Source organism: Lytechinus pictus, chromosome 1, assembly GCF_037042905.1.
Source record: "Lytechinus pictus isolate F3 Inbred chromosome 1, Lp3.0, whole genome shotgun sequence".
In the NCBI taxonomy this organism is placed as follows: domain Eukaryota; kingdom Metazoa; phylum Echinodermata; class Echinoidea; order Temnopleuroida; family Toxopneustidae; genus Lytechinus; species Lytechinus pictus.
The window spans coordinates 26,772,253-26,894,832 of record NC_087245.1 but is presented as its reverse complement, the minus strand read 5'-3'; the positions used below and the strand labels follow the sequence as shown (position 1 = coordinate 26,894,832).

General features: G+C 38.0%; 5 protein-coding genes across 5 annotated transcripts; 3 read left to right on the top strand and 2 right to left on the bottom strand.

Annotated features, from left to right (window-relative positions):
* Window positions 1-14,235: 14,235 nt before the first annotated feature.
* LOC129265061 (cytochrome P450 2A5-like) lies at window positions 14,236-27,998 on the bottom strand. The gene is made up of 6 exons (XM_064099292.1): window positions 27,344-27,998; window positions 26,516-26,726; window positions 19,159-19,490; window positions 17,343-17,576; window positions 16,709-17,045; window positions 14,236-16,355 (listed from the first exon to the last, which is right to left on the bottom strand). Exons 1-6 carry the CDS (start codon window positions 27,593-27,595, stop codon window positions 16,174-16,176), a joined length of 1,548 nt encoding a protein of 515 aa, XP_063955362.1. The 5' UTR covers window positions 27,596-27,998; the 3' UTR covers window positions 14,236-16,173.
* A 15,500-nt stretch (window positions 27,999-43,498) lies between these two features.
* LOC129280685 (uncharacterized) lies at window positions 43,499-45,424 on the top strand. Its single transcript, XM_064103999.1, has 2 exons — window positions 43,499-43,868; window positions 45,345-45,424. The coding sequence occupies exons 1-2, from the start codon at window positions 43,499-43,501 to the stop codon at window positions 45,422-45,424; spliced, it is 450 nt and encodes a 149-aa protein (XP_063960069.1).
* A 3,326-nt stretch (window positions 45,425-48,750) lies between these two features.
* Window positions 48,751-90,354, top strand: LOC129260118 (nephrocystin-3-like). Its single transcript, XM_054898172.2, has 23 exons — window positions 48,751-48,904; window positions 58,378-58,842; window positions 59,371-59,496; window positions 60,531-60,660; window positions 61,133-61,261; window positions 61,587-61,723; window positions 62,644-62,837; window positions 63,644-63,724; window positions 64,131-64,275; window positions 64,780-64,959; window positions 66,302-66,520; window positions 67,211-67,354; window positions 69,530-69,627; window positions 70,211-70,538; window positions 73,210-73,374; window positions 73,795-73,898; window positions 74,583-74,806; window positions 75,396-75,484; window positions 76,719-76,957; window positions 77,447-77,656; window positions 78,896-79,136; window positions 86,383-86,505; window positions 87,103-90,354. The coding sequence occupies exons 2-23, from the start codon at window positions 58,528-58,530 to the stop codon at window positions 87,379-87,381; spliced, it is 3,900 nt and encodes a 1,299-aa protein (XP_054754147.2). The 5' UTR covers window positions 48,751-48,904; window positions 58,378-58,527; the 3' UTR covers window positions 87,382-90,354.
* LOC129274170 (protein N-lysine methyltransferase METTL21A-like) lies at window positions 89,652-99,347 on the bottom strand. Its single transcript, XM_054911045.2, has 3 exons — window positions 98,834-99,347; window positions 92,377-92,503; window positions 89,652-91,667 (listed from the first exon to the last, which is right to left on the bottom strand). Exons 1-3 carry the CDS (start codon window positions 99,260-99,262, stop codon window positions 91,189-91,191), a joined length of 1,035 nt encoding a protein of 344 aa, XP_054767020.2. The 5' UTR covers window positions 99,263-99,347; the 3' UTR covers window positions 89,652-91,188.
* A 10,813-nt stretch (window positions 99,348-110,160) lies between these two features.
* On the top strand, window positions 110,161-112,518 carry LOC135155164 (trithorax group protein osa-like). The gene is made up of 2 exons (XM_064103987.1): window positions 110,161-110,172; window positions 111,556-112,518. Exons 1-2 carry the CDS (start codon window positions 110,161-110,163, stop codon window positions 112,516-112,518), a joined length of 975 nt encoding a protein of 324 aa, XP_063960057.1.
* Window positions 112,519-122,580: the final 10,062 nt, after the last annotated feature.

Here is a 122,580-nt window from a genome sequence, read left to right as displayed (position 1 = left end):
CATTGGTACAGATCCATTTAAGCAAATGACCATATAACTGTCAAAACATATTTCTGCTTGAGTGAGCACCACTTACTTTTGAAAATTTAGTGAAAAATTATTTGCGCAGAACTTTGAAATAGTTATGCAAATAAAAGAAGACGTTAATCATGAAGAAAACGTGGAATTTAGCTAGTAAAATTGATTTGAAGATATCTTTTACCTTTTTAAACTTGTTTCCTTGCCCAAAACACTTCGAAGAGTGCATTGTGCCCCACCCCACTCCCCCACACACAGAGACCATCGAGACGATATTTGCTTTACACTGAGCTGTGATTTACATGAAATGGCTTAGGCTTGATTTTAATTTTGTTAATCGTTGCTAAGCTTGGGAAAAGTGTGGAGAAACAAGTATTAAATTGAAAATGAAATGTAAACCCACTTTAAATGATAAAACTCAGTGAAAAAATGCTAGAAATGTCTGATATAAACTTTTGTTCAGATTCAGTTATTTCCTTAGATTCAGCTCGCACAAAAATGGGTAAAGGTTGTGCTTACTAAATGTTGAAATTTCAATTTTGGTGGCAAAATTATTGCAAAATGCTTGAATGTATCCGTTTTATTTCAATTGACTAAAAGTGCAAGGGAAACGTATAAGAAATGTTTCGCAGGGTAAGTTTGATTTCGCCCTTTCCCCTTGACACAGCGTGAAAACGAGCATTTCTGCGCAAACAGATATCTGCGAGCTTTACAAAAATGGACAGTGCTCACTCAAGTGTAACATTCTGTCAAAACTTTTACTTTCATTGGATAGATGAGACTCAAACCTAAGATTATATGTGAAAAATTTACCCACATGTTGTATATTTTTGAATTCCCAGGGCTTTTTCAAAGTGTAAACTTTTTTTTGATACGCACTGTAGTTAGGTGACCCTATAGCAAAGGCGGGAATCCAGGGGGTAGTGCCCCTTGCCCCAACAATTACATCAATTCTGCCTATTGACGTCTTCCCTTCTGTATGAGGGATGAATTTTGTGAGATTCTGTACAGGACAAGGGTCTTTTCGATGAGTACAAGGAACGATGTGTATGAAATAAAATATACAATTAGCAGAAACATTATTGCTAAAACTAAATACTTTTGCCCATCCTTGTCAGTCTTTTCATTGATTCAATAATACACAGAGTTCTAAAGTTCCTACTGAGAGGTATACTAATTTAGTGCAAACACTCCGGTCGCTATAAATTCATAACAACTATTTTAATATAGAAAGTCGAATGGCTGACAATAAGGACTTGAGTGATTAATACAATCATTAAAAGAAATATATGTGACATGTATGCCTATGATCATCATCATTTCGACAATTCCGACCTGGTTATTGAAAGACACTCTTCACGATATCCTGCCTCTCATCACTAAGCTGTTCAACATTTCTTTGTCCTCCGATCTGTTTCCCGAACCATTCAAGTCATCTCTACTCCTTCCTCTCCTAAAGAAGCCTACACTCGACCCAAATTCGCTAAATAACTACCGTCCCATCGCAAACCTTCCTTTCCTCGGTAAGGTCCTTGAGAGAATTGTATCGTCACAGTTCAGAGTTCACCTTGAGGGATTCGGCAAGTTTCCTGTGCCTCAGTCTTCTTACAGGAACCATCACTCGACAGAGACTGCGTTGGTCAAACTTTTCAACGACTTTCTGCTGGCTGTGGACAAGGGCGACGAAATAGCATTGGTCCTTCTTGATTACACAGCCGCTTTTGACACTATTGACCACAGTCTGCTACTAAATCGCCTTGAGAAGGAATTCTCCATCACGGGAACTGTCTTGGAATGGATCCGCTCATATCTTCATGGTCGGTCCTAACAAGTAATTATTAATGATACGGTTTCTGAACCATTCCCCTTAATTTGTGGCGTTCCGCAGGGTTCCGTAGTCGGTCCACTCCTTTTTATTCTTTATACCAGTCCACTGTCCAAACTCATAGATTCTCACCAAGGTGTTCAGCACGTAATGTACGCTGATGACACACAAATTTATGTTACTCTCAAACCCAATGCGAAGGCTGAAGCAGCCCATAAAGCCCCATAGCTGCCTTGAAGACATTAAAATTTGGTCTCTGAATAACAAACTCTGCCTTAATGAACGAAAATCTGAGATTATACACATATCCTCAAAATTCAGAAACACTACTCCATTCCCGGACTTATCTACTGATAATGTTTCCCTGAAGGGCAGTGAGTGTGTACGCGACCTTGATGTAATGATTGACAACAATTATACACTTCAAGATCATATCAAGCAAATTTGCTGGTCTGCGTCATATGGTATTTTTAAAATTGGAAGGATTAGGAAATTACTTGACCGACCCATAACTGCTAAACTAACACATGCATTTGTTTCCTGTCACCTACATTACTGTAACTCAATATTGTCCAACCTCCCTCATACATACCTTGTTCCACTTCAACGGGTTCAAAACTCTGCCGCTAGATTAGTCTCTCTCAGTAGGAAATCCGAGCACATAACTCCAATTCTGCGTTCTCTTCATTGGCTCCCCATACATCACCGTATCTCTTTCAAAGTTCTCCTTCTCACCTACAAAATTCTCAATGGCCAAGCCCCAAAATATCTTACAGATCTCATTTCCTTACGCTATAGTACCTTCTCAAGACCTCTTCGTTCATCGTCTACAATGCAGTTAAATCCTGGACCTCGAACCTCTACAAAATATGGTGACCGCGCTTTTTCTTCAATTGCCCCTTCCCTTTGGAATAAGCTACCATCTTACATTCATAATGCCAAGTCTGTGAATCAGTTCAAAACCCTACTCAAAACCTACCAGTTTAATAAATGATTCACAGTTGTGGGTCGGTCAATTGGAGGTGCACACCAGTTTTGATTTTTTATTATTAGTATAGTAGTATTACCTGTTTCATTATCCCCTGCCACTTTTTTTTTTTAACCCAAGTACAAACCATAAACAGAACACAGTGCGCTTAGAAACACCAGTAGTAAGCGCCTTATAAATGTTATAATAATAATAATAATAATACATGAGATTTATATAGCGCCATTATCCACTTTGTTGAAATGCTCAAGGCGCTTGAAAAAGAGGAGCTAGAATTATAATTTAATGTAAGAAACAAGTGAACTAGAACAAGAAAAATTGAAGTTGAAATAGATAAATGAATGCCTGTCTTCAGAATGCAGTGTTAAACAAGTAGGTTTTTAAGTTAGTTTTAAAAGATGAAGTAGTATTGGAATTCCTCAAGACCAAAGGAAGGGAATTCCATAGCGTGGGTGCTGCGTGAGCAAAAGCACGATCCCCCCAGGATTTCTTGGAAGAAGGTATTTGAAGAAGGACAGAGTTGGAAGAGCGTAAGGTACGTATTGGTTGGTACTGGTGCAATAAGGATATGTTGTATTGGGGGGCAGTTCCGTAAATAATGTGGTGGACGAAGAGAAGGATTTTGAAAACAATGCGTTCCTTGACCGGTAGCCAATGAAGCTTCTGAAGGATAGGTGTAATATGAGAGTGTTTCTTTGTCCCAGAAATAATGCGTGCAGCTGCATTTTGTAGTTTTTGTAGCTGTGATATTGAAGTATTTGGTAGGTTGTAGAGAAGGCTGTTGCCAAAGTCAAGGCGGGAAGAAATTAACGAATGGACAATCTTTTCTGTTGAAGAACGAGTTAAATATTTACGGATAAAACCGATATTACGTAATTGGTAGCGAACCGATCTACAGATGTTGGTGATTTGCTTTGACATGGTCATTTGTGAATCAAGCATAGCGCCAAGATCGCGGCAAGAATCAGACAAAGGAACTGTATAACCCGAAATGGAAATGGAGACGATATTCAATTTTTTCAGCTGCGCTTTTGAACCAAAAAGGAGGAACTCGCATTTACTGTGATTTAGGGACAGTGAATGCGACTTCAACCAAGAGACAATATCAGCGACACATTGTTCCAAATGATGCAAGGTTTGAATAGCTTGGGTTTGGATTGGTGGAAAAGAGACTAGGATTTGTATATCATCTGCGTAGAGATGGTAACGCACTTGATAGCGTGAGAAAACATTCCGGAGACCGGTGAGGTAAATAGAAAATAATGTGGGCCCGCCCACAGAGCCTTGGGGTACTCCACAGACTATCGACCTAGAGGAGGAAGTAAAGCCATTCAGGTATACAGAATGGGAATGGCTAGAAAGGTATGATCTAAACCAATCAAGTGCTTTGGCTTGGACACCCAAACTTTCCAGTGTATTCAGAAGAATCTGATGGTCAATGGTATCGAAGGCCGAGGACAGATCGAGGAGGACCATGGCCGCGACACGACCGGAATCCATATCTTGAAGAATGGAGTTAGACACGTTAACGAGCAAAGTCTCGACGCTGTGATGGGGGCGATAGGCAGATTGTAGAGGGTCAAGTAAATTGTTTTCAAGCAAATAGTCGGAAAGTCTAGAGAAAACAACTCTCTCGAGAACTTTGAATAAAAATGGCAGATTACACACAGGTCGGTAATTTTTCAAAGATTCATGGTCTAAAGACGGCTTTTTGAGCAACGGTCGAACGAGTGCAGTTTTCAAAACTGAGGGTACTGTGGCTTGGTCTATGCTGAGATTAATGATTTGAGATATGATTGGGGCAACGGTCGATGCGCATTCTTTTAAAAGAGTTGTAGGAATGGGATCTGAGGGACAGGATTTTGGAGGCAATTTACGTAAAAGTGAAAGGACTTCATCAGCGGAGGTGTGCTGGATTGTTGACAAAGTGGAAGAGGTGACAGGTTCTGGTGGTATGACAATTGGGTTGAGACATTCTCTAATATTTTTAACCTTATCATGGAAAAAATTACTAAAAGATTCTACTAATAAATTGCCGTCGTAGTGCGTGGGTAGAAGAGATGCTTGCTTCCGGTTGAGGAGTCGGTTGGCGACATTATAGAGCTTCTTGTTGTCTTTTCCGCATTCTTCGATGAGCTTGGTGTGGTATATACGTTTCGCTTTCGAAACAAGATAGTTCACCCGGTCTCTCTGAGTTTGAAAAATCTGTCGGTGAATCTCAAGCTTTCCGTTTTCACGCCATTTCCTCTCCAGTCTCCGCCGCTCTTTCTTGGCTTCAGTGATGTCATGGCTGTACCAGGGACTTTGTTGGTGTGATCTTGCTTTACGAGTCCTGGCTGGTGCATGAGAGTCTAACAACGTGCCGAGTCCCAAGTTGTAACGTAAGACAGCGGCATCTACACTCTCTGAAGCAGAAGACATGATGTTACTGTCTTTGATATCATTGATGAAGTAATTCCTGTTGATGCTCTTGATATTGCGAGAGGAGAATGTGGAAACATCACATTTGGGCTTGTCAAAACGGAGAAAACAGTTAATGGCGAGATGATCAGATATACCAAGTATGACACGCGGACGACTATGGAGCAGTCTGTCAGAGTTCCTGACCAGGATGACATCAAGAATGTGGCCACGGTCATGGGTAGACTCTGTCACTAACTGGCGCAGTCCATGTCTGTCGATAAGGTCATTGAATCCTCGGGTGTGCTGGGAAGAAAGATCATCTAGATGTGTATTTAAATCTCCAGTTATAACCAAAGGAGATAATGTATATAATCTTTCATCCAGCAAATCCGAAAATTCGTTCATGAACATTGAAAAACATTTGAAACCAGGTGGTCTGTAAATTACCAAAACCTCAAGAGAAGTCGTACCACTAGATACAGTCACAGACATGTATTCAAAACTGGCACGATCAACTAAGTGGTTTTCAGTGACAGTGAGATTCTTTTTGTACAGAAACCCGACACCTCCTCCATGTATTATTATTAATATTATCATTATCATCAATATCATTATCATCATCACTATATTTACTGATGATTTTGTTTAACGAGTTCCTCAGACCTCCAAGGCTGATAAAAAGGATTAGACTTCTAATCCCAAAGACAAGGCCAAATCCAATGCCACATAATTGTCATCGAGGTCAATGCCAAGATAGAGAATTACTGCAGATGATGTTCCGTGAAAAATAAAATAGTCAGAATTTTTTTTACAATTATTATCGATATCTTATTTCTGAAATGATACCCTGGTCTCGTTTGACATCATACCCCGAGGCCTAGGACTAGACGTCAAAGGCCAGCGACAATGACGAGGAAAATCTTGAATATCTCACCTCGATAACAAAGACAGTCTTCTACGTTTGCCAGGGACTTTGCATATCCTGTAAAATCAATATAAAATTATATTCCTTAGCAGAAAACAGTGATTGCGTATAATTATTGAAAGGGGGACAAGACAAGCCAAAAGTGAGTTAGATTCATAGCTCGGAATAAAAAGTAGGGGTAATAGATAAATCTATCTCTCTTTCATACTAATTTTCCTTCTTTCCTATTTGTCCACTCTCATTTTTTCTCATCGTTATTCATCACCTGTCTCAATTGAACTGTTTACCTCTCGCTTCATTGTTTGTAATCTATGAGTTGTATTGATACTTCCTTTTACAGAAGAAAGAAACATGAAGCAATTAGGAGAACTGAGTGAAGGGCTATATAGCGAAATGGGACATACAGACAGACAGACATGCATACAGATATAAACAGAAAAGCTCAGATTGATACATACATGTACATACATAGAGAAATATACAGACAAATGACAACAAAGGGAGACCAAGATATGTTATAGACCTACAAGCAGAACAAAGATTATAACATCAGATAGAGACATATAGACAGCCGAGACCAACAGAGATATACCTCATGTACATAATTATGGAAAAGAGAGGGATGATAACGATACCGATATACAGACGAAGAAAGACAAACAGAAGGAAATCAACAGATAAAATATTAAGAATCGTAGTTACCAATGACATCCGGAACCATATCGGGAAAATACCAATCAGCGGAATCGGAGACAAAGGAAGAAAAGCCCAGGTGCCGAATAAGAGACGTATTTACTCCTGGTAACTCCAGGAAAGGCTCCCGGTACCTCTCACCAACTTGAAGGATTTCATCCTCCACCCTAACATAGAAGTTTACCGGATCTTCACTTTCTATCGATTGGCGGGGCGAGTAGGTGGTCGAGGCAACTGGATGCTCGTTGATGCGGATTTCGGCCGAGAGGTCGTATTCATTTTCCGCATGAACAAAGACTTCGTAATACAATGTGCAGTTTATAAAATATTATATCCATAGAAATGGTAGAATGCAATACAAAGCAGTACTATCAAATGTATTCGTATCTGCATCATCAATTCCTACAAATACAAGAAAATAGGACTTAAAACCCATATATACACTGATCTTTTAAGAATATAAATTCATTTATATATCTGAGAATTATTTAAGTGTCTGAGGCAAAATAAATCATAATAAATGTAGATGCTTTTTCCAGAATTTCGTTTGAGAGTATCATCAATTTTGCTGCAGGGGACAATGAATTGCATGGACTAAGCTGATTATTCTGAAGTGTTTAATTATTGATTTAGCGACCCAAACATGGAATAGTGTATGCGCAGAGGTTTGTAATCGAAAGGAAAATCTTTCTCAAATGGCCTTTTGACTGGATTGGATTGGAGTAAAGTATAATTCTTTTTTTTTTAATTCTACGTACGCACAATGTTTACAATCATTTCTTGTGGACTAATGGCGAAGTGTCATAATACACAAAGTAAATGATAGGGGAAGGCGGGGTAAGTTGTGACACTTTTTGCATTTTGCATGTTAGAATTGATATGATAATATAATAATATTGTAGTATTAAGTACCTTGCCTTTAAATTTGATTCATGGGAAATATTTTTCACCTATATATAACTTTCTACCCCCACACTGAAAGTCATTGTGACCTTTGAAAAAACGATGTCAAACTTGCTCCATCTGTGGGGTAAGTTGAGCCACAAAAACCATGTACGAAATGTATGCGGGAAGAACCGGCAAGTCATTTTGTTATTTAAAGTATTTTCACTTGCTAATTCTCTATAAATACTAACATCCTCTAAAAGTAAAAGAAATGTCATGTGAATTTACTCCGTTCTGCCTGCATATCAATGGCTTTTTAAGGTTTTTTTTATTTTATTGTTATACATTACCATAAGAATTACCGTGGCTCAACTTGCCCCATGTTGGCTAGCACAAATTACCCCAGTCCGAACTTATGCGATATTTTCACATCCACACATTTCTTATGCATCCATCATGTAAAAGACTATGTCAAGAATGAGAATCCATACCTGGACTAACAATACTGTTCTTATTTCTTTATCATATTTAGAGACGTGTGTCGGTAAAAAGCACTGATCTATTTCACACCCTTTTTTACTCTTTTGGCTGAAATTAGTATTTTTTCCTCTAAAAAAGTACTTTTTGTTTCAAAGTTGAAAACAATGTGGTGGGGTTTAGGGTTATGTAATGGGTCATCTATGCATGTCACCAGCACAAAATCTGACTCATTCATTATTGGCCTGGGGGTGGTGGCTCAACTTGCCCCTATGATCAACTTACCCCGCCTTCCCCTACCCCCTTTAGCGCACTTTTACAGATTTTAAATACCTCTTTATAGGACCCAAGTTTGAATTATATATATATATATATATATATTAGAAATTGTTCAGGGACGTCAGAAGATACATTTCAGTCAGTAGCCAAGTGAAAGTCTGAAAGATGATACAAGTTTGTGGACAATTTTATTTTTAAAAAATCATGCATGGGCCACGCAGTAAGCAGGGCGGTGACAGTGTACTGTGAAAGAATCGGAGTTCCCCCAAACGCAAGTATAACTTATTTTTCAAAATCGAAAATAAATGTATAGCTACACTAAGACCTAAAGAAAATTATTTCCACATATTCTTATAACTGCTTTATTCTTTTTATTCTTGTTTTTGTATTTTCACTTGGCTATTACTCAAATTTAAAGATCATACACCCCCATAATACCACTTGTGGGGGCTCAACTGTACCCCCTCTCCACAATAAAACAAACATAGATTTGCATGATACACTTACCAATAAAGTAACAATTCTTTGAGTTTTGTTCTTCAGCTAGTTCCAGTGCAGCTGTACCCTTCCACTTGAGTGAGAAGTCAATCTCGAAATCCCCATTCGGAATATTTACAAATGGATACACAACGCAGTTATCTCCTGTAGTTGAGTATGTGAAAGTTCCTGGAGGAATCGATGATAGATTAGGGAATAGTTTGGTTGATTCTTTCATTGAAAACAATGGAACTGTGTAGATTTACACTTGGTAAATAAGAGTGAATCTCTTTTTATGACATAAGAAACTTAATCCTGCTGGACAGAACACAGTGTAACAAAGTGTGATCACATAGTGTGCCAAAATTCAACAGTGTGAAGAAATATACACACTGTGGACACCTTGACTGTGTGACTGTTCGACTGTGTAAATATTTGATTCACACTGTTTACGTGCTAAAATTTTAAAATGTTAAGGTGATTTCTCTTGTGTTCCACACTGTGAATCCACACTCTGAACACACTTGGCTACTGTGTTCTTTCTAGTTTGAAATTAGACTAATAGAGAGGGGAAAAACAATAAACAAAGAAAGGAACAAAACATCACCGAAGTATCACAAGACAAATTGTAAATAATGATTTTCGTGTCACCTGGATATTTTGAAAACTTCCACCAGCCTGCAACGCCACCTGTTGTAAACCCGACATGATTGATTTCAAGCGGATACCGGTCTATCCATACCAAGAACGGATCCAAAGAGTTGTCGGAACCGACTGCCACGATTCCCTGGTAAACGAGTATCCAAAACATCCGCGATTCGGTTCCACTCAACCGGCCCGGTTCGTTGTCGACTGCAGTTGCGATGCACTGACGACACCGGCGGATGATAGACCTTGAGTTGAAGTTGGCTCCAATTTCTTGGAAATTTAGAAGTAATATAACAACACCATTGTTTAAAAATGCAATTTTCTTACGTAATTACTATACTAGAGACACAATTAGGAGTTTATCCGGAGATATAAAAATGTAGGTTTAAAATCAGTTTGGTATATGTATACTTTACAATCGTGAATTAAATTTAACAAAAATCGAAGATAAGGATACATTCAATTCATCTGCAAAAAAATACACGTCTATTGTGAAAAGTTATATATTTCCCCTTTTCCAACAAAGCAGGTGTTGAATGATTAAAACATGAGTTTAATTAAAAGTAATCTAATTTCATGAACGCTTTGATTGTAAAAGACAAATTAATTTCCATGCCTTTTTCATAGTACTAATTACTATTCATGCCGTCCATTCACCGATTCCTCGCATGCATCCCAAATTCCAACCAAGTATGAACATTGTGCTAAGTAAATGCATTTTGTTCTTGACTCTTTTTTTTTTTTGGGGGGGGGGGAGGTCCCTATCAAGAAACTAGAAAAGTAAACAAGATTACATTAGAAGATATGTAATCTTTTCTCATTTCATTTTCGTTATCAACCTGCTTATTCTTTGACTCTATATCATGAAATATCGAAAGCAAGACACCATCTTACCGATTTCGTACATTGAATCCAGGACCATATTTTGTCTTGATAGTCCGATTAGAGCTCCATGCTCAGCCCTCACCTCAAACTTGACGAATTTCACGTCATGACTGAGACGAGGAAGCACCCAATTGTAGCTCAGATCGTCACCGGTTTCAAATGATTGACAGTTATCAATGAGATCCGCGGGACGGGCAATGATAGCTGTATAATTATATGCAGACAAAGCAGAATTAGTCAATGAAAAAATATTGATGGATATAACCAGGGTGGCGCCATGGTATTTTGAAATAAAAGAGGGTATGGGATGACCTAAAGGTGATGTAAATTTCGACACAAACAGAGGTATATGGTATTAGCTTTATTCCTTTGCGTCCCTCTTCCCCCTTTCCCTATTTTATTCCATCAATTGATAAATCATATAATAGGTGGCTGCCCTCTGTCCCCCTCTGGCGGGGGATTATTTGTCAAAAAGTCCGATTGCTATTCTATAAACAGTTAATAAAGAAGAGGACATAAAAAGTGGATCTGGAATAGATGAATAATCGAAGTGCGTGGAGGAGGGTGACGAGAAGACCCGACTTCCTCTGACCGGGTGCAACGAGATGATGATGATGATGGTGATGATGAGATGATGATGGTGGTGATGATGATGATAATGATGGTGATGGTGATGTTGAGTATGATGATAATGATGATGGTGATGATGATGGTGGTGGTGATGATGACGTCGACGAAGAAACAGTTGATGATGGTGTGATGTTGATGACGATCAACCAACTAATCAATCAATTAATGAGTTCGTCACCCATAGGTCCCCGAAGATGGTGATGATGATGATGAGATGATGATGGTGGTGATGACGATGATGAGTATGATGATAATGATGATGGTGATGATGAAGGTGGTGGTGATGATGACGTCGACGAAGAAACAGTAGATGATGTGATGGTTATGACGTTCAACCAACTAATCAATCAATTAATGAGCTCGTCGCCCTTTTTTATCTACCTACTTATAAAATGATAACGATAAATGCAGCCGCATATCCATTCAGTCAATGATAATAAAAAATAGCCGAATTTGTCTTTTTTCAATAGTAAATATAAAAATAAATCCCTCTCAAGAACATTTTATTTCGAAGTTTGATATGTACTCCAGTCACTAAAATCAGGTTTAAACTTCAAGACAAACATACAAAATTAAACGTACATGAACATTTTTATTTTTGTTAAATAAATGCATATGCGACGGGTCTCTTAAACTTACCAGAATATGCAACACGAGGGAAGAATAGACCTATGAAGAAAATAACAAACGCCATGTTATTTTCAGGTTATTCACTTCCTAAAATGAAACAAGATGAAGGAGTAACGAAGGCTTCTGATTGAGTCAAAGCATTCCAATTAACCGTGCCACATTAGATCTCCGTTTCTGTCATTAATGATCAGATGACTTCTGCCAAATCACGATTTTAAGAGGCTCTTGAAAACGTGTACATATTAGTGTATATCTCATATTTCTTTACTCGCCCCTATTTTGTACTCTTCTAAAATCCTATACAGACAAAGCTGTTTCCAATGCCATACTTTTAAGGGAAAGGGAATGGCATTGTCTGAAGGGGCAAACAACTTTGTCATGAATTTGTAATCTGTGTGCAGGCGTTAGTAAATTAGAATTTTGATTTGTTTGAAAATTTGACAGTGGGAGAGATCCCAATTGATTTATTCTGTAAATCACTTCGTATTTGTTAAGCCGACTGTCAAGATTTGAGATTTTCCAATAGTGTTTGATATTCTCCTAAACATCTGGCGGTATGTCAATCTCTACAAGATGTGACAATATTTACACATTACAAAACCATCATATCGATTGGTCTGCCCGTATAGGCTTGTGAGAATATGAATATGATGTAGGCCTATAACGCTTTGTCGACTTACACTCGAAGAATTATTAAAAATACCGCAAAACTTGATCATTACCACTTTTGCCATAACAATCATAACAATTCATTCTTAGGAAAAAGGTGCGAATTAAACCCTTTTTTTCCTGTATTTGGAACTCTGGAGAAGGGTACCCCAAAAACTTCTTTACGTGCTCAACTGCCGTATGAAGAACCTTTATGGAAAGGTTCCAAAGTAGATGTTTAATATATGTGCCGGAATGGGGAGGGGGGGGGGGGGCATAGGGGAAAATAATTTTCCCATGCATGTGGACCCTAAAAATAAAGAAAATGTTTACTTATTTGAAGACAAAATAAGAGGTGACGGCAAGTTTCTTTTCTTAAATTGTAAATATCATTAAAAAAATGAAACTTTTCGCAACAAATGGGGCAGGATATACTTATAAGTGAATTTAGTGTATAGATGGTAGCCTCACGTCCGTCAACAAGTATACCCCATTCCCCGGGAAACGTACATTTTATTTAACCCTACATTTTTCTTTTCTACGTTTTCTTGCAATGTAGGAATAATTTTCCTTGCTCACATACTTAAAACGATTATTTTTTTAAGTCATGTTTATTGTCCTTCGCGGAGATTTTTAAGTTTAATTCCCAAGAAATATGTTTTCGAATGCCGTATAAACGTGACTTTTATATTCTGTTTTTACACGAAGTCCCTCCCTACCGTTGGAGGCGGTTATTGGCGGATCCAGGGGAAGGGGGCGAAGCAACTGCCCCACCCCCTCTATTGGCCGCGCAAATAAGGGAAGGAGGGTAGAAAAAGAAGAAAGATAGAAAAAAGAAAGACGAAGCCAATATAATTAAATAAGGTGAGGGAAATAATAAGAAAGAAAGAAAAACTTCAGGTCATTATTTAAAATTAAAAATTTCGCCCGTGCTTCACACTCACAGTGTTTCCTGCCGAGAGAGATAACAATATGTTCAAGACGATAACATGGGGTGTTTAGAATAATCTTTCTCAAGTCAATATGCGTAGTGTTGTCTAGGGTCACTTCCATCCAGGACAACTTCCAACTTGCAAGTCAACCCCCCCCCCCTCCCCGCACGAATAAGTACCACCTTAAGGGGAAATTCCGGCCGGCCATAGACATCAACCGAGTTGGTTAATCGACACCCAGGCAAATACCTCGGACAACTACTACCCAAGTTACCACATGGGTGACTAAAATCACTACCCCCGAGTATAGTACACCCGGATAATTACCACAAGCGAAATACCCCGGACAATTACCACCGAGAGTTTTTACCATCCAAGACAACTACCCCATGTAATTACAGATTAGGACGACTGCTTCACATGACAAATACAAACCCGAACAATATAAATTACAATTTTCAAATGATGTTTTGCGGCTGTATCATTTGCCTCCTTCTCAATTTTCTGTATCCTTTGTATTCTCTTTTCGTTTTTGCCCTTCTTTTCTTCTTTTTCCTCCTCCTCTTCTTCTTATCCTTCTTCACTTTCTTCTGCCTTTTCTATTATTTTCTTGTTCTTATTTGCGCCGCCAATAAGAAAAGATCGGGAAGTTCGCCCCCCCCCCCCCCATCGGCCCTAAATCTGGGTTCGGTCAATTTTCTTCTTTCAGGGCCCCATTGCATGAGTTCACTACCTTGACAACAGCCTCGGACAGCCAATCAGAATCAACGATTTCATGGAAGTTATAACTTTTATGCAATGGGGGCCCTGCATGGGAATTCATTTTCCAAATATAGAACCTTTTTTTATTCAACAAAGGATAGAAATAAAACCACACTGTAAGACATTATTTCAATGTATCTATTTTACTTTGAAGGCTGAAATGGATTTACAATCACATATTGAAAACTGATAACAAAATAGCAAGCCTTTTTTTTAATTCTTAATTAGAAATTTGATTATACCGTTTTTACGTCTTGGAATTGTCTATACATGTATATCGTAATATGAACTACATTGAACACAACTGTTCGAACAATTTCATAGACTTTATTAACAAAACCTGCGTGTTGTAGTTTTCTAGTTTATCATTTTTTATTATGTCATTCTCCTCAGAAACTCCTATAATGGCCAAAATCTCCATAAAAGAGAATCTTTAAGGAATGCTGAAAGCCTTCATTTAAAAAGAAACAAATCCCAGGCATATAATCGAAATTCATTTAGAAAAATCATGGTTAGATCTTGACAACGTAACTAGACTATAAAATGTGTAACATAGGTATAACTACATAGAACTTTCCATTAGTAAAAAAAAAGTCACGTTTTATCGTGATTTAATATTTTTTTAGAGGTCATAGTCATGGATGTCTCGCATGTATCTTGCCTATAGGTCTACCAACCCAGTTCAGCATACTACAAGAAATTGTTGTCCTTAAACCAGCCGAGATTACAGTACCTGTATTATCCTCAAATGTCGCGTGTGACAGTTTGTAAAAGAAGAGTCACGTTCTTAATTTTCAATGCAAATATCATATGTTTGTCATTTTTCTTACAGATTATATTTTCCCTATCCTAAAATTCACAAAGTTTACAGAAACGGCAACTTATTTGGGACGGCCGCCTCGGCCTCCTGGATCCACCGCCATTGCTATATTGATAAAATGTTGATGAATAGATCTTAATGATTGAGGTAATTCCTCAGTATATTAAATGTAAGGGTATATGAATCAATTCTTTCGTGAACATGAAAATTTTCTTTTATTTCATTTACAAAAAACACAATTACACTCATAACAATAGTAAATTTCAACCGGAACATTATTCATTACAATACTCAATTGAAGTGTTATAAATGGCAGTATCATTTGCCCCCTTCTTTATAGTCTTTTTTAAAATCCTATCCCCCCCCTTCCTTCTTCTTCTTCTTTTTCTTCACTTTCTTCTGTTTTTTAAATTCTTTCTCTCGTTTTTATTTTCACTGCCAATAAGAAAAGGGGAGAGGCAAACTCCCCCAAACCCGCCTTTAATTTGGGTTAGGTATTTTTCACTTCAGGGCCCCTATGCACTACCAGTTCACTACCATGGTAACATCCTCGAATAGCCAATTAAAATTGATGATTTTATGGACGTGACTGTAACTTTTATGAAATGGGGCCCAGGAGTTCATTTACAAAATTTCTGAAGATAAAATGCATATATAAATGGGAATATAGAACATCTTTTTGTTCAACAAGGCCACACTGTAAGATACTATTTCAATGTATCGATTTTAATTTTAAAGACCTAAGATGGATTTATAATTACGCATTAGAAACTGATAACAAAATAGCAAGCATGTATATCTTTTAACTTTTAATTTGGTTAAAAATGTGATCATATCGTTTGCACGTCTTATAATTTTCTATATAGGAAAATCGCAATATCAGTGAAATTCATTGTACACACTGTCTTAACAATTCCACATATATATGGCAACAAAAACATGTGTGCTACAGTTTTCTAGTTCATCATTCTTTATTATTTTTACTTGCTTGTCATTCTCCTCAGAAACTTCCTTTAATGGCCAAAATTTTCCTGGAAAAAATCTTTACGAAATGCTGAAAGCCTTCATTAAAAAACAACTCCCAGGCATATAAGTGAATATAATTTGTCAAAAGCCATTCAGAAAAATCATGGTTAAATCTTGACAACGCAACTAGACTATAATCTGTGTAACATAGGTATGACTACATAGAACTTTCCATTACATTAAGGGCCGACTTCCTTCTCATCTTGTTAGGATATGGGTCCATCACAAAAGGGGCTCAAAGACAGCTTGATATTCCCGTGACTTCAAGAAGAACGCACTGAAATTTTCTTCGATATCGAATTTTATTTCCGACGACAGAGTAATTCGGAAATGTCGGAGCAGGCTTAGGGTAGTTTTGAGGAAAGTCATCCGGGGGATCAGCTCTCCTGGACAGGATCTTCTCCCTGCATGGATATCAAAGGGTTGGACAAGAGAGAGTGAAATAGGAGTGAAATTAAACACAAATTATTAGAAATCTGGTTTGGGTAAAGCTGTATGGTTGTCATTGAAAATTCGGCTTCATCCTTTGATAAAACAATAATAAAAATATTTGGGATCAGCCCAATTTATCAATGTTGTCAGAGTGATCCCTGTTGCAGAGATCGTATTGACTAAAAGCCAGGTAAAGCACTTGAGACAGAATGTGATATACGAGTTACACATAAATAATGCAATACACATTTTCAGTTACTGTGGATTATTTTGTTTCCACGCAAGTATAACTGTGGATTACCTGTCTCTTTAGAAAAAGACTCACCCGCAGAAAATGCTGTCACTCTACTGGCATTGACAGATATCGGGTCAAACGTCAGTTCTTCGCCATTCCATCGCAGAAACCTCGTGGCATTGAAGACGTCAGGGTTTTTCCAATCGTCCGGGTTGTTATGTATGGCATACAGGTTTGGAATGATCCTGGTGTTCTTCTTTATATCGAAGCCACCTATTTTCCCATCAGCGGTCGCCACATGTGTCAGTCCAAATGGAATCAATGTGTGGGCGCGGAGAATCTCGTAGAGGAAAGACATCGTGCGTGGAATCTTCAAGCGATCTTCGTAAGTGACGTCAGAATCAAGTTCATTGATTTCCTGACGAATCTGAGGGATAAATATATAAAAACAGAGAGGGGGAAAAAGTGGGAAAAATAATAATAGAAAGAAGTTAGACAAAACGTTTGTATTTCTTTGCTTGTATTTACTATTTTAGCATTTAGCGGTGTTGACGGATCATTAATAAAACTTTTTTTCTGTTTAAAAAATATATCGAACCCGCGACCTCCCGTTCTGAGGCGGGCGTTCTACCGCTGAACCATCATCTAAATTTTTAGTCAAATCATGCTACCTCCATGGTCAAATGGGATCAGGCCTATAAAAACGTATCGAAAAAAAAATTACCCTGTTCTGAAGGTCCTGATCTTCAGCAAGGCGGTAAATAATATAAGCGAGTCCTTCAGCAACGATGGTCCTGCCTGCCAAAAATATGTCTAACATAAACCGCCAAGCGTCCTCTGGCTGTGCAATAGGGGAGTCAAGGTTAGCTAGGTAATCTTTTAGCCGTCCTGCAAGAGAATCTGTGTTGCTTGCAGCCGCTGATGTACGATCTTGAATGTATGATGCCACGCCTCTCAGCTGAAATTAACAGAATGGTAAAAATAAAAAAGTGACTTTTAAAACATCTGGAGCCAAACAAGATAAACCTCATTTCATCATTTTAGCTTTAAGTTTATTTTTGGTACTATATTATGCATCAGATAGCAAATTGTAAAATTTTATTGCACTGATACCATTTTCGATCTTAAAGCAGATACGCACCAATAGTGCCATCTCGAGTCCTCAACTACTCATACCTGGCCTGACCCATAATGCTAATGTAGTATACTAGTATAGACCCACTTGAATTATAACATGCTAATTAACTACTCAATACATTTATACCGCAATAATTATGTTACCAAGTAGCAAAACAATTACTTTTCCTCTCAAAACGTTTTAGTTTCTCTATACAAATACAATATGGGTCAATTTATTCTCTGTAGTATTAGTAGATATCTGAAAACGTATATTTTAAGACTATACATATATAACACACAGTCAATGAGAGACCACACAGTTCACTCCCCCTTTAAAAAGGAGCGAGGGAAAGTTATAAGTAAAACGAGGATTGGTCTACAAGTACAAAGTAATAAGTACACTAAATTGAAATAAGACTATATTGGCATTAGAATAAATGACAAATCAAGTGAGTATTAGACCTAATTGGACCTACAATGGTTGGACGCATCAAACGGCAATCAGACCTACTAGGCCTAATCATTGTAATTGATAGCAAACCAAATGGGTTTAACCATGGTGACGTTAGACGAATTGAGAATACGACCACCTCGTAGGAGGGGAGGCACTGGGATTAGGAAACAGTAGGCCTATAGATGTGTGGCCAAAAATTATAAAACCGTATGAAATAAGTGGCTTATGAGCAGTTAAAGGACAAGTCCACCCGAACAAAAAGTTGATTTGAATAAAAAGAGAAAAATCCAACAAGCAAAACACTTGATTTTTTTTTATCATAATCGGATGTAAAATAAACAAGTTATGACATTTTCAAGTTTATCTTAATTACAGAAAACAGTTATATGCACATCCTGGTCAATGAGGGGAGCGATGACATAACTATCTTACTATTTCTTTTATATTTTATTACACGAAATATTTTAATTTTCTCCTCGGGAAATAAAGTTTTATTCCTCAATGATCTGATGTGGAACTAATATTGTTTAACATTGTTTAACATATTGTGGTTCAGTCAAGTTGGTCATTATTGTCAAATCTGTAAAACTGAAATATTGTTTAATTCAAACAATAAAACACAAAAGAAATAATGAGTAAGTAACATTTTGTGAAAAATAATCGAAACTTCTAACTGTCATAACTTTCTTTACATCCGATTTCGATGAAATGTTCGGTGTTGTGCTAGTTTGATTTTTCTCTATTGATTCAAATCAACATTTTTCTGGGGTGGACTTGACCTTTAATAACTGACCGCTCTCTAACAATGGGGTGTTTTGGAAATAAAGGACCCGGGGAGAACGCGTTGTCCAATCAAAAGCGTGAAATGATATGCTTATGAACGACTGGCAAGGCGTCAAAGGTGGGTCTTAGGGGCCGCACACCCATACTGTCGATTGGTCACAAACTGAAAAGAAGAAATCCTCACCTCGGATGTATCGCCTGGTCTGGGAGTAAATAAGATTGGTCCAAACAATTGGTACGTTATAGCATTGAGGTTGGATCCAAAAGACCCTGGTGAGAAATCATAACTGCCAGGTTCATCAAAGGCCATGCGTTGAAAGATGTCTTGGCTGTAACCTAGCAGCGATTCGATGACCGTAACATCGCCAGTGCTTTCCTTCAACTTATCTATCAAGACTAGAATCGCCTCGTCGATCCGTGGAGCTACAATTTCCTTCATGAAGTCAGGGTTCTTGATGGTGAGCATGACAAAGTCTTTGATTTCTTTATGAGCCGATCCATTGTTTCGAATAGTACCTGTATCGAAAAAGAGTTGAAATGTTAATTTAACAGGATATGGATATTCTAGACATGACAAGGGAATGATTTTGCCCTACGTGCGGTGGAGGCGGTTTTATGCTCTGACCGTTGTACACAAATCTGAATTAAGCTGTCAAATGAGTACTGTATAGTCGATGTTAAGTGAGGGAGCGGAACTGGCGGGAAATCAAAGTTACCACTTGGCGCCAACGCACTGTAGATTCCCCGCCAGTTCAGACAACCTGAAGAATCATCCCGGATCTGATTTGAAACTGTTCTCCGTTTCAATAAAATTAAGTAAAGATGAACAGAATCATTTTCTCATCGTATCAGTGCATTTGACAAATATTGACAAATGGACCTTGTCGAGAATATACAAAAAAAGGAGTTTGTTGCTCGTTTTGTTGATTGAAAAGTGAGGTGACCAAATCAAAAAGATCTGTGGAGCAAAAATATGATAGAAATGTATGGTTTTAGATTTGATCTTTATTGCTTGATTTTATAATTTACACTTCAACCAACACTCGTTCCCTTAATTGGAGAGGTGCCGTGGCCGAGTAATATTAATGCGCCAGACAAAACAATGAAAGTCCGGGGTTCAATTCCCGGCACGGCCAGACCCAAGCATAGGCGGATCCAGCTTTTGGCGAAAGGGGGGGGGGGGGGGCGCACTGCCGAGCGGCGCACATATTTTTGCACTTAACCGTCGCCATAAAAGAAAATGTTGAAAAAGGGGTAAAGTCTGACCCTGTCAAATGCTCTTTTCAAAATGTATGATTTCCAGTCATGCCATTTTGCACGACCACACGCAGATAATATTTCCGGGGGGGGGGGAGCAAGCCTCGAACTTATTTAAAAAAGTAAAATAGAAACGATAGAGTAAACGGACCGAGCTGCTCAATGGGGTGATTATTTTTTTTACAAGTGTAATAAAAGTATTTGGTGCACATCTCACATTTGCACATTTTTCATAGTTTTCATGAAATGTTAAGGAAAAAAAGTGTTTTCACAACTCAGCTGATCGGGAATTTGCCCCCCTCCCCCTTGCTGCGTACGACCATTCCCTGAAGTCCACTTAAACATATCTCATTATAACAGAAAATATACATCAATTCAAACATATAATCTTTCTAAAATATATATAGAGAGAGATTGAAAAACTTATTAAAGAAAGAAACAAGCAAAAAGTAACACAAATTATGCATGTTATGTGCGATTTCAAAATCTCGTGTACTAACCCTTTTATTGCGATGAGGCCAATACTTTTGTTATTTTAACTGAGATACAATTTTTTTTTACTATATATATATATACACAGGGGCGTCGGTCCTTTTTTCAGAATGGGGGGGGGGGGGGCAAAATCATGAATCAACTTTCCAAAGGCGCTCGATCACACAAAACAAACAAACTCACACACAAACACGCACACACACATGTGCATATATATATATATATTTATTTATTTATAAGACTCATGAGATAGAGACACATATCTCACCAACAAATTGATGCGAGCGCGAGCTGAAATTTTTTAGTATACTGACCTGAAAACAGGAAAAAGGTGCCTGTTTAGGACTGTTTGTAGTAACTCATGAGGAGGATACATATCTCACTACACAGATAATGCGAGTGCCGAGGGCGAGCTGAAATTTCTTTATATTCTGACCAGAAAGCTTGATATTCTAAGCATTTTTGGTACCAATGATTAAGATGGGTATCTAAAAAAACAATAGATGCGAGCGCGAAGCGCGAGCTTAAAATTTTGATATTTCGATCTGAAAAAAAAATGACAGTTTAATGGAAGTTTTTAATAAAGAACAGGATTATATCCAACAAAAGATTATTGCAAATCGAAGCGGGTGTTCTTTTAAGGTTAAGAACTGAAAACGGGACATTCTATTCACCTATTTAATCATGGAAAGTATAGGGTTTTGCTACAGAAATGATGCGAGCGCGAAGCGCGAGCTTAAAATTTTTATATTCCAATCTGAAAAGCGGATTTGAGCATGATTTTAGATAAAGAACGAGTTGTGTAGCTCAATCTCGCTTGCTGATTTCTGTGTAACATTACCATCTTATTTTATTTTTGCACATGCGGAATCATTGGGGGGGGGGGCAAAAGGATATGTTTGCCCCATCAATATTTTCATTGGTGGGGCGATCGCCCCCCTGCCCCCCCCCCCCCCCAGGATCGACGCCTCTGTTTATACAATGATACTACATCATGAATCATTTGGAATACGTCACCAATCCAGGTTTATATATTATCATTCAATTTTCATGTACATGATGTACAGGCCTATATACAGATTTGGTATTTATATATATATATATATTGATGCTTTTCACTAAATATAATGCAATTTGTAATGATGAGTAATTTTTATCTAATTACTTTGATGAAACTGGATATAATGTTTATGACCTGAATTCAGAAAGAGATCCTTCAAGACAGAGCTTTGGAAATAGTTCTCCAGTTTTACAAGTATCGTTATTTTTTTTAACTTCTTCCTGAGTGATCAGATGAATAATATTTAACTTAATGAAAGATGAAAATAAATCAAATTTTGTGGCGTAAACATTTAAACGTTAAAACAAAGGTATTGACAAACTGTATTTATACATTGATAATGATATTTAGTGGTTTAAGGTCTAACGAATATACGTCTGTTTGCGTAATTATACACTCCCGGTATTAGCAACGGGTTTTAGCAAAGTTTTGGACTAAAATATCGAATCATCTTCATAAAACACTATAGTCATGATAGTAGCTGTCTTACAATAAAGGCCATAGAGGTGGCACAATGTGGAATGTGTAAAAAGGAAAAGTGACTGACCCTTTTCTTATTAAAGCATTGGAAAATAAGATCAGAATTAAAGGATTTGCTCTACACTTTTGTATGATTCTGGGATTTTTTAAATAACAAATTAAAGATTTCATGACATCTGTGGGCAACTGCCCCGCCCCACTCAGTCCACTCTGTAAGGGCATGCGATTAGCTTTGTTATTCGTTATGACCATTCAAAATAAAATGTATAACCAGGTGCCGCTGATCATTCTTGACCGGCGCCGATCTAGATTTAGGTGGCGCCGGTTAAGACAAAGGCAGTGCCGATTTGTCTTGACCGGCGCCGATTTAGAACAAGTAAGTGCTGATTATTTTTACCGACGTCACGTAAGATTCAGGCAGCGGACAATTCATAATCGACTGGCGCCGATTTAGAACCAGGAGGCGCCGATTATTTTTGACTGGCGCCGATTTTTAACCAGGTGGTGCTGATTATTCTTGTCCGGCGCCGATTTAGATTAAGGTGGAGCTGATTATTCTTGATCGGCGCCGGTTAAGACTCAGGCAGCGCCGATTTATAACCAGATGGCGCTGATTATTCTTGACCAGCCCCGATTTAGATATAGATGGCGCTGATTATCCTTGATCGGCGCCGGTTAAGAACTCAGGCAGCGCCGATTTTCTTTACCGGCGCCGATTTATAACCAGATGGCGCCGATTATTCTTGCCCGGCGCCGATTTAGATTTAGGTGGAGCTGATTATTTTTAATCGGCGACGGTTAAGACTCTGGCAGTGCCCATTTTTCTTGACTGGCGCCGATTTATAACCAAATGGCGCTGATTATTCTTGTCCGGCGCCAATTCAGATTTAGGTGGCGCTGATCATTCTTGATTGGCGCCAGTTATATGCAAGCAGCGCACTGCTGATTATTTTCAACCGGCGAAGTTGTTGGGAAAAGGGTAGTTAAAAGAAAAGATAAGGGAGATGATATGATTGTGTTTTTTGGGGGGATAGTCTTTCCTTTACTGTTGCTAATATTATATCAGTGTATAATTTTTTTAATTGGCGCCTTTTCTTTACTTTCCTTTATTTTCATTTTTTCAAGTGGCGCCTTTTCTTTCTTTTTTTTTTTTTTTTTTTTGAGCGGCGCCTTTGGATCTCGTCATGTATACATCCCATGGGGGAGATAATCAGATGACAAGATCTTAGATCTCGCCATGCATAAATCCCGTGTGAGAGATGATCAGATGACAAGATCTTGGATCTCGTCATGTCTACATCCTGTGGGAGAGAGGATCAGATGACAAGATCTTGGATCTCGTCATGTCTACATCATGTGTGAAAGATGATCAGATGATAAGATCTTGGACTCGTCATATCTATATCGTTTAGGCATGTTAGGAGAGATTATCAGATGGCAAGATCTCGGATCTCGTCATGTCTACATCCTGTGGGAGAGATGATCAGATGACAAGATCTTGCCATCTGATCTTTTCCCCCTTTTTCTTTTTTTCTTGCTCCGCCAATAGGGGGGCCAGGGGCCCTCGGGCCCCCTGGATCTGCCTTTGCTTAAGTATAGTTTTGGAAAGTAAAAAATAATATAAAGATGAGCGAGATGGTCGAACTTTACCATTGTCCCTGCTGTATTTGATCTTGCGACACTGTAAATGTATACCCTTTTCTTGCATCGCTCGCTCGCTCGCTTGTAAAAATTAATGACAGTGTATACAATTTTGACGAAGCCAGGTATCAATATAAATTTTGTCATGTATTTTTTTGATTTGCAAAGAAATTTTTACAAAATAAATAACTCCTGTTTTTTGTTTACCTACATGATATGCCGATATCCATGGCTCGCTCTCAAATAAGAAATTTCTCTCCTCATTGTAGAAAGTTTCACAGAAAAATATATAAGAGGCATACCGATCCACAGACGTATTGTTTGAAATTCAATGTCATGCACGCGGGAGGGAGGGGCGTGAAACATATCTGTAGGCACCATCGCAACGAAATCTTGGTCTTCACTCTCCATCAAAATGTCCAAGTGACGCCCCCATGTGAACAGTCCATGCATGTTTCAATCATAAAAATGAAGAAAATTAATTCTTTACATAGAAAGGGAAAACAATTTCCATTGGCAGATCCAGGAGGGGGGGGGGGGCTATTTCGACACTGCTAAAAAAATAAAGATTGAATCGTCCTAATATGTTTTCTTTGTTCTTTTTTTTTCTGGTTCTAAACCGTCGCTGGTTAAGAATATTTAGGGCTTCCTGTGTCATAGCCGGTGCCAATCAATAGTAATCAGCGCCAACTGGTTATCAATCAGCGCCGATCAAGAAAAAAAAACGGCGCTGCCTGACTTTAAATCGGCGTCGATCAAGAATAATTAGCGCCACTTAACGTCGGCACCAGTTCAAGAAATATCGGTGCTGTTTGCCTCTCAACCGCCGCCGATAAAAACCAATCAAAGCGTCTTGATTCTATACCGGCGCCGTTGAATACATATCGGCGCTACTCAATTCCAACACCGGCGACGAAACCGGCGCGCCGGTTTAAATTAATTGGCCCTATTGCGCCCTTGTGCCGGTGAAAACTAATCGTCGTCTATTGATTTCGATGGCGTATTTTAGCATCCACTTCGCCGACGCTTTTTGCAACGTTCATAATCTATAGAATATGCCCATGAAATCAGTGGTCACTGTCGACAGTTCGTGGACCGGGAAAGCACATCGTCTTAAGATGCAGACCAGAAAAAATATGCAAATAATTATGTCGTTTGTCCAGAATCCAGGACGACACTGCTGTTTTGATTATCCGATTTTTGACAAAGGCTGCTTGAAGGGCTTTTGATAAAGGATTCTCTGCGTTATAGAAAGCGTCAGCGAAGTGATTAAAAAAAATGTCGCATTAACTTCGCTGGTGAAAAAAAAGCCTCTTGATTCTAACGTTGGGGGCCGGCGAATATATCGGCGCTACGCAATTTCAACACCAACGCCGATTAAAACTAATTGGCGCATAATGATTTCAATACCGGCGCCGGTTAAAGCTAATTGGTGCCTATTGATTTCACTAGAGAAAACTAATCAGCGTCTATTGGTTTTAGTAACGGTGCCGGTGAATACTTATCGGCGCTACTTAATTTCAACACTGACGCCGGCTAAAACTAATTGGCGCCTAATGAATGTTAATACCAGCACCCGTTAAAGCTAATTGGGGTCTATTAATTTCAACGATGAAAACTAATCGGCATCTATTGATTTCAACAACGGCGACGGTGAAATCTAATCGGTACTTCTTTTTCAGCAACGGCACATGCGATAGTCTCCTTTCTTTCAAGTAATGTTACTTTTATTTGCATATTTTTAAACCAAATTTTTGTACAGTTATAATTGCAGATATATGGGCAGTAACAAAATAATTTCGTAACCCCCTTCCAGCTTATTTAGTCTTTACCTCAGGTCTGAATCACTACAGACTTTCCTTGCGGTCAGTGATATCAGCCATTCTCCAACCGCGAAATAGATCGTCATCATGATACCAGATAATTATATTCAATCACTCCGTTTCTAGGCTATAAAAGAAAGAAAACTGGGTCGCGCTTTCGATCGCACTTTCTTTATATATATGCTTTTTTCTAATAAAAAGTCCTTTCATCTTCCTTAATCCAAGTAATATTGTATTGTTTGATAAAACGTCACAGGGCGCCTCTTCGATTTTCCGACGTGATATATAATCATGTTTTTGTGATGATTTTTGTAGGCAAAACAGGCAAAAACACTCGACCCGCACGCCCCCCCCCCCCCTTGCCAAAACTTGGACCCGTCTACACTCTTAAAATGTTGGGCAACATACTGTTCACACAACAATTGGTTAAAAAATTATCAAACTCTTGGTAGTTTTCAACCAATACTGTGTAGTTTTCGCCAAAAGCACACATCATTGGTTTAAAACTACCCAGAATTTGATAAAGTTTTAACCAATTATTTTGTGGACAGTATATGTTGCCCAACATTTTTAAGAGTGTATGGTTTCATATAACAAAATAAGATGATAATGGGGTATGGCATCATCAGCTCGAACACCGGAATAGCACGGTCTATTATGTGATGAAAATCAATTTTATTCTATTTAATGAGCACCCACTTAATACGAAATTTTTAAAGGTTAATGTGAATCAATGTTGTTCTGCTCATTATGTGTACAAAGGTTTCTTTATTAAGATTTATACGTACCAGCCAACGGCAGCGGTAAATTGGCATAGCTGGCCTTGATGTCCATATCTAAGAATATATCTTGTTCAAATGCCTCTCTCAAGTAATCAATGTTGTTGATGAATGCCATCTTTGTTCCGATATAGTCGACGTCGAGTTGAAGAATCCCACCATCAAGTCCAAGTTCCATGTTCTTTTGAGCAACCTGAAAGAGCTGCTCATATGCCGGTGTCTATATAAAATGTATAGAGAGAGATGACAGGAGTAGGTGAAGTCCTGACAATAATGAGAAGGTGAACGACGAAGAGTAGAAGAGTCGGCGGAGAGTGGATGTCCGATGAGGCGTCTCGGCGTTCTGAGCAGCTTGGCTGTCCGTCACCGTAGTCGCTCCTTCTCAACTCATCACAGTTCTCTTCTACTCCAAGTCATCTGATTTACAGTCCTGTATAAGAACTACACTACTTATCAGGAAAGATACTTCTCACTCTCGCCATTATCTGGCACGCCTCTCAATGTTCATTTTAATAACTTCTCCATCCAAGAGTCATTTCCTGAACGTTGTATTTACTTATTGTTTTGGCATTTAATTTGGTGTTGAAAATGGAGAAAATTAAGGAATATGAAATGAAATGAATTACAAAAAGCTTTTAATATAAATTATAGAAGAAAATGATTTCAGCACTTTCCTCTTTGGCAGATTAAGAGCTGCTAAAACATTTTGATGTTTAAGAAAAAGCTTGAAAAAATCTTTCTTTGAATCAAGTACATTTTAATGAAGCAATCTTCGTTTAGAAAGGATCAAAGAAAGAGATAATGCTAAAATCAATCAAGTTATCATATAATACTTACAGTTGGCGGAAGATCTTTCAAAAATAATTTCAGGAAAAGGAACCAACTAGGAGAAGGAAAAGAAGGACCGGGTGGAAGATTTTGATCGGGCTGGGTTTCGTCACTCTCGTCAGATCTGCTGTCGTCCGAATCGTTCTCGTCCGACCGATCGTTAATGGGTTTAGGTCTGACTTTGCCCCCATTGCTGCTCGTGGTCATTATCATGACCACCATCACCAGCCAAAGAAGTTTCATCATCGCGTTGAATGACATTCTCGATCCACTACCTCAAGCTTTCTCTGATGCTTTCAGAGTGCGCCGAGATTCACATACATAATGCATTTTATACGTTTGAAAAAGGTCACAGCCATCCTTCTTTGTTCGCGTATGTAATGCAGATATTTGCATGTGACGATTTTCTATTATATATCTATTCATGTCTCGCATATGACCTTCAGGGGACTGTTTCATAAAGGACTTGCAACTGTTGTAACTTTGTCATTATGGCAACTACCATGGAAACCTTGATAATGATTGGCTGCTAAGCCCTGTATCCATGGTAGTTGCCATTATGGCAAAGTTTCAACAGTTGCAAGTCCTTTATGAAACGGGCCCCAGGGGCCTACCAACACAGTATAGACAAGGTAGATTATTGATATTTCTACGTTTATTATCCTGAAATATCGCGTGTGACACATATTCATAGTTATCATGATTTGCACGTGTATTATTTGCACGTGACGATTTTCTTTAATACTAGTTATGTCTCTCGCAAATAGGTCTACTAACCCAGTTTAGCATAATACAATACAAAGATTTGCTTAAACCAGTCGAGATTACATTTTCTATTGTATTATCCTCAAATATCGCGTGTGACAGTTTGGAAAAGAAGAGTCACGTTCTAATTTTTAATGTAAATATCGTACGTTTGTCAATGTATAGATTTTTTTTTAATGGAATCTATTAGATTTTGGGTGATGTAGACGAACAGACCTGTATTGCTTTTCTATGTTTCTTTTCTTTTCCCTTTGTTGTTTTTGTATGTATTTTTTTTTATCAAAATGTAACTTATCCATACTGTACACTTGTTTTGTAATATGTGTATGAGATGGTTATACTAAATAAAAACATAAAAACGTTTAAAAAAAATTATTTGCACGTGTAATATCTGCACGTGACGATTTTCTTTAATACTATTTATGTCTCGCACGTCTCTCGCAAATAGGTCTACTATCCCAGTTCAGCATAATACAATACAAAGATTTTCTTATACCAGCCGAGATAACATTTTCTATTGTATTATCCTCAAATATTGCGTGTGACAGTTTGGAAAAGAAGAGTCACGTTCTAATTTTTGATGTAAATATCTTACATTTGTCAATGTTTTTCGAATCATATTTTACCTATCCTAACATTTACAAAGTTTGCAGAAACGGCAACTTATTTGGGTTGTCTTGGATTTACAGATGATCTGTCACTGTTAGCTTTAAAAACTATCTTCTTTGGCGTTCAATTGTTTCTGCTATTCCACAGACAGTTAAAGCTCGTTGTTTCGAGAGGCGACATTTGTTGAAAAAGTTAGATATTTTTATAGTTTTTGGTAATAAAAAAATGTTTATATCAAAATTGTCAACCAAGATCATAAAAGAAAATAAATACCAAACCCCTACTTCTGAAATATATTGGAGATCAAGGTATGCAGGCGCGGATCCAGGAGGGGGCCGAGCCGGCCCCGGCCCCCCCCCCCTATTTTTGACAACCTGCAGAAAAAGTGTACTATAGGAAAAACACTAAAGAAAAGTAGGAAAGAGGTATCATACCCAGGATGTGTAATTTACAACCTCGTAACGGCCGGCCCGACCCCGAAAGGAAACAAGAAAAGGGTGAGGGGAAGAATTGGAAAAAGAACTTTATATAAAAAATTTCGCTCGCGCTTCGCGCTCGCATTGCCCGTGCCAATGAATCCCATTCAAGAGGATTAAATGACACTTATATATCCAGATCTGAAATCAATTTGCACACAATATTTTAGCTCGCACATCAAGCTTTAATTATTTTGTTTGTTTTACACAAATTGTTTATATCAAAATTTTCAGCTCGCGCTGCGCGCTCGCATTGTTTGATTTGTGAGTTACCTATCGTCTTTGGAAATTCTTACCAAAATTTGTCAAAATGCTCCTTTGTCATGTCAGTATATCAAAAAATTGAGCTTGTGCTTCGCGCTCGCATTTAATTGTTTGACACACACAGCTTTTTCTGTATTTAAATACAAACGCGCTTAGACTGTCCAGTTTTCAGGTCGGAATATCAAAAATTTTGAGCTCGCGCTTCGCACTCTCATTATTTAATTGATGATACTTGTATCCTCTTCATTAATCACTAAAAACACTCCTAATTGAGTCCCTTTTCACGTTACTATGATAAAATTTCGGCTCGCGCTTCGCGCTCGCATTGTTTAGTTGGATACTTATCTTTTTCATGATTATAAAATCTCCTCAGAATCGTCAGGTCTAAGGACATAAAATATCAAAGAATTTGAGCTCGCGCTTCGCGCTCGCATTATATATTAAGAGTTTTTAAGACCACATGAGATACCTTATCTTGTTTATAACAATAAAAACTAACATATACTTAAAACTTTAGTCTCTAGTTAGGACTACCCCCTGAAACCCCCCCCAAAAAAAAAATAATAATAATCAGATTATAGCGGCCAATCGAGAAAAATGTTGATGAAAATATTTTTCGGCCCCCCCCCCCCCTATTGGCGAAAGCTGGATCCGCCCCTGGTATGATATAAGTGAAGATGATTTTAGTTTTATTTATGAGTCGCCTTTTAAAGTTATTCCAGATACAAGAACAAGAATATTTCAATATAAAATAAATACAAGATGCCTACTAGTAAATGCAAAGTTAAAGAAAATGAAAGTTGTAGACGATGAGATGTGTTCTTTTTGTAAACAAGAACAGGAAAAAATTGAACACCTGTTGGTAGAATGTTCGCATGCTCGAGATTTTTGGAATGAATTTCTAAGATGGTGGCATACTAAATTTAAAAAAGAAATTATCCAAGTAAAGGATGAAGAGATTTTATTCGGAATTAAAAACAAGCAAGATGTGTTATTGAATCATTGCCTTATTGTAGCAAAGAAAACTTTATATCTGTATAGATATATTAATATCCTTCCTTGTTTTGACTTGTTTATCAGTAAATTAAAACAAGTGTACCAAACAGAAAAGTGTATTGCTTATAGGGACACTACTATGTATAGATTTTTTTTTAATGGAATCTATTAGATTTTGGGTAATGTAGACGAACAGACCTGCATTGCTTTTCTATGTTTCTTTTCTTTTCCCTTTGTTGTTATTGTATGTATTTTTGTTATCAAAATGTAACTTATCCATACTGTACACTTGTTTTGTAATATGTGTATGAGATGGTTATACTTAATAAAAACATAAAAACGTTTAAAAAAAAAATGATTTGCACGTGTATTATTTGCACGTGACGATTTTCTTTAATACTATTTATGTCTCGCATGTCTCTCGCAAATAGGTCTACTAACCCAGTTCAGCATAATACAATACAAAGATTTTCTTATACCAGCCGAGATTACATTTTCTATTGTATTATCCTCAAATATCGCGTGTGACAGTTTGGAAAAGAAGAGTCACGTTCTAATTGTTAATGTAAATATCTTACATTTGTCAATGTTTTTCGAATCATATTTTACCTATCCTAACATTTACAAACTTTGCAGAAACGGCAACTTATTTGGGTTGTCTTGGATTTACAGATGATCTGTCACTGTTAGCTTTAAAAACTATCTTCTTTGGCGTTCAATTGTTTCTGCTATTCCACAGACAGTTAAAGCTCGTTGTTTCGAGGCGACATTTGTTTAAAAAGTTAGATATTTTTATAGTTTTTGGTAATAAAAATGTTTATATCAAAATTGTCAACCAAGATCATAAATATGATATTAAAAGAAAATAAATACCAAACCCCTACTTCTGAAATATATTAGAGATCAAGGTATGATATAAGTGAAGATGATTTTAGTTTTATTTATGAGTCGCCTTTTAAAGTTATTCCAGATACAAGAACAAGAATATTTCAATATAAAATAAATACAAGATGCCTACTAGTAAATGCAAAGTTAAAGAGAATGAAAGTTGTAGACGATGAGATGTGTTCTTTTTGTAAACAAGAACAGGAAACAATTGAACACCTGTTGGTAGAATGTTCGCATGCTCGAGATTTTTGGAATGAATTTCTAAGATGGTGGCATACTAAATTTAAAAAAGAAATTATCCAAGTAAAGGATGAAGAGATTTTATTCGGAATTAAAAACAAGCAAGATGTGTTATTGAATCATTGCCTTATTGTAGCAAAGAAAACTTTATATCTGTGTAGATATATTAATATCCTTCCTTGTTTTGACTTGTTTATCAGAAAATTAAAACAAGTGTACCAAACAGAAAAGTGTATTGCTTATAGGGACACTACTATGTATAGATTTTTTTTTAATGGAATCTATTAGATTTTGGGTAATGTAGACGAACAGACCTGTATTGCTTTTCTATGTTTCTTTTCTTTTCCCTTTGTTGTTTTTGTGCGGTGGTCCCAGGCGTTGGGACCACCGCCTATTTGCACTTGTATGATATGTATTGTGTATCCCCCAGTCTATTTAACTGTATGTGAATGGTCCATTTTTTTTAATGTGCGAATATAAAGATGATACTAAGTTTTATATTTAAAGGTCAAATCACTTATCAGCTCAACATATTTTGCAATGCCAAAATAATTATAATTTTTTTAAAAATATTAGACTCGCCATCTTGCTGCATGGTAGATTACTTACTTTCTTAATTACTTACTTACTTACATGTAGTTGCAGGATACTGCCCAACTCCCCTAAAAGGGGTTAAACGGGAAGTGGTAGGGTGCGCTGATGGTCGTTACGCGGAGGTGAGATGGTATTACTTAGTATTGATTTTGGCTTGTAAAGTACTTCTGGATTGTTACTTAAAATTTTGATTTGTCGACGATTGATTATTATAATTAGACTGGAATTTTTTTAATATGTTTCGTGACATGCTTGATATTTTTTCCTTCTGGTCCTACTTTTTGTGTGATTTTCATATATGAACTTTTATTGATATATATTCAGGGCCATGATCTTTACTTGAGGGGCGTCCATCATTTTCAAGCCTTTAATATTGTGCTTATGACTGTCACCTCCCCGGCCCCTCCCATGCAATGACTGTTATTTATTGTTATTATACCGTGAACAGTGGCGTAACAGGCGGGGGGCAGGGGGCAAGCTGCCCCCTTGGCAGATTTCACCGGGAAAATAAAAAAACGGGAAAGGAGAAAAGGGAGGGAGAAAGAAAGGGGAAGGAAAGGGGAAAAGGAAAGGAGGAAAGAGAAAGGGAAAAGTGAAAAGAAAAAGAAGATAAAAAAACAGATTTAACGGAAAAGGAAGGAAGGAAAGCGGGAAAAGGAACGAAAGAAGAACATTTGAGAAAGAACAAATCATCTCGAAAAAGGCCTATATGTAATGCAATAGCATGATGAGAAATAAGTTAAAAGATGACAAAATTGCAAATAGCGGGAAATGAAGTTAGAATGGAATTAGTCAAAAGCTAAATTGGAAAACGAAAAAAAGGGACAAGACATAAAAAACACTTAACACGACCGGGCTGCCGAGGATTGAAAATAAAGAGCGGGAAGAAAGATGGACTACATACTACATTGTGCTATAAGCTTGCTAAATTTTATGCAAATAAAATTACGCAGTAGGGGCTCTTCATCTATAACCTTCAAATGGCTCCATAACTTCCCCCTATAGGGACCCTCCCTACATTAAGCTTTACGTTCAATCACTGGCGTACAGGCGTGGGGGTGGGGGGGTCTTGGTTCCACACACAAGAGATAATAAAAGAAATTATAGGAGACAACGTATAATGAAATGAATGGAAACAATGAAATGTGTTATTTACTTAATATTATAATGGAAAAATCTATCACATAATTATAATTTAATTTCAATTGGCAATCTGTTTTTCCAGCTCGCTTTGCTCGCTGGCGACTTTTAACAAATATTCCCACATTGCTATGTTGTGCCCCTTCAAAATATTTGGTCATTACGCAACTGGGTTGAATAAATGTGTTGTGTAAAAGCTATATTCTGTATATACCCTCGATATTTGAATAAAAATAACGACAATCTGCTAGGTTTAAATGGCTTTGATATTAAAAAGTTCCGGGGGCTCTGCCCCGGACCCCAACCGCATAGTACTGTCGTATATGAGTATGGTAGGGTTGGGCCATGGCCCCAAAAAGTTCTACAACCAAGAACAAAAAACAAGGAGGAAAGGAAAGCAAAGGAAAAGTGTAGGAAATGATTTTTTTTTGAATATAATGACAAAACATATCTCAAAGTTAGATTCTCATGAAAAGGTGATTATTTTCTTACTCGCTTTGCTCGCTCAGGACTTGTATTAAGCAGCTTTTTTAGCACATCGGCGCCATACTGCGCCCCTTGTTGTTTTTTTTCTTTTTTTTTTACTCTTCACGCTACTGCCGCAAAGAATCCTGTTCACAATGACGTACAGACCATAAAAAAAAGGAATGGTAAGAGAGAAGATTGAAATATATTATTCTCTGGATACCACAAAATTTGATTTTTGTATTAAAAATGTCAAAATTTTTGCTCGCTCGGAACTTTAAAAAAAAAGATAAATTCTGCCCGATACGCGATATCTGGCCCTCTCAAAATTGTCGCCTCATTACACCATTGTTCATGGGTGTCGATCGGTATTCTTGGTTGGGGGGGATGATTGACACAAATGTTCTTGTGGATGGGGATCTTTTAACATTACCCCCCACTAAAATCACAAGTTAGGACATTTGGGAGTGGTTGATATGCATGGTGTTCTTGGAAATTCCTTCATTGTTGCAATGTACTGTACTTATATAATTTTTTTGAAAATTCAATTTGTGTTACAAGTAAGCCTATTCTAAACTCATCCGAAAGAAAAAATTGTCTGGACCATGTACAAAGTGATCTGTTTATTGAGCATGATGTATACAACTTCTCTCTTAAATCTAACCCGACTGGCAATATCTTTTTTCTTCTTAATGCATGATGATAAAATGCAGATTCGGACAAATTAAGACTTGCACAAATTACAAACTGTGTGGCTTCTCGTGCGCCATCGGGCTTACTGTCATTCCTTAGACGATTTTAACCCTGGATTTTAACATGTTTTAAATGCTTTATAAGTGCATGAAACAAAAACAAACATAAAAACAATCAAAACTCAACTGTCATGTTATGATATTTCTCCAACATTTTCTTGAACCATCAGTGTGTAATATCAGCTAATATAATGTGCTAAAATGAAATTTACGTACCGCATGAGTGTGCTCATATAGAATGCAAAACTGTCATCCCTTTCCAAACTCAAAAGAGATTTCTTTTCGCCAATATAAGAAAAAATCAATCAAGTTCAGTTTTTCAAGTCCATAACAATTACAAGAATAACATGGAAAAAAAATCCGATGTTCATATCCGAAGATACGCTTTAGAGAGAAATGAATGATTATTCTTTCTGAAACCATTAATTGATTTCACTCATTAAAAAATTGTTAAAATATGATCATATTATATTGAGCTCACTGAACCTCAATATTTTCATGAGAGGTATCTGATGGGGTCACATGATAAAATGTTTAATATTAATTACATCCGACCGCATACAACAAAAGCACCATACATATGAGCTACTGATCACCAAACGACCATTATGACTTTTTAAAAGTGAAATTTTTGCATTTGATATGGGCTCACTTTTTCATGACTATAGGCACCTCATTTCCACAGATAGGAAATGAGGACATCAATGCTCTCCTGCAAAATATTATTGACCAAAACTTATCGTTCAAGTCAAGGTATTTGGATATACAAGTAGGGGTGACTTTCGTTTTGTGCACATCTTCCTTTTGGTATATTTTCTTGTTCAAAGGTTTACTGAATGCCGAACTTAATATATATCAATACTACCATGACATACATCGGTAAAGTGTGTATAACCAGGCAAATAAATGAAGTGATTAGCCTCTACTCTATAGAAACGCCAAGGTATTTTTCTTTTTCTTTGAATTTTCTGGGAATGAATAAGAAAAAGGGTAAAATAGAACAACATCTGTTTCAGGTAGTCTCAATAATGTCCGAAAATCCGCAGTTGAGGCGTGTTTGAGTCATGGAGCTCCGAAGCCATGACTTCAGTCGTCGAAGAGCAGAAAAGCTCCTTTCACACGTGCTTGAGCTGACTGGACAAACCAACAATAGTCTCAGAAGAGCCTCGACCTGTGGGAAAAGGGCTCGCACCTCCGAATGCATCTTCTGGAAAGCGATCTTGGCATCATAAACAGTGCTACCTTTCCTGTTTTGGTTGAACATCTGCAGCTGTAACGAGACTGAACGAGAGGGGACCTTTTGTCAATTCTGGATACTGTTCGATGATTGCCTCTTGGTGCTCCTCAATCTTGCCAGTCACAAGAACGCGCTCGAGCTCAACATAAGTTGCCAGGTCTTTGTTTGACGCTACATCAAACCGTTCTTCCATCTCCCTCATCAGGTGGTCAAGGAAAAGAAAGTATTGCTGTCGGTAAAGCTCTTCAGGTTTGCTGTCATGGAAATCACTTGCTTGGCCTCCCAGCTTCCGAGGGCATTTCCTCTTTCTCGGCAGATCTAGGGGATCGAGACTATATGCCTCAATCTTGGCGGAAGCTCCTCGAAACACATCCTGGAAGTATTTGTCAGTCCTCCACAACTTCAGCTGCTCCAAGCAGATTTCTGAGGCTGCCATCATACTTGAAAAGCAAAAATGAAACATTAAATAAATATCTTTATCAAATGTGTCATCAAAATTACGCTGTGTTCTTTGATAAAGAATTAAAATGAACCAGTATAACACATATTTTTGATGTAGTTTAAATAAAGACTTGGCACAGCAATCCTGTCTGCTAGTAGCGTATCAGAAAAGATTCATAAATTTACCAGATACATTTGAAGACTGGGCTTGACAGGCACTTTTAAGCTGTTCAAGGACTGCTATTGGATTAGCCGCCATGGTCAGGGCCAGCAAAGTACCTCCTTTCTGAAATCTATCCAACAGTCCATTTGCCTTAGCTGCGCTGTCCGACGTGCTGGATGTTGACATCTCCTCCAGGCTCTCTACAACTGCTTCATAATTATCCAGAACTGATATGATGGCTGGAAGACGACAAAGCCACCTTGTTGGACAGAGGGGTATGATGGTTTTCCTGCCTGGTGGAACACAGCCTTCGTCACTATAGTCTGATCTGGTTCACTTGACCTAGATGCGATTTCTTGAAATATGACCTGTTGGAAAGAAAGGGATTATAAGTTTCTGACTCTTTGCATGTAGAAAATGATATCTATGTGACACCAAATATCTAAAAGAACAGATCCCTTTGTCTAGTTCCATATCGTTGTCACTATTATAAGGGTCTTGCTAAAAACTTCAAAGGAATAATGGAAAATGTGTATATATAATATATATATACATGTATATATATATATATATACATGTATATATATATATATATATATATATATATATATATATAGAAACAAAAAAAGACTTAATAGAAACGCCGTAAGGAGACATAATCTTCCAAATTTTCGGTCATAGACCTTCTTCAGGGATGAATTTATTAAATCCAAAACAGGTTGCATCATTTGGTGGTGATACCAACGCGCAATAAATATAATGCGCAACAACATAACTAACGCGACGACAGGTGCATTGTTAGATGATATTGTGACGTAATGAGTAAAGTCCAGGCAACTATTATGACGTAGAGTAAAAACGGCAAAAGAGTCTATCGATCCATCGGTAAAGAAAGAAAAGTTCACTTGGTCTCAGGCAACGAACGTAGAGGGCAGCAACACACAAGCGTGTTGCTCTAAGGAAGGTCAACTCCGCTCGAATTTTGTGACCACTTTAAAAAATAAGGTGGGGTTTTGGGAAATTTGTCGAGTTGATTTTTTTTTCATTTGTTAATTTCAAATATTTTTTAATGAACAATTATTAGATCGGTTATTCTGGGTATAAATATTAAAAATATTACTTTCATTTTTAAAGAAAATATTTAGCTTAAATAATCATGATTTTGACATTTTTCCTCATTTTGGAATATTAAGCCTGTAACGAGGATACCTCATATCTCTTATTTTCTTCTGCTGAATTTCGCTGCACCACTAATAAATGCATAGACAACCACCGTAATAATCGAGGTCATTTTTCTGGCCTGGGTGCGCCGAGTCTGGGCCGGTCGCGCAGCTAGCTAGTGACGTTGATGATGCGCCGGGGCTTCAGGCGACTCGTCATAGATCTAGCAACTTAGACAATGACGTCTAATTTGCCTGGCCTGATTTGAAGTGTAATGGCTTCAGGGCTGATGTTTATCAACGATGATTGTTCAAGGTTAGATTTCAAATTTTAAATGTCATTTGACTTTTAAGTCTATAAATCTTAAATAAAGGCGCTGTATCCCCGAAATCCGGGTCTAAATTTCAACTCTGAGTCCGAGACCATGGCATGGACGGCGAAAAAACAACCCATGCATCGGATGCATTGCATTGGCTGCGCGCTGCGCTGCAGCTGCACTGTGATGATGGGTTCAGCGAAGAGCTCAGAGAAAATAAGGTGGTTATATTCAATCCCGAAATGCTTTGCGAGTGGTCACAAAATCGTCTCGACGCAAATCACCTAATACAGCCGTCTGGTGAAATCGCTGATAACAACAATCACCGATTTGGTAATGATTTTAGTTTCCTGAAACTTATATTTGTAAAGTTTTAAATATCAAAGTATGTTTTTATATGTATGTATATTCCTCAACATATTTTTTAAGTTATCTTTGATATTGTTGTAGTCATATTCTTTCATATTCGTTTTTTGATCGCTACTAATTTGTTGTTGTATTTGATCGGCATTTGATTTCGTTGGCATGAACAATAAAATACGCGCGCAGCTCAGCTGCATGCGCGTATCGAGTTGACCTTCCTTATAGCAACACGCTTGTGTGTTGCTGCCCTCTACGTTCGTTGGTCTCAGGCATTGGGAAGGCGCGGAAAGACACATTCATTCCGTGGGGTGCGAGGGTCCCGAGCTTTGGTCCCGAGACTGTAGATCAGCTTCTCTTCTTTGAGTTTGCGATCCGTCTCACGGTCGCAAGGGATGGCAACGCATACCTGTAGATCGTTGATGAAATGTCCAGGTTGGTTGAAATGCGTTGCAACTGGAAGGCCAGGGGCGGTATTCTGAAAACGTTCTTATCTTAATTTTGTTCTTATCTACGTCACGTTCTCAAATTGGTATTCTGAAAACGTTCTTATCTTTTTCTTATCTTTTGTTCTTATCTTTTTCTTATCTTGCTTTCCATCCTATGCTGAGCGCGTAAATTTGTTACACGCGCATAATACAAAAGCGCGCTAAAAAGATAAGAACAAAATAAAGATAAGTGGTATTCTGAAAACCTTCTTATCTTTCATCTCTCTTATCTTTTACGATATTTATGATAATATTTAAGATAGCTAGAGGGTTATCACATCTCACGATGTTCGCGGTCTTTCTTGCTAAAAAAAGATGGCCACTGGTAATAACATGTATTCTTTCCATCCTTTCTTTTATCCACCCTTTATTTTGTTTTTCACCTTTTTTTCTATCCTTTTGTCTTTCTTTATCTATTTTCACTTTTTCTTCCTTTCTATCTGTCTATCTTCCTTTCTCTCATTCTTCATTTATATCTTTTGCTTTATTCTTTTGAATTTGTTAATCTCTTCCTTATTCTTATTTTACTTTGTTTCATTTATTCTTCATCTTTCTTCCTTTTTTATTTTCCCTTTTCGTTCTTTTTCTTTCTTTCTTTGAATTAACCTTTCTTTCGATTTCTTTCTTTAGTCTTTATTTTTGCTTTAATTTCTCTTTCATTGTTTCATTTTCCTTTTTTTCTCTCTTCATTCACCTTTTACATTTTTTATTCCTTCTTTTTCTCTTTCTTTTTTTTCTTTCACTCGTTTTTTCTGTTTTTTCAGTTCTTTATTCCTTCATTTTATCCCTTTAATCTTTTTTGTCATTTTTCGTTTTTTTCCTTTAAGTTTCTTTCTTTCCTTTTCTTCATTTAAGTTCTTTTTGCTTGCTTTCTTTCGTTAACTCTTTCATTATTTTCTGTTTTTTTCCTTTCATTTTTTTTAATTTCTGCTTCATTCTGACCCTTTTCTGTCTCCTTTCTAACCTACTTACTTTCTTTCTTCATGTTTTATTCTTTATTCGTGCCTGCCTTATTTACTTTTTTTTCTTTACTTACTTTCTTTCTTCCTTCCTCCCTCCCTCCCTCCCCTTTCTTTCTTTCTTTCTTTCTTTCTTTCTTTCTTTCTTTCTTTCTTTCTTTCTTTCTTTCTTTCTTTCTTTCTTTCTTTCTTTCTTTCTTTCTTTCTTTCTTTCTTTCTTTCTTTCCTTATTGTGCACGTGTCTCGAAATAATAATCAGTCATTGCGTATAAAATACCTATTTCGCGCAATGCGCCAGAAACAGTGTACGCGCAGTGCCCATGATATTCTCTTCATATAAGGAACGCTTCTATTGGTTAAACCGACAATATAAAGCGCATTTTGATTGGTAATATCCTAAAAATGGGCGTGTTGAAGATAAAAAGGAGGCAGTCCTTACAGAGATAAGAACGCGTTAAGAAGATTTTCAGAATACCGATTTGCAATGATTTTAGCGTCTTCTTATCTCAATGAGATAAGATAAAAGATAAGAACAAAGATAAAAACGTTTTCAGAATACCACCCCAGGTGTGTTAAGTCGGATCGAACGCAGGTGCTCTGTTACTCTGTCTGCTAGACGTCGTTTGGTCTCTCCAATATAAAGCTTAGAGCAGCGAGAGCATCGTATAGCATATACGACGTTTCTGGTGGTGCACTTGAAGGAGGCCTTGACGCGCCAAGTTCTTCTGGGTCCTTGGATGACATCTCCCCTCATGACGTAGGGACAGGTATTGCGTCTCGGCCTGCCGCATTGAGATGTGCCAGGTGCATCTGCGGGTTGATTAGGCGGCAATTTGGAGCGAACGAGATGGTCACGCAGAGAACGGTCTTTCCGATATGCCAGAAGTACGGGGTTGTCTCCAAAGATCTCCTTGCAAGAAGGAGATGACAGGAACAGCTTGGCGTTGTTTTTGATAGATCTTGTAATGAGTGCAGACGTGGAATGATAAGTCATCACTAGTGGAACTCGACGACTCTTGTTGTTGTTTATCTTCCCAGTCAAAGCTTCGTCCTGCGAGATCACACTAGATCTTTGAATGGAGTGCTGAATGAGTTCCTGAGGGTAGCCTCTCTTCACGAAGAAATCACCCATCTCGGCAGCCCGTTGTTTAAAACGAGCATCATCGCTGCAGATTCTACGTAGCCTGGTCATCTGGGAGTAGGGGATCGCCTTCTTACAAGCCGCTGGATGGGAGGAGTCATATTTCAAGTAGGAGTGAGAAGAAGTAGGTTTGTAGAAGACATCAGTTGAAAAACCTAAATCTTCGATAGAGATGGAGATGTCCAGGAAGTCCACACTGGTGCTCGAGATACAATGTGTGAACTTAAGGGATGGATGGTAGTTATTAGCATATGCGATGAAATCTTGAAGATCCTCCTCTGAGCCGGTGCTTATTCCAAGATAGTCGTATCTTGGAATAAGATACGACTAGATATATATATATATATATATATATATATATCTAGAATTTACATTTTCTTGAAGTTGATATATTGTTAGCCTACATTATGGGTTAATATCCATATACTTCTAAATTGCCCAGTTACCCCCATCATGACTTATCATGTCTAAATATTATAATTGTAGTTGGAATCCTATTTATTCAAACAATATTATCTCTGCTTTCTAAAATGAACACATTCCACTTACTTCGCCAAATGGTGTCATAGTTTTTGCAAATCGATGAAGAGTGGCCTTAAGGGGAAATGGGTTTTCTTAGTAGGCAGGTTTTTTTCAAAATATTTGATTCATACTATAGTGACTCTTTTCGAGTAACTTCTTCAATTTTATATTACAAATTCGGAAATTGAATCTAACCTTGTATCTTCCAGATCTCTTGAATAGAACTCCGAGGTCATTGCACCATTGGATGGCATCACGAATCGGCTGGCAAGCTGTCACAGCATGCTCGAGGACGAGATTCGCCATGTGGGAGGCACAGTGGAAATGAAGAGCAAGTGGTTGCTTTGACTTCACTTTTGCTTGGCATCCGTTGTGCTTTCCTTTCATATTTGCAGCGCCGCGCCGTCGTAAGTCTGTGCTCTGGGTGGGTATTCTGAAAAGTCTCGTAAGTTTCCACTTAAATATCCTCATAAGTTACCCATTTAATGGAGCGCTAATAGACCTCCAAATTCGTATTCTGAAAACTCTATTAGCGCTCAATTAACTCCCTTTAGGCCACTCCCCACTCAAACTGATTTGACCAATCAGACGCGCTCTTACAATGTAGAATCGTCTGCTTTACGCGCTGCGTCTTTCCCGTGTACAGACCATAGACCAACGAACGTAGAGGGCAGCAACACACAAGCGTGTTGCTCTAAGGAAGGTCAACTCCGCTCGAATTTTGTGACCACTTTAAAAAATAAGGTGGGGTTTTGGGAAATTTGTCGAGTTGATTTTTTTTCATTTGTTAATTTCAAATATTTTTTAATGAAAAATTATTAGATCGGTTATTCTAGGTATAAATATTAAAAATATTACTTTTATTTTTAAAGAAAATATTTAGCTTAAATAATCATGATTTTGACATTTTTCCTCATTTTGGAATATTAAGCCTGTGACGAGGATACCTCATATCTCTTATTTTCTTCTGCTGAATTTCGCTGCACCACTAATAAATGCATAGACAACCACCGTAATAATCGAGGTCATTTTTCTGGCCTGGGTGCGCCGAGTCTGGGCCGGTCGCGCAGCTAGCTAGTGACGTTGATGATGCGCTGGGGCTTCAGGCGACTCGTCATAGATCTAGTAACTTAGACAATGACGTCTAATTTGCCTGGCCTGATTTGAAGTGTAATGGCTTCAGCGCTGATGTTTATCAACGATGATTGTTCAAGGTTAGATTTCAAATTTTAAATGTCATTTGACTTTTAAGTCTATAAATCTGAAATAAAGGCGCTGTATCCCCGAAATCCGGGTCTAAATTTCAACTCTGAGTCCGAGACCATGGCATGGACGGCGAAAAAACAACCCATGCATCGGATGCATTGCATTGGCTGCGCGCTGCGCTGCAGCTGCACTGATGATGGGTTCAGCGAAGAGCTCAGAGAAAATAAGGTGGTTATATTCAATCCCGAAATGCTTTGCGAGTGGTCACAAAATCGTCTCGACGAAAATCACCTAATACAGCCGTCTGGTGAAATCGCTGATAACAACAATCACCGATTTGGTAATGATTTTAGTTTCCTGAAACTTATATTTGTAAAGTTTTAAATATCAAAGTATGTTTTTATATGTATGTATATTCCTCAACATATTTTTTAAGTTATCTTTGATATTGTTGTAGTCATATTCTTTCATATTCGTTTTTTGATCGCTACTAATTTGTTGTTGTATTGGATCGGCATTTGATTTCGTTGGCATGAACAATAAAATACGCGCGCAGCTCAGCTGCATGCGCGTATCGAGTTGACCTTCCTTATAGCAACACGCTTGTGTGTTGCTGCCCTCTACGTTCGTTGCCATAGACTAATACAGACACCGCGGTGCGGCTACCCTGCTGTTGTTGTACTGTGTACAAAACGCGTAGAACAACATACACGAGTATTATCTATTACACTCACGGGTATGACCTATCGTCATCTCTCTCTTCTTTCCGCCGCATTCTCCGTCGACTTACACAGTGTTTCAAGAAAAAACTTCTTTTACACGGTGTCGATCACAGTTATGCCGAAGGCAAAATCAGTGAAAACCAACAGGAGAAGTGAGAATTTCACTCAAGATGAGATTGATATCCTAATCAGAGAGTGCATATCAAGAAAAGGGACTCTTTGTGACCCTCTTAGTCTTAGTGCAAATTTGACACACAATATGAAAATGCAAGCTTGGAAAAATATTTCAGAGGCGGTTAGCTACGCTGCAGGAAACCAGCGATCCGTCGAGGAGCTAAGGGTTAAACTTAGCAACCTAAAATCCTCTGTCAAGAAAGCCTACAACCACTGGAAGAGATTGATGGGGGGTACTGGAGGTGGACCACCACCCGCTCCTCTCGAGCAGTGGCAAGAGTTGTTAATCGATTTCATAGGTCAGGAAGCGCTTGATGGAGTGTTAGGTGGAGTCGAGACACCGACAGGGTTCTCAGAGATGGCAGCAGACACTTCAAGTTCAAATAAAGCATGTGAATTAGGGGCCCTTACGACTTTAGCCAGCCTAGCAACGGGCAGAAAGAAGATATCATATGGTAAGTTACTCAACCGTAAATCTAAATACATTGTATTTTATGGCTTAAAAATGTAAGGAAAACTCATCATTCAAAATGGTGTCTAAAGTGGTTTCCTGATTATGTAACATATTTATTATATTTTGCGGGGTGCGGAAAGAACGATGAGAGAGTTGATAAGAATGGAGGGGAATATATCTTAGAGGGCGGGTAGAAATAAAGTGGGTGAAATTCCTCGATGAGACAATAAAACCACGGATGGGAGCCTCCGTGCTCCTTCTTAACAGACATTCACTGAAATCCTAACGTAGTAACGGATGCATGTCCCCCCCCCCAAAAAAAAAAAAGACAGACAGAAAAGAAAGGAATAAGAAAAGAAAGAACGAGAGGGGGAAGGGAAGATGAAAAAGAGAGAAAAGGTGAAGGAAGAGAAAGGAGGGGAATAAGAAAAAGTAGGAGCTGAAAAAATTGAAGGGAGAGGATAAAAGGAAAAGGAGATGGCAGATGGGAAAGAAAAGAAAGGGGATAAAAAAAGATAGAGGAAAGGAGAAGGATAACAAGAGAGGGAGAGGAGAAAAGAAAAAGATAAGAAAATGAAAGAAAATAAAATAAAAGAAAGGGAGAGGGGAAAGAAAAGAGTGTGGAGGGAGAGGAGAGGGGAAGAGAGAGAAAAGTAGAAGAGAGAAAAGCAAGGGGAAGAAAGGGAAAAATAGATATAGGAGAGGGGAGAGTAAAAGAAAATTTTATATAGTTACATAAAAATTTAAAATATTCTTTTTATTTTCCAAGTCTCCCCCTCATCTTATATTCACTCGTCTTCCTCCTCTTCTTTTTCTCTTTTCTTTTCCCCTCCTCTTTCCCCCTTTTTTCTTTCTTTCCTTTCCTTTTCTTTTTTTTGCTCCGCCAATAGGGGGGGGGGGTCCCGGGCTCCTCGCCCCCCCTGGATCCGCATATGACTCACTATTTGTTTTTTGTTTTTGTTTGAATAATACAATATTTCAATTTTTACAGATTTGACAATTAAGGACCAACCTCACTTGACCATAAACTATTAAAATAATGGTAATTCCACATGTTCAGGGGGAAATAAAACTCTCTTTCACTTGACAAGGAGGAGAAAATGAGAATATTTCATATTTCATGTAATAAAATGCAAAAGAAATAGTGAATGGGTGACGTCATCAGTCTCCTCGTCTGCATACTAGCCAGTATGTGCATATAACTGTTTTGTGAAATTAAGCAAAACTTTAAAATATCATAACTTTCTTATTTTAGATCCGATTTTGATGAAATTTTCAGTGTTTTGCTTGTTGGATTTTTCTCCTTTTTTCAAATCAACTTTTTGTTGGGATAGACTTGTCCTTTAACCAAATGATGTGTAATGGTAAAACCGACGACCCGTGACATAACAATAAAATATTGCTGTACTTGTTAAGTGGTTCATTTAAGGGAATACTTGCCAAGAGTATCGTTTTGTTTCCAATAATTTTTAATTAGGCAAGGGAGGAATGAATGAAGACAGAAAGATGAAAGGAAGAATGCAAAGGAAGGGAGTGTTGAAAGAAGGAATTGAATGAAAGAGAAAGGGTTGAAGAAGCCACAAAAACAAAGAGATGGAAGGATATATAGATTGCATGAAGTAAGTGAATAAATCAATTCAAAAAGGTACGAAGTAAAAAAGAAACAAAGAAATAAAAAAAATAAAGGGAGAAACAAAAATATTACTTAGTGTGAAGACAGTTTCATTGATTTTGGGGGAATATTTTGATATGGCATAAAGTTGAGACCATAGTAAAATTCGGGTTAATGCCCACCCTGTGTGCTATCCTAGAAAGCTCTATACATTTTGTATATTTTGTACATCTTTCCAATATGGATCGTTGTGAGATAGTGAGCTTTATATGGAATTGATTAACAAACGCACCCATCACGCAATCAAACATGATCAAATAATAATGATGATAAAAAGTATTTACAAAAATCATATATACCCAGTTATTGTATCCGGACGATCAATTTTAGAAAGTCATTTGGAAATATTTACAAGCGAATTGAAGTTTCATCAAGTTTTTAGTACAAAATGTTAGGAAATATTATCGATAACAAAAAAAGAAGATGATTACAACTATTGAATTAACATTTTTAGTGTAATCCAAAGACAAAAAAAGAAGGCTTCAAAAATATAAAGTGTCCGGACATCCGCCCCCTCCCATATCCTACACTTTTTTTAATTATTATTTATACGGTAGTCCGTTTCGTTTGTTTGAATGTATAGGCCTATATGCCCGGAATACCTTTTCTTAGTTTCAGAGAAATATGCTTAAAATGATCGGGAAAAAAAATATATCCGTACCCAATAACCATCCTGGTGGCATCCTTCCCATCCTGAAATCATTCAGAACATTGCTTGTTTCCCATATGTAGGAATCATGAGAAGACCCTGGCCATTTTGCCACAACGTTAACAAATCTCATTTTAGAATCCACGATTCCTTGGACATTAATTGAATGACGATTCTTGCGGTTGACGTATATGTTCTCGTTCTCTCGAGGTGCACGAATGTAAACATGTGTACAATCAATACATCCAATTGTATTGGGCATTCCAGCAATTGCTGCAAAGTTTGATTTGCTTGTTGCGGTTGGTTCTAAAGTAAAATTGATGAAATCAGAAGCCTTGCGGGTGATTGCATCGGTAACAGCCGCAACAGCCCTACTTTGGGAAGGCTGACTGATCCCAGCAACGTCCCCTACAACGTTTTGAAAACTGCCACTAGCGAAAAAACGCAGCGCTGCTGCCACCTTTAGTTCTACTGACAGCACTCTTCCATTTTCCTGTCTACGTTCAAATACTTCGTCATTACGGATGTAGTCACACAACCACTCATATTCTTCATAATTCAGCCTATAATTCTTTCGAAAATCAGAACGATTCATTTCTCCAGGCAATATCTGTCTACATTATGATAGCGATTCCGGTATGCCATGCTGTGGTCATTGAGGTCAAAGAGAAAAACAGCCATTTTGATTTTTGATGATTTCAATTTAAAAGACCTTAAAGCACAATTATCTCCTTCCAATGAAAATATAGTTAATTGAGCGCTATGAGACTTTTCAGAATACCAAAAGTCTCTGAACTACTCAATTAAGTCTTCGCGCGGTCATAACGCGTACTATTGCAAGTGCGCGCAACGCAACCCTGCCAAATAAGGAAAGGGGCACTTAAGGACGTTCCACAGTTATATTTGTGCGCATTATGATCTGCGCATAGTTTACACGCTGCGCGCTGACGTCACAATGGATGAACAGGTGATTAATTAGCTGCGGGTATGAGCTGATTTTTCTCATCTTCTGCACTTTAATTGCAGATCCGATGCGTTATTTCATGAAGCTAAAAAATGAATTATTTCATGGACCATTCAAAAAAATATTATCTACAATTTCAAAATACTTTACTCTGCAGTGCTGCCAAGAATCACATATATTACCCCGAGTTTGAATAAATGGTAGAGTGGTTTTGATATTTTCTTCACATAGATACTAAGCATTCGGCCCATTTTTTGTGTTTTAAAAAGCACATTTGCTCTAATAAAAATGCTGATAGTTTAAAAACAAGCACATGAACCCCTATTTTTTAATGTTTGTACCTCTTAGGTATACCTTCCTCTACAACTCTGCAAATTTTGGTGAAAATGACATGGATTTTGAATAAAGTGCAGCATTTATTGTACGTTTGTAGTTTGTTACTGAAATTTTACATTTTTTAGATTGGGATTTTGTTAACTTTTACGCCATTTTTAAGAACTGACAGTGCTGTTAAACTTAATATTGCAAACAAATAGCACTATTAATAAATTCTCCATTCTAACGATACAATTATTAACTCTCTTGCGAAATTTGATGACTTTTTCATGTATTTTGACTGAGTAATGGAGGTTTAAACTCATTGTAGTAATCTTGGGCGGTCTAAAAATGCCAAATTCTTTTGAAAGCGCAATTCTTAAGAACATCAATGTGGGTGAACTTTGAAGCTCTATAGCAAAAAATCAAGCACATGGACCTATGTTAATTTTTGCATATTTCGAATATTAAGGTTCTAAAGTATTTATGTGCAAAGTTTGGTGAAAATGACATGGATTTCACTTTAACTGTGGAACGTCCTTAAGTGACTCTTCAGAATACCAAAATGCTAATTGAGCGCTAATTGAGCTTTCAGAATACCGCCCCTGAGATTTCGGGGGTTCAACTGAAGACGCGTCATGACATCAAATATCATGTTTGCAATGGTTTCGCTGCAGGTATCAGGGATGTTGTACAAACCCACAAAACTCTCTTGAACATCAAAGTTTGTGTCAATGTGTCTGAAGCAAATTGCTTCCTGCTCCATTCCTGAAACATCCTGTGTGCCATCAATCATGTTTCCATATATGCCATGCTCTCCAATGTTCTTAACAACTTCTCGGCCTATACTTTGTGTGCAATGATTTGAATGATCTTTTCCTGGGATGTTGGAGAAGTAAATTTCTTTTCATCTTGAACCTCCACCCATCTGTTTAAAAGTCCTGGAAAAGAATGTTTTTACTTAATAACAATATACACAAATTGCGAGGGAAACAAACTGATTGATGGCATACTTTAATCATCATGATCATCACTATAATCATCATGATCAAACTTTTCATTTTTTCATCATCATTATTATAATTTTTCTACCCTAAATTATTGAAGGGGATGATAATACAGGCCATCCCCCCCCCCCCCCACTTGAAATATTGGGGGGATATATCCCCCACCCCCTGATCGACACCCATGCGCCTGTTCATACCATTTATATAGGGCCTTGCGCTGTAGTGTTCTATACAGGGACACTATTGCGCTGGGGGTATACTGCCCTCTTGTGACATGCGGTAGTTTTTTTCAGAAAGTTAATGTTTGTTGCTGATCGGACCCGTCACTCGGCCTCGGGATCGGAGTCAAGAAAAAGGCAGATGAATGAATGGAAAGCTGAAAAGAAATCTCGTCGTGTCAACGTTTAAACAATTGCAGCTACATGTCGAGGTAAGAATGAGTTCTTGCTGGCAAGTCAGTATGTAAGCAAATTAGTATAGACATCTATCTCTGGATGTTTTGGTAGGTTGTTATGTTACTTAGCATGGTCCTACTCCTAGTCCCTTGTGCTATTTTCTGTGTGTGCTGTCTTATTCTTCCAGAGACAGATAATATTATTATTAATAAGTGTAGACCAAAAGCTTCAGTCTCTGTATTTTGGTTGTTCCGCTGAACTGCGTTGGCTTACTCACCAATACATAGAGCTTGGAGGCCCGTACGTATAACGTATTAGCAATACTATACTATTACTAGCAGTAACGTTAGATCTAACATTCGGCGGAAAACTGATTTTCCGATCATTTTTTTGTACATAAAATGTCACATTATGAAAAAGAAATCACATCCATATTTAAGAAAAAATGTTTAAAATTCAGAAATATCGTACCTTAGACCGCAGTTACCGCTAATTCCTTTCAAATGATGATCGAAACATCGTCATCTTCGATCCTTTCGTTGGTCTGTAAGTTGCCACCTTTGATGACGTCATCATCCTTACAGACGTATTTACCAGTCGCTATATATCGCGATTTGTGCTGCTGCTTTGCGCTTGTAGATGTGCGTGCGTTCGGAACTCGCATTGATTGGCCAGGATATCGAAAATTTAATCGGAAAGCCTTGATAAAAGCACAACTCGTTGAGGGCTGGGCGTTGTGGCGTGCGCCTGTAATCCAAGCTATGCGGGGAAGTTACAAATTGATGCAGAGGTTCGAGCCCTGGTCACGTCTTTCGGATGGTGACGTTAAAGGTCGGTCCCAGACGTAAATAATCATATCTGATTGATACACGTCTGACAAAACTCAAATACACACACACACACACACGCCATTTTTTCCTCTCCGGCAGAAAATTAAAAAAATAAGGAATAACCCGGGGAATAACTCATCGATAACGTATATTTTCGATATTTTATAGAACTTACATTGTATCAAAAGAAAGATTAGAGTCTAACGAAAATAGTGGGCCTTCGTGTTCAAGATAATATAATGTCATTTAGAATCTAAAAGAAATTAAAATCTGGACAAAACCGGTCCTCCGAATTGCTGACCAGATTTCACATGCAGGCTCGCACTAACACACTACCGTCGGTGAATGGGGATTATAGTAAAATGTCAGAAATTGTTGAATAAATCCCCAGAAACAATGTTTTTTTATTCATAATCACAAATAAATTCTTATTTATTTGTTGACCGATTTTGATTTTTTTGTTCCATCTGAGAGCTACATTTATGCTAATAATGATTCACAGAAAATGCCCTTCTTTATGTTATTGACCAATTTGGATTTTTTTTGTTCCATCTGGTAGAGCTGCATGAGGTTCACCAAACTTGTACACAGAATATTTTTACTAAAAAATTACTTATGCTAATTTATGCAAATTTTATTCATAATCTCAAATAAATTCTTATTTATTTGTTGACCGATTTTGATTTTTTTTGTTCCATCTGCGAGCTATGACATTCAACAAGATTCTAGACAGAATTTTCGAAATTTTGACTAGAAAATTATTTATGCTTATAAATCTATATGAAATTTATTCATAAATCACAAAAAATGCTTCTTCTCTATCATTTCACTAATTTCAATTTTGTTTCCTCAATTTATGTCACCAATGTAATTCCCTACAGTGTCAACTGGGCTGAAATTGAAAATTTTGTTTAATTACTTGCGAGATGCCGGATGAACTCCACATCTTTAATGTGCTAGTTTGTACATGAAATATCAGGATTTAAAAAAAGAAATTACATCCAACTTGACAAGAAAACATAAAGAAAATTAAGAAATTTTGTACCTTAGACCGCAGTTACTGCTAATTCCTTTCCAAAGATGATGAAAACATAGTCATCCTCGATCCTTTTGTTGGTCATCGTAATTTGCCACCTTGTTATCATCCTTACAGACGTCTTTACCAGTCGCCATACATATATATTGCGATTTGTGCCACTGTGCTTGTCTTCATATTGCTAATTGTGGATGCGTGCGTTTGGAACTTGTCGCTTGCATTGATTTGCCCAGGATATCAAAAATTTAATCGGAAAGCCTTGATAAAAGCACAACTCGTTGAGGGCTGCCATTTTTTCCTCTCCGGCAGAAAATTAAAAAAATAAGGAATAACCCGGGGAATAACTCATCGATAACGTATATTTTCGATATTTTATAGAACTTATATTGTATCAAAAGAAATATTAGAGTCTAACGAAAATAGTAGGCCTTCGTGTTCAAGATAATATAATGTCATTTAGAATCTAAAAGAAATTAAAATCTGGACAAAACCGGTTCTCCGAATTGCTGACCAGATTTCACATGCAGGCTCGCACTAACACACTACCGTCGGTGAATGGGGATTATAGTAAAATGTCAGAAATTGTTGAATAAATCCCCAGAAACAATGTTTTTTTATTCATAATCACAAATAAATTCTTATTTATTTGTTGACCGATTTTGATTTTTTTGTTCCATCTGAGAGCTACATTTATGCTAATAATGATTCACAGAAAATGCCCTTCTTTATTTTATTTACCAATTTGGATTTTTTTGTTCCATCTGGTAGAGCTGCATGAGGTTCACCAAACTTGTACACAGAATATTTTTACTAAAAAATTACTTATGCTAATTTATGCAAATTTTATTCATAATCTCAAATAAATTCTTATTTATTTGTTGACCGATTTTGATTTTTTTTGTTCCATCTGAGAGCTATGACGTTCACCAAGATTCTAGACAGAATTTTCGAAATTTTGACTAGAAAATTATTTATGCTTATAAATCTATATGAAATTTATTCATAAATCACAAAAAATGCTTCTTCTCTATCATTTCACTAATTTCAATTTTGTTTCCTCAATTTATGTCACCAATGTAATTCCCTACAGTGTCAACTGGGCTGAAATTGAAAATTTTGTTTAATTACTTGCGAGATGCCGGATGAACTCCACATCTTTAATGTGCTAGTTTGTACATGAAATATCAGGATTTAAAAAAAGAAATTACATCCAACTTGACAAGAAAACATTAAGAAAATTAAGAAATTTTGTACCTTAGACCGCAGTTACTGCTAATTCCTTTCCAAAGATGATGAAAACATAGTCATCCTCGATCCTTTTGTTGGTCATCGTAATTTGCCACCTTGTTATCATCCTTACAGACGTCTTTACCAGTCGCCATACATATATATTGCGATTTGTGCCACTGTGCTTGTCTTCATATTGCTAATTGTGGATGCGTGCGTTTGGAACTTGTCGCTTGCATTGATTTGCCCAGGATATCAAAAATTTAATCGGAAAGCCTTGATAAAAGCACAACTCGTTGAGGGCTGCCATTTTTTCCTCTCCGGCAGAAAATTAAAAAAATAAGGAATAACCTGGGGAATAACTCATCGATAACGTATATTTTCGATATTTTATAGAACTTACATTGTATCAAAAGAAATATTAGAGTCTAAAGAAAATAGTGGGCCTTCGTGTTCAAGATAATATAATGTCATTTAGAATCTAAAAGAAATTAAAATCTGGACAAAACCGGTCCTCCGAATTGCTGACCAGATTTCACATGCAGGCTCGCACTAACACACTACCGTCGGTGAATGGGGATTATAGTAAAATGTCAGAAATTGTTGAATAAATCCCCAGAAACAATGTTTTTTTATTCATAATCACAAATAAATTCTTATTTATTTGTTGACCGATTTTGATTTTTTTGTTCCATCTGAGAGCTACATTTATGCTAATAATGATTCACAGAAAATGCCCTTCTTTATGTTATTGACCAATTTTGATTTTTTTGTTCCATCTGGTAGAGCTGCATGAGGTTCACCAAACTTGTACACAGAATATTTTTACTAAAAAATTACTTATGCTAATTTATGCAAATTTTATTCATAATCTCAAATAAATTCTTATTTATTTGTTGACCGATTTTGATTTTTTTTTGTTCCATCTGAGAGCTATGACGTTCACCAAGATTCTAGACAGAATTTTCGAAATTTTGACTAGAAAATTATTTATGCTTATAAATCTATATGAAATTTATTCATAAATCACAAAAAATGCTTCTTCTCTATCATTTCACTAATTTCAATTTTGTTTCCTCAATTTATGTCACCAATGTAATTCCCTACAGTGTCAACTGGGCTGAAATTGAAAATTTTGTTTAATTACTTGCGAGATGCCGGATGAACTCCACATCTTTAATGTGCTAGTTTGTACATGAAATATCAGGATTTAAAAAAGAAATTACATCCAACTTGACAAGAAAACATAAAGAAAATTAAGAAATTTTGTACCTTAGACCGCAGTTACTGCTAATTCCTTTCCAAAGATGATGAAAACATAGTCATCCTCGATCCTTTTGTTGGTCATCGTAATTTGCCACCTTGTTATCATCCTTACAGACGTCTTTACCAGTCGCCATACATATATATTGCGATTTGTGCCACTGTGCTTGTCTTCATATTGCTAATTGTGGATGCGTGCGTTTGGAACTTGTCGCTTGCATTGATTTGCCCAGGATATCAAAAATTCTAATTGGAAAGCTTTGATAAAAGCCTAACTTAACGAACGTAGAACGAACAGAAAAAAAGAAAAGGAAAAAAAAAAAAGAGGTAGAAAAAAAGAAGAAAAAGAAAAGAAAAAAGAAAAAAAGAAAGATGAACAGAAAAGAAAACAGAAGGAGAAAAAATGGGGGAAAATGAGAAGGAAAATAGGAAAGTAAAAAAAAAAAAAGAAAGGATGAAAGGAAAGATGCTTTTCATCCTCTCAAAGAAGGCTCCAAATTAAAGCAGTGGCAAAAATAGTAATTTTTTGACTGGTTGCCAACACACCACAAGACAGAAAAAGAAGAAGAAGAGGGCGGCTACACACGGCTGCCAAATTGCATCTCCAGTGAAAATTTTTAACAAGTAAGAAATAAATAATCAGTATATTTTTTGTATTTTATTTGAAAATTAATAGTATCAAGAGAAAGCTTAGAATCTAAAGAAAAATGTGGGCCATCGTTAAAGCTGATTTTCTGTCATTTAGACCCCCCCCCCAAAAAAAAAAAAAAAAAAAATCTAGACAATACACTACAGGCCCGAATTGGGTGATATGATTACACCTGCAGGCTCGCACTAACGTACTACTGATGGTGAATGGAGATTGACAGTGAAATGTCAGAAATGGTTCAAGAAATCCCCAGAAACGACGGTTATACCTGTCCATGCTTCAAGATGATGAAGATAAACGTACTGGTTTTGTGTGTAGAACCTAAGAGGGGAACTTATCACATACAATTATTTATTATTAAAAGCTCTTGTTTTTGAAGTGCAGGTGCGCATGTAATATTATACATGTGTAAGTAAAACATTGTTTATTTTGGTAGGTAGGATTTTAGAAAGCTCTTTATTTGTCATAAAAAATACACCAACATAATCCTCAACACCAAAAACTTAATGAAACTTACATGTACTTAAAAGTTACAGAAATGTCATATTTCTGTAGCAAAATAGCTCACATGTTTATGTGTCAAAAAATACATAGACGAAATTGGTTCTCGCTCAGCTTTATGTCGGACGCATACTCATCTTGTGTGAAAACGTCTCAGCACGCTAGCGTAAATCCATGAAATTAATAATGCAAGCCTATATCAACATGGCTCCAGTATGCATGGTGTGCTGCACTAGGCTTGCATTTCACGGCCACACACGGAAACTTCAACAATTCAAGTTGCGAAAATGATCAATAAATTGGTTTGTCATCCCACCTTAACCCCTTAAAATGAGAAAAGAATGTGGCAAAACTTGAAAATAGCGTAGATCAAAATCTTTGATTTATTGACAGATATGGGCTCATTTTGAGTGGATTACGTTGGATTTTGAAGCTAAATTTGGTATCAGAATCCAGCTTAAATCCAGCCGGTTACAATGCCGCTGCATTTACCACACAGGAGTGCAATCAAGGAGGGGAAAAAAAGTATTCTTCCTCCCTGTCATACATGTACTGCATCACGGAAGCGATATCGGCAGCAGGGAATTGAAAATTGGGCCAACGCACACACACAAATTTTGAGCACATCCCCGGCAGTGCCATCTAGCGCTCATTGCCAAGCCTACTTATGGTGTTTTCTTCTGCCGACCTGACTCATATTTCATGCTTAAACTCATTAAAATACGGTCAGAAACTTCCACTGTTCCCACTCACAGTAATCTGCGAAAAATTTCATAATGATAATGACTGGATCTACAGCATACACAAGCAATCAGGGTTGTAATAAAAAACGTTTTTTATTAAAAAAAACAAATAAAACGTTTTTTATTGTTTTAAAACGTTTTAAATCGTTTTAAAACGTTTTTTTCCAACGAACGATGTAATTTTCCTGTAAATCAATTAAATTATACAATTAATACAATATGATTTAAGCTCATGATGTTTTAATTACATTTTTGGAGTATTAAGAGATGACTACAATTTTTGTTACTGAATTTTCAACAAAAAAGTTCATATTTTTCCCAAAATTACTAAATCAAGGAAATTGAATGCCAAAAAATTAAGTTGACATTTTATAAGTTTATTCCTCATACATGTAGTCTCAGGTTTTTTTTAGTCTTATCAATCTATAGGGGTGAGAAGAAGTTGCACTATGTAAGAAATCAACATAATCTATAGACTATAGGCTTTCAAAGCTTAATTTCATTTACTCAATATGCTTTATTTCATTTGTATCAATTATACAAATTTTAAGTAATAATAATGATAATAATAGTCCGCTTTTATATAGCGCTTAATACATTGGAACGACGTGTCTAAGCGCTTTACAGATATATTATTAACCCAGTCATCGGATTCAATCAGTCATTCCCGCACACAATGTATGCACATCCTCCACTCCCTGAGTATTATTCCAGTCAGTTGCTAGTGAGGCGCACACAGTACTGGACAAGCTACAATGACTTTCACGTCCTACCGGGTACCCACAAGTGCATGAAATATAAGTTTGGGTTTAAATCTATAAATATTAGGCCCTTGAACTGCTTATTTCTTTAATTGAGGAATTTTAATCAAATTGTTTTTTTCAATGTTTGTTTTAACTGTTTTTTTTTTAAATTTCTTATGTACAGTTTTGTGGTTACTTTTGGGTTTTTTTTATCGTTTTTTAATGGAAATTATTGGCAATAATTTTCCAATCATTAACAAAAAGTACAAATATTGATACAGATAAAATGTTGGCGAAAAATTTGCATTGGCTTTACTTGTGTAATATCATGGAGCTATCAATGTGTTGATAGCTCCATGGTAATATCATAACCGCATATCCATGCATGTATCCAAAAAATAGTCTTGAACAATATGGCGTGGCCCTGCAGTTCTTATGGATTTATCATAGAAATTTTTAAGGGGGCCATTACAGTCCCCTGGGATTGTTAGGGTTAAAGGTCAAATCCACCCCAGAAAAATGCTGATTTGAATCAGTAGAGAAAATTCAAACAAGCATAATGCTGAAAATTTCATCGAAATCGGATGTAAAATAAGAAAGTTATGACATTTTAAAGTTTCGCTTATTTTTCACAAAACATTTATAACAACTCAGTGATGTGCAAATGAGGGAGTTGATGATGTCCCTCACTATTTCTTTTGTTTTTTTAATTGTTTGAACAATAAAATATTTCAATTTATACAGATTTGATAATAATGACCAACTTAACTGAACCAAAAAATGTTAAAACAGTGGTACTGTAGTTCCACTCATGTTCAGGGAGGAAAAAAAATATATTTCACATGACAATGAGAAAATAACGACATACAAAATAAATAGTGAGTGATGTCATCAGTCCCCTCATTTGCATACCAACCAGGATGCGCATATAACTGTTTTGCGAAATTAAGTGAAACTTTAAAATGTCATCACTTTATTATTTTACATCCGATTTTGATGAAATTTTCAGCATAATACCTTTTTCTTGGGGTGGACTTGTCCTTTAAGGTTTGCTAGCTGATTATCTTATTCTGAATTAAACTACTTTTCTCCATCTTTACAAAGCGCAAGTTTCACCTACTTTCGTGTGTACCTCAAGGTTACAATGTCAGTTATACTGTCTATTCGCAAAATATTATTGTGCTTGTGCAACACTTCCATTTCATTCAAGTACTACTATTACATATTTGAGCTTATTTCAAATAGTGTTTCTTTCCCTGTCTAAAAGTGAGCACAACACTCAAATGCTTGTTAAAATGAGAATATATAGATTGATCTTCATAATTGAACAGGAGGAAAGGAACATGACAAAGCAATGGAAAAGGGGAGAATAAGGGGGGAAAGAGAGAGGAGAAAAAGAGTGGTGGTGAGAAAGAGATTTAGTTAGAAGAAAATAATATACCACTTAAGAAAAAAAGTATAAAAAATATATTCATGTAAAATCACATCCATGCATATTTATAACACACAAGTCTATGAGGTGTTTTAAAACGCGTTTTATAACATGTTTTAAAACACACCGTTTAAAACGTGCCAACCCTGCAAACAATCTTACTGGAGTTTGCAAGAAAGAAAAAAAATTCTTAGTAAAAAAATCTGTAAAACTTTTAATTGCCCATTGTAAATGCACATGAGAAGAAGATGTAAAAAAAAGGGACATTATTGAATCACAGGAATGAAACAGGAATTTTATGAAATATTGAAAATGCCTTTGAAATTGATCAGTTTAAGAAATAATGGGTTTACTTCAAATCTGTTGAGTGAGTTAATAAAGGCCACTGCACACCTTACGACCCGACTGGTCTGCGACTGAGTGAGGGGAGATGAATCGCAAGGTAGTCATAAGCCTCGACTCAGCACACCTTGCGATCCGATCTGCGACTCATGCATGCGCTTTTTGCTTTTTGCCTTTGCAACTAAGAAAGTGTGCTTACTACTGCGTATGCGCGTTGTTTATCATATACGCGTCATGCAACCCTGCTGTCTGATTGGCTGGAAGTTGGATAGAGCTTGCGATCCAGTCATAAGGATTCGACATGTCAAATCCTTACAATTTTCCTTGCGACTTGTCTCTGACCGGTCTGCGACGCTCAAGCCGACAAGATCAGTGACGTCACATCTCCCCTCACTCAGTCGCAAACCAGTCAGGTCGTAAGGTGTGCGGTGGCCTTAATTTGCCTCAGATTAAGTGTGACTGTACAATCATCCTGAAAATAAGTTACCACACCACTCACTGACATTGATACATCTACCACCAGTGGCAGTGACAGCATTCACCTCAATTCAGATTGAGCATGCACAGAAGACTAGAGAGGCACTCTGTCATTTAATGTGAAGTTAAAGAAAAGCAATCTTGCTATAAAACTGATGTACTGTAACCTGTCATTTTATAGCTGATGTGCAATGACATGAAAAGGTTAAATCTCCTATCATCACCAAGCTAATTCATTTGCAATGTACATATCTTCCTTTTTCAGGTCTGAGATGAGCTAAATATGCCTCCATTCAGAGAAGGAAACGGGCATGGAGAAATGGAAGAGAACTTGTACTGGTGTGCATCAGATTTACATTGAGTAGACCATGCAATGACTTTTTTCAATTGAATGATGTAAAGTACAAGTATCGTCATGGGAACAGGAAGCTCCTTCCCCAATGATGGGGATGATGATGACCAGCCCGGGGTCATCAAACGTATCCCGATTGAGATGAAACCGAGACGGACACTGGGCAGTGCTCTGCGCTCGGTGGGGTCTTTTGGACGTAGACCCAAGGGCATGAGTCTTCGGTCTTCATTGTCTGTGGAATTGGAAAGCACAGAGGTGGAGAAGCTGAGGAGGGATTTTGAGATGTTCAAAATTGCAAAACAGAATGAGATGAGTGACCTGCTGAAGAAGGAGAAAAAACTGGAGTCGGAGAATAGACGTTTGAGAGCAGAGTTACAGGTGCTTTCTCTTTATTTTATTTTCCATATAAACCACCCCCACCCCCTGATTGTTTTTTTTTTCAGTGGATTCCCCTTCATAAAATTAGGATTTTCCATTTTATATTCAAATTATACTCATTTCACAATTGGTTTCTATACCTGTGAACTTTTTTTTTAATGAAAAGCACATGTATGTGTGTGTTGGGAGGGGTGAATTTAGATTTAGATTCAGTTTAAACTCTGGTCTAAGGTTGTGGTGTAAGTTAATATGGACAGCCAGTTGTGACTCAAATCTCTAACAATACTAGATTTTCAACTAGTCAACATATTGGTGCTTAATTCTTTCATAACCATTTATGAATAGTAACTACCTAGTCTTCCATTAAAACATGTGTTGAAAACAACGTTCATGTACGAAGAAACATACAGTGTAAACAAAATTGTTGGCTTCCCATAAGTTTAAGCACTAGATCTAGACCTTGGCCCAACTTCTACTATACTTGATAATATGAACCATTATGCTCTGTTTATACCCTTTCATCTACAGGCTTTACAGAAAACGTGCAATAAACTAAGACTTGAGAGAGACATGGCACTGGATGCTGAATACCAAGCTCTTGAAAGAGCAGCAACCTTTGAACATGATAGGAACAAAGTTCAGAGACAATTCAAGGTCAGTATAGTGTGAACATGATTCTGTGTGTTTCGTATTCCTAGAGTCCCCTGTTTTTCCATTTTCAAAAATGCTACGTGTGAATCAGTGTTTTAAATCGTCACATTCAGTATTCTTCTGGGACATGTAAAAATAAAAATGTAAAGAAATTTAATGATAATCTTATATGAACTAAAGTTTCCATGCAGATAAAGCTTAGCAAACACACAAACAGGCTGATTTTTTACTTACTCACAGGTTTGCTCTTTTAGATATTGCTTTGAAGTACATACATGTAATTCAAATTTTGGGGGCCTGAAAAATTGTGTTTCGTGTGAAATTCTGGGAATTCTGTGTTCTTTCTGAATTCTGTAAATTTGTTCCATTTTCCGTGTCACCAAAAAACTGGGCATTGGACTTGGACTAGGTAATAGTACTTGAACAATAGATGTATTGTGCAGAAATGTAAATGCTTAGTTGATAGTGTTTCTTGAATGTAATACCCCCTCTTTAGGTGACTAGATTGTCATTACTTGTGACTTGCTACTAAGCACCTGTAATTCCAAAATTGACTAAAGTCCATAATTTCTTAGATGTTCTGACTTTTGTTTAATTGCCAGATTGTTTGTGTAATCTTCATAGGTTGTCATCACACTCATTTATGTACAGTAAAGTAGAATACTCCATTGATGTATTAACATCATGTACTTAAATCACATACAATCTAAAGAGGAAACTGATGTCAATTGATATCCATATCATACCTATTTCATGGTGCGCTGTGTATGGAGAGAACAGAAGAAAATGTTCATCTGCATTGATATAGTCAAAACCAGAAATTAAGAGTAACTAGGCCGCTGAATTAAAGTGATGTTGCTTAAGCTGATGCCAAGGCCAGCTTGGGCAATTGTTATTCAGAGGTAGGCCTACTGCTATAACCGTCCATGTAGGTGAACTATTTCATCACATCTTTGCCTTAGACTTTATGCATTGTTGTTATTTATTACATTTTTATTCTCTCATTTTGACTACTGTACACACATTTATCCTGATAGCTTTTTCGAGAGAGCAAAGAGAGTGAGATTCGTGATCTGTTGAGAGTTAGACAGGACCTGGAAGAAACACTTCATTGGGCTAAACCAGTTGATGGTCAACCTCAAGACTCTAACATCCAGGAACCACAAGGTGAATTCATTATCTTTTCATGCAAACATTTTGATAAATACCTTGGGAGCAACTCATTAAATTCTTGATTTATCAGAATTTTTTTTAATGGTATTCATGAAATAAGTAACTTTTTTTGGTATAAATAAATGTTGTAACAAAACAAAACCCTTAGTCTCCCCCCCCCCTGTTCCTTCCTTCATTTCCTTTGCTCTATCTTTTGCATTTCTTTCCCCTACTTCTGCCATTCTCCCTTGCCCCTCCCCCCACCCCTTTCGGTCATTGATTGTCTCTGAAATGTACTGGGTACTTGTTTTATTTAGTTCAACTTGACTTTGATATTTGCAAAGAGAATAAATTTTAAGGGGGAGGCAAAATAAAGGCGAGAGTAAGTGCCACTTTAGTGAACAACAGATCGCAGAGAGTGTTTATCATCACCTGTAGATCTGTTACCTGTGAAATATAATGTTCAGGTTAAATTTTTTTTTGACAGGTGGTAACCCAGGAGATTGGTGGACAGTATTAGAGAGTGAGCCCTCTCTTGGCAGCATGTCACAACTCCAGCCTCTCAGGGACACTAATGTATTTGATATAGATGGCAACTCTAGCAGTGATGGTAAAGGTAAATGAAGTTTCTTCTTGGGCTGTATAGCTCTGCAGAAGTTATGTTAGTTATGTGTATTGGAGGTTTTCGTAATTAATATTTGCAGGAATAAAGGAAATAAAGATGATTCTACTCAAGTTAAATCTCTTGGGACCACAGAAACTTGTTTGAATTTTTTGTAGAATAAGTAAATAACACAATTTTCATAACAATGTCTGTAAAATTGTTTTGGCTATTATTTAATGTATGGAATGTTGACTAATATATACATGTACTTTACTGTAATCACAGTATGAAGTTTACTATCACTTTTTTTTTAATTTTTGTTTATAAATATATTCAGGAGAGATAAGCGGTATTGCAGCCTCTGCACTCAATCAAATGTTGAGTAGCCTCTCCAGTCCTGCCTTGTTCAATGTGATTAGAGTCTACATATGCGCACCTCATGACATGCATGAAGAGGCGTCCTTATTACAGAAGGTTTGTAATTACTTATGGCTGAAAGTAATGCAGATTAAGTGGAAAAGGATGCATTGTGGTATAGTGGTTCTGACGTACGCCTTGTGATCAGTGGGTCATGTGTTCAAATCCCACCATTGCCTCTAGAGCGTCCTTTGGCAAGATACCTTTGCACACTTTGCTACTCTCCACCCAGGTGTTAAATAGGTACCTGGTGGGTGTTTCCTAAAGCTGTTCGTAAGTTAAGAGCGACTTTAGGAACGACTGGTGATCCTTTCTTGTGGTAAATGGTTTATTCATTGGCGATGGTTTAGCGCGTAAGAAAGGATCACCAGTCGTTCTTAAAGTCGCTCTTAACTTACGAAAAGCTTTATGAAACGGCCCCCTGGTAGGACATGAAAGCTCCTGTAGTATACATGTACCTGGCAATTGAGTTTGGAAACTGTGGTTGGAATACTCCCCAGGGAGTGGAGAAAGGGTGTGCATTGTGTGTGAATAAGCCAGAATCTAACGATGGAGTAATCTTATGTATGTATCTGTAAATAATATGTGATATCAAAAGTATTTACTGATTGAAATAGACCTATATTCTGCTAAAAATGTAAATGTAATGGTCACCATATTGGTTAGTGTGTTCATAATGAGCCTAGTTTCCATCTAGTCTTGTATTCTAGTTTCATGCTGATGCATTTTCTTTATGAAGTGGAATTATTACTTGGTGAACTATGTATTGCATATAGATTGGTCATCATAATTAAATATATGGTGGAAGTTTGCTTGATTTTTGTATGAAAATAATTTATTGGTAATTTATTTATGTTCCAGTAAATTCCATGAAATTTGCTTTGTATGTTTCATTATGTAAACTGCAATTATCATTTAGGATGCATTGAATATCTCACTTTTACATTTATTGCTTTTTTTTTCACAAAACAACACAGGACTACGGCAGCAAGCTTCGCTCCTTGGGTGATGGTGAAGGTCGCTTTGTGCTTCTTGTTCATTTGACCTTTGACCCTGAAAGTGCAAATACCTCTCTCTTGGATGAGGATCTACTTAGACTTCACTCGGTGAGACAGAGGGAAGTTGAGTTCTGCACCATCTTTGTCAGTTTCTTAGGCGAGCTTGTTGATAGGTGAGTTTTTGTTGCTGTTTGGTTTTTAATTGCACTCTCTCATTTAAAAAACAATGTACATGTATGCATCATTCATGGGTTTTTATACTTTTTTTGAAGGGGAGGAAGGGTATTTTAAAATGTATATGGTAAACTCTAGTGAAAGCATGGTAGATTAAGACAGTTCTGTTTAGCCTCATTCTTTAATGGCTTGAGCTGGATCTGATCTATCAGCTTACATTGCAAAGTGTATTTAGAAATAGTCATCTACATGTTTGTCGAGAGTGCCAGTTGGCATGATAGAAAATCTGCAAAAATTAAACTAAAACACAAACATGATCTCAAATCCCTTACAGTCACCGTAAATATAATCCAAACTTTTATGCTAATCCTCAAATTGTTCTGAGCCCATAACTTTATTTAACCCTGACCCTAACCATGTCTTCAAAGAATCTAACCCTAGGACTGGGGGCATGGTGCTCCCCCTCAATGTTTCAATTTTTTTCGAAGCTCATCTCACAGAAATATAGCTGCAATATTTATGATGTTTTTTCCCCTTTAAAATCTTGTGCAAGTATTGGAGAACAAATTAACATGAGGATGAAGCATAGTGATGCCACATGTGTGCAAAGTCATTGGAAGATGAGCTTTTCTTCTAATTTGTTCTTAATACCTTTGAAATAACTCAGTATTCTCGGGGTTGAGACAGAAGCAGTGTTAGAGGATTGTTAAAGGTGATAAAGTTTGGCTTATGTGATCATAGGAGCTATAATGGCACTTCACAAGTGACAAGTTTGGATGTATTGTAATTGATTGATTTTATCCAGGTTTACCTTGGAGGAAGTTGAACTTGGCCATCTTCATGATCCTGGGACCAAGCCAGCCATATTCTGTTTTACCAATGATAGGTAAGCTTATTGACAGTGATAATGTAAGTTACACTCTGGGAACATCATATTACTATCAGTGATCGTATGCGAAAGTAAAAACTGTCTTTCCAAACCTGAATGATGTTTCTTTATTGTACATCTGTTGAGTTAACAGAGAATAGTTTTTAAGGTCTAAAGACTCAAATCAAGAACAGTGGGACTGCTACAATCATGGGAGGTTTAGACACCACTAGGCAGAGAGTAGATGATGTCTTTCAAAATCTGATATTTGTCTTTGTGTTGATCTGTTGGGCCAGAAGAGAATAGTTCTGAAGGCTCAGATCAAGCACAGTGGAAACGCGAAAATCTTGGAAGGTTTACACAACAAGGGAGAGAGTGGATGCTGTCTTCTAAAACTTGATAATACTTCTTTGTCTTTGTGTAGATCTGTTGAGCCAGAAGAGAATAGTTCTGAAGTTCTGAAGACTCAGATCAAGAACAGTGGAAATGCAAAGATTTTAGAAGGATTAGAGAATACCAGGGAGAGAGTAGATGCTGTCTATCAAGAACTTGAGAAAATCATCAAACTGGTGAGTTATTACACATTTTTGCATTGTAAATTATATTTCAGTTACTGTGTTCAACTGAACTTGGTACAACCAGTCACACTGATTCAGATTTGCAGCGTTTCAATGATTCAGTGTTTCTGAAACCATGCTTTGAAGCTACTCTTCATGCAGAAATACTTTATAGATTAATATGCTTAATCTAAGTTGTACATTGAGAAAGATTCAATATTGAGAGCATATACTTGTCATAGGATACTTAATTTTTTACAGTATTTACTGTTGGTGTTCTGATGTGAGACCCTTATATGGTGTAGTGTTAGGATATATTAAAGCAAGTGTAATTATTTCTAAATAAGCCTACAATATCAAAATAAAATTTTATTAATTTATGTAGGAATTGTCATAGTAATTGTATTGAAACCTTGTAATGTCAAAGGTCTTTGGCACAGAAAAGGGTTAATGATATTGATATCATCTAGTACGCTGTGTTTGATTATGACCTCTGACATTTCTTCTCTTGTTCAGGAGCTTGGTATTGAATCTGCAGTGACCTCTGAGATGTCATCAGAGTTCCAGAGCGAGCTGGATGAGAGTACAGAAGAGAGATGTGGTGGACTGCAATGGGACATCCATGGAGATGGAGAACAACAGGAAATACTAGCTAACATCGCTAAGGAAGCCACATGTGAGCTCACTTTTGAAAAGGTAATCCACCAGATGTTGTTTATACAGTCCAACCTGCCTCAGTGACCATCTAGGAGGACCACATGGGTCCCATTTCACAAAGACTTGTAATAAATACACAATTTTTATAACAAATTTACTATCAGCCAAATCAGATTTAAGGATTTCAGTAGCTTTTAACTGTTATTGTAAATTTGTTATTATAACAAGTTGTATGAAACAGACCCCTGACTTTTACAACAATTAAGATTTTCCTTGAAAGGGTTTCCAAATTTAAACCGGTATGAAAGGAACCTGTCCAGAATGACCATCTGCCCATAAAGACCACTTTTCTGGTCTCTCATGAGTGGTCTTTATAATTATATGCATCTTATTCTGTATAAGGGACTATTGTTATGACAATCACAACATATTTTGATGCATCAGATGTGTTATGTGTCTTTTACGCTGACTGCTTGAATTGAGAATGAATCCACGAGGCCAATGGAATTTGTGATACAGCATTCTGTTCATGACATATTAAAACATTGCAATTTTGAAAGATTGCCGTCCATGAACTGATTAATTAGCATTTCATGGCTTGCCATTGTATTCATATGCGTATTCAAGTTTTATAATCTTCCAAGGATTTTATTTTATCATTTATTCATATATTGATGAAGTTCTTAGGAAGTCGATGATAATTCTAATGTGCATGTGCAATATACTAGAACAGCATTTTATCTTTGCCATCATCATCAAATAATCAGATGAAATACACTGTATCATCGTTGACACTACATTTGCAGACCTGTCAACCAGTACGTTTTAGGCGTATTTAGTACGTTTTTTCAACCAAAATACGGCAGTACGTTTTTTCTTTAAAAAATACTTTTTTTACAAAATCGTAATTTGAGAAAAATCATCTGTATATGTCTCTATTTCATTAATTGTACACAAATATGGTTATTAGATCAATGTAATTTCAGGTAACTTGTTTTTTTTTCAATCATTTTGTTAAAACCAGGGTGAAGAAATACACATGTTTCAATGTTTTTTTTTCATCTGCAAGAGCAGTGCGCATTTTAGCTTGCATGCAGCTTGAGCGCCGCGATGAGCGAGTGCGCCAAGCATTTATTATGAAATACACTTTTTGGAGGAAAAATACATTTTTTTAATCACAGATGCAGTTTTTCATTCCCAGAGGTTGGCAGGTCTGCATTTGCACCTTTATTTTGTGTAGAATATATGGTTAGGGTTCGGTAGGGTAGTATATACTAATAAATCCAGGGATTAAGTTGGTCATTTGATTAGTGTTTGGAATAGAGAGTGGAGCAGTTGCCATCTGAGCAAATGTCATGGAATTGTGTTGTCTTTCTATCAGCACTATGAGAGCATCAGTGAACACGTAGCAGCGGCCGGTCCCTTACCTCCTCTCCTGGTGAGTGGTGTCCCTGGAAGCGGAAAGTCCTTGCTGCTCGCTAAATGGGTTCAGCTGAAACAGAAAGATGCCCCACCAGGCTTGGTTCTTTATCACTTCACCGGGTCACCAAACTCGTCCAGTGCCAACGCTGTCACCATGATCAGGAGAATGACTGCACAGGTGAATGGCTCTGAAATATTTAAATTGCGAAGGGGGATGTTGCTTTAAATGTTTGCAATAAATTGAAGATTTACAGTTGATATATCAATTGTAACTAAAGCAAGTAGATTTTTAATGCTTGTTGCAAGGATGATACCAGTAATCAAGTGCAAATTTTAAATTGCAATACTTATGATCAATATTTCGACCCAAAGTATACTTGTGATGAATTGCAAATTTCTTGCAATACCCCATAAGTCTTAGAACTTGAGTTATCAGTCCTTTGTCTATAACCTAAGGATACAAATAATCTTGCAATCAATTATAAGTTTATTGTACATTTTTTACTTAGAATTCCAATTAATATAATTCAAATATTTTGTGTATGGTATAGGGTGCATCTCTGGGTGTGTTTTACATTCACATACCTGTACAATGACATGTAGCCAACAATATTACAAGCCTTGCATAACTGCCACAAGTTATGAAGGACTCAAATCCAACGTAACATACTATTTATGGAAGTTTATTCCAATCAATCATAGCCTTGAAAACTGCAAAAAAGAACAGTATTCACAATTAATGATATATCGAATCCATGCATTGTGATAATATCTTTTCCAATTAAACATCTATCATTCAAGTCATCTTAAGTTGTTCTCTCAATGAATTCCTCATATATTTTATATATTGAAACTTTATCTCTTTCAGTTGATGCAGCATGTTTCTTCTCCTCCTGCTCTGTCTTGCGAGCCGTCAAGATTGGTAGAAGAGTTCCCTAAATGGTTGGAGAAAGTTTCATTGAGGGTGGCTGGTGGTATCACCATCATCATTGATTCCTTGGATAATCTCCAGGTTAGATATTGCAGATGATGATGATGATGATGATGATGGTGATGATGATGATGATGATGATGATGCTGATGATGCTGATGATGGTGATGATGATGACTATGATGTTGATGATTATGATGGTGATGATGATGATGGTGATGATGATGATGCTGATGATGATGATGCTGATGATGATGATGATGAAGATGATTATGATGATGATGATGTTGTTGATATCATATCATTATATGTTGATCATATTTTTTATAATTCTGATGTTGAGAATCATGATTTTTATGACGATGGTGAAATTTTCTAGTACTGTCCCGGGGGGGGGGGTGGTCACTGCCATTGAAGAGTGTACAACATCCACAAATATTGTCCTAAATAAGTACTCTAAATGAGGATTCAAGGGCAGGCTGTAAGGACTCTCTAAATACATATTTTGTGCAGATGTCGCAGATTTGCACACTCTAAACAGATTTCATTATAAAATTATTTTAAAACGACGCCTAATGCGTAAAAAAAGGAAAAACACGGTCAATGCAGGAATCAACATGCGATGAAGCTCTCAGCGAATTAAGTCAACATTTTCATCAGATAACAAGTTTTTTTGTGTGCCCGGGGGCCTCACTCTTATTCAATGACAGGACTTGGGAGCAACGACTGGGGGCAACTGCTGCAAGCACTAAACATACACTGTGTTTTGATATTTTCCTGTGTTTGGTACAGTTGATATTGGGGGATTTGAGCCCAGATGGGCTTGCTGTTGAATTCGGTGCAAATTACATACTCTATTAGGCCATCAGGATCTGGGGGCTTTCTTCTCATTTTAGGTTTTTTTGTCTCGCCTGCATAGCAGAGCGAGACTATAGGCGCCGCTTTTCCGAAGGCGGGGGCGGCGGCGGCATCAACATCAAATCTTAACCTAAGGTTAAGTTTTTGAAATGACATCATAACTTAGAAAGTATATGGACCTAGTGCATGAAACTTGGACATAAGGTTAATCAAGTATTACTGAACATCCTGCCTGAGTTTCAGGTCACATGACCAAGGTCAAAGGTCATTTAGGGTCAATGAACTTAGACCATGTTGGGAAAATTATTTTCAAAATCTTAACCAAAGGTTAAGTTTTTGAAATGACATCATAATTTAGAAAGTATATGGACCTAGTCCATGAAACTTAAACATAAGGTCAATCAAGTATTAGTAAACATCCTGCCTGAGTTTCAGGTCACATGACCAAGGTCAAAGGTCATTTAGGGTCAATGAACTTTGGCCAAGTTGTGGGTATTTGTTGAATTACCATCATAACTTTGAAAATTTATGGATCTAGTTCATGAAACTTGGACATTAGGTTAATCAAGTACCACTGATTATCCTGTGCGAGTTTCAGGTCACATGACCATGGTCAATGGTCATTTAATGTTAATGAACTTTGGCCGTGTTGGGGGTATTTGTTAAATTACCATCCTAACTCTGAAAGTTTATGGATCTAGTTCATAAAACTTGGACATAAGAGTAATCAAGTATCACTGAACATCCTGTACGAGTTTCAGGTCACATGACCATGGTCAAAGGTCATTAAAGGTCAATGAACTTTGGCCGTGTTGGGGGTATTTGTTGAATTACCATCCTAACTCTGAAAGTTTATGGATCTAGTTCATAAATCTTGGGATATAAGAGTAATCAAGCATCATTGAACATCCCCTGTGAGTTTCAGGTCACAAAACCAAGTCAAAGGTCAGTTAAGGTCAATAAACTTAGGCCATGTTGGGTCAATTGTTGAATTGCCATCATAACTTTGTAAGTTTATGGATAGAGTGAATGAAATGTGGACATGGGTGTAGTTGACAGTCTTAAGTCTCCGTTCAAATGTCATTTATGGTCAATGAACGTGGTATTATGCCATCATATGAATGGTGTTTTTCTGAATGATTATTTTATAGCAGTTTTCAAAGTTAGCACTGCTGCTATATTAAATCACGTAATGCAGGCGAGACTGCCAGAGGCGTTCTACTTGTTTACACTCTATTTTCGTTCTGCATCTACCTGTGAAAAACACCCCTTTATCCGCGTTTTCCTGGAAGTCATGGATGTTGTCCACTGTTGAATGGCAGTGACCCCCTGCCCCCAGAGTATGGTTGTACAATTCAAGGCAAAAACATAGGTGGCCATCTTTTTTTTCCTTCTCAGAATCGAGACTCTCACCTTGGATGGTTATTAGACCCTCTTCCAGTTGATACCAGAGTGATTGCTTCAGCCAATCCAGAAAACTGCCTACCTGCATGGAAGTAAGTAATCCTCTGAATGTAATAGTAATTTAGTTTGATATTTCCACAAACATTACCGTCTAGATCAAGCTATTTTAGGAAATGGAAGATGGCCTCTTTTAATGAGGGTTGTTGATATTATTAATATTCAAATAACATGATTACTTGAGTTTTCATTTTAAGCTATAATGTTTGTAGCAATTTACAAAGAATTAAAATCAACTGTTGAGATTAAATTATGATCATTATCATAAGCATCTTTTTCATTATGGCATCATAATTGTTATCACTATCTTTGTCATCAACAACATCATCATCATGATGATGATCTTCATCATCATCATCATTATCATCATCATCATTATTTACTATCATCAACATCACCACCACCATCACCATTTCCACCACCATCATCATCCTATCATCTTCTCTATCTTCATCATATCCATTGTCTCCATCTTCATCATCATCATAATTCGACTTCATTGTAATTTTTATCATATTACTCTTATTCATTGCTGTCATTGATAAACTATCATCCTGGTATTTCCCGTTAGATCATTACAAAGACCTAAATCCAATCTCCAATTCCATCTCCTTCCAGATCCTGGCCCACCCTCCACCTGGACCCCCTGTCTCCATCCCACTCCAAGGATCTCATCCACGCCCTGGGCCAGTCCCGCGGTCTCCAGGTCTCCCCGGAGCACGAAGCCCTCTCCCTGGCCCACTGCCGCACCCCTGCCACCCGTACCCCTCTCTTCATCACGTTGATGGTGGATGAGCTGGCGTACAGCGATCGTTCGGTGCCCATCAGTGAGAAGCTTGCTGCGGGATGTCTGGACCATGGGGATTCCGTGGAGCTGTATCGGTATATCCTGGAATCTCTGGAGACTGACCATGAAGATGCTACATGTAGAGGTCTTGTCAAGAAGGTAAGATATTGTACATATACTACATATTGTTCATATCTTCCGGTGTGTTGGCTCAGTTTGTAGAGATATACAAAAATTTAAAACATCAGGATTCAGATTTATTTTCTTGGACAATATTAAATACAAAAAAACAAAGTTATTCCAATAAATACCAACTGCTTTCTTCCTGGTGTCATGAAGCCATTCCATAGCATGATCTGGGCCTACTTGGTTGAACGTATGAAGGGATCGTTTGACAAAAAAGTTTCCCTCTCGAAATTCTGACTGCACTGATTGTGGAAGTTGGTGCATCTCCGCTAGGTACACTGGACCCCATTTGGCATAATTGAGATGGTCATATCTCATGAAGAAGGGCAACATCTGGCTGAATGATTTGAGATGGAGATTCCAGTTTCCTTCACGCATTGCTCGAGTAAACTGAAGTAGAATTGATACCGTTTCCATGTAATTCCACCAGAACTTGAAGTTCACATAATCAGCTTTACTTGTACTTTCGACAAAGTTTTTGCCAACTTTGTTAAACTGTTCTTGCATCACATACGTGATCAGTTGTGCAATCTGCTCTGGGTTCTTCACAGTTTTTATCTCAGTGAGCACATTGTGGCTCCTTCGTTTCCACAAACAAGATGAATTCAGGGTACAAAACACTCCACAAGGCCTGCAAAGTAATTTCATGTGCTCTCATGGCCTTGTTATATGACTTCCCCGACATGGCAAGCTGCATAGCACCCTCTCCAAGCAGTCCACTTTCTAACCACAGTTCAGTTAGACCAGAAGTAGCAATGTGATCTCCAGTAGTAATTTCATGTGCTCTCCAGTAGTAATTTCATGTGCTCTCATGGCCTTGTTATATGACTTCCCTGACATGGCAAGCTGCACAGCACCCTCTCCAAGCAGTCCACTTTCTAACCACAGTTCAGTTAGACCAGAAGTAGCCATGTGATCTCCAGTAGTCTTGAGGAAATTCATTGAGGTGTGATTTACCTTGATTTACCTTGATGTTGGGCATAAAGTATAGAAGACTTATTTGCCCCTCTGCATCTTCTTTGAACTTGTCCTCTGTTGAACGCAACAATTTTACAATGTATGTGTGGGTTTGGACAAGTTGTGAAAATTTTGTGTCGGGATCGAAACGATTAAACTTGGTTTTCCAGGCCTTCTCTAGATTTGATTTGAATGAATTTATACTGTTACTATTTACAACCTCAGAAGGCAAATCATTCCATAGGTTGATTACTCGTTGCGAGGAGTCCCGTTGCCTGAGTGTTGAATATGCTCTTAACTTGATTAGTTTGGAGACCTCCAAGGCGAGGAATCAGCTTTTCATTGTATTCATCAACACTCCACTTCAGTTCCATAAGTCTGCAATGCAGAGCTTGATCTACTGCAATAACCGTGTACTCCTGTCCAAAATGTGCGGATATTGTCATGCACCTTCTAACAACTGCATTTAGGCTATCAAATTCACAAGCATTATTATTGTTTTTGTTTTTTTCAATGTATCCAATTATCCATATCTGTATTCTGGTTGAGCAAATCAAATCGTAATGCCCAGGTACAGTCATTCTTGAGGTTGAAAGGACCAAGGACCAACACATGCCCACGAAAGAATACATGATGTACCACTACACTCTTCTTCGTCGCCTTGGAAACCTTCAGAAATTATATTAATCAATTACATATGGTTAATTTTACGTCTTAGTCAATCAGCCATAGTGACTGACCTTATAGACGATAGAATTACTCTTAGGCCTTTTTTTTCTTTTTGGTTTATAAAGTGGAGATAATGCCCAAGCTGGTATTCAAATTGACAACCTCACAATAATCAGTCCAATGCTCTGACCACTAGACCACATGCCCACCGTGCATGTGAGTGTGGATGAAAATTCGTGTGAGGGTGTGTGTGCTTAGTGTGTTTGTGCAGTAACATCTATTTAAATGTGCAGTAAAAGCTCATGTAAGAATCATTTAATCTTTAGGATCATTCGTTTCTCACATTGATTATCAGCAATTTTGCCTGATCTGGAAACTAAACACGTAGGAAATGAATGGTTGAAAAAATACAATGGAAAACAAAAGAATTAAAAAAAAAACATGGAATGCATGAGCACTGACTATGATTTTATAATCTGGTATTGTGAAGTTTATTTCTACGAAAAATTGTAAATTTTTTAACTCAATTAGTTGTATTGTAGCATAGTATTACAAAACAAGCATAGATTTGCATATATTAATGCATTGCACATAAAAATAAGCAATTGTATGAGTTCTAAAGATATAGTTATGCTGTCTACAGTATTATTGTTGTCTATGACAGATTTTACGCTATCCATGTCTTACTGATAACATCGAAAAGCAATGTTATAAAAATAAGCATGAAAATTGTCAATTTGACAACTATTCTTTTTATGCAAATTAGGTTGTGAAAACCTCAGATATCAGCTTGGGAACAGGTCTTATCAGATTCCGTACATTTGAATTGTATTAAATAGACATGTCCGCAACTTTTACCCCAAATGCCTCTAGAACTTTATATACGCCCCTTTTTTTCAAAATAGCTCTAGGCTAGAATATGCATCATGTATATGAACGCTAAATACATTTCATTATGTCTTAATTCATTAATTACACTATACTTTTTTCATTTATTTTCTGAATTGCCCTTTTTTAGGTGTGTTTGTTGGTGTATGCCTCAAGGAATGGTATTTCTGAGCTGGAATTGTTTGATCTGATTCCTGATCTTACTTGGAATCACTGGGCTCCCCTCTGCCATGACCTCATCAACAGACATGTCATGACCTTTAAGGCAGGGGTCGTGACCTTTGCACATACACAGGTTAGAATTTTCCCTCTCTCTATACTCTCCATACATTAAGAACAGAGGTGTAAATACATAGGCCTGTATCCTAAACTCGGGTTTGAATTAAACTCTGGTCTTAAGTTGTGGTTTAACTATGGATAGCCAGTTGTGACAGGTATCTGTAACAATACAAGTTCAGTTTTCAAGCTCATTTGATGCTCAAATCATTCTTTACTGACTTGGGAATAATTACAGAAATAGTGCTCTTAATTATTTAAACAGGCGGAGAGAGCAAATTAAAGATAGACACTAATGCAGTTTTGAAATTTTTGGGCTCCCCATAATTTTATCACAGAGTTAGACCATGACCTGGGTTAAACTGGACTACAGACCATTGAATTATAACGCTAACGGATTGCACTCTGTCATTACTACATGTATTCCTCTTTTTGACAGGCTTGTGATGCAGTCAGACTGAGCCACTGCACTGAACCTCATGGTGAGAGAGAACTGCAGGCTGTCATCAGTAGACTTGTCCACTACTTCAAAAAGCTTCTCAAGTAAGTGCATTTATTGTAATTTTTTTCTTCGTCAATTGCATGAAACCCAAGATGTCCTTGATAGTTACAGTTATAAAAGAGTTATGTAATTGTGGACCTATTATCTATTTCAATGAATATAAAGTAGAAGTATACAGGTAGCTGTGTTCCACAAAAGTTGTGTTTGTAAATAAGTGCTTAAAGATAAAAGTATGAAGGGAAGTAGGCTCAAGTATCCCTCAAATGCCCTGGGGGAGTTATCTTACTCTCATGTTAACTGTTAACGAAGTTATAAACATGATATCTTATGTTTGTTTACATTATGGCATATATTTTTCTCTATGTCTTATTTTTTTACCATAATACATGTAAACATATCATTGTCATCATTTACTTCAGTCACTTTTTACCATCACAACGAGCTACTGACTCCACACCGGGATGACACTCCCACCTTTCACTTCTTTCTTGCTTGAGTATCCTCTTTGTTCTTCTTTTTGCTTTTTTTCCTTCACCATATCTATCCATATCATCTCAGGTCTTCCTTTTCCTTATATGCCATCCACTTTGAGATCCCATGTTCTTTTCACAGATTCATTGTCTTTCCTTCTCAATATCTCAAACCACTTTTGTTCCACAAGAGAAATGCAGTATATCACAAGCCAACTAGTAAGTTTTTTATTTCTTTCCGTATATTTTCTGTAGGCCTGGCTCCACGACCTCCAGACTGACCGAGGAGCTCCCGTACCTGATCCAGGTCTCAGGGAGCAGCTCCAAGCTCCAGGAGACTGTCAGCAATTTATGCGTCTTCAGGATCATGTACTCCAGAGGGCGCTGTTCGGATCTGCTGACGTACTGGCAAACACTCGGGGTGGACCGACAGGCCATGGCTAACATCTACTTCACTACCATCAAGAAAGTTGAAGAAAGTAAGTTTTTACTGGGGGGGGGGGGCATAAAGGGGATGGGGAAGGGACTGTTCTTCATTGAAATTATAGAGAGCTGTTTCCTAATTTACGAACTTGAATGAGGTCATTCTTTATTACTAGTATATACCTGTACCATCCAGTTGAGGTGAATAGTGAATGAATTTTGAAACTGTTACAAAAAAGTGGTCTTTAAGAAGCTAAAATGGATAATTTTTATCCTGACAACCATGTAGATCAGGCAACTCTGCAAGAGCTCTTCTTGGCCCTGTAACACAAAGATTTGCAATCAATTGCAAATGTTTGATTGGTTGATTGTGAATTTTGAACAACATGCACAATTGATTGTTATACCATTATCACTTTGTACTTGATTGCAATTCTTTGTGTTATGGGTGCTGAGGTCCTGGTTAAAGATGTCAATATGCTGGCTGGACACTTGCCATGAAGATATATTTAAAAAATTAAATATTTAAAACCTATTAAGAATTACTATGAGATTTTTAAAAGAATATTTGAAGAAATTTTTTTTTGTCACTTGAGAAGATTTAGCTGAATACTGTTTTTTGTGTGTGTTCTACTGTACATGTAGATCAAAATGGACAGATCCCCTTGCCTAGGATAGCTGATTTGTACGAGATGCTGGCAAGATTTGTTAAGGATCTTGGACTACTAAATCAGGTAGGATGATGCATGTCTTTGTACTCTGTATATAATGTAAGATCATTTCTGCTCTGACTGCATTTTTTATATGTTGCATTTATGTTAATGACTTGGTACTAGTACTGGTAAATCTGCCCTAGTGAAATATCTTTGGACTAAGAAATTTCTTCAATTAAGGAAAGATTCAACTACAATGAGTAAATAACACATTTTGCATATTCTGATCAGATTTTTTTTTTGACTCGGGTGATTATTTTAATTATGGAAGGTTGACTTATGCAGAATTAAGTGTCATTGTATAACAAGTGTAAATGCTGTAATGGAGCAGTGAGCATGAAGAAATGTAGGTTAAAGATAAATGCCAGGTGGGGTAACGATACCGGAATGAGTTCGAACAGAATCCAATAAAATTATCACGCAAGTGTTTATATGTATAAATTAACAAATATGTGCCTAATGGGTCTGGAAGAAAATATGTAATTGCTGAGAGAATTCCATCAAATGTTGGGTATTTTCCAAGCAATGTTGGTACACTGTCCCACATGGTTTTCTGTGTCATTGATCATCAGAATTATAGGTTTTCAGCTAAGATTTCATGATTTCACAAAGACGAGTTTACATTAATGTACCAGTTTTAGATTTATGATGAAATGGTGACAATTACATTGTAACCTTGATTTAAAGGACTTACTCATAAAAGAATTATTTGCTCCAACTACTTTCTATTACCTTTAAAGTTATTTATTTTGGCCTACTGCTTACGACCCCCTGTCAAAAGTCATAGCTATGTCTTTCCCGGAAGAATCCTGCCAAACTCAAATTTTGTCATAGACAAAATGATGGAAAGTGCGGGAATGCCACTATGAAAAGACGCATAGCACCTTTATTACAGGATTCCTGCTGAAAGATACAGCTGTTGACAAGTTGCCTATAAAGCATTTCATGCTTTAATGTATTGAAGCAAACCATTGAATTGATGGCTTCATGCTCTTCAAAGGAGAACACCACTATAACTCCTCATATGGATGTCTGCCATTTATGATAACAGACAGGCCCCCTAAAATGTGGTTTCATGAGTGGACCTGTCAAATATTTTATCTGACAGTTAAGAAAGTAGCATTGCTTCTCAGCTTATCGAAATCGAGGGAAGCTGTGAGATCCGACCACTTGTCGGACAAAAATGTTGATGAAAGCATCCCAGGAAATAATGTTGCTTGTGGTCAATGTACTTTTTTTCCTTCTCCAAATGCAGGCAATCTGGTCAGTGCAGAGATCCCTTGAGATCCGGGAATCCATTGATCCTGACCACCTGAGTGTCGCCCAGTGCTTTCATCTGTTGGGTGCCATCCATGGACAAGGTGGCAAGTTTGGTTCGGCTGAAGCATACTACCAACAGGCTTTGATGATCAGTGAGAATGCCCTGGGGAATAGCCACGTGGATGTGGCCAAGGTTCTGGACTCACTAGTGGTCATCTACCGGAAGCAGAACAAGTATGTTGTACGAATTATTGTAAATATTAACCAGGACTATCCAGTCAGTCACAAATAGGGCTCGGCCCCTTGCAAGCACCTTAATAAATGAGTTTGCACAGAATCCAATAAAATGACCATGCAAGTGTATGAATTAAACATTGGTGCCAAAGGATTCTGGAAGGAATCGTGTAATTGCTGAGGAATCAGCCAAATAAGTGTGGAATCCAATTAAAATGTTTGATCTTTTTCCATACAAAATAATGTACTTATCTGTTACACAAATCATTGAAAGTCATAAATCAAAATATTGTATCATCAATACACAGGGTCCTTTTAAGTGTATGATAATTCTTCAAATGGCACTTTATGTTGAGAATCCTTACTCAAACAATGACTTGTGTGGTAATTCCAAAAAAAATTAAAGATTACATTAATATATTACTCCAGGGAGCTTTGCCGCAGTTTCTAACTTGTTTTTATTTTAATGAAAATTTTTATTTCCATCAGACATAATTTGGCAGATCCTCTCCAGAAGAGGGCTCACATGATCCGCAAGCAAGCCCAAACTCAGCTATCAGCTCACCAAGTGAGGGCGCTGTCTGCCCTACGGCGACGCACTCTTCAAATGGAGCAGCTGACGCAAGGAGCAGAATCGGCTGATCTGGCACGGACCCTTAATGAACTTGGAATGCTCTATTATCTACAGAAGAATTATCAGTATGAAAGCTCTTTTCTTTCTAGTCAATCATATCATGCTTTTAATCTCTGAATTGTTAGGCTTAAGGTTTATAATTTGAATCATTTTTATGAATGCAGAATATTCTAAATAAAACTTATATTTTTGAAAGTATAGTGAGTCCACCACATCATATTGACCACCTCTTTTTAAACAGACCACCTTGCATGCATTCAGATTATTGTGTATTACGAAACACTATGCGCGGGAGAGTAGGCGCAGTGTCCATAGGAAGGATGAGAATCCATTTCACGAAAGAAAAAGAAGGATAAAACGGTAAAATTTTTGTAGAACTTGTCAAAATTGTATTGACCAAACCCGAACCCCGCTGCAACACCAAGAAATCTGATAGGATATAGCTTTAGAACAGATATCCGTTGTCAATCGTCGAATCATGTACCAAAGCTCGAATTAGAAGTAGTGAGACAATCATTTAGCATGGTGACATCATAGAACTATTTGGAAGAGTCAAAATATTTAGTGACAAGAATCTGCCGCAAATTAGTGTATAGCAGGTGGTCAGTCCTAACATAAGGGTGCAAATGAGCAACTTTGATATTGTCGTTTAGTTAGTCTCTGATATATATGGAGTATTGCGCACATAGAATCTGAGTCGTCGGCCTAAACATGGGATTGTGATCTGCTCAATTTTCTTCACAAATGAGACGAAAACTAGGTAAACTGATAAATATTTTTACAGATATGATGCTAGAAAAATTATGTGGTCGATAAGAGGTATATTATGATTAATATGGCCAATAAACCATTTTCTTTTCTGGGTACAAAGTAAGGCTATTCTTTAAACAGGTGCAGCAGAATAAAGAATTGGCCACTAAAGGATGATTGCCAGAGATCTTTTTTGTATGTACATGTAGTTTGCAAAATATTCATCATGAAGAGGTTTTTGGTGCTAGAAAGAAAATCTAATTTTGAATCAATTTAGAACGAAAAATAGGTCCTGTAGAGAGAATTTAGTTTTCCCCTGATTAAGTGAAAATATAATGTCAGCAAATAGGTGGTACTTCCTTTTGATGCATTTCCAAGGGATCTGGTCATTAAGCGCTTCATGATTATTGAATTTCATTGGTTTCGTGGACAAATGCTTATAGTGCCCCTGAAAATAAATGACAATAAGGACCCTTCTGATTTCTAGTTGGTTTGTGCAAAATATCAGTCTGTTCTCGTAAATCATTATTATTTATGTTATGCTCAATCTCTAGGTCTGCAGAGAGTTATTTCCAGAGAGCCCTGGACATGCGTGAGTCAGTTCTTGGTCCTCACCACGTAGACGTAGCCCAGAGTCTTCATAGTCTAGCTACTCTTCACAATGATAGAGACCAGACCAACCAGGCTGAAGAACTCTACGAGAGGGCACTAGCCATCAGGAGCTCCAACATGCCTCAGGATCATCCATTGGTGCTCGCTACTGCACGCAGTCTGGCTGTATTGTACAGGAAACAGGTGTGTTGTTGGGGTACCCGTTCCTGGTGAAGAGAGGTCATAGCAGCCTCTCCGCTACCTTCCTCATGGCTCCCCTCTTTCAATAGAAATGAATAGAATATCTCTTGAAGTCTTTCCGCATAGCAGGTGTCCGATCCACTCCTCCCCATCTGAAACCAACATGAAAACCTTAATGAAATCATGTTTTGGGGCAATTTTGTGTTTAAGCAGGTAATTAACTTGATGATTTGTGTATTTGAGTCACACAGAATCTTGATTTTTGTCTCGCCTGCATAGCAGAGCGAGACTATAGGCGCCGCTTTTCCGACGGCGGCGGCGGCGGCGTCAACATCAAATCTTAACCTAAGGTTAAGTTTTTGAAATGACATCATAACTTAGAAAGTATATGGACCTAGTTCATGAAACTTGGACATAAGGTTAATCAAGTATTACTGAACATCCTGCTTGAGTTTCAGGTCACATGACTAAGGTCAAAGGTCATTTAGGGTCAATGAACTTAGACCATGTTGGGAGAATTATTTTCAAAATCTTAACCGAAGGTTAAGTTTTTGAATTGACATCATAACTTAGAAAGTATATGGACCTAGTTCATGAAACTTGGGCATAAGGTTAATCAAGTATTAGTGAACATCCTGCTTGAGTTTCAGGTCACATGACCAAGGTCAAAGGTCATTTAGGGTCAATGAACTTTGGTCAAGTTGGGGGTATTTGTTGAATTACTATCATAACTTTGAAAATTTATGGATCTAGTTCATGAAACTTGGACATAAGGTTATAGGCGAGCGGCGAGAGGCCAAAATTTGGGACTTTAATCCCCCCGACTGGATCAAAGCAAAAACATGCATCATTTTGAAGGAAATTTTCTGAATTTTTTAGAACTGGGAATTAAAAGTGTCGCAGAGTGTAGCTTCACCATGGAAACCAGCCTTGAATAGGCCACGCCCATTTTTGTGATAAATGCAAAGCAGTAACTTATTATTTATATTTGTTAATGAATTACACTAATTTATTTATAAATATAGATTTTACAAGGATAAAATCACTACAGATTGAATGATATGATAACGCCTAGCAACCAAATACATATTTTATACATATTTGATTTCAAAACTGCTGCCTAGCAACATTATTTTCCCTAGCAACCATATTAACTTTTCAATATTCTCTCTTTTTTATCAGATTAATTCATTTTATCATTTTTTAAAAGTTTTTAATTTGTAAAAACTAATGAAGAAGGTGAATTTTGATGAAAAAATGAATAAAAGAGGAAGACTATGATGTATAATGCATTTATGATCATGAAAATTACATTATTGCCATGTTTGATTAACCCTGCATGTGACGGATATCACCATGTTTGTGTGTATTTACGACTATACGCAACAGTATGGTCTATTATGGATTTTATAATATTGCTATAAATCTTCCTTAGATACCCTGCTGTGTCATGTTATCTGTTCTAATCTAAATAATTGAGTATTAATAGATTTTTCTGTTACCTATGGAAACCATTATGTTGCCTAGCAATAGCATTTTCCCTAGCAACCATCACTTTTGGGCGATATTTCAAGCCTGTAACCTCCCAAAAATTCCCTATTTTGGTCCTCAAAATGCATCTTATACTATTCTAAGCATTTATCGTGGTGATGACAATTAATTTCAGCCATCTGGCCAGGCAGTCGGCATATTGAGAGAGGGCATGGCTGTATGAAGAAAATTTGTCCTTGGGGTGGCAAGACGACTAAAAAATCTCCAAGAAACAAAGCAAGGGGGCGAAGCTACTGAGTTTGGCAAGGGGCGCTTTTTCATAGTAAATTGAAGGATATCATGCACACTTTTGGTGAATTTTGTGAAAATTTTCAGTTTTAAAATGTAACTTTTCGCTGCGTACGGAAATGGTATTATTAACAATATCATTTAGTTTGTTATTTGGAACATTTTATCATATACATGTAACATTTTTGGAAGGGTAATACATATCTAAGACCAACCAATAAGTCTTAAAGTGTCTGAAATGGGAAACGAAAATATTTATCAGTATGGCAAATATAATTCCTAACTGTAGTGATTGTGAACTCAAAAGCTATACTGTATAGGGTACCTACTAAAATATGTAAATCACAATGATCTTAATCGCCTATGGTCTGGAACAGGAAGGTGTAAAGTCCTATTATGCAGTTCGGGGCTACAGCAGGGATGCAGACACTATCTACGACTGAGGGGAGGATCAGACAATGCATCACCTTTTGGTCTGCCCCCCCCCCCCCTCCGTCCTACCAGAGCCTTGCGCTGCCAAAGATCTGGAGTCGTTCAACCCAAAAGCCAGATCTTGCTTGAACCCTCTACTACACAGTCTTTCCAAAAGGTGGCTTTTTAAGGGGGGGGGGGGTATGTAGATATGGGGTAAGATTGTTAGCATCGAATATCTTTGCTCTTCCACTGGCAAATTGTAATTTTCACCTTAAAACACTAACAATCAGAATATAGGCACCGTTTTCAGCAAAGTTTTAACCTAACCGACAACCCCACGGCAACCCCATCAGGAACCAATTAAGTCCCTGCCCCCTCCCCCATCCAACAACCCATGAGCAAATAATCATTTTTTCCCCAAATGTCAGATTACCGTAAATAGGTGTCTTCTACCAGTCAGATAATCAATGACACACTTCTTCTTATGTCATTAAAGATGGCATGTCATGTTAATGGTACAAAATCTACATGTAGCTTTCATGTGAAAAGACTCTAGTGCAGTGGCAGTTCATAGCTCTGGTAGGAGGGGGCAGACACAAAAGTGTTGTATACTATGATCATCCTCGCAGTTGCAGGTAGTTTCTTCATTCCTATTGTAGACCCATAGGCGATTCAAACAAGATCAGGTAGTCCATTTTTAACTTGGACCTGGAGAGTGATGTACTAAGTCCATAGGTGAGATTGTGCATCACAGACTGGAGATTGTTAGACCAGAGGGTGACGCTTTCATGCGTGCAGAGTCGTCAAGGGATTATGTTGAGCGGAGGAAACTGTGTCTAGATTTGAGTCTCTTGGCAGGTTCATGGTTGACGAGTGGAACATTATCTTCTAGATTGTTTTTTTTTTCCTTTCATCTGTGCTGATGACTTCTCTTCTGACGTATGGTGGGGCAATAAAACAGAGTAGGTAAAGATTACTCACATCTGTTAGTCGCAATCAGCCAGTGATGGCTCTGCATGCTCCATTCAAGACTCAGGGTCAATACTTAGCACCAAGGGCTAGTACTCAGCAGTGGGGAAGCATAGAGCAAGAGCTGTGGTACAGATAGAATTGGTATATGTCAGTTCCCCATCTGTTTCCCAGCTCCTTCCGAATGACATTCCTTGCTCCAAATTTTGCATTTGTTTTGGCAGCATGTTCTTTCTATGAAAAAGAACGGTCTAGAATGACGCCAAGGTAGGTTGGCTTGTTACCATCTGACCCTCAGTTTTTTATTTGCTCTCTGTTCTTGAGGTAGAATACACTACGTTGGGATCTTTCTGGATCAGCACAGAGATGATTTATAGCACAGTAAGGAGTTAGACTTGCCAGATCATCACTTAGTCCGTTTTGGCGCACTGAGGAGTGATTATTACTTTAGAGATTATTGCACAATTCTATGTTTTTCCACTCCATTTAAGCAGTGATACAGAATTATGCCTTTAGATGTTCCAGCCTTATTATTTGAACAAATCATCATTACAAATACAGAGTAGTATGTTTTACCAATACTGTAGGGGTATCATCCCAATAACATCAGTTTTAGATATTTTCTCAGACATATACGGATGTCTTTAAAGATGTACATTGATCTAAATCTCCATGGAACAAACAGTAGCGTTAGTGTAAGCCCTGCAATAGTCAGATAGTGGCATGTGTACCTGTTTTCCGAAGCTTTACCTTTGTCAATGTCCTTTACATATGTATGCATGTTGAGAGAAATCCTTGTCTTTTCTTTCAGACATCTTTTCTTAAACTGAGTATTTAAGGCATCAGTTTTTAACAGCCGGAGTCACTGACACTATCGCTGTAGCCGAAAATACCTGAAGGACAACATCAAAGACTACTTAAGCTGATATGCCTCCTCTCCATATTCAGGGACTTTTATTGTATGCCCCTCCCTTGTTGTCTCTATTCAGCAGAAGAGTGCAAACCTCATGACATATTACATGATGACACTTAGACATAGAAAACATCTCCCAATTTAGTAAGCCTTTCTATCCTTTATGGTTTTCTTGTCCTTTTCTTGGCCTAATCAGGAATGATAGATAGCTCAGTCGGTAGAGAGGGGGTTTCGGATTCCGCTGACCTGGATTTGATTCCCACTTGGTGCATTAGTGCTCTTTTGTAAGGCGCATCCTCATTACCATGTTACCAGGTTTTGGAGAGGACATCAAGCTGTCGGTCCTCTGGTTGTTTGCTTACAAGTATTCATGCTTTCTTAGCAATTGGGTAAACAACAATCATATTAAGGCTTAAGATCCCAAGTTTCCATGCTTTCATCCCTCTGATTTCTTGACAGTTATCAGATTGAAAGTGACATCATAAGTTCCCTGTGATTCAACTTCTGACCCTTATTAATAGTATTAACGATTCAACAGGAACTTGTCGAACTCACAGCTTTGGCATCTTTGGGCTACAGCCTCCACACAGACACATCCTTGGAAGTTGGACATGCATGGGGGATTAGGTATTATTTGACAAGACAGATCCATTTTTTAACCATTCCATATTCACTCAACGAAAGTGATCTGAATATGCAGTAAAAAGCCTCTGCCAATGACTTAATTGAGTATAAGAAGTCCGTGAAATTGAAAAAAGAAAATTATCTGTACAAGCCTTAGGTGAAGACCCACTTTATGATCAAAGTTTTAATAAGGGACTGTACCTGAAGAGTAGTGTTGTCCATTCTATTTTATTTAAAAATGTTGCGTACTAAGCTATGAATCATCCAAACCATATTATTCTCGTTTTATCTGCAACATTTAAATTTCTCTTTTTTGTATGATAAAGTTTAAATACCATGCTCATCGTAAATTGGTAGGCAATATACAAACAAGGATAAATTATTTTTTTAGAAATAAGAGAAATGAAGTGGTTACCATTGCCAGTATGCATGTATGTATAATATTGAACAAATGTACACTTAAAAGTGGATTATTTCCTCAAGATTTGTTAAGGGGAAAATATATCGTTGCTCAGGTAAATAGTGTTGCTAGGCAATGAAATTTTGTCAGTAGATAATGGTACAACTCCGGAATGATGTTTGCCTATCGATAACAAACTATCATATGTTAATTTTCTCAATATTTTTACTCTAAGGCACAACTTCCTCGCTCACATTTGGCCGAGATGAAGAGTGTTAACATAGCCGTTGCTAGGGAATATTGTTTCTAGGCAACACATTTGTCTCCATGGAAGCTATGAAATAGTCAGCTTGTTGAATGATTATTGAAAACGAAATTGTAGGCATCTATATGATAATTGTGTCAGTATTATTGCTCATAATGGACTATTTTCCACAGATTTGTCCAGGGAAAAAAGTGTTAACATAGTCATTGCTATGGAAAATAGTTGTTGCTAGGCAACAAATTGGTATCCATGGGTAATATGAAATGGTCATTCGTTGTTGTTCTATTGAAGACAAGATACTGCATGTTAATTGATCAGGTATTATGAACTCAAATCAACTTTTTCACCACAAAATAGTATAAAGTATGTGACTTGTACGTGCGTGTATCAATGTAGTCAAAATGAACAATACCCGGTAATATGGCAATTTGTACGATGTGGAGGGCTATGTCAGGTATAGCTTAGCAAATTTATTTGAGGTTCGCAATAGTTAAAATGGGGGTTTTCAGTTCTTTTTATTATTTTTCAATAATATTTTATATTATTTCATTGGTGTAACTTATTTAGTTTAATTTAACCTAGTTAAAAAGTTAAAAGTTAGGTTTGAAATGGAAAAATAAGTGGTTTACTTAAGGAGCTAAATGGTTGCTAAGGAAAGTTATGTTGCTAGGCAACAATTTCTGAGAAAATGTTCATAAAATTCATGCTAAGTTGTTTTTCAGTAATTCTTCTTACCGTATATAGTGGATCTATCCTTTGAAAGTAAGAAAAAATACCTGATAATTTAAATTAATGAGTAAAAAATCAGAATTCACGATAAATATTCAATAAGTATTTAAAATGGGCTTGGCTTATTCAAGGCTGGTTTCCATGGTGATGCTACACATTACGGCATTTTTAATGCCCAATTCCGAAAAATTCTGAAAATTTCCTTTAATTTGATGTATGATTTTGCTTTGATCCAGCCGGGGGGATTAAAGTCAAGAAATAAGGCACTTTTTGGCTTCTGGCCGCTCACCTATTAATCAAGTATTAGTGAACATCCTGCCTGAGTTTCAGGTCCCATGGCCAAGGTCAAAGGTCATTTAGGGTCAATGAACTTTGGCCAAGTTGGGGGTATTTGTTGAATTACCTTCATAACTTTGAAAATTTATGGATCTAGTTCATGAAACTTGGACATTAGGTTAATCAAGTACCACTGAATATCCTGTGCAAGTTTCAGGTCACATGACCATGGTCAATGGTCATTTAAGGTCAATGAACTTTAGCCGTGTTGGGAGTCTTTGTTAAATTACCATCCTAACTCTGAAGGTTTATGGATCTAGTTCATAAAACTTGGACATAAGAGTAATCGAGTATCACTGAACATCTTGTACGAGTTTCAGGTCACATGACCATGGTCAAAGGTCATTTAAGGTCAATGAACTTTTGCCGTGTTGGGGGTATTTGTTGAATTACCATCCTAACTCTGAAGTTTATGGATCTATTTCATAAAACTTGGGATATAAGAGTAATCAAGTATCACTAAACATCCCCTGTGAGTTTCAGGTCACAAAACCAAGGTCAAAGGTCAGTTAAGGTCAATAAACTTAGGCCATGTTGGGGTAATTGTTGAATTGCCATCATAACTTTGAAAGTTTATGGATAGAGTGAATGAAATGTGGACATGGGTGTATTTGACCATATGAATGGTGTTTTTGTGAATGATTATTTTATAGTAGTTTTCAAAGTTAGCTCTGCTGCTATATTAAATTGCATAATGCAGGCGAGACTGCCAGAGGCGTTCCACTTGTTATATCTTTTAGTACACAGTTGTGACATCTTTTATTGCTGTATGAGTTTACCTATGATTGTAATAAGGTTTTTTCTTTTCATTATCTCGTAGGGCCAGTATAACAAAGCTGAACCTCTATACCTTCAAGCAGTTGAATCAAAGCAAAGGAAACTGGGAAATCATCCCAGTCTGGCCACAGCTCTGGTCAACCTGGCTGTTTTAAGATGTCAACAGGTAAGACTGAAAAGTAATCACCAGTCTGACATTTGAATCACTTAGGAGTTTCAAGAGTCAAATATCACAAGATTTTATTGCAAAAAAAATTGGTTGCACTTTCAGATTCTGAAAACCATAAAGCCTTAATTTCATCACATCTCAATAGATTTACTCGATAGAAAATGGCTGAACATCTCTTTTCTCAACATCACTATTCCTTATTTAAGGCTTTATGTTTATCAAACCTTCATTGGATATACTTGTATTCCAGTTATCACTTTAATTACAAAGGTACAAATCAGTTCATGGTGACTCTTCCATTTTCTACCATTCCCATTACCAGTAATTGTTTGTTGATGCTTTTAAAATGAGAAAAACACTTTTGTAACAAATATGTCCTTGAATACCACTCAAATCATGGATATGTATTTTTTTCTTCAAGGATTGATGTATATATGTATCTCATTTATGATCAAATTTTGTAATGTAACATTCTTTAATGTATGATATTCTAACAGTGACTGATTGAATCCAATAACGGTGGTAATAGTAAATATGTAAGTGCCTATGTCGTAAGCACCTTATATATAACCAGATTATTACTATTATTAACAGGGTAACCATGATGAAGCATCGCCTCTTTACGAAGGAGCTCTCAAGATATACGAGGAACATTTTGGCCCGACGCATCCACGTGTGGCCGAAACGCTCCGCAACCTTGCTGTTCTACGTTACGAGCAGGGAGACTTCCAAGAAGCAGCAGTACTGTACAAACGTGCCAATGAAATCAAAGAATTAGAAGGGTTTGGGAGCAAGCCATTGTCAAGGAGGTCTTCCAGCGCTGGGTCAACGATACTCAAGATGGCTGCCCAGTTACATGCTAATGCAAGGTAGCACAGCATGTAGAGATATTGGGGTTGATTGTCCATAAGGTATTCCAGCGCTGGGTCAACGATACTCAAGTTACACGCTAGTACGAGGTAACACAGCATGTGAAGATTTTGGAGTTGTTTCAAGAAGCTGTTTGTAAGTTACGTACAACTAGTTGGTGTTTGTTGATTAAAATGCAAAATAATATAATCATTGATAATTTATATACTGCCAATCGTAATCTGCCGTTATGCCATTTTGAGAAAATATGTTTTCTCTGCAAAATAGAATGTATGTTATGAAATCACAACCAATCTGTATGACTATCATCAGGTCATGAAATTATGGAATATACAGTACCTTTCTTAATTCCACATTTCACACTATTTGACTTCTGTCTCTGCATTTCCAAAGACAAATGCAGTAATGGTTACCAGTTTCACCAATTTTCATTGTGAAATTGTTTTTATCTCCTAGAAATGTACAAGTGACAATTTTTTTTTTTAAACGTTCCGGCATTAAAATGTTCTGGGGGAGCTGAGACCCTATATCATGGTTTAATTAAAAAAATAAGTTTGATCTGGACTTATGTTCTCTGTCATAATAAAAAAAGCTTGATCTTTATAGCCAGTGTATGCTGAGGCACTGTACATGTGGCAAGGCATTTTCTAGATTTTCTTGATTTCAAGCATCTCATTCTTTATACAAAAAATTCCATTTTGCTGACACAAAATATGAATTCATATTTAATACATGAGGAATCATTTGTGTTGGCAGTTTTATTATCAAAATGCAATTATTGATGTTAAAAAAAAATTGATAAGAAAGTGGCTTGTTGCCATATGTACGTTAGCATACGCTGGATAAAACGTTCGTGTAGAAACTCCATTAAGAATTATAGGAAGTGTGGAAGGAGCCAATTTTTTTTACACTTCTCATGTGAAGTGAAATTATACACTACTCCTAGTGTTATTACCGGGATCCATAAACCTGTCTTCCATGCTCATATTATCTCAGGGTAAATCATAATCCTTTTTTGATAGCGCATATCACATTTGGCTAATATTTTGTTTTCATTTCCAAAAGATCAATGCAGTAATGTGGCAAGTATCACCTTGATATTTTATTTATTGAATATTTATTATGTATACTGTAAAATGTATATTTTTCTTCTAAACCTATCTATGATATCCATGTTAATGCAACTGGCTTATATATATTAACATTGAAACCAGTGCTGTCATTCCATTTATGAAGTGAGAGTAAAGTATGATTATTGATGCATTAGAGTTCACCAGGAATATATTCATCCGGGTTGAGCAGTAAATTTCTGAAAGTCAAATTGTCAATGTCTTCATGGGAAATCATGCTATGTATTCATTTAGACCTTCAACCGTTTTCCGCAACAGGTGATTAGCCCTTAGTTAATTGGGGAGGGGGTCAAATTAGCCCCCACCCTTCCCCTCGACCATTTCTTTGACTACAACATTGCACAAAATTTTTTACCACAATGCTCAGTGACTTTTATTTTCAAGTGTTGCGCATCTTTTGAGACCAAATTTGATAACTCCGGTACCAGTTCTGAAATTATGCAATAGTTTGTACGTGCATGTCAGACCCCTATATTACTCAAAAACATGGTTACGTGTATAAAGTAATTGTTTTCAAATAAAAATGATAAATGCACAATTATTTTTACTTTTGCTGGTTGAAATGGATTTATTTTTACAAAAGGGTCCCTGACAAAGTTCATTGAAAAAAAATTCAAGTTAATAAAACAAAGAACTACCTAGGAATTTCATAGTATAAAAATAAAATAATTTTTTTTTTTTTTAATAGAAATGTCAAACCTAATACTTTCACCCAAAGTTAGCACTTTACTAGCTATTTAAAGTTATTTGATAGCAAAAAATAACTTTGTACAATTATTTGCATAATTAATTTAAAAGTATAAAAAAATGTATTTTGGGGAAAATTCTGAACGGGCAGGGGGATGGGGGCAAATACAAAAGAATATGTAAGGATATAACATAATCAGCTTGCTCATTGCATATTCATGAAGACATGCATAGAACTGTATCTCCAAAATATTGCAAAGCTGTAAAATGTCATTATTTAGTACTTCCTTGTCCGGGTTTGGTGACATGTTTAGTGTTTTGTTTGTCCGATTTATTTCTATTCAAATTGTATTATATTCAGCCCGGATTACCTGTTTACTATATGATATTTGACATCATTCATTGCCATATTGCATGTTTTTAACAGTTGGCAGTAATCGAATATCCAACTATGCAATATTTGCACAAAGTGTCAACTTTTGTATTGTTTTGCGGAGCCTGGCGAGCTGTGATTGTACGACATCTAAGGAATTGAGTGAGACTACATTTTACTGTCTTGTTCACTATATTTAAAGCCAATTGTTTGCTTTTTTATATGGACACTTCATGAAAACCAATGATATTGAGACATGTTTAGTGCAATAGATTACATGTATAAACTTGATAAAATAGAATTCATTAGTTTTTAAAAAATGTTCCTGTACAAAATAGTGTTATTTAGAATGTTGAATTAGTTTAAGCTAGGGTGCATTTTGATCAAAATGCATATTGTGCTGAACAGGCAAGTATTAGGAATTCATGCAGTAAACGTAGAGAATAACAATACTTCACAATGTGTGTGAATAAATTTGTGTGGATTATATTTGTTTGTAATTTATTATAAACACAGAAGTGTTATAATCATTATTTATTAATCTAAAAATAACTAACAGTATTTTTATTTACATTCAAGCAGTTCAGTATTACCAAAAACATAGATGGGAAATACACATTCATGTCGCATTCATTGGCTGACATTTTTATGATCAAATTTTTAATATTCAGATTGTGACAATGTATATTTTTGATATACAACATTAAAGTATAGTTTTGATACATATTTTTATACCTTTCTTTTGTAATATCCAAGATGTTTGTAATAAAACATGTTTTTAATTCAGTTTGTGTATTGTGTGTGTTAGCTTTGTGATTTATTCAAATTTAAAAAAATCTCTCAATTGTCATTTATGCTCGTCCGTGAAGCATCTCTCATTCTTTCTCTCTATCTTTCTATACATTCATAAATCCCATCCCCAAATCTGTTTATCACTTTTCTTAGTTTCTTTTCTCTTTCTGCTTTTTCTAATTCGTAAAGTATACATCATAATTCTTCCACATAATATGCAAAGTGAAATAAAATAACATTTACATGTATTCAGCAAATTGCAAAGAATGGATGACTATCCAGTGCTTTGAAATTTACGGAAATTGGGCAGAAGATTACAGCAAGTGTGTGCCTAAAATAACATCAAATATTGATTTTCACAGCAATTTATTTCTGTTTAGATACATGTAGCATCACATGTTAATTGAAAATTCAATGTCAAATTTTGTTTACTGAGTTTACATTATAGAACTTATGTCTAATTCCTTTCTAAACATTTTCAGATATGGGTTTCAAATGTTATACTTCTTCACTTGTGTAAATCATATCAATAAAGACTGCAGAAATAACTGTAATGTGAAATACATTGCACTTTTCAGTATATAAGAAAGTAGAACAAATGATTTTAAGTGGCAGTAAATATTAATGACATATGACAATTGCTTTAATTGGCAGTTCAACAAAGTATTCTTAACCTTGCAAAAATAAAAGAATTTAATCTTTGCCCAAGTAAAAGATTTACCCGACCTTCTTCTCTGCCTATCGTTTTCTTTTCTTTCCATAAAACAAAGTTATTTCATCGGTTCTAGTAAAATAGACTAAGTCGAATTCTGATTTACACCATATATGTCAAAGTTTCCTGGCTGAATAAATTTCAATCCCCCTTTCAATGTCATGAAAAACGTGTTCAACTTGAAACTTTGTCTTCATCATATCCAAGTAGTTATTATCTCTCTTGTATCTGATACGGCAGGAAAGAAGGATCAAAGTGTTCTTGTTTGAAAGATGCAAAAGTGTTTGAAGCAGTTCCCGAAATGTATCTTCGATGTAGACAATGTCCGCTCCAAGAATGATGTCAAAAGGTTCGGAGAACTTGTGCAGGTCCTGACCCCATTCTAAAACTTTCACTTTTGGAGAATATGATCGTGGTTTAAAAGTTGAACTTACTTCTGATGGAGCATTGGCATTTGAGCTTGAGGATACAGAGGAATCGGTAGTCGAAGATGGAGCTGGTAGTGATGATGATGATGACGATGTGGGGAAATTGAACAAAATATTTTTCCTGAGAGGTTTGAAAATGGAAGCTCTATCCGTTATCGTGACATGACCTGGAGCAAATAGAGGGAACAAAAAATATTGAACAAAAATAAATGATGCTTTGGATAACATTATCATTTATTAATCATATGATGCATGTATCAATCAAAGGTATCATTCACTGAATAAACCGGTACATTTTTGCTAACAAATGACAGAACTGTAAAAAGGTTGCCAACCTTTTTTTTTATTTGCAATATTAATATAATTGGGCATCTTTAGTTCAGTATTTGAAATCATTAACTTTTAACCAACTCTTGTGAGTAAAAATTAATGACTTAAAACCTTTATAGAGGCATACCAGTTAAAAGCAATGACTGCCTTGTACAACACTGAATAGGAATATATTTTAATCAATGAATATTATACAATGATACCACTCAAATACAAGAGCAAAGATTGTATGTTATGGGGGGGAGGGGTGAAGCTGAGCACCAAAGTTCAGTGCCCCAAATATGTTTTCGATCAAACAAGATGATTGGTGCCATATGAGGGAAAGCAAGCAAGCTGAAAATTGCACAAAATAGTTGGGAAAAAAACAATTTTACAATCAAATTAGATACTTTCCCAATGAAATATTCAAGTTATTGCTCTACATTTGTCATTGCAGATTAAAATAGGAAAATATTAAAATTCAAGGAAAAATAATCCTCCCGGAAGTACATTATATGGAAGGAAGGAACATGCTGCTCCACCCGATCATTGCCAATGCTCAAATACCTTTCAAATGTGAAGCAACCATGCCTACTAGGCCTGTTCCTGCTCCCAGCTCTATTACTCGCTTTCCTTCTAGTGACAATCGTTTCAGTTTGGTTTCAACTTCCAAGTATTCACAAAGAACTATTGCCTGTAAAACAAATGAAAATAGAGCGATAGATACCATATTAAATAGTGAATAAAAAACAATTTTGAATCTAAACTAAAACTAACTAAACTCAATACTTGCAATGTTTACCCCCCCCCCCCCCCCATTTCTTTCAAACTCTCATCACTTGCTTTATTTTGTCGTCCAAAGTAATTTCTACCATCATAAATATGTTGTATTGTCATTTAACTAATGTAGTATTCATAATTTCCTAGTGTAGTGACTTGACTATATCTTTTTATATATCTACATCTATGTATTCTTTCCTTGTATATATTTTCATTTATATTTCAACATTCTGTATATGTATATAAATTCTTTCTTTTATTTCCAATTTCATATATTCTCACTTGTTCACGCCATGTGTATGTACTACAATACTGTACATTCACAGAGCAAGACCATTTCCTGCCCAAATCTACTTGGCAAACACATTCTTATATTGAGAAACAACCTTTCTTTTGTTCTTAGACTTGGAGCAAACATCCTTTCATTGTCCCTTGTTTATTGCAATAAACTTGCAGGTATATACAACATCACTACAGAGATGCTTGCATGTTTGCTTTTCTCACAGTCTGCTTCTCTCTTCTTTGTTCTTTTCAACTTTGTTTTGCCCCTTTTTTTGGCGCTTATTTCTTTGTCTCATCTTTTCTGATGTTGGTAAAAACAACTTGTCTTCTCTACCACATCATCACTCTACTCTCTGCCTTCGTCCTGACCACTCATGCTGACCATCTCATCCAGCTGCTAGTGAGGATCTGTTGTGTTTGTAAGACTGTGCTAACAGTCAACGTCGAGGGCTCAATCCCCTTTATGTACACATGATCACAATATGATCGGACATCTTGGAATAGATTAAATCATCTCAACTTCTAAATTCATTGTATCTAGTTTTATGTCTCTGAGTTCCTAAATACTACATCTGGCGACGAGAATGGCTGGAATAGGTCTTGTAGCACCTAACCCATTCCTAGCAACCCCAGGAGAACCTCCTGTGCCTTGGTCACGATGGATTTTGAGCTTCAAAACGTATTTGACTGCAAGCGGGTTGGACACAGCGGAGATACCCGACCTCCGCCGCCGCGCAATCCTGATCCACTGTTTGGGCGCAGAGGGGCAGCGGATCTTCGGACAGCTGGAAGTGTCTACTACCGGTACGTACGATAAAGCTGTTGATGAACTTGAGAAATATTTTGGGCCAAAAACAAGTGTGATGATTGAACGATATCGTTTCCGACAGAGAGTACAAGGTCATGGGGAGCCAGTAAAACAATATGTGGCAGCCATAACCGAACTGGCATCCAAGTGCAAGTTTGGCACCTTAAACGATGAACTGGTTAGAGATCAACTAATCGAAAAGACGTCTATTCCCCGTATTAGAGAACGTCTGTTAATGGAGGATGACGGTCTGACACTTAAGAAGGCGCTCGATCTAGCGATCCAGATCGAAGCCGCAATGCTGGACGCCAAGCTCCTCAAACAACACGATGTGACGGTGAGTGCCAGTACAGGACATAGTCATACTGCACATCAGGCAACTCCAGTACAGAACATCAAACGACCATATCATAACAAAGCCCGCTCTAACCATGCTAACTTGAAGTCGTGTTCGAACTGCGGACGGACACACCCTCCGAAAGCGTGTCCAGCGTTTGGAAAACGTTGCAATTCGTGCTCGAAGATGAACCATTTCTCTAACGTATGCAGATCTACCAAGAAAAGTGCATCTTCAGTTCGACACGTTGATGAACCAATAGAGGGCGACATAGCAAGCAGCGTGTTCACACTCTCAGACCGGATTTCTTCAGCAAATTCAGGTCAGTTCAAAGAATGTGAAGTGCAGATTGCTGGTACTAACCTCTCTTTGATGATTGATGTGGGGGCCAAAGTGTCAATTCTTAGTGATAAACTGTATCATCGACATTTCTCACATTGTAGCCTGTCATCGACATCGAGCAAGCTCATAGCATATGGTGAACCACCTACACTGATTTCCGTTCTGGGCACGGTTGAGCTTCCTGTCGGGTACAAGGATGTACATCTCGACAGCTTTACGTTCTACATAGCGAAGGGCGAGAGCCTTATGGGAGTCAATCTGTTCGACGCCCTAGGATTTCAGATGAACGACCACACTGGTGAACGCATTCGGCTCATAGACAATGCGTATAGAGAACGCTATGCTGCACTTTTCAACGAGTTTGGTAAATGCAAAGGATATTGCCATGCACCAAGGGTGGATTCCTCAGTCCCACCTACTGCACAGAGTCTCCGTCGACTTCCGTTAGCTGTCAGGGATGAAGTCTCGAAGGAACTTCATAGGCTTGAATCCGATGGCATCATCGAGCGCATCGATTCATCCCCGTGGGTGTCTAATCTGGTCATCGCACGCCGTAAGAATGGAGACCTTAGACTTTGTGTAGATTTGAGGGCAGTCAACAAGGCAATCATTCCGGATAAGTATCCACTTCCTACTATGAATGAACTTTCAGCTTCATTCCACGGAGCTAAAGTTTTCTCTAAACTAGACATGAGACGTAGCTATCTCCAGGTTCCGCTAGCAGAGCAGAGCCGCCATCTCACTGCATTCAACACACACATAGGCATGTTTCAGTATCGCCGTATGCCCTATGGACTGAATTCAGCACCTAGCGCGTTCCAGAAAATCGTTTCTTCAGTTCTAGCTGGAATCGAGGGCACGTTGAATCTCCTTGATGATGTGGTAGTCTTCGGAGAGGACAAGGCTCAGCACGATCAACGATTAGCAGAAGTCATGGCGCGCCTCGCCAAGCATAACTTGACGCTCAACGAGGCCAAGTGCACGTTCGCTGCTTCGGACATTGATTTTCTGGGATATCATGTCACTGCAAGTGGTCTGACGCCTACACTCGACAACGTTGCAGCTATCCGAACACTCCCAGCCCCAACGAATGTGAAGGAGCTAGCCTCATTCTTGGGAACAACGAACTTCTACCGCAAATTCGTGCCACAATACGCAGAAATCGCAGAACCTCTGCAGAAGCTTCTCCGGAAGGACGCGCTTTGGGAATGGCACAACGCACAAGAGACCGCATTCAACACGCTCAAAGGAAGAATCACAGAGCCGCCAGTTCTCGCTCACTTCACTCCAAGCGCTGAAACGTACGTGACTACAGACGCGTCAGCGTTCGCTATCGGAGCAGTGTTATCGCAAACGATCGACGGCAGTGTACGTCCGGTCGCATTCGCATCTCGAGCGTTGTCAGACACAGAGCGAAAGTATTCTACAGGAGAACGCGAAGCTCTCGCATGCATCTATGCCTGCGAACACTGGCATATGTACCTCTACGGTCGCAAGTTCACACTTCGTACTGACCATCAAGCCTTAACAACCTTGTTGAGCACTTCAGGATCTGGACACCGCCCACTCCGCATCTACAGATGGTCAGATCGACTGCACCAATATGATTTCAAGGTCGAATATCTCGCGGGTTCACGCAACCGAGTAGCAGATATGCTTAGCCGTACACCGAACGCGAATAGCAATCGCGATAGCCATGCAAGAAGCGACATCGAAGACGACGTCGAAGACTACGTTCTTATGGTGATCTCTCACGTGACCGCAAAGCTTGTGACGCGTGAGCAGCTGAAAACAGAGTCAGCCGCAGATGCAACTCTACAGAAGGTCTGTCATTATCTCCAAACAGCATGGCCTAGAGAGATTTCCGAAGACCTCGTTCCATATCATCGTGTTCGCAATGAGCTAGCTATCTTCGACGACACGTGTATCGCCCGTGGCACCCGAGCGGTAATCCCGAAATCGCTTCAACATCGTGTGTTACAAACCGCACATGAAAGTCATCCAGGTGTGGTGAAGATGAAGCAACGATGTCGCGAAGCAATCTGGTGGCCAGCGATCGATCGACGCGTAGAAGATCTCGTCAGATCTTGTGAAGCATGTACTCTCAGCGAGAAAACTCAACCGCGGCCAGCACCACTGCAGCCGACCCCATGGCCGAAGAAGCCATGGCAGCAACTTCAAGTCGACATCTTTGGGGAAGTCCAAGCCGCTCCTCTAAGTCAGCGATTTTTGTTAGTTGTACACGACCTCCATAGCAAGTGGCCTGAGATAGCAGCAACAAGCTCAGTCACTACGACATCAGTCATTAGCATCTTGGAGAAGATGTTTACCAAGTGGGGTCTTCCAGAATCTATCACCACGGACAATGGACCACAGTTCACGTCTGAACAGTTCGAAGAATTCCTAGCCGTTAATGGAATTCAACATCGCCTCACAACTCGCTACAACCCTCAAAGCAATGGCGGCGTAGAGCGTTTCAACCGGGTAATCAAGGAGAGCTTGAAAGCGAATCTCGCAGATGGAATGACCTTCGATAAGGCCATCCAGACCCTACTACGCACGTATCGCTCAACACCTCATTCGCTAACCGGAAAGACTCCAGCAGAGTTGATGTTGGGACGGAACCTCTGTATGCCATTCAACATCCTGAAACCACCGGTTTCAGAGCCTGCAAGCACACAGGCTGAAGCGAGAGAGATTGAGAGGAAACAGCAAAGCATGAAAGCGTACACTGACAAACGCAGACGAGCAATCACACCGAAATTCGCTATCGGTGACTGGGTTCGTGTAAAGCGTCCAAATCGCAAGCACAAGCTAGCTTCGGGGGTATCGAAACCCAAACAGATCGTGAAGAAGCTCGGCTCGAATGCATTTGTACTAGATGACGGAACGCGATGGAACACCAGACGCCTTATCGCGAGCAAGCCAGGCAACATGAATGAAAGCGATTGGGAAGACACCTTTCCATTCCCTACAAGCACTGAAGATCAAGAGCAACAGCGAGCAGAACCGCGAACTGTTCGTCGTTCTCAGCGTCTAAGGAGACGACCTGGATATCTACGAGATTACAGATCTTAAATCCTTAGAGCCGACAAGTATTGAGCATAGAAATTAAAAAACTGGAACGTTTAAGTTTTGGACTCATACGAAACAATTGCTCAATATACTAGGCTAATAAAATTTCAGGCTTGTTGTTAATAAACAAGTTTTATTTTCTGGACTCATAAACTTTTGAACTCATATCTGGACTTAGTTATATAACATTATTCATCTCTTTAAAGGAGGGAAATATGTTGTGTTTGTAAGACTGTGCTAACAGTCAACGTCGAGGGCTCAATCCCCTTTATGTACACATGATCACAATATGATCGGACATCTTGGAATAGATTAAATCATCTCAACTTCTAAATTCATTGTATCTAGTTTTATGTCTCTGAGTTCCTAAATACTACAGGATCGACTCAAATCTTGTGGAGGATCGACTTATACTTATCTCTCTACATTTTCCAATTCTTACTTCTTACCGTCACTTCCACTCCTTCGAAGTCTATATTCACTCTGCATATTTAATGAGCTCATTACTTCGCGAGACATTTTGTGACATCTATCCCTTTATCTACTGTATTTGAAATTGTGAAGTGTATATATTTCTATTCACGGATTTGTGCAATTTATCTGAGCGGCTGGACCCCATTTTATCATCTGGCGAGCAAGAATTAAGGTAGGACCTAACTTTTATATAAATATTAGGAGATCGGCTTTGCCAATTTCCTAAACTAGTATATAAAGTCAACAAACATGACAGAAAAAATGAATTTCAGGGCTAATAGAAGGGGTAAATGCAGAAAGAGAAGGAAGAAAGATGGATGGATTTAACTGAATTATTATTATGGTTGTTCCACTTTATATGTTTGTCATTTTGCCTCCGACGAAGATTCTGCTAGGATCGAAAGCTTAGGCCCCTTTTTGACTTTCTGAATTATTATTACTCAACAATACCAAAGGAAGTTTACTCAATTGTGAAAAAAGTAGAAAATATCGGAGGCAAAGTGAAATGTAAATCCATCACACAAATACAATACTAATAGAGAAGAAAATTAAACGAGTGTAACAATTTAAATTTCATACAGTGAGCTAATTGGACTTACAATTTATGTCTTTTTGTTCTAATACATGTAGTAGGTCAAACAGATTCCCCATTAAATAGTTATCCCAATGCCAATGGTTATATATTATTATTATCAATACTATTATTTTTTGGTTATTATTAGGTCTACTATTATTAGTAGTAGTAGACTCCTAGTCCTAGTACTAAAATTCATATCATTATCATTATGAAGTTCATGTTGAAAAGGACTTTGCCTTTAATAAATGATGAAAAATTAGGAATTGATTAAATAAGTTAAAGGAAATTTTTAACATATATATATATATATATATATATATATATATTTATAACAATTTAAGTTAGTTACCGCATCCCAGACCACAGCAGCAACTCCAAAATCTGCCCAATTCTGTTTGATTGAGAAATTCCTGTTAGCTAGATGAAATGTCCTTTCAGACCGATGAAATCTCTCAAGAATCGGTGGACTATACAGTACTAATGCATTTTCAGTAGAAGGTACCGAAGAACATTCATTAGTTTCCTCTGCCATGGTCCGTTTTTTCACTAAATTATTCCATGGACTGGAAAGAGAAGAGCAACTCGAGTCTGTTTCCGCGACAGAGCCAGCAGGGGTAGAGGTGATGTCGCTGCTACCGGGAAGCACCGGGCGAGGCACTGCCCTTGAATCGTGAAGACTTTGGCTGCTTGAAAATTTAATCAGCCATGTTACCTGAAAGAGCACGTATAAATACTCAAACCACGACCATGTACTGGAAAAAGTGGATTGTCGTCTCATCTGTAATCACTCAGGATATTATTTGGCTATAAATGTTAAAATAAAGACATTTTAAGGCCTCGGAGTCGCGGATCCTCATCAATGAGAGAGACACATGTGACTGCATGATGACTGAGACGTGTGAGATCAAACGTAAATAAAAGGCCGAGGGGAATACCCAACGAACGTAGAGGGCAGCAACACACAAGCCTTTCACCGCAAGTGGAGGTGCCGTGGCCGAGTGGTCTAAGGCGCCCGTGGCTATACATGGAAAGTCCGGGGTTCGATCTCCGGCCGCGGCACCTATGCCCGTGAGCAAGGCATTTAATCTACAATGCTCTTTTATCCTGCTTTCAAATAAATGAAAATGCTATATGCATTATTGGTAACTAGGTGTGCACTTGTTACTTTGTTTAAAAAAAAAAGTGCTAAAATTTCAGGGACCGACTCCCTTACTAACTTGCATGGGGGCTCTCAGTGGGCTGAATACAGTAGGCCTATATGGATGTAAAAAAAGAGAGAGCATTTGATTTTTTTTGTTACCATTAATCCACTAATCACTGCATGAACCAATGCAACCCATATGCATGTTTAATTCAAATCATTCGATCTTAATGAATGTTATATATTTAAATGAAAATGAAATTTGGTAACCATGCCAGACCGGCCGCTAAAAACTTATATTTTATTGGATTAAGTATCGTTATGTGCTACACATGCAGTTTTCACTAAAATGTTTTTGTTTACATATGTCTCCAGAGTTGATTTCTTAACTGACAAGGCAAACGTTGTATCCAACAAGCATGTGATTACTAAAAATTTCATCAAAATCGGACTCTGTAAAATAAAACATAGTTATGACATTTTAAAGTTGGCGCTTAATTTCACAGAGCAGTTTTACGTGCACGATGATCCTGGGAAGCGTTTCATGAATTATTTCATGAGTTGCCGGGTGAGTTGCCAGACGTTTATCCGATAATAACATTGCTTTACTATGTTAACAGTGCCTCTCAGTCAATCGATAATCAAGAAAAGTTGCCAGACCTGACAATGACTTGTTGTTGATGAAACGCCCCGGCCCTGCTCAGTATGCAAATAAGGGGACTGATGATATCCCCTTCTAACTATTTTTTGTATATGAAATATGAAACGTTTAATTTCCTCCTCATTGTCATGTGAAAAAAAGTTGTATTCATCCCTAAAAATGTGGACTTATCACTTCAAAAAACATTTTGTGGTTCAATCAAGTTAGTCATTATTTTCATATCTGTCAAAATTTTGAAGTTACGGTATAATTCAAACAATAAAAAACAAAACTAGAGAAATAGTGAGTGATTGACATTATCGACTTGGCCTAATATCATTTGCATATATCTGGGTTGTGCAGATCATGACTGCTTAGTGAAAACTAAGCAACATTTTAAATTGTCATAATTTTCTTATTTTGCATCTGATTTTCATGAAATTTTTAGCGTTATATATACTTTTTTCTCTCTTTCTAGTTTGTATTTGATTCAAATCAACATTTTTCTAGGGTAGACTTGACTTTAATTAACCCTCTGCGTTAGCTCATATTTCCACTGCGGAAAAGTCACTGAACACCCGGCGTGAACACCTCCCACTGGGAACTGATGACCAGCATTTGTTCAAGAATTTCAGCTATTGTGCAGATCATGGAGACTATTTCTATTCTCTATGATGTAATTTGAGTATTTGTTTATCTTGTGATCATGTTGAATTATTAAAGAATGTCTTTAATTGGGAAGCATGGGTAATGAAACACCCCAAGATTTTCTTTAGGGGTGCTGTGTGTATTGCATAGGCAGCAGTACCACCAGGAATTCTTGAAGATGATACAAAATTGAGAAATGTAACAAAAATGACCTTCATTTTTTACAGAAACCTTAAAGTTTTTTTCTTTTTCTTTTGCTTGTGAAATTGCGCGGGACGAAAATGACCTCCATTTTGTAGTGAAACTTTTTTTTTGCTTGTCAAATTGACATCAGCACCCCCAGTCCAAAACTCGTTCCCAGGGCCCAGAATTTGTGGTTTAAATCACCATGAAAGTTTTTAAAAAAAATTGCTGATCCAGTTCAACTACCGGTAACTGATTATTAGACCTATAATGAATCTCTAGCTAGAGGGCGCACTAGCGCAAACGTACCCGCGCGCTACTTGAAAAATATCTTGAACTAACTTCTACGGGTCAACTGGAAAACCACTTAAAACCCTAATTAACAACATGGAACGTGATGACAGCGGTGAGATTTTGAGTGGTTTATGTTCTTGGCCACAAAGGAATGGTGTGATTAGTATTCTTCTACTGACTTGTCATCGTAAATTTTGCCTTGAATTGCATGGTGCATCTTCGGTCAGACTCGGCTCAGCTCAGTGATGTCAGCCCCACACATGTAAGTCTGTGTTTGGAATTTAATGAGGGGGAGGGGGGGGGGCTAATTTCATAGACTCTCAGAGCGGAGCTAATCCAGTTTCACACCGGCACCTAACCCAAGGAGCTCCAGCCCGCGCAGCGGGCCGGAGCCCAGGGGCTTACCGTGTATTTGACCATACTCACGGCCCGGGATTAGCGTGATTTATGGTCTAAATATTTCTCCAAATGAATTGTGAAAACAGAAATTATGCACTTACATGTACCACGATTATAATGAACTAACAGTCAGGTCCATCTCGGCGCTGGAAAGAGTTCAAAATCTTGCGCTTCGAATGGCCACAGGGACCTTTGTTCACTGCTCTTCTGATGCTGTGGAAGTAATGTCTCACACTCTTCCTCTTGACATAAGACTACGTGAAATACTTGCGAGAACCTTGTGCCAGTACATTCTTAGTAAGGAAGAAACAGATAACTTCAGGGTATTAGTCCAAAGTCTCTTGGGTGATCCAGCATTCTCACGTGGACCCAGAAGCACCCCTCTCTGCTTGATGACCAGGGCCCTTAAAGATCTGAATGTCAGCCTACAGGTAAACGATCCTGGCTCCCAACCTATCGAAGATATGTCTGACATCCTCTCGTGCAGAATGGAAGAGGTTCGCATTGAGTGGAGAAACCTTGGAAATAGTAGAGACAGAAGTAGTGAGCAGAAGGACCAGGCTCTGAAGTTGGCGACTGATTTCATTCTAAGTCTCAATACCGATACTATCATCTTCACAGATGGGTCTGCATTGTCGAACCCAGGTCCTTGCGGAGCAGGCATTGTCATCTACTGGACAGGACTGAACTGCATACCAACCTGCATCGGCAAGCCTGTTGCTAGAAATTCGAGTAGCTTTCATGCTGAAATGGTCGCCATAGAAACAGCTGTGGAACATGTCACCCTGAAGAAACCAGCCCTAGTCGATCAGGTAGTGCACATTCTCACTGACTGTCAAAGTGCTGTCATGGCCATGACCAGTTCTCTCCACTCTTCATCGTTCCCAGAGGTTGTATCTCGCACTAATAAAAACATCACTCTTCTAAGAAGTAGAGGCACTACTGTCACCATCACATGGATCGCTGGGCATGCAAATATCATGGGAAATGAACTTGCTGACCAACTAGCCAAGGATGCTGCTTTGGAAGCTGCAAGCTCATCATCATTAGCTTCTGAAATTACTCTGCACAAGGAAAGTGCCAAGATTATCCGTAAGAACACTGAGAAGCTGTGGCAACGACGATGGGACAGATCTACAAAAGGAAGATGGACATACCAACTCCAGCCCACAGTTGCCAGGAAGAATGCACACAGCTCTCTCCCAAGATCCACAGAAGTGAAGCTGAATAGGATGCTCACAGGACATACCAAACTCAATGACAATATGCACAGAATTTTCCCTCACAACCACCCTTCACCTAACTGCAGTTGCAACAGAGACAGGGAAACTATAGAGCATGTCCTTCTCCACTGTTCACTCTATGAGCCCAGTAGACTGAAGATGATACAGACCATAGTGATAGGATACAGCAAAACTAACACTCCATACCATCTCAGAGAGATCTCGGTGGTCACCCTCCTGGGCTTCAACCCTGCAATGACCAAGCAAATGCAATCTATTATTAGAGCATCGGTGGTAGCATTTGTCTCATCCACCAGCGCTAACATCTAGCCAAACTAGCCAACAAAACAATTACCTAGCAGTTTTTCTACCTTTGAGTTATCAACACTAAGTGTCTACCGAGGAGACTACTAGGGCGTGAAACAGGCCCAAAACGAACAACAACAACAACAACATAATGAAGTAGGTATGTGACAAAAAAAATGAAAATCATCAAATATGAATAAATTTGGTATCACTTGAAAGCTCTTAAAAAGACCTTTAAAATGATACCAAGAACTTAAATTTTCATCAAGAAATTATAAAGTTATTCCAGTTTAAGTTGCGCATATTCATCCAAATTTGTGGTCATTGTCTTAATGTAAAGTCAATGGAGTACAGAACCGATTTTTGTGACCATTTTGTGACCATTTTGAACCCAAGTCTTCAACAGGCTCTAACTTCTTTGTTTTTTAGCCCTATGAAGTAATTTAGGTATCAATGGAAAGGTGAGAGAAGGCTCAATTGATGTGTATCAATTCATCTTGTAATTTTTCTTATATGTAAAATAATTTCTTCTAATTAATTCTAATTAATTATGCAAATAACACAAAATCACAATTACTCGCCTCTTTTTTTGCCAAATGAAGGTGATTATGATAGATAATTCATATAATTTAGTTGGCATCAAAACAGCATCATGTAGATAATTTCCTAAATAAATTTGTCTAAAGTATTGTTTTTGTAATTTCTAATGTATTTCTTTGTTTTTCTGATATAAATTACAAGCTCTTTTTCAACTTAGTATTGTAATTTTGTATATGTGTATGTACGGGGTCCTTTTTTACATTAAAAAATTTCTTTTGTACTTTGTATGACCAAATAAAAATAATAATATGTGTGCTTTTTTCTGATGTATTTGATTGTTTCACCAATTCCTTATGTATTCTATTGTTTCAACAATTTGTTATACATGTATAATATGTAACTTTTGATTTGAGAGACAATGGACATGTGATTACATTTTTTTAGAAGGAATGAGCAGCTGAGTGTAAAATATGTATGTAGAATTGTATGCAATTTATTTCAAGTATCAAGAAGGACGAAAATTAAGTTTTAATATATTCTATCAGTTGTCAATTTCTTATATTTGTATACCGGTACATACATTGTATTACAAAGGCCCTGTTTGAGCTCTCTTTTTAAAGAAAAATAAATAAATTCAAATTATTAGTCAAAGCCAAAAGAAAAGGAAGAGTGGTCTATTTCTTTCAAAACAAAACAAAAAACAACCAGGAAAAATATATAACAAAGCTCTAAACAACAACAAAACAGACATCAAACTATCAAAGCTCCAAACAAGCACTAAAAACGAGAAACAAAAGTGACACAAAAACTTGTACCAATCCCATCCCCATTTTCCAATTCAAAACACAACCCCCACCTGCACCCCTAAAAAAAAGAAAAGTGAATAAAAAAATAAATAGTACAATAAATAATAAAGAAAACATAAATACAGGACTTAGATCCATCTGGAAATGAAATATTCTTTCCTCTGAGTTTTCATGTATTTTCTTACAAGAGTGAAAAAAATTACAACAACAAAAAAATAAACAACATCTAGTTCGTGCATTTTAATAAAAAAAAATCAACATTTAAGATATTCTCCTTTCAAAAGCAAATCCAGTCTCCAAATAATGAAATATGACAAAAAAATGAAAAAATAAACAATACAATAATTCAAAAAAGAAACTTTAAAAAATATATAAAAAAAGAAACTAAAAAATAAACATAATTTTTGCATTTTAATTAAAAAGTCAACATTTATGATATTCCCCTTTCAAAAGCAAATCCAGTCTCAAAATAATGACACATGATTGAAAAGTTTCAAAATATATTTTTTTTCTACAAAAGAAAAAAAAGAAACACTATGGATTTTGCATTTTAATTTAATAAGTCAACATTAATATTCCACTTCCAAAAGAATCCCGTTTCCAAATGATAAAACATGATTGAACAATCAAAGTAAAACATGTTGACTCTATAACCTTAGGAGGAAAGAATGTTTTTGTGACAAAATGTATATATATTTAAATCAATATCAGAATAACAATCTACGGTATAATGACAGACATTTTCAGAAAAAGGCACAATATTATCAAGTAAACAATTTAGATCCAGTTCAATCCAGCATGAACGACTCACTATCGACCGCTCCCATCACCAAGCCCTCCGCATCGGGTACCGGTAGCTCGACTGCCGAAAGACCGACGGGAGCCCACCGCATCGGGCAGCTCGATTGCCGAGAGACCAGCTGTGACAAGGGTAGCTCGCTCCTCTTATATCTGGACTGCTCCATGAGAGAATCTTTTAATTTTACTTTTTTTGTCGATTTGAATATATTCTATAACAATTCATATACATAATTCTCGCTACCCCAAATAGCGATTTCGCCGAGATCCGGGAAAATCCCTGTAACGCGCATTGCATTATGGGATAGCTTTTCGGTATTACAACTTCCTGTTCGGAAGTCCAATGCACTGTTTTGCCATTCAGATCAACAGTGCCGTCACGCAAAACAACACAACGTCGCTTTCGCTCGGAAAGTTCGTGATCACAACCCTCTCTTTCACGATACAGTTTAACGGCCTTTTCTGCTTAAGTCACTAATTCTGCCCGAGGCTTTCCATTGCACGGTATTCCTTTGTCAGTTAAGATTTTTGTAAGTTCCGAAACTGATTTTTAAAATCCATTTTGTGGTCGACGAAAAATTGAACGGAATGAATGCTGTATATATTTAGCGTCTAGTCGAATATGATCGTGATGTCAGGCCGGTCGCTAAATGCAAAATTTTAAGATATTCATTTTTTGTTTTCTTTTTTTATAACCAAATAAAATCATGAATAAGAATTATTTTCACGTGAAATATATATTTTTTTATTATTTATAATTCAAATGGAATCAAAACTGACCAAATTAAATAAAAAGTAATATAATCTGTACATATCACGCTGATTGGCATCGATTTCAGCGTGGTGGAAAACTCAGTATCGCGAACCTCGCGCGAGCGTGACTCTGAACCGGAAGTGGTGATGACGACCCGACGGAGTGAAAATTATCTCGTCTCGCGCATTATGAGATTTTTTTTCCTATTTGGGGTAGCGAGAATTGGATCGTACTTTTACTTACCATGAAAAATTTTCAATCATTTGCGCATCCAAAAATTTGATGAACTTTCAAGCTCCGATATCCACACTTTACAGGCGAGTATCCACATTGAAACTTATATGTACAGAAAGAGCACATTTTCAACTGTCTGTATAAAGGCACGAGATTGCATTAACTATGTGCGCATGCACATGAAACCCCATTTTCGATGAGCCCCCCAGACAGAGGCGATGCCACTTGCAGCAAAACCCGTGCGAAAACCGTGCAGCCAAAACCAGGGCTCGCGATGCGCCCATATTCGCACATACCTAGATGAAGGTCTAACGAGTGACAGTTTCCTGACATCGAGGCACAGACTGGAACTTCAAAAAAACGAAAAGTTCTCTCCTTCTACCCCAGACCCAGTCTCGATCGGCCATTTTTGTTATGAATCGTAACAAAATGGCCGATCGAGACTGGGGTAGAAGGAGAGAACTTTTCCTTCTACCCCAGACCCAGTCTCGATCGGCCATTTTTGTTATGAATCGTAACAAAATGGCCGATCGAGACTGGGGTAGAAGGAGAGAACTTTTCGTTTTTTTGAAGTTCCAGTCTGTGCCTCGATGTCAGGAAACTGCCACTCGTTAGACCTTCATCCATATAATCGTGGTAAGTGAATAATTTCTGTTTTCACAATTCATTTGGAGAAATATTTAGACCATAAATCACGCTAGTCCCGTGAGTATGGTCAAATACACGGTAAGCCCCTGGGCTCCCGCCCGCCGTGCGGGCGGGAGTTCCCTGGGTTAACCAGTACCCAGCCACCCACATCCAACTCATCTTGAAATCCAATCTGAGCATCACTAAGGGATGCACCATTAGATACCCAGGGGGGGGGGGGCTGGAAGTTTGGGTTGATGCAATTTTTTCCCTTTCTTTGACAAAGTCTTTAGTTAGTTTTTTTCCTTCATTGAGAAAAGTTTTTTTTTCACCTTTGTTAAATGTTAAGTTTCAGATGATTTTTCAGTGGACCAAGTTTTTTTTACTCTGATGCTGAGTCAAGTTTTTTCTTTTTTGCTCATATGACATATAGCAAGTCAATTTTTTTTTGGAAAAACTTCTAGCCCCCCCCCCCATATCTAATGATGCATGATGCGTCCCTAATATATACGCACACATCTCTTGCATCCACACCCACTGAATAGAAATTTTTCCATGAATAGTAGACAAAATGAATTAATTTTTTTTCAAAAGTTTTAGTCTGATTTTTTATTTATACAACAAGAGATATAATCAGAATATGAAATTAACATTACAGGGTTCCTTCATAGCCATGAATAAAAATTAATCATATAGTATCGAAATCAACCAACTAATGATCTCAATAAATTTTTTTTTTTTTTTAAAGATTTACATAAACATTTTAAATAAACCTTCATTTCCCAGGTTATTATAAGATTACATCAGGAATGGATCCAGGATTTTTTAAAGGGGAGGGCACATTTTCGTGTGTAAAATTTGACAAGCAAAAAAGTTGGGCCATATTAGCTATAGTGATAGGGGGGTTGAATCATTGTAGTATTTAAGCAGAAGACAGTTTATACACATCATGTCACCTGACCCACGGGCGGGAAAACTTGCGCACAACACACAAACCAACCATATACACACACCGGTACTGCACACGGAATCACAGAAACGCCATTCCATACTCAGCCCCCGGACGTAGCAGACCTATAATATACGAGTGAGCTGTGCTTAACAAGTTATAAGGTAGGACCTTTTCCCGGTGTATGTGAGTGTATGACTGTTTATGTTATCGGCCCCTCGCAATACTGGCGACGAAGATTAAAGTGATTTTTATTTTTTTTCGGCAAAACATTTTCTGTACTTCGCCATAGCAACGCCGATTGCAGAATCTGCGTTGGCCGTGGCAGAATATAAAAAGCCGCCGCCATCTTGAAAATTTTAGTTTCTTTATATTAATTTGAGCTGTTTGACTCTGTTTCTTTCAAAATCTTAAATTAAATATCAAATAACATATTATTTTAGTTTGAGATTTTATTTTTTGGTGAATTTTCTCTGACATTTAGTTCCGTGAATTTACTTTACTTTTTACCGATCGGCACTGCTGCAAGCCCTGAATGCAATTCAGTGGCTAGCTCTGAAGGAGCTAATCGGATTTGCAATTGGGACAAGCAATATCCGTTCTATTATTTAGGGTAAATATCCACATATCTTGTTTGAGTAATAATATTTAAATCTTCCCTCGTTGGATAATTATTTTTTTCCGGGCCACCAAGTGTGATTTACTGTGATGATTTTTTTATTGCGTTTGACTGTGTTTACTGATGTGGTGTGTGTGAATGTATTGCTGAACATTATTGATGTTGTGAGTTGATTATTTTATTACAAGCCTGAATTTGCTTTTCTCCTTTGACCGCCGCGCTGCTGCTGCTGTAGTTGGTATTATTTTTTTTGTAATTATATTTCTGGGTGTTTTTGGAGAAAACACCAGAAATTTGCTGCTGCTGCTGTTGTTAAATTGTTAGGAATCTATTATTTTTTTGGTTATACGTCTCAGGAAATCAGGAAATTCAGTCTTGTATTAATAATTTTGTTGTTGCTGCTGCTGTTGTTTTGAATATTTTGTTGTTGTTAATTAATTGTTGCTGCCGTTGTGTAATTATTTTGTTGCTGCTGCTGCTGTATTATATATTTTGCTGCTGTTGCTGTGCTGTTATATTGTTGCTGCTGCTGCTGTTGAGTGAATGCTGTGAGCTGTGCTGCTGATCTTTATATCAATCCACATTCAAATTAATAAATTAGAAATTCTACAACTAAATAAATTCTGTATATATCTAAATAAATTGTATAAAGATCTATTCATTATTCCATTTGTTTGAATTGTATTGAAAACAAATATTGTACTTGTAAATATTAACTTTTGTTAAAAAAAACAATAAAAAAACTTTATTTCTATATATTTCACATCTTTCTTTGAACAAGTGAGCGTTCGATTGTTTGCATTTTTTTCTTTTCTCTCCTAAGAATTAAATCATACAGGAATTTTATTTTTTAGGCAAGGTAGCCTCTGGATTTTAATTTAATAACATTCTCAGGATATTTTGAGGTTAGTTCTGTTAATTTCTCTTTCATTTTTGTCTCGCCTGCATAGCAGAGCAAGACTATAGGCGCCGCTTTTCCGACGGCGGCGGCGTCAACATCAAATCTTAACCTAAGGTTAAGTTTTTGAAATGACATCATAACTTAGAAAGTCTATGGACCTAGTTCATGAAACGTGGACATAAAGTTAATCAAGTATTACTGAACATCCTGCCTGAGTTTCAGGTCACATGACCAAGGTCAAAGGTCATTTAGGGTCAATGAACTTTGACCATGTTGGGAGAATTATTTTCAAAATCTTAACCGAAGGTTAAGTTTTAGAAATGACATCATAACTTAGAAAGTATATGGACCTAGTTCATGAAACTTGGACATAAGGTTAATCAAGTATTAGTGAACATCCTGCCTGAGTTTCAGGTCACATGACCCAGGTCAAAGGTCATTTAGGGTCAATGAACTTTGGCCAAGTTGGGGGTATTTGTTGAATTACCATCATAACTTTGAAAATTTATAGATCTAGTTCATGAAACTTGGACATTAGGTTAAGGAAGTTCAACATTTAAATTTGTGCGCATTATGATCTGCGCATAGTTTAGACTCTGCGCGCTGACGTCACAATGGATGAACAGGTGATTAATTAGCTGCGGGTATGAGCTGATTTTTCTCATCTTCTGCACTTTAACTGCAGATCCGATGCGTTATTTCATGAAGCTAAAAAATTGAATTATTTCATAGACCATTCAAAAAAATATTCTCTACAATTTCAAAATACTTTACTCTGCAGTGCTGCCAAGAATCACATATATTACCCCGAGTTTGAATGAATGGTAGAGTGGTTTTGATATTTTCTTCACATAGATACTAAGCATTCGGCCCATTTTTGGTGTTTTAAAAAGCACATTTGCTCTAATAAAAATGCTGATAGTTTAAAAACAAGCACATGAACCCCTATTTTTTAATGTTTGTACCTCTTAGGTATACCTTCCTCTACAACTCTGCAAATTTTGGTGAAAATGACATGGATTTTGAATAAAGTGCAGCATTTATTGTACGTTTGTACTTTGATCTAGTTCATAAAACTTGGACATAAGAGTAATCAAGTATCACTGAACATCCTGTACGAGTTTCAGGTCACATGACCATGGTCAAAGGTCATTAAAGGTCAATGAACTTTGGCCATGTTGGGGGTATTTGTCGAATTACCATTGTAACTCTGAAAGTTTATGGATCTAGTTCATAAAACTTGGGATATAAGAGTAATCAAGTATCACTGAACATCCCCTGTGAGTTTCAGGTCACAAAACCAAGGTCAAAGGTCAGTTAAGGTCAATAAACTTAGGCCATGTAAGGGTAATTGTTGAATTGCCATCATAACTTTGAAAGTTTATAGATAGAGTGAATGAAATGTGGACATGGGTGTAGTTGACAAGTCTTAAGTCACCGTTCAAATGTCATTTATGGTCAATGAACGTGGTATTATGTCATTATATGAATGGTGTTTTTGTGAATGATTATTTTATAGTAGTTTTCAAAGTTAGCACTGCTGCGATATTAAAATCGCGTAATGCAGGCGAGACTGCCAGAGGCGTTCCACTTGTTTAAAAGTTGATTTTGTCCCAGATTTATTTTGATTTTATCCGCAAGACAAAGTAGTCTGCAGGATAATTTTTGGTTAATTACAGTTCAATTTTGGAATTTAATTTGTCCCAAATTTATTTTCAATTGACTATTGTGAGTCTTTTTTGGTTACTGATTAATTTTATTCCCTACATCAAGATGGCAAGCAACATTCCAAGAATTAAAATCAATTTTTGTTCGTCTGAGGAATTGATGAGTCTGCCCAGAGTGGGTATGGCCACCGCCAACCGCATTCTACACGCGAGGGAGGCGGCCGAGGCGGCCGACCTTACTCCGGATATATTCTTGTCAATACCTCACGTACCGAAGGCGGGACTGTTAGTTTACGCCTTTGATTATGAGCCAACAACAACGGCTCGTAATGTTGACCGCAGAGAAGTGCGTTCCAAAGGAGACGAGCCTTCTACGAGCGTTCACTTATTCAATCAAAGGAGCCCCCCGTGAGCCAGGCGTTTGAGGCTTGGCCACAGCACACCCGTGCACATAGCGCACAGGGTGCCGTAGGCCAGTCTTCTCAGACACAGGCCGGGGAGGCCCCCTCATTTTTCACAGGGGGGAGGCCAGGTGGCGCTTCTACTCAGCAGCCTTCGGCCTCTCCAGAAGATAGGGCTAAGTCCCTCTGGGCAAATCAATTTGGATTTTCAGGATGGAACGATGGCCTGTTCCCACCACAGGGTCCCCACCAAGTTACCCCACCAGGACCCCAGTTCCAATTTGGTCCTCGTGCCCAGGTAGCTTCCCTACCAGGACCCCAGTTCCAATTTGGTCCTCGTGCCCAGGTAGCTTCCCCACCAGGACCCCAGTTCCAATTTGGTCCTCATGCCCAGGTAGATTTGCATGGTCAGGCTCCCAGAGCTCAGGGTGGCCGACCAGCAATGTTCAATCAAACTACCCAGACACCTCCACATAGCTATCCACAGGCCGTTCCACACTTTACACAAGCACAGTATGAGGAAATGTATGGCGTGATGTTTAGGATGATGCAAATGATGCCATTTGGAGGAATTGGACAACCAGCTCCTCCATACGGCAACCCTGTTGCCGCCTATGGTGGATATTGCCCACCATGGGTTGGAGGCAGATATCCGCCACAATATCCTAACACTGTGGCCCCGCAAACCTCTCCCCAAGGACCATGTGACTTGCAATATGGGGGTAGCAACCCTGTGTATCAAGGCACTGGACCCCAAGGAGATGGACAAGGAGACCCAGTATACAATGAACACAGAAACACCACAAGGCCATCAGTAAGTCCTGGATACTTGGGGCTGCCAACAAGAAATCAACCGCCCCGCGTCACCAGACTTCGGCCTCAAGACCTGTGGTGCTGTGTATGACGACAGAAGGCCCCCTTCTAGACCAACCCCTTTGCCGAAGACTATTTCGTTCGACGGCAAAGGAAGTTGGGCGGCCTTCTATTCAAAGTTCCAACTATACACCGAAAGACACAGCATGTCTGATGCAGACAAGAAATATCAGCTGTGTCTGGCGTTGGAGGCTGAAGCTAGTAAGTTCATGGCTCTCATCCAGGAGAGCAACCCAAATATCTCCTTCTCTCACTTGGTTACCAAGTTGGAGAAGCGGTTTGCTCTCCAGGATGAGCCGGAAGTTACTCGGATGCAATTTCAATCGGCTTTCCAACGCTCGGATGAAGACATAATCAAATGGGCAGATAGGCTTATGACACTTGCAGGTCAGGCCTTTGTAGGCCTTCCAGACAAGTTCGTCCAAGAACTTGTAGTGGCAAGGTTCTGCAAAGGTGCCCAAGACAAAGATGCAGGGCATCATGTCCTGACTTCTCGTCCTGGGACATTAGATGAAGACATGACTAAGTACACATGGTTTCAGTTTACCCAGAAGACCATGCATACGCATGGCCCTAGGTCGAGAAAAGAGGTAAGGCAGCTCTCGATGGGAAATGATGATAATGACCTAAGGGTGCAAAAGATGTCTCCCCAAGAGGCTGCCAAGAAGGGAAATTCTAGCCTTGAGGCTAGAATAAGTGCTCTGGCAGGCCAAAATGCAGTATGGGCATCCAAGATGGATTCGATGGTCGCTGCGATCACGGATCTATCTCGAAGCACAAAGGAACTCTTGTCGGTGTCGGTAGGCCGGTCGAGGTACCCCTCAGGCCGTGCCCCTGTTACACCTGACAGGCAGAAATACACCTCCGGCCGAGTTCCTGGTACCCCGGACAGACCAAAGTATACCTCTGGTCGGGCTCCAGGTACGCCAGACAGGCCGAGGTTTAACTCAAATTTGACACCAGATCGGTCAGTAGGAGGCCGAAGGCCATTTTCTGGCCCTCCGCCAACTACAACTGATCGTCAGCGAAACTTCACAGGCTGTTTCAGGGAAGAAGGCCATTTCAGCAGGGCCTGCCCCATGGGAAGATCGCCTGTGAACAGTAGACAAGTAAGGGCTGTAACCTTCGAGGAGGAGGGAAATGGACAGGGATCGGCGGAGATGGGGAGTCCCCGATCCGATCAGAGATCCCCTCCCCCGCCATCCCCATTCCATTAAAGGGCAGCCTTATGCCACAAGACCATGGGAACCAACAGGCACCGGACTCACAAGCAAGCCCAGGGAGCCCGAAATTCTCTAAGGTAACTGAGCACCCTTGGAGGAATCCGCCATGGCCACCAGACATTTCTGGTGATGTTAAAGATCAAGAGGTTGAAGAAGTCATTTGTAGAATTGTGTCTACTTCAACATTGAGTGTTGAGTTGACAGTTGGCAAGGAGCCCATTACATCCGTTTTGGACACTGCGGCAGCTGTCACCATTATATCTGATAGGCTTTTCCATCGCCTCCAGCCTCGGCTGCCAATCCTTAAGCGTGTAGTTCTTAAGGGGGCTGGCCGAGACATGACAATGGATGGCATTGTGATAGGACCTATCAAGCTCCAGCTGGGTAACCAAATACTCAACGAGGAGATTCACGTAGCTCCGATAGCAGATGAGATGTTGTTTGGCGTTGATCTATTAAGAAAACACAACGCCAATATTAGCATTCCAAATGCTATCCTAACTCTGAACGGTGAAAACCTACCAATAATCCAACGCGAAGATTCGGGGAGTACGGCAAAGGTGTGTGTAGATAAGGGCGTTTGTGTTCCTCCATGTTAGTTTCGAAGGGTTAAGTGTTCGGTGGCACTTAATTCTAGCCCATTCTTGGTGGAACCTTTGCCTTTCCTGCCCATACCCGTTCTTATACCCCGGAGCCTTCATGAAAGTAAGAAAGATACAGAAGTTTTCCTGATAAATCCCTCTGACATGACCTACAAGTTACGAAGGGGTGATATGATTGGGAAAGCTTACCAAGTCTCAGTGATAGAACCCTCAGAGGGTGTCACAGTTAGGAGTATCAACACTGTAGAAGCTTCGGACTCAGACATACCTCCTCACCTTCTGGACCTTTGGGGCCGCTCTATTGAGGGGCTGGCCCCAGAGGAACAGGAGGAGTTGAGAGGGCTGCTACTAAAATATCAATCAGTGTTCGCAAAAGATGAGTTTGACCTTGGTGGTTTCAATGAGGTAACTCATAGCATAGACACGGGTGATGCAAGGCCCATAAAACAAAAGATGAGGCGGACCCCCCTGAATTTCATTCAGGAGGAGCAGGCACATCTCGACAAGATGCTTGCCGCTGGAGTTATCCAGCCGTCTATGTCTGAATGAGCATCGCCCCCTGTGTTAGTGAGGAAAAAAGATGGAGGAGTTCGATGGTGCATTGATTACCGCAAGTTAAACAATGTCACCAAAAAGGATGTCTACCCCTTACCATGTATCGAAGAATGCCTTGATACTTTAGCGGGCAACAAGTGGTTTTCCAAACTTGATGCGTTGCAGCTTATTGGCAAATCAAGGTAACCGAAGCAGATAGGGACAAAACGGCCTTCGTTACAAAACATGGGCTGTATGAGTTCGTCCGCATGGGATTTGGCCTGTGCAATGCGCCGGCCACCTTCCAACGTGTGATGAACTTAGTCCTGAGAGGTCTCACATGGGACGTGGCTCATTGCATTCTTGGATGATATCCTGGTATTAGGGGCAGTCCTGAGGCGTTTCAAGGACTACAAACTCAAATTGAAACCCAAGAAGTGTGCCTTGTTTCAACGAAAGGTGGAGTTCTTGGGTAGGGAAGTGGATGCTACAGGCTTGCATCTACCAGAAGAAAACATCCGAAGGGTAGTGGATTGGCCTACCCCTGCTTCCACTAAAGAAGTAGAACATTTCCTAGGGTTGGCCAACTATCACAGGGTGTTTATGAAAGACTATGCACGGGTGGCTGGGCCATTGTATGAGCTCACAGGCAACAATGCTTTTAGTTAAACAGAGTTTCATCAGAAGGCATTTGAACAAATCAAAGTTCTCTTAACCTCAGCCCCTGTGCTCACACTCCCAAACGCACATGACCCGTTCATCCTAGATACGGATGCTTCTAGCACAGCGATGTGAGCAGAGCTGCTACAAGTTCAGAATGGTGAGGAGAAGGTCATAGCTTATGGCAGCTTGTCTCTCTTTCCTCAACAAAGGAACTATTGTGTCACTCGCCGCGAGCTCTTAGCGTTGGTGTTATTCTGCAGACAGTATAGGCATTACCTTTTAGGAAGGCCATTTTTTACTGTCAGAACGGATCATGGTAGTCTCACATGGCTGCTCAACTTCAAAACGCCGACGGGACAGCTGTCTCGCTGGCTGGAGGAGTTAGGGCAGTACAATATGCAAATCGAACACCGGCCCGGTAGGCGCCACTCTAATGCGGATTCTCTTTTGCACATACCTGATACAGAATCAGTGTGTGAAGGGTACGAGCATGGTGTGCGACTACAGGACTTGCCGTGTGGTGGGTGTTCATATTGTACCAAAAGACACAAAGAATGGGCGCACTTTGTCGACTGTGTCGATGATGTTGTGCCATTAAGTCAAAGCCAAAGGGTCTCGAATGTGGCTGTTGAAGAAACTTTCCCTGTCACGCACATGGAAATATTGTTCAACAAGGCCAACTCATTTGAGATCTGAAGTATCTCAGTTGACCCAGCTGAGGTGGCAGAGGAACCGCCTTCTGACAATTTAGTCAAGCAAGAGCAAGAAAAAGACCAGGGGCGGTATTCTGAAAACGTTCTTATCTTAATTTTGTTCTTATCTACGTCATGATCTCAAATTGGTATTCTGAAAACGTTCTTATCTTTTTCTTATCTTTTGTTCTTATCTTTTTCTTATCTTGCTTTCCATCCTATGCTGAGCGCGTAAATTTACTACTCGCGCATATAATACAAAAGCGCGCTAAAAAGATAAGAACAAAATGAAGATAAGTGGTATTCTGAAAACGTTCTTATCTTTTTTCTTTCTTATCTTTCACGATATTTAAGATAATATTTAAGATAGCTAGAGGGTAATCACATCTCACGATGTACGCGTTCTTTCTTGCTCAAAATCGATGGCCACTAGTAGTAACAAATACCAATGCACAAGTATTCCTCCCACCCTTTCTTTAATTCACCCTTTATTTTGACCGTCTCTTCTTTTCTATCCCTTCTTTCTTTTCTTTTATTTATTTTCTATTTTTCTTCCTTTCTATCTGTCTGTCTTTCTTCTTTTCTTTCATTCTTCAATTATATCTTTTGTTTTCTTCTGTTTGAATCTTTCATTTTTTTTTCTTTTGCTTTGTTTCATTTATACTTCATCTTTCTTCCTTTTTATTTTCCCTTTTCGTTTTATCTCTTTCTTTTTTTCTTTACTGAGTCTTTATTACTGCTTTCCCCCTTTTCTCTTCCTTTCCTTTTCTTTCTTTCTTCCTTCATTTATTTGTAATCTTTTTTTTTTCTTCCTTATTTTTTCTTAAATTCTTTCGTTTTATATATGCTTTTCATTTTTTTTAATCATTGATTTTATTTTTCTCCCTTTTTCTTTTTCTTCCTTCCCTTAATTCTTAATTTTTCTTTCTTAATTTTTTTTATTTCTGCTTTCTGACACTTTTTGTGTCTTTTTTTACTTTCTTTCTTTTTTTTCTTTATTTCGCTCATTTTTTGTTCGTTCTTCATTTACTATTTGTCTTTACTTTCTTTCTTCTCTCTGTCTTTCTTTTATTAACTTTTTCTTTATTCTTTCCATTGATGTTATTTTTCGTTTTCTTTTCCTAACTTTTTATTTTCCCTTTTCGTTTTTTGTTCTTTCTTTCTTTCTTTCTTTGAATTTAGCTTTCTTTCCTTTAGCTTTTTGTAGTCTTCATGTTTGCGTTAATTTTCCTTTCATTATTTCTCTCTCATGTTTCATTTTCCTTTTTTTCTTCCTTCACTTTTTAAATTTTTATTCCCTTTTTCTCTCTTTCTTTCTTTTTTATCTTTCTAACTTTCTTTCATTCGTTTTTTTTCAAACCTTTTTTCCTTTTCGGTTCCTTGTTACTTTATTTTTTATTTTTAGTCTGATCTTTTTCTTTTTTTGTTCCTTTTATAGATTCGTTCTTTTCTTTATTTTTTTTATATTTTTTTCCCTTCACTTTATCATTGATAATTGTTCTATTTCTTTCTTCTTTTTCCTTCTTTTATTCATTCTTTTTTTCTTTTTTCTTTTTGAGTTATTTTGCTTGCTTTCTTTTGTTTATTCTATTTTTTTTCATTTTTCTGCTTTGTTCCTTTCATCTTTTTTTCTGCTTCATTCTGACCCTTTTCTGTCTTCTTACTTCAATACCTACTTACTTTCTTTCTTCATATTTTATTCCTTATTCGTACCTGCTTTATTTACTTTTCTGTCTTTATTTTGTGCACGTGGACGTCTCGAAATAATAAAATCAGTCATTGCGTACAAAATGCCTATTTCGCGCAATGCGCCAGAAACAGTGTACGCGCAGTGCCCATGATATTCTCTTCACATAAGGAACGCTTCTATTGGTTAAACTGCCAATATAAAGCGCATTTTGATTGGTAATATCCTAAAAATGGGCGTGTTGAAGATAAGAAGGAGGCAGTCCTTACAGAGATAAGAACGCGTTAAGAAGATTTTCAGAATACCGATTTGCAATGATTTTAGCGTCTTCTTATCTCAGTGAGATAAGATAAAAGATAAGAACAAAGATAAGAACGTTTTCAGAATACCACCCCAGGTCCTCGCGCCCCTCCGTGAGTGGTTAACCAACAAGAAAGTACTGGATGAAGGGACTCTGTTTCTCCTCCCGCCAGAGGGAAAGTTCTTGTGGACGAACAGAGAACTCTTCTACCTCAAAGAAGGGGTTATCTGGATGAAGAAGGATGTAGGTGATGTTATAGTGATTCCAGAATCACTACGGCATGACATCATTTGGCTAAATCATGATCCTCCTTCAGCAGGGCATGCTGGGATCAATCGTACTCGGGCTAAGCTAAAGTCCAAGTATTGTTGGTATCGCATGTCAGAAGATATTCGCATTTACATAGCCAGGTGTGCCACTTGCAATCAGAACAAGAAAGCGACCCGCCCTGGGAGGCATCCTATGAAAAGTTTTCATGCGAGCGCCCCCATGGCACGTGTCCATCTTGACTTCATGGGCCCACTACCAAAGACAACACATGGTAATGAAAACATCTTGGTTATGGTAGATCAATTTACCAAATGGGTGGAATGCGTACCTTTGCCTTCCCAAACTGCAGAGATGACGGCTCATGCTGCAGTGAGCAGTTTTTTCTGCCGGTTCGGATATCCATTTAAAATCTTCACGGATCAGGGCAGAAATTTTTAGAGTACACTTTTCAAGGACATGTGCCGTGTCCTTGACATTCACAAGTCAAAAACGACCGCATTCCGCCCCCAAGCAAATTCTCAAGTGGAGAGAGCGAATAGGACCGTGATGGATGCAGTGCGATGCTACATCTCAAAGGGACTGGGATAGGCATCTCCAGCAGATCGCAGGTGCTATCCGCTCCTCTGTAAATCGTACAACTGGATTTACCCCTAACAAGCTAATGCTGGGTCGGGAGGTTAATCTACCCTCTGATCTCGTATTCTCTGTTCCTCAACCCGCTCAAGAGCAGACAAAGAAGAATATGTGGCCGAGTTGACTTGTGCAATGCGTAATGCTCACATTTCAGCTAAGGCTGCAATCAAATCTGCTCAGCGCAAGATGAAACGAGACTACGATATCAAACAATACACTCGGGAATTTGAGGTGAATGATCGTGTCTACATTAGAGACACGGCCTGTGCCAAGGGGAAATCCCTTGGAAAGGGCCGGCGATCATTGTAGAGAAGAGGTCCCCATATCTTTACAGGGTGGCCTTCAGAAAAACAGTAGCCACTTATAATCATGACCGCTTGAAAAAGTGTACGGATCAGAGTAGGGCGGTTATTGAGACTCCCGGCAGAGACAAACTCTATTGTTTCTGCCGGAAGCCTGATGATGGCTCTCTGATGATATGTTGCGAAGAATGCAATGAATGGTACCACGGAGTGTGCGTTGGTATCACAGAGACGGAAGGATTAGAGAACTTGAAATGGTTTTGCCCCCCCTGTACTAAGAGGAGGTAAAATATTTCTAAACAAATGCGTCATCTATTATGATGAGTCGTCTAATAATCATGTTTATATTTCTTTTTTTCCCCAAATTCTCCCCCCCCCCCCATTTGTGCATCATTCTTCTCTTCCCATACAGAGAGAAAATGGAGGGAGAGGAAGTCCTGCTACCCCCGGGGGTGGAGTTCAATGACATTGAGGTAGACGTTGGTTCGGCCCCAGAGGAAGCCCTCACTGAGCCCCCCTCTGAAGTCGAACCAACAAAAATTGAAAATAGGCAGCAGGCCTCAGAGACCCGTTCTGAGGGTCCGCCTCTTGCACCAGCAGGGGCGGATGCTCGGAAGAAGGAGCTCTACGAGGCCGAGCTTGCTAAAAAAAAGCATGAGCTAAACAGGCGCAGAAAAGAGCGGGCCAAGCGTGCCAAGAAGGCTAAAAAGTTGGCGCAAGGCCCGCTTCCTGGATCAAAAGCCGGTCCCTCGACCAGTGGAGGCCTTACGGTTGGGGTTGGTCGTGGCCGTGGACTACTGCCCACTTGGCCTAGACCACCCCATCCAGTGGAGTGTCCCTCCATTGGGAGAGGGCGGGGAATAACCCCAAAAATGTTAGAGGAAGCTTTGGGGGAGAGCCCACGGCCACTGCAAGCATTCGATTCACACTTCCATCCGGATCGAATAAAAATAAAGAAAGGAAAAACGGAACTTCAGGGACGGCCTCAACACCCGGTCGAGGAAGTCGGAGGAGTATGGAACTTTTGCGATCCAGTGAGATACTCCGCCCCCGGCTTCCTCGACAGGGTTTTCGAGGAACTCCCTGAAGGCTACGCAGTGGCGGTGGGCATCCACCCAAAGCAGGCCTTTGGCCTTAAACGCTACAGCATTGAGGCGTTGCGATCGGCTCTCGCTGACCCGAGAGTCAGAGGCCTGTCGGAGTTGGGCCTTGATTGGTCCACGGACGACTCCGAGTGGGGGGCACAGGAGCAGCTTTTTGAGCAGCTCCTGGGGCTCTCCACCGGAAGAGTCCTGGTACTCCACCTCCGGGGGCCAATGGCTCTCGTCCCGGCAATGAGCCTATCCCGCGCGCTATACACCAGCTGGCGCGCGACGCTATTCGCCGACGGTGTCCGGCCGCTCAGCGCATCCATTTGCACTGTTTCATGGGTTCGCCGGACATCGTCGACAAATGGACGTCAGCATTCCCGTATGCGTTCTTTGGTGTCACGCGCCTCATACTACAATGGAGCGAATGCCAAGCTCAAGAGGCTTGGCATTTGGTCCATTCTGAGAAATAGTCTCCTGCCCGTCCGCCCTCGCCACAGCTGGCAAACAGAATCCTTTATCGGCGATGTCGGGCAGGTGGTGGCGTCTATCCGAGGGGTTCCTCTACCAGAGTTACTCGATCAGACGACGATTAACGCCAGGGAGCTGTATTGCCTCAAGTAAAGGGGCAATGCTACTCCCTCGCACCTGTCTCTGCCTTTTACCTTAATTGTAAGGCTATTTATTTTATATACAAAATTTGTATTTGTGTTAGATGATAGGCCTTATTATGCTTTATATATGTAATACAGAAAATGGACGCCTATGAGTTACAATTCTTATTGTATATATATTAGTTATGCTTTTTGTTGAAATTGGAAAATTAGATTAGATAAGTAATATTTTATATATATATGTATGTTTTCATCGATTTAAATATTTGTTTTTTAATTTCATTTAGATACATAAATAAGTGCAGTGAGCTTATTTAATTTATATCAAGGCAGAGACAAGGTAAAAATATATTATATGATTGATAATGATGTACATATTCATGTATTTATGTTATATTTGTGTTTATGAACAGAGAAGAGTAAGAAAAGAAAAAAAAAAGGATCACAGACAAAGAAAAGGAAATGATCACAAAAGAAGAAAAGAAAAAGATCACAGAAGAAGAAAAAAGAAAAAAGATCACAGATAAAGAAAAGAAAGAGATCACAAAAGAAGAAAAGAAAAAGATCAAAGAATAAAAAAAAATGAAAATAAAAGAAAAGAAAAGAAAAAGATATGATCAACAAAACAAAAAAGAAGAGGAAAAACAAACAAAGTATGTTGATGTATATTTTATGTTGAGTGTCTACCTTATGTTAAGTTATAAAGTCACCAAATTTTTTTTTAGGGTGGGGGGAAGTATAGTGTTAGGGGGGTTGAATCATTGTAGTATTTAAGCAGAAGACATCGCTAGCAGACGACAGTTTATACACATCACGTCACCTGACCCACGGGCGGGAAAACTTGCGCACAACACACAAACCAACCATATACACACACCGGTACTGCACATGGAATCACAGAAACACCATTCCATACTCAGCCCCCGGACGTACAGTATTGCTCGGAATAAAGTTGACGCTTTACCGCGCTGTACCGCGTAAGTCGATGTGAAATCGGGTCGCGCGCGATTACCACCAGCAAATTTTCATCGGCGGGAGTCGCACTCTGAGAGAAATTACCACGGTAATGTACCACGAGATTTTTAATTGAAAATCTCGTGTATTACCGCGATAATACCGCAGAAGGAGGGACGATCTTCTGTCGAAGAGATATTGATTTGATAATTAATAAAATGTCACCATTTGGACAACTCACATGGCTCGAATTAGCCCTCCTGACTTGCCGCGATGTCTCTCTCGAAATTACGATGTACAGCAACAACTTATTGCCGTAAGATGCCGTCTCCTCGAAACCCAAACAAAAAAAGATCATAGAGCTGTTGAGCTTGGCGCGAGTGCACAATTTTAATGCACGCTCGTGTCATCGCCCTCAAATTTACATCTTTCTGAACTTCGTTGAATGAAAGTCGGGTCGAGATGAGATCACGTACTTTCTGGGATAAGTAGTTAATAGTTATAAGAAAATGGAGCATCCAAGATAAGAA

Bases quoted from the DNA above. Each gene is read 5' to 3' on its own strand.
- LOC129260118 (XM_054898172.2), top strand. From the start codon at position 58,528: ATGGGAACAGGAAGCTCCTTCCCCAATGATGGGGATGATGATGACCAG. The intron at 61,724-62,643 runs GTTTGTAATTAC...AAAACAACACAG, and splicing joins AGGCGTCCTTATTACAGAAG to GACTACGGCAGCAAGCTTCG. The intron at 70,539-73,209 runs GTAAGATATTGT...GCCCTTTTTTAG, and splicing joins GTAGAGGTCTTGTCAAGAAG to GTGTGTTTGTTGGTGTATGC.
- LOC129274170 (XM_054911045.2), bottom strand. From the start codon at position 99,262: ATGAGACGACAATCCACTTTTTCCAGTACATGGTCGTGGTTTGAGTAT. The intron at 92,504-98,833 runs GTAACTAACTTA...TTTGTTTTACAG, and splicing joins CTGCTGTGGTCTGGGATGCG to GCAATAGTTCTTTGTGAATA. The intron at 91,668-92,376 runs GTATTTGAGCAT...TATTTGCTCCAG, and splicing joins GGTTGCTTCACATTTGAAAG to GTCATGTCACGATAACGGAT.
- LOC129265061 (XM_064099292.1), bottom strand. From the start codon at position 27,595: ATGTCATTCAACGCGATGATGAAACTTCTTTGGCTGGTGATGGTGGTC. The intron at 17,577-19,158 runs GTGAGGATTTCT...TGTTAATTTCAG, and splicing joins GACCAGGCGATACATCCGAG to CTGAGAGGCGTGGCATCATA. The intron at 16,356-16,708 runs GTGAGTCTTTTT...ATATCCATGCAG, and splicing joins AGTGACAGCATTTTCTGCGG to GGAGAAGATCCTGTCCAGGA.
- LOC129280685 (XM_064103999.1), top strand. From the start codon at position 43,499: ATGAAAATGCAAGCTTGGAAAAATATTTCAGAGGCGGTTAGCTACGCT. The intron at 43,869-45,344 runs GTAAGTTACTCA...ATTTTTAATTAG, and splicing joins CAGAAAGAAGATATCATATG to GCAAGGGAGGAATGAATGAA.